Source organism: Eubalaena glacialis, chromosome 4 (genome assembly GCF_028564815.1).
Source record: "Eubalaena glacialis isolate mEubGla1 chromosome 4, mEubGla1.1.hap2.+ XY, whole genome shotgun sequence".
NCBI lineage: Eukaryota > Metazoa > Chordata > Mammalia > Artiodactyla > Balaenidae > Eubalaena > Eubalaena glacialis.
Window position 1 is genome coordinate 126643068 of NC_083719.1, and position 144179 is coordinate 126787246.

Consider the following 144179-nt stretch of genomic DNA (forward strand, 5'->3'; position numbering starts at 1 on the left):
TTCTAATTGAAGTTGGCTGTCACTTTAATCAACCCCACCCATGATCTCACAGACCTGCCCTCTGGAGCCTACCCTGACAGCCCATCCCTCGGAGACTGAAAAACCCCTTTGGCCAGAAACAGATTCGGTGGGTTATAGGGACCTGATTATTGATAAACCAGCAAGCATGGCTTTTGCCCTCCCATACCCTCACCGAAGGTGACTCCCAGAGCCGGTGTGTCAGCTGCAGGAATTGGGAGGTTGTCACTCTAGGGTGTATCATTAACCCCACGCAGCTTCTCTCCTCTCTCTCTGCACTTCTGTTTGTTGATCAGCTTCGGTTTTTGCCGTCAACTGTTCTCCCTGCCTTCAATTCACATTCCCCAAGAGGATCTACTTGGTGCAGTTAATTTTCCCACCAGGCTAACTCAAAGGCTGGTGAATCAGCCTATAGACTGGGTCCCCCACCACGGTCCAGTCGGCTACAACCAGAGAGGTAGGGGTCACGTGGGACCGACACGACTGCTTCTGTGAAGGAGGCTGTGGGAGTGGCAGGCAGGCTGAGGCTGGCTTGGACAAGGTGCTACCTGATGGCTGTGCCCTCAACTGTCTCCTTCATGCCTCAGCTCCCTTTATAAACTGTAGAGCCCTGCTCCCTCTCATAGGCTGCCCCCAACTCCAGGAGGCAACTCTGAACTGACCCACAGACTAGAGCCAGGATGTTAATTTGGGGCAAACCCACCACTCTTTCCTTTCCAACCATGGCAGATATTACCAATGGATTGTAGCATTACCTGTCCGCTGAGCTGAACACTGAATCAGACAGACTCAGAATCAACAGTGCTCTCTCCAGGAAGTCATTGCCAAGAGAGTCCAGCTGACATGAAAGAACTAGACAGGATGGGAAGATCTCTAGAGTTGCTATGGGCGCTGGCGTGGCCTGCGTCTGAGTCAGCAGTCCTGCCTAAGCAGAACACGCAGCCCGGGAGGGGCCCGAAAGCAGTGGTCAGGGGTCCCGGGTGAGATATTCTAATTACTGATAACCCTTAGGATATTGGCATCAGCCAGGCTTGTGAGGGGATGCCCAGGTCAAGGACAGGCTGGGGGTGAGACGCTGACTCACTGGCTCTGGGTTTGAATTTCTTCATCACCTGATCTCCTTTTGTCTCTGTCTCTCTGTGAGTCAAACAGGCATCATCCCCCACATCACACAGGTGCTCCTCAGCCAGCTCATTGAGACCTGCCCAGTGCTTTGAGAAGATGCCAAAGCACCCACCCTGGGCAGCGGGGGGAGGGGAAAGTGGGCTGCCCCCAAAGGCACAGGGACTGTCTGAGGAGGCACCCACCTTCTGTCTGGGGAGCACTCACTGTGTCAAATGGGGACCATGATGCTTTGGGAAATTGCAGGACTTCTCAGAGCCTTAATATGTTCATGTCGTCTTGTGCATGAATAAGAGCAGGACAGAGTGTGCAGGGCTTCCTCAAATTACTGGACTTATTTTTTTTTTTTTTTTTTGGACTTATTTTGACAGCTGGACTACATAGGAGTTAAAAAAAATTCATCCACCTGTGGAAGGAGGCAGATAACAGAAATGAGTGAAGGGGGCTGGATATAAGGAGAGTGGGTCACGGTTAAAATGATCCTGAATGAAGAGCTAAGTCAGGGCGAGGACCCCCAGCTCCTGCAAATTTTTCTGCTCAAGAGCGTAGACAGGCCCAGGGCTACCAGATTTTCCAATTTTTCAACAGAAGTCAAAAATCCAGATTTGTATGTGAATTACTTTTACTTTTAAATTGTGGCAACTAATTCAGAAAATGCATTTTCACTTGCAGCATTTGATTTGTATGTGTGTTTAATATCCCTGGAGGAAGAATCCCAGGTTTTTCCCTCCAGTGTTTTCCACAAGCTTCCTTCACGATGAAAGCTGAAGACGTCAGCTCCGAGAAACCAAACTGTGGATTCTCGCACCCTTTGGCCAGAGCTCTGAGCTGTGCCAGGCTTTTGGGCTGCCACGTCACTGTGTTTTGATGCCCGTGAGGACCGGAGAGGCTTTCCCAGAGCCTTGCCCTGCTGGGTGCTCACACTATCCAGTGCCACCTGCTTCATCACCAGAGAAACCAGGCATTTCCTGACCAGCCTAGGGCATGGCTTCCTTTCTTGGTCTTTTTGGAGTCCTGAGTGACTAGCCAGGATGCCCACACATACGCTTGTGGCAGTGGCTCCAGGAAGTGGCCTGGGAAGAGGGTGACGTGGGGCCAGCACAGGGAGTGCTGGTCAATTCAAACAGTTCATAGCATCTTCAATAAATCAAAGTATGAGCCTAGGTCACAGAGCAGGCCGACAAGTGTGGCTCTGGACAGGGCACTGTGGAACTAGCTTGGACCCACTGTGGAACCCAGTGCAGGAAACCTGCTTTAGAGAGACTGCCTAGTGCAGGGCTGGGCGAGCTGGGCTGGGGGCCAGATACCAGACACACCTCCAGGATGGGCAGGCCCTTCCAGAAAGCCCATACCTGAAGGCATCAGAGGGTCTCAGGAGAGTCTGGTGGCAGGTAAGCATACAGCATCAGGCAGCCGATGAGGAGCTTGCGACCACGGGGGGGCCTCAGGGAGGCCTGGTCCTGGGAAGCTGGAGCGCTGGGTTGACCCTGGTCGTGGGAGGGCCCGAGTTACAGCCAGAGCTGTGTCCCCTCCCAGGCCGGTCAGGGCTGTGGCCAGTGCACAGGGCAGGGTAGGGGTGGGAGAAGGGCATGAAGGGAGTGATACCTGCACCTGGTGAGGCAGCAAGCATGTTAAAACAGCACGTCCCTCGACTGCCTTCTCTCCATGATGAGTCATGGCTGTGTCATCCTTTCTTTCCATCTTGTTCTTAACGTCATCTTTAAAAATTAATTGAAGTGGAGGCACTTTTGGAGAACGTACCCAGGGGAGTGGCCCAGTGACACGTGGTGTGTGAGAGAGCAGTGAGGGCTGAAGCGGTGAGCAAGTTCTGACACAAAGCTACGGGAGCATAGATTCCATCTCTGTCGGTTATGAGCTGTGTGATCTCGGGGAAGCCACCTGCCTCTCGGAGCCCCCATTTCCTCATCTGCAGAGTGGAAGAATAATAGTAGCTACCTCGTAGAGCTGTGAGGATTAAGTTGATAAAGTGTGTGGAAAGCTTTGCCCCTGGCACCCAGTAGTCACTCAAGTACCTACTGTCATTTGAGGTAGGAAAGAAAATCCAGAATTTTATCACTGGAAAGGAACAATCAGTTAGTTTACATGTGGGGAGATAGAGGCCCAAAGAAGCAAAGGGTTCCAATACGAGTCCAGGATGAGCCAAACCCAGAGCCCAGGTCATCTGCCAAGTTCAGCCCCTCCCAACACACCCCATCTGGGGAACAAGCCAAACGGAGAAATGATGACTCCCAGAAAATCCCACTCTTTCTGGCACCCAGAGGAAAGCCTCTGCATTACATCCAGCTGGCAGCCAAGTAGCTATTCAGAACCCCCAGTGCCGGCACAGCCCTGGCACTAAGGATGCACATCCGAGAATCGACAGGGGCCCCCCTTTTTTTCCCAGCCTCCTAATACAGAGCCTCCAAACACTGGCTCTCCCAGTGAACTCACTCAAGTTCACCCAAGGAACTGTGGCAGAGCCAGGCGGGAACCCAGGCCTGGCAGCTCGCTGCCCCATGCTCTACCTCTCTGTACAGGACACAGGACACCTTTTTCCCTCCGCATCATGTTTATTCTCAGGATTGGTTCAGGGTCATTCCTATAACAATTATGAGAACAACCAATAACACTGTGCCCTAACTGTTTCCAGGGGCTGTGCTAAGTGAGGGTTTTTTGTTTTTTGGGTTTTTTAAATATTTATTTATTTATTTTGCTGCGCCAGGTCTTAGTTGCAGCGTGCAGGATCTTTTAGTTGCAGCATGCGGGATCTAGTTCCCCAACCAGGGATTGAACCCGGGCCCCCTGCATTGGGAGCGCGTAGTGTTAGCCACTGGACCACCAGGGAAGTCCCGTGAGGGTTTTTTTCTTAATTGCCAATACTTTATAAGGTAAGGCCATAACATTATTATTTCCATTTTACAGATGGGGAAACTGAGGCCAAGTGAGGTCAGACCAACTTCCCCCAGCCAATAAGTGAAGAAAACAGAGTTTGAACTCAGGGGCACCTCTTCCCTCTTCACCACATCTCCACACCCTCCAGGCATGGCAACCCTTTCCTTTCCTGGCTGGGCCCTTGCTGTCCCGCTCTGTGGCCTTGGCAGGGTCTTCACCTCCACCAGAGGTCCGTTCAGGACTTTGAAGAGTAAAGAGAGGAAAGGTGGGCACAGGCTGTTCTGGTGGCCCCTGCATCCTCAAGCCAGACCCTCCTGCTGTGTGTGTAAGGCCCTCCCCCTCCACCCTGCAGCCTCTGGCCGGTGTTGGCAGCTCCCTTCCCCAGACACTGACTTCCATCTTTAGGCCTTAAGAACAGGAGGGGGGACTTCCCTGGTGGCACAGTGGTTAAGAATCCGCCTGCCAATGCAGGGGACACAGGTTCAATCCCTGGTCTGGGAAGATCCCACATGCTGCAGAGCAACTAAGCTCGTGAGCCACAACTACTGAAGCCTGCGCGCCTAGAGCCCGTGCTCCGCAACAAGAGAAGCCACTGCAATGAGAAGCCCGCGCACTGCAACAAAGAGTAGCCCCCGCTCGCCGCAACTAGAGAAAGCCTGCGCGCAGCAACGAAGACCCAACACAGCCAAAAATAAATAAATAAATTAATTAATTAAAAAAAAAAAAAAAGAAAGAACGGGAAGAAACAGAGAGAAGCCACCAGGCTGAGCTTGGGTGTGAAACTTCCTGCTGGTATAGGAGTGGACGCCCATTTGTGGGGAGAGGGGGCACCTGGCCAGCTGTCAGGGAACAAACAGCCCCTCGGGAACTCTGCTGGTCCCACCTCAGTTCCTCCATCATCCCAATCCTCTCTAAAGCCCCGGCAGGGTCAAGCCTCAGTCTGTAACATGTGGATAAAAACAGTACCCACCTGTGATAGTTTGTTAGCGTTATTGTAACGAAGTACCACAGATTGGGCGGCTTAGATAACAAAAGTGTATTTCTGGAGGCTGGGAGTCTGAAATCAAGGTGTCAGCAGGGTTGGTTCCTTCTGAGGACTGTAGGGCAGAATTGGATCCAGGCCTCTCCCTTAGCTCCTGGTGGTTTTCTGGGAGTTTTTGGCATTCCTTGGATTTTAGATTCATCACCCCAATCTCTGCTTTCATCTGCACATGACCGTCTCCCTGTGTGCGAGTCTCTGTATCCAAATTTCCCCTTTTTATAAGGACACAGGTTGTACTGGATGAGGGAGCCCACCCTATGATTTCATCTTAACTTCATCATCTGTCATGACCCTGTTTCCAAATAAGACCACATTCCCGGGTACTGGGGGTTAGGACTTCAACATCTTTTTGGGGAAGACACAATTCAACCCACAGCACCACCTCACAGAATCGCTGAGTGGATTAAATGAGCTAAGACATGAAGCGCCTGCCACAGAATCATCATTCAACAAATGCTCATTATTATCATATTGTTATTTGCTGCGCAGTGGCTGCCAGCATGCTGCAAAGTGTCCTGCGGGGCGACTGCCGCAGGGACGGTGCAAGCGTACCCCTGGAATGTGGCTCCAGAATTTTACTGCAAGGAGGACCTTAAGGGTGGAGGGGCTCAGCGCCTTCTGACGGCACTGAGATCTCTCCCCAACAAGGACAGCGATGATTCTGACAACGCTCCGAGTCCTACTTCATCTGTGACCGAGAGACTGTCAATTGTTGCCCATGTCAAATACTATTGCAGTTGTTATCAGTCCTTCATGATGGTTCCTAGGTCATCACGGATGGTGGGTGGGGTGACTAAGTGCTCCCAAGGTACCCTTGACAAAGCCACAGCGTGTGCCATGTCTCTGGGTTATGGACAGGCTGGAAGCCCCAGGGGCTGTCAGGGGGTGACACTGGGAATCCCACAATGTGCCCAGGCCTCCTTCGTGTGTGGCCGTGCTGGTGGGGACCGCAGCTCCCTAGCTGGGAGGCAAGAGCCAGCCCCTCATGGGTGGGTGTGAGCTGCTCAGGCATCTCCATGGAGGGGTCGGGGGCAGATTGAATCTCAGATTGGTGCCTGCCTCCTGCACTTAAGCTACCTCTTCACTCAGCGCTTTGTGAAGCTCAAGTTCAAAGTGTGGCCGGAAAGACCTGATAATGAATCTTAGCCACTGAGGATACAAAGCTTTCATTATGGTGCTTGTAAATGTATATGTGTGCTTCCTCGTGTTTCTTCTGGTTTCCAATTGCTCCCCTGTGCCCATTTATAAAAGTGCTTTGAAAGTTGGGGAACTTGAGGCCTGAGCAGGCAGCCCAGTAGGGGTGAGGGGAGATGGCCAGGAAATAGCTATGGATTGGCCTGTGGAGCAAAGATCCTGATAAAGACAATTCTGGAAGAGTGTCTGGTGGTGTAAGCTGTAATAATAACTAGCATTTATCAAGCATCTACCATGCCCTGAGCACCACACTCATGGCTCATTTTCTTTAGTCTTCACAGCAATGACACACAGCCAGTAGTTTAATTATGTTTGTATTTTACAGATGAAGAAAAGAAACAAAGGGTTAGGGACTTGCCCAAGGTCACATTGCCAAGAAATGACAATGAGCAATTTGAACCCAAGCCTGATTCCAAGGCCTGAGCCCTTGCCCACGATGCTGTTCTGCCTTCCACAGGCTCTGATGAGGTCCCCAAGTCTGGAGCAGAGCAACCGAGTCTCTCTGTAGCCTATGTACCCACGGAAAGCCAGAGACCAGACGGCTGAGCGAGTGTGCGGTGGCCCCCCATCTCCTTTGTGAGGCCGATGAAAGAACTGGTCCAGATCATGTAATCCACACTCAGGAAGATGTGAAGAGGACTATAAACAGCAATAAAAAAGAACAAACTCCTGTGACACAGGACCATCAGGGAAACCTCACAGATACAATGCCGGATGCAAAAATGCCCATACTGTATGATACTGTCAGGAGGGCAGGGACATTTGGGGACGCCTCTTGTGATGAAACGGCTCAGATCTTGAATTGTGTGGTGGTTACCCAGGTGCACATATACGTAAAAATTCACCAAGCGGCATGCTTCAGATCTGTGCCTTTTATAGTCCCTCCAATAAATTAAAAAGATGTAAAAACAAAAAAAAAACTGCAGAAAATTCAGTCAAGAGTGACAATTGGTGGATTAAGCTCTCTCTAAAAAAAGAAGTGTGTTTGGATGAGGTGGGGGGAGAAGGTGATTGCACCTGGTGGTTTTATCAGCCAAGATCCTGACCCACAGCTTGGCCCCTTCTCTCTTACAAAAGTCCACATCTGGCGCGGAGGGCAAAATAGCATATATTGCTCTCTTAATTCATTTACGCATCCCCTCATTCATCCCTTCAGCGTTCAAAGGCATTTGTGGGGGCCTGCTGTGTGCTGAGCACAGCACTGCATCCCAGGGAAACAGCAGGGAACAGAACATCTGCTCTCGGGTTGCTATCATCCTAGCTGGGACTGAGATGATTGTCACTTTAAAATGATAAGTAAAGTAGCCAGTATGTTAGCTGGAGAAAAATAAAACAGGGAGAGGAGGAATGAAGGGCAGGCTGCATCTGCCAAGAGAATAGTCCCGGAAGGCCTTCTCCCTGAGAAGCTGACATTTCAGCAGAGGTGGAAAGGAGGACTCTGGGGACCGTGCAAATGCCCCAGATTGGTGGGCGCAGGCCTGGCAGTGGGGGGTCAGGGTGGAGGGGAGATTAAGGGAGAGCCACACAGATAAGGTCAGGGAAGTGATGGAGGGCCCGGCGAGGGTAGGGCTTGTGTAGATTTTGGGCCTTACCCAGACTGAGGCAGGGTTCTGATCGGAGGGCTGACATGACCTGGCAGGATATTTGTAAAGGGGAACTAGGCTGTTGCTGCTGCACTGGGAGGACACTGCAGGAGGACCACGGAGAGGCAAGTCCTGAGGCTCACTCATGGCACTGCGTCTCTGCTCTCCTACCCCGGCTTCTCCAGTGGACTGTGGCCTCCATCCAGGGCGGTGGAGAGAAGGGGAAGGGACTTCTCCCTGTGTGTGGAGCCTCCCCATGTGTGGAGGCTACCAGGACAGGCTGCAAGCGGGTGAGGAGCGGCCCCAAGCCTCTCTGCACAGGGAGGGTGAAGGGTTTTTGAGAATGCAGAATGCAGGCATGGGCTGTTTCCTTGCGATTATTCTGGAGGCTTTCCAAGGAGGCAAAGTTTGCCTGGCAAGGTTTATCAGAAGTTCCTGACCGTAGCCAGAGAGGGAGAGAGGAGGTGGAGACCGTGAGACCACGGCAGGCAGGGCGGCACCCTCCTCTCCTGCTCTGAGAACTGCTGCCAGCTGTAGGGTGGGGAGGTGCCTTTTTATAGGGGGAGGCTGGAGTGGAGGAAGGGAGGAGCCCCTGAATTCACAGGCCCAGCACACCCACCGCCTGCTGTGAGGCTTGTGCTCATCAAGCTCGCACTCTGGCCGGTTCTCCCTCCTTCAAAAATACAGGGCGGGGCCAGAGGCTCCTGGTTGTCCTTCACTCTACACCTTATCCAGAGAGCCCACCGAGCGCTTGGTCTATACACTGGGCCTGGGCCTCCAGGAGCTCAGACCCAGAGTCTCCTAGAGCTGAACCTTGGTCACTCAGTGGCTTCTTACCTCTCCCAGGGGTGAAGTGTGAAGCTGATACCTGCTTGTGGGTGTGTCCCAGGTAGGCTGATGTCTTGCCTTGTCCTCATTGCCCGTGTCATCTCCCCAAGGAAATGTGCCAAAACTTGCACTTGAAAACACAGTACTGGTCTGCCTTCCCGTGTTTTGAAGGCACACCTACTCCCTGCAGACACATTCACAGCTCCCTGTGGCCTAAAGAGTAGAAGTCTGTCTCTGTAAACTGGTCTTCAAGACCCCCCCAGTTGAGGCACCTTCCTCCACTCCTCCTTCCCCCAACCCCCCCACTCAGCCCCTTGAATCTCTGTTGCCTCCTCAACTCTCAGGAGGACATTGCTTTCCAGCCTCAGGCCCTTGATTCAGCTTTTTTTTTTTTTTTTTAATAAATTTATTTATTTCTTTGTTTATTTTTGGCTGTGTTGGGTCTTTGTTGCTGCGCACGGGCTTTCTCTAGTGGTGAGCGGGGGCTACTCTTTGTTGCCGTGCGCAGGCTTCTCATTGCAGTGGCTTCTCTTGTTGCGGACCACGGGCTCTAGGCACGCGGGCTTCAGTAGTTGTGGCACGTGGGCTCAGTAGTTGTGGCTCGTGGGCTCTAGAGCACAGGCTCCGTAGTTGTGGCGCATGGGCTTAGTTGCTCTGTGGCATGTGGGATCTTCCCGGGCCAGGGCTCAAACCCGTGTCCCCTGCATTGGCAGGCGGATTCTTAACCACTGCGCCACCAGGGAAGTCCCCCTTAATTCAGCTTTGCCTGGAAGGTCTCTAACTCCATCGGCTAGACATCTGCAGAGGGAGACCTTTACACTGGTGTGTTTTACAAAATATTATTGAATTCTCATTAAAACCCCAGGGGACAGGTATCATCCCCTCCTTTAGAGCTGAGAGATTGAGGGATTTGCCTAAAGTCACACAGCCAGGAGGTGGTGGGGCCAGAAGCCACACTCAGATCCCCTGAGACTCCAGCGCTGAGCCCCTGACCACTCACACTGCTTTTCCCAGCTCCTGTCTACAGGTGGGTCTCTGCTCTGGATGGACTACAGTTGTCTGAGGATAGTGTGGGCCATGGTTGTCCAGCACATCCTCTTTTCCTTGCTCCACTGGGAGCACTTCCTATCACCCACCTCAGGACTGAGAGTGCAGGCTCTTCCGGGCAGCCACCCTGGGGCAGGACTGGCTCTCCCAGGTGTCCCCAGCATCCCCTGCAATAGTCAGGTAGGCTAACTGCTGCCCAGACATGCAGCTACCATGACTCACCCACACCCGCCCCAAGAAGAGCTGTGGAAACCAGCTGGGTGTGTCCGAGCTGGCAAAGCAGCCCATCCGTCCACTCTCCCCACCAGCCGAGGCCTCAGCAATTCGATTCTTGCTTTTCCCACTTGGATGATGGGCTTAAGGAGATAATGCTTTAACTCTCTAGATCTGACCACCAGTTGGATCTCCATCTTCCTCCATCAAAATCCACATAATCCATGTTCCCTGAGATCATGAGAAAGATTTTCTTGTGAACTGGGCCTCAAATTCTGGGGAATATCTTCCTCTTGGATACCAATAATGGCTGCTAACATTCTTCAACAGCCGACTGTACACTTGGCACTGTTCTAAACATAGCAAAACTTTTGCCTTTCCCTTGATCCTAGGTAGAACAGGGCAAAACCTGTATCCAATTGCTTAGATGCAGTAACTGAGTGTCGGGGTGAGGAAGGAGCTAACCAGGGTCACTGTTTGTGACAGAGTGAAGTCGTGTAACTTTGGTCTTCCGTCTTCTGTCTCCACTAGCTTCCGTGCTATTCCCAAGGCATCAAGCCACCTTCCAGCAGCATGGAGGGTTCTGTTTCAGAGCAAAGGTTAACCCAGGAGGAAGTTACCAATGTACACAGCTTTGATGTTATGACTCCATCTTTATTAGAAATGGGAGCGAGCCAAGGAGAGGGCCCTGGTGAAACCTGAGATAATGAATGTGGTCAGAAACAGGCACAGATCCAAGTAGGCCCTGGTACAAAAGCAAAGTTAATGCCCTGAACTAAAATGCTAACGGAGGCAAAATGGGGCCAGCAGCACACAATTTTCTAGAGTGGTTTAGTGAATTGAGTAGAGCGTGCTAGTTCCCTACATTGCGTAAGAGCAGACTGTAAATGGCTCACAAAGCTGACACTGAAAGCTTTCAGCAAACTTGTCTTTTAAAAAGCACATCATTTCGAACCCAGGAGGTGAATGTAGCAGGCCAGCTTTCAGAGGCTATCTCTTTGTTGATGTTGGTTTTAAGAGCCGCACCATCATTTTAGATCAGAGTTGATTTGCTAATTACACCTGGTGAACCTTTGTCCTGCAGAGACAGTCAACTCAGGAAGAGGGGTTGCTAAGAGTGGGAGGAAGAATACAATCCTGATACTCAGCTCAAGGGAGTTTCAGGCACCAGATCCAGAGATTCAAACCTGGAGAGGGAAAGGAGTGAGAGCTAGAAGAAAACTATCAGTGGCCCCGCCTTGTGGGCTTAGGAGCCTGAGGCCTTGAGGGTAGCCCCTGCCCAACAAGCTTCTACTCTCATGGGCCTCCAACCAGTGGGCATGTTGCAAAACTACTCTTCCTTGTTCTAGGAGCTCCTTCAGGGAAACAGCCTTAGAGAAAAGAGGTTACCATGGTACAACACTGAAGGAAGTTCTAATGGAGTTGTTTGCTGATTTTTAGTAAAAGATCTCTTAAGTGGCATATATCTTAGAAAGAATGCAAAGAATTGAGTGACACTGCAATAACAAAACTTCCTCCAGTTTCATATAATTTTGTGAAGACTTCTTAACTTATACATGAATTAAAATGAAAAATAGGGATAGTATTGATGGTGATTCCTGTCTCAATCTAGAAATAAATTAACATTTATCAATTTATACATGAACATGTATTACAGAATTCCATCTCATTAAATAAAATTTAACTCTCTGTATTCAAATTGTTATCAAAATTTGTAATGCAGTTATGTAGCTTTGATCAATTAGGTGTAATAACTGTAATGGAAACTCTAACCAGAAGAATAACACTTCAAGGTTTATGGTCACAAGAAGTTAAAAATTAAAATTGAAATTAAGTGCATATTTTTGTTTCAAAGAAACACAACATGGCAATCATTAGAAGACAGTAAGGCATGAAAATGAATTGCACGTATGATTAAATCCCGTGGGGAAAGTGGAATGGAAATAGGAGTTCAAAGAGAAAAAAGAATGATGTAAAATGTCTGGAATTTGTCCATGTGTTTTTTTCAAAGGACAACAGTGAGCAGAGTTGCTCTGGAAGAGTGTGGGCCCCAGTTCCTCACTAAGTGCCACAGCTTCCTAGAGCTGCTTGAACTGAACAAGTGGGCATATTGGAGGAGAAAGTGGAAGGCATTTCTAGCACAGAGAAGTATGTGAAGACATGACAGCACAGTGAGTTCTAGAAACTGCAAGTGTATCTGGAGTGTAGGGTGTTGGGATGGAGATTGGGGCTGGGGATAGAAGCCAAGAGATGAGGTTGGATAGCTTGGTAAGCAGGGGACAAGATCATGGACTTTGGTCATTATCCTGAAAGTAAGTGGGGAAAGGGGTGGCACATTCAGGAAGAATGATGCAGAGAATGGACTGGAGAAGTTACACTCAAGGTAAGGAGACTATATCAGAGGCTACTGCAAGAGTACAGAGGAGAGATGATAAAGGCCAAATTTAGGCAAAACCAGTGAGGAGAGTGAGGAGATGGACTTGATAGATTAGTCAAGGATGGCTCCCAGGTATTCTGCTTGGGAGTTTCCATTCATCAAGAGATAATTATAGGAGGAAGAACAGGTTTAAGGAGGCAAAATTTGTAGGTTCATTTGTAGACATGATGAGCCAACCTTGACACTAGCTAGCCATTGCAATGCATGGATCTTCAACCTCAGGTTGCACAAAAGCCACAGGTGAGAGTTTATCACACACTATGTGTGGCAAATCACTAGGCACACAATGTTACCAAAGTAACAAGCCACCTTCATTGGGGGCTCTGAAGCCCACTATTAAACAGGTCCAAATAAGTTTTCATCTTCCACCGTCTTTTGGAAAGAAGGGATGGCAGGTTCTTGAACATTAGGCAAACGTAAGAAAGCGCTTAAGTTTTCAAGTCTGCTTGAAGGGTCAGCACGGTTTGGAGAAAGAATAAGAATTAAAATTGTCAGATTTAAGCAGGCCTGCAACACTGACCCTTTGAAAACATCCTTAAACACAACACACACACACACACACGATCAAGTATGGGTAAAATTCCTTTTACAGTTAGGGAGATTATAATTCTATTTTCAAGCAGCTTAGTCTGGAGAGCTTTTCCTGGTCTCTTTTGGGAGTAGTATTGATTAATGGTGGTCATTTAAAAGCTTTGAATCTAAAATCATCAGCAGGTAGGCAAATCTTTTTTTTTTTTTTTTTTATGTCCAAGATAGATGTGGTCTGGCAACAGATCTTGGAAAAAGAGATAATGTAGGGTTTTTTTAAAAAAATAAATTTTATTTATTTATTTTTGGCTGCGTTGGGTCTTCATTGCTGCGCACAGGCTTTCTCTAGTTGCGGCGAGCGGGGGCTACTCTTTGTTGCGGTGCACGGGCTTCTCATTGCAGTGGCTTCTCTTGTTCTAGAGCACAGGCTCTAGGCATGCAGGCTTCAGTAGCTGTGGCTCGCAGACTCTCGAGCTAAGGCTCAGTAGTTGTGGCACATGGGTTTGTTGCTCCGCGGCATGTAGGATCCTCCCGTACCAGGGCTTGAACCCGTGTCCCCTGCATTGGCAGGTGGATTCTTAACCACTGTGCCACCAGGGAAGCCCAATAATGTGGTTTTAATTGACCACAAATCCAATGGATCTTCAGCATTCTACTGATGAAAGAAAGCTAATACTATCCTGGTCTGCATTAATATTCAACAGCGGTTTTACTGATCATCTTCTTGTACTAGACTAGGAATACAAGGGAAAAAAACTTATGGCTTCTGCCCTAAAAGAAATTCCTTTTCTAGCAGGGTAGATACATACATACTCTTTTCTTCCTTATTCCTATGCCAACATGGAGATACAGCCCCTGCAAAGGTCAAACAGCTGTTGGTCATTTATGGGAAGGTTGCAACGTTAAACCCTCAGCAGACAGGCAGATTATTTCTTGCTGTGTTTATGTGTTCCCTAGCAACAGTGACTTCACAGCATGTTTTCCTATGTGACAAGCCCTGAAAGAGAAGCGAGGAACCTGTGCCAGAGAGCCATCAGCGTTTATTGGCTCCAGGCTCTGCCTTCCTGGAAGATCTAGCCTGGCTACCTGAGGTACAGAGGCCAAAGTCTGTTCTCTGACACACCCAACTTTCTCTATTACAGTACTTGCAAACCACTTGTGCCCCTGCATTTATAAGCCTCCTTTGCAGATACAGTGGGCCTGACTAGTTCTGGCCAATGGTCTGTGAAAAAAAGTGATACATGTCAATCCTGCTGAGGCAGTTCACTGCCAGTGTGTCTCCAGCATCTGGGCCCTGCTGCATCAGCTTGGGAGGATGGAAGCCTCCTCTACTCACACCGAGAAATTTTTTTTTGCATAAAGCCATTATTCTAGACTTTGTTGCAGCAAGCAGCATGAAGCACCTTGACTGATAAACAAATAGCTTCCTTCTTGACCTCTTCATGTAACACTGATGACTTTCTGGATGTCCTCCTTTGTGACTACTCCCCACTTTTCTTCAGTAATTATTCTTTATCCTTGTATCGCCCCCGAGTTCTGTGCTCAACCCTCTTCATATCCAGATGAAAAGCTGAGTCTGGAAAAACTCACCTAGTCCTGGAGTTTCAACAATCATCTCTGATGTAGTGGTAACTCTGTAATCAACACCTCTGGCTTGGGACACTGCTGGCCCCACGCCTTAAAGCTAGTCAAAATGTGTGCGCGTGCACACGTGTGCAGAGTGCTTCACAGGGTTCATGGACAATTGGTTTAGATAGAAAGTGAAGTCTTGTTAAGATGTATAAATCAGATTTCTCTCCTAAATTAACATTTTTTTTTAAAGTTTCCAACTTTAAGAGATTCTACCTCAATCACTATAAAAGTAATTTTAACTCAAGATCTGAGGACAAAGAAACTTGATGAGCTTTGTAATCTGGAACCAGTGGTATGCTGATAAACCGATTGGGGGTGGTGGGAAAGCCCTGGTATGCAGGGTTTTCTAATTTCCCACCACAGCTTTCAAGTCACCAACATGTCACCAAATGTGGCGTTGGGAAGAGATGCACAGAGTTTTCGTGAGCTAAGAGAATGCTTCAGCTTTCCACGGTCTGTGGCAAATCTTTTACCTATGAAGTAGTGTTACTCATGCTTTAGTGAGCATGAGAATACTTAAGGGGTCTTCCTAAAAACACAGATAGCTGGGCTCCATCCCCAGAGTTCCATTAAGTAAAGTCTGGAGCAGGCCATGGGAATTCACATCTCTAGCCAAGTTCCCAGCTACTGCTTCTGGTTCTGGAACTCTACTTAGGAGAATCACTGCCCTGTGCCTAGAGTGGCAATTTAGTGACAAGATGCCACAGCTGGGTTCTTTCCTAACTCTGCCACTAATCAGCTCTGTGACCTTGAACAGGGTATTATTCCAAAGGAAGATCAGAGCTTCAAGATTCAATGACCTTATTGTTTACTTTCCAGGCATTGCTATTTTCTTGTTTATACCCACCCTAGCCTGTACCACTCCATGTATAGTATCTAGAAACAAAAAAAGCAGAGCTGAGTACCTCCAGATTTTGCAAGCGGCAAAATATATCCACTAGGCTTAATATTCTCCTGGCTGACAATGCACAGTATTACGGTATTTTCCTTCCTAATGTTCAGTTATAAATACAGCACATTTTCCTCTAAAGATAAAAACTGTAGACAAGTGGCATTTTTAAAGACATTACAACGTATTTATCTCACAGGGACAGATTATCAACCTTAAAATCCTACAAAGACTTGCTCTAATATGCAATAGAACCCAAGGAGTCCTCACCACCACTGATTTATTAAACCGTTATTGAAGCAACTTAGCTTCATGCATAGGACATTGTAGAGGGGTGAACTTGGTACAAAGGAATGAAGAAGATACTCTATTGTTGGGACTGCTCTGAAAACCATCCTATCAACAGCCCACCCTGCCCAACACATTTCCTTAAAGTTGAGTTTATGCTTGCTGCTTGGATTTTCAACTTATCACTCTCCTCTGCCCCTACCACTTAATGTCATTTATGTCATTATTGTTCTCAGATCTCCTTCTTGATGGCAATGCAAGGGCTTGTATAACTAACTGTCTGGATAAGGACATGGTTGCATGGGACTTCTCCTACTAAACTTCTGTATTATTTCAACTTTTTGTAAAAAAATTACATACGATTTACATATTACTCAGGTATTTGCCTTATCCTTCAAAATGCAATCCAGAGATTATCTTCTCCGATTTCCATCTGTTCCACTAGTATTGAATTCATTTTGGTAACATCCCATATTGCATAGTCTCATGTGAACTGTCACCCCTGAATTCCCAGGGAGTGGCAGTGTCTGGCACTTAAAGAGACCCATTAAATACTCCTTACTTACTAATCTGTTTTCAAGTAAAATTAATCCCTATTATAATTTTATCAAGTAAAATTACTTGATAATTTTAATTAGTACTACTTAATTAGTAATTACTAATTTCTACTATTAATCTCTATTATCTATTAATCTCAAAACTTGCACTTTTGTACACAGGCTTAAAAAATTATGCACACCATTATATAACATTCAAGATAAAGAAATAACTTAACATTCTTCGCCATTTTGCAAGGGGGCAGGATAGTCAAGGATATTAAAAATTGTCCGAAGTATTTACCTTCATGTTTTTTGGTAGCCACACACACACACACATAAAATCTAGAGGCTAATTTATTCGTTTTACTGTGTCTAGATCTAGACTAAAACATTACATTTTTAATGGAGTTGCATGTTAGCACAGTGCAAATCAATTTTGCAATTAATAAAAAAATATTTACTTAGCAACTGTTGGGAGCAGTTTCTAAAAATACCTACCTCCCACCTTTCTTCCAATCCCAAAAATCTAATACAGCACTTCATCACCACCAAGATTTGTGCCACTGTCCACTGGCAGAGAACCAATGGATGGTTGCCTGACAAAACTGTTTCCAATGGTTATTCAAACTATTTCATTTCTCTGCATCAGTAACGGTGACTAAATATGGTAATGGTAAGACAGGGCCACATTTTTCTACATAATACATTCTACACCATAAATGAAATTATCAGGCTATAAATGTACTATGGTACTAGCGGGTAAGAAAATCCTTTCAGTGAATATACTAGTACATTAGAATAACCTACCTCTATAAACCTGATTACATGGAACTGCTCCAAAACTGTAAATGAAATGTTTACAACCACAGGCAAAAATAACTTGATCAAATTTATTTTTTATCCAGCAGAATGTGAATTTTATTAATGCATCCTACTTATATTAGATATGGATAACATCTTAAACCTATCCAATACTAACAACCTCAATCAACAGTTTTAAGCTGATTTTTAAAAAATTTCTATTTTTAATAACTGTTTAGCAGCAAAACTGGCTGACAATTTCTTTTCCTAACAACACACAGATGAGGTACTTGGTGATAGCTAGGTAAGGATTGGCTGGTAAATGCAGTATATATCTAAGAATCGCTCTGGCTTAATGGCAAGTGCCACTAGGAAAACCTTTTTTTTTTTTTTAATGTGTACTGTACTGTTTGGCCTAGGTTCTAGTCTTGGTTGTGGGAACCTGAGCACATCTGTACATCTTTCTGGGCTCCACATACATCAATTGATCTCCAAGAGACTAGAGAATACAAGTTCCAGTATTTGGTCCTAAATGTGGACTCTACTAACAGCCCAACAGTTAAGTGGATGACTTGTTTATGAAAACCTTCCTATCATATGATTTTGGATTTTAACTCCTCTGCTACCATCTTGTTTGGTACTCGTTTAAGACACACAGACAATATAAATGTTAAAAGGGGTATAGTTAGTTCTCATTTATGAAACCAAGAGTAACAGAAGTACTTCCTCCGACCCTCTGCTTTGGTATCTTCAAAAGTAAAATGGAGACAGGACTTACCTTAGGGGAAGCTGTCACAATTAGGCATATCCAGATAAAGCGTTTAGAAAAGTGCTTAGCATATAGCACTATATAAATAACGTTACCAATCTCTAGGTTTAAAATGGTGAAAAATGGGAAGGGACAACACTGCTTAACAGTATGAAAAACTAAATAAAATCAGCTTTAGGTTCTGGCTCTGCAAAACTTACTAAGCTGTCTTGCCTAAGGTAGTCCTACTGTCCTCAGTTATCCAATGGGAATAACAGTAACTGTTTCATACAATTGTTAAAAGAGAATCGAGATGATGTACATAATTTTGAAAATCATAAAGTTCTACATAAATTCAAATTCTGCAGGACTTTTATGAAAGCTTAGTATGCCAATCTTTAAAATGGGGACAATCATTCCACTTTCAAACTGAGAATGAGGTTCAAAAAAGCCTAAGAATATTTTCTAAGTGTTCAAGCACTCAGTAGGTAGGGAGACACTTTTAAGACAATGTGAACGTTCTACTCATCAAACCTGCGCTTGCTACTTTTCGCTAAATGACTTTTCTAACGCATCATTACTTTCACCTTTATTAGCTGACTTTCTACTTCCCCTTTTCATTTTTTATATCAATATGTAAATCATGTGTTCTTATTCAGTAAGTTGCTATCATTATTTTGCTAATGTAATTGACAGATTTGGCCAGTAAGAACCCTTCAAGTGACTCCTGTGTCCTTGCAACACGTACCCATCACTTTTTGAGATTTCCTTTCTTTCTGCCACAAAAGAATGTTCCAGGTTCATCTTGTACTTTCTCTGCTCCAGCCCTGAAGTCAAAGATTTCTCCAAGGAGCCATGGTTTCTTTTAGTATTTAGGAATCAAGATCTAGGTGTTAGGTGTGCTCATTGCTACTGTAATATCATGGATTCTAGGCCTTCAGTGAACACAGCTAGGAAGTAAATGAAACATTATTACATACACACAAATACTAAACTCATGAAAGACAAAGGGTGAGGAACTGTCCCCAATTAAAAGACGCTACACAACCAACCAAAGCACAAGAAATGATCCTTTTGTTGGATCTGTGACAGAACTCAAAAAAAAAAAAAAAAAAAAAGTTATGAAAGACACTGGGGTAATTGATGAAACTGAATAGACTGGACTAGAAAGTTGGGTCAATATTAAAAATTTCTGATTTTGATAATCGCACGATGGTTAATGTAATAACGCCTTAGTTCTTAGGAAATTACACTTAGGTGTACAGGGTCATGGTTCTGCAACCCACTCTCAAATGGCTAAGTGTATGTTTAAAGAGCAAATGTACAAACAGTAGAGTAAATGGTGCAAAATGTTAACAACTGTTGAATCTGTGTCAAGAGCATAAGGGGATCACTGTACTATTCTAGTAATTTTGTTTTAAATAACATCAAGATAAATTACAAAATGAAGAAGCTTAAAAAGCACCTTGTCAACTAAAGGACTATATAAAACACAGGGTCTTGACGTGGTTCACTAAGATGACCGAGTATTAAGCTCTTGCCTGTCTTGCTGATTTGAACAATGACTGTATTATATATTTAGTAGATAAATGGGCAATTTATTTCGTCAATGAAAAGAAAAAGTTTTTATCTTAACTCCTGAGTATAAAGTTAAAGCAATCTGTGTTAACATTTTTAATGGCATCAAAGAAATGTAGATATGAAACGCCTGAATTTTGCTAAAGGCAAATAGAGTGGTTTTTGAAGGTTAGCAACTCATAGAACTGCTAAATTTCATCTTAAAATGGAATGACCTCTTTCCATTTCCTCCAAATGAAATACAGTCACCATGCTGGAGAACTGAACCATACAAACTCCTCTAAAATACAACCATGGTTCTTACTACTTTCAGCAAGTATGATGTGCTTCAGCATTTCTCATGATTTTACAGCACTTCTCATGATTTTCTCAGAACAATGGGAGTTCAACCTCTGTCCTCTTTTCAGTCCCAATGAATGATCTAATCCTCCCTTGCTATATTCTCTTTGCTTGGACTCTCTGGATAGGTTAGTTTCCTATTCAGTGACAGGTATTCCACAATGCCTTTCCTTTTTTGGAATGATCCTGGTCTCTTACAACAACTTAAATGGGTTCCCAACCTCCAATTTATCCCTCAATCAATACTTTGTGGTCCTTCCAAAGGGCACTTTCAATATTGTCCATTCTTTAAATGGCTCTGTATTTTATTCTCTACCTGCCACACTTACCTATCTGTATTTCACATCTTTCATTTGCTGCTCCCCATCTAACGAATCTGCTCCCACACTTGCTTAGACTTCTAGCCTACTCTTCCAAAAGCCTTAAACACCACCAAGAGTTAGATGTCCCTGCTAAGTGTTCCCACAGCATCCAAATGCTCACTTTTTAGTAATGGTAACTTAGGGGCACAAAACTGCTATCTCCTCTACTACACCGTGAGTTGTTAAAATGGAATTATCTTGGTCACCTTTGAATTCTGCAGCTGGTGCAGTTTCTGACATCCTAAAGTCAAACTGGAAGGTGCACTGTGATGGAAACCAACTAAAATCATTTCTTCAAACTCTTCTTACAAATATTTACCTATGAAAAATGTACATGATTGGAATGATAAATGGCCAGATAAAAATCCTTAATTTAACTATCAGACGAATAACTATGATTTATATGGCTCTGGCTAGCCTCCTCACGATGAACGACATGGATCTATTGGTCTCTTTAAGACTTTCTCCACCTCCATTTTACTCTTCTACTCATGTAGAAGTCATCTAATGAGTCAGGTGCTTTGACTCTCAGGTCCTGGGTGGTACTGACACCAAATATCTCAACATTGCTCCCAATACTAAAAACAATCATTAATATTACAAACATTTCTTCAAAATTTCAATCCAGATAGATGTACATGAAAGGCAACAACACAGTAGGAGTTTCTTGAAAAACCTTTTTAAGGGATCTGGTTTGGTAAAAGTAAAAGGTATAATGAACCAATTTGCCCCACCTGGCTGAAAAGGAGCAGAGACCAAACAACAGAATTAAGTGTGAATTCCCAGGTCTCTCAAACTTGCTGCACCTTTGTTCTCATTGTAGAACTCCAGCCACCGTGGGTCCACAGCCCCAAGCAACAGACAAAGTGAATTTGACCAACTTAAAATGTGTCTTGGGACAGCTAGCTTCTCTAACGGCTCTGATATTGCTCAACATTTCCACTATACCATTTGCATATGTCCTCAAAACTGGCCTAACACGTCATTTCAGAATATAAATCATTTTACTTCAACAATATACTATTTGATGATTAAATACAAAATGCATAGCCTGACTAGATCAAGTTACACTCAATTCATCGCCATCTTAGGCTGTTTGAAAGATGAGAAGTGCACTAAAAGTTTGTCAATAAACATATTCCAAAGAGTGGAAGTTTTTTTGGGGGGGATCCCCCACATGTCGTGAGCAACCATCACGTGATTATAGTATAGTCTCACTTCAAAAGGAACAGCACATCTGAGATACCTAAAATTTTTATGTTTGTAACATTTTACTATACCTCACAGACCTACTTACATGTTGGTCACACGGTTATCATTGTCTAAAAACTGACAAAGAGAAAACCTAAAATACTGCTATCAGTCTGGCTCAGAAAGAGTCAACTATCTCACAAACTGCTGGCGAATTTTTAGGAGCTAAGCTGAAAACATCTAGGCCACCCCTTCCCATGGTTCACTCTAGTCAAGTTACAAGAACGTAATCTCAATATTTCAGCAAATGTTAAGAGAAAACTAGCTCAGTGGCTTGGATTCTAAAATCCTTTTGTTTGGTATTTTTATTATAATGGAATTAAATTTATAATTAAAGTATAATCTGCTCAAAACATTGCAAGGACTAGTAGAAATAGGAAAAATCTCTTAATATTTGTTGATAGAAAATAATAGTAAAAGCAACCCTCCAAAATTCCACTTGCAGGCCATAGGAGCATGAGCACAACCGTATGGGAGGAGATAACCAGTCTCTCCCTTCATATATATTCTTTTTTATTTTCTTGTTATACCTTCCCAAAACAGAGACATTCAACAGTAGTTAGAATGGCCATCTCCCAACATTTAAAAAACTGCACCGCCCAATGGGTGAACAAAGTAAAGAGTAGTAACCTAGAGTTCAGCTGAGTAAGCCACTGCGGAGCCTTAAGTGGTGAGGTCTTCCAATTTCAGAGTGATGTGTCTTCAACTTGTATCATCATTTTAGTGGAAAAACATAATTTAATTTTGGTGAAATGAGATTCATCTCCCGACAGGATTAGTAACAGCATTCACTGAATTTCACATTCTTCTTTTGTGAACTGTGAAGAAAATGAATGGTAGCTAGAAGATCAATGGTATTCCAGCTCCAGCTGCAGATGGAATGACAATATACCAGGACAAAAACACCTATATTTTGATTTACAAAGCTAACAGCAGTTTTAAATCTGCAACTTAATTACAGACCAACTACACCACAACCTTTTCAAATGGCAAAAATACAAAAAAGTGTTACAAAAATATTTCAGAAAAAGTGCATAGTCTAAGTGCATAGTAAATAAAAGCACTGAAAAATATCTTGCTAGAGGGAGTTCAGCTTGGAAAAGTTATTACCAAAGCTAAACGTTTTTATTTTACACAAACTATACTCAAAAATAGCTTTATGAGACTGATTTCTGGCTAAAAGTATCAAAGGGTTTATTAGTCAAGAAACAAATACCTTAACCAACACGGGTGGATAGAAAGGAAACAAAGAAGCTGCCTACCCCAAAGTTCATACTCATTAAGATTTCTGCAGTATGATGGTGCTAATATATCTTTTAATGGCAAAATGTGGTCATCATTGAATTAATTATTGCTAACATAGTTTTCAAATGAAAAGAAAAAAAAAAAAGAAAAAAAAAAGGAAGAAAACAAACCTGACACAATCTGACCAAACACATGTCAATTTACAATTTCAAGGTTATTTTACAAAATACCTACATTTACACAAATAGGCGCCTGGCAGCATTTTTAGACAAAAGTTCTTTTAACTTATCCTGATGTGCTATAAATGAATAAATTACACTAAAGAATTAGTTATTAAGCTTTTCTTTCTCTTGGGTCAGAAAAAGAAAAGAGCCACACATAAGACTGAGAGATGAACTGCAGATAATTTATAGAAATGGGTGGGGGATAGGGAGGGTCAGCAGTCACAAGAACCTCACAGGGTATGATGCTCTCCAAGGTTAGGAGTCAGTCTGCTTAGAGCCAATCAACAAGGAATTTAAACAATAGTTTCATTTTGTAGTTAAACCCTTTAACGCTTTCATTCTTATTCAAAATCAGTCCAGGTGTTAGTCTGAGGCTGCAAAAGTTACAATACCAAGTCCTGGCAGTTGCAGCTGCAGCACTAGGTATTGTGCCTACAAGTCATAAAAAAAAAAGAAAAATGAAAGAATGCCTTTCCGCTTCAGGAAAAAAAAATTTTTTAAATAAAAAATTTGAGAAAAAGTCATGACACTAAATCTAAAATGATTCGCAAAGGAATATTACGTAACAAATGGCTTGAAGTAGTCTATTAAAAAATTGGGGAGATTTTGATTTCATAGTGAGTCAGCAAGGCATTTTTTTTTGTTTTAAAAAATCTCATTTCCTTACAGAAACAGTTTATAGTTTTTAATGAACTTGTAAACAAAAAAGCTCCCATTTCAAAATAAAACAAAATCCCAGATCATATAGATGTTTACAGTGATTACATTTATCTAAGCAACATACATACATGTTCAGTTTAAGATGTTAACTAAATTTCTGTGACAAATATGCTTTTTTCTTGTTTTTTTAATACCAAGAACATTATAGAGTTAATGCAGAGTCCTAAGGATAATCTAGTAGTCACTAAGTTTTTCTTAAGTCTTCACTTTAGATGCTGTTATTTCTAGCACAGGTAAGCAGGCAGTCTTTCATATGCTCAAACACTGGAATCTTTGGTTGCTACCATATCAGCTGGCTTGCAAACAAGAAGCCAACCATTTTAAGAATGTTTTAAGTGAACAACTTGCAAACCCCAGGGATGGATAAACCCTAAGAATGCACAACTGTGAGCATTTACAACCATCACAACTGTGGCTGAAGACTGTTCATGCCGTTCTTCTGAAATGAGATCTCAAAGCAGTATAGTTCAAAATAAAAGATCTTAACAAAAAATTGGCATATGCACAATTTCTCCACCAATTTGTGTGTCAACCATTTAGTTAACTTTTCCACTTGAAAAAATGCAATAGAAAACTGGACACCATGTTTCACTATCTCAGTTAATATTCACAATTACAGCGGCTACAACTCAGGACACAGCATCACCAGTGCTGCCCAGAGCCAGTTTATACTGAAATTAAGTTCTTTACACCAAGTAAATGGTTGTCCACAACCACTGGCTAGTGTACATAATGAACTAAAATTTCTAGATTTGGGGAGAAACAAATGCTGCTCCGATCATCTGCTCTGCTTCTTCTGTTCCTTGATTCATGCTTAGAAACCTATTAAAAAAAAATCAAAACAGAAAAAAAGAATGTTAAACTCCAAGTTAAAAAAATTTTCTTAACCACACCCAAAGTAGGGAAATAATTACTTTAGAATGGTAACTCATATGTTATTTTCATCTATTTGAAAATCACTAGGTCAGGTTAGCGTTTAAAATAAAAAAAACAGGAAACTTCTGCACTGGATGCCTCTAGGCAGGAGTGGTATACAGTGAATTAAAGCTTTCCGGTCCAGCATACAGTTCTCAAGAGAATTAGTGGTAATTCCAATAAGCCTGTTTTTGTTTACTTCTGTATTTCTAGTACCTAGAATACATTATGTGTTTATTAGTCAAATAAATAAAAAATAAGATTGCTTTATCAACTAGAAAGTAGTTTTAATCATACTGTGAGCAGGAACTTTTCTGTACATTATTTCTGACACAAACGAGGAACAAAAGGCTTTAATAATAAATGTATTCAAGGCATAATTATCTGAGTTATTCCACTGAACACAAACCTGGTAAGTATATGATTTTTATACAGAAACCTTAGACCTATAAAAATTCTTTACGTCTATCAGTTACATTAAAAAGACTAGTTTTTTACCACTGATTTGAAAATGTAAATGAGTGAGGCTTTCTGGCTTTACTTTCAAGCCTCCCCACCCTGTAAATACACTTCTCCTCCTCCACAAATTAGACCTCAGGGCTTCCACATAAAGGCAGGTTTGAATAGGAGGCTCAGGTAATAATAGCTGCATGTTCTATCTACAGCTGAAGGCAACCAGAGGAAATACGCCATTTCTAATACCTACAAGCTTTATCTATAGCTAAAGGGAATATGCTGTCTCAACATCATGAAAATTCCATCAGCACCTCTCACCTACAGGCCTCCTTTAAGTCATCAATGACCCTTGGTCCAACCCCTCCTCTTACAGCCAACCTATATAGCGCATTCTAGCTCACTCTAATCACTCACTTCCTCAGCACAAACCATGTTTTTGTCAATCATAAGCTGCTCCTTTTTTGGTACTTCAACATTTGCAGGATCATCTCCAGCAGGCTTTGTGGGATAAATGAAATAGTTCTGTAATTTACTTTTCATGCATGTATGCCTTTGTTTTTTCATTTGAGGGCAGAAAGTCATCTTCATTCATTTGAAAACTATATTGTGACAAGCTCCGAAGACAAAGATGTGAGTGTTGTACTTCTCTGTCTCTCCACAGTGCCTTAACAGAGTAGGTGCAAAACAGGCTTTTGCTGCCTGTCCTAGCACTAAGTTCATAAAGCAAATGCCAAAAGTGAAAGATAATGAAACTTTCTGAAAATGTACTTTGCCACAGGAATACTACGTTTCTGATGCATGTTATTAAATAGGATTCGCAGTGTAAAACCACAAAAAGAAAAGGCTGTCAAATCAAACCTGAATTAAATTTTTAAAAATCTAACCATATACTGTAACTTAGTTCCAATGTTAAAATACAGAATATTTTAAAGCAAATTAAAACTATGGATTAGCTAAATAGCAATGACCCTTATCCTGAGGAGCATCTGGTTTCAAGTCCTGCAATTATCATTAAATACAATAAAAATGTTTTCACAACCACTAAAATTGTTGGGTTTTCTTATACTGTAGCTTTTTTACACAATTACACGATACTGAATAATTACTGGTATCCCCCTACTTTTCGAAAAGTTCGCTTTATGCCACTTCACATTACATGAAAGGCCTACATTAGTACCTGTTTTCACTAACCAAAGATTTTTTGCTTTTACGAAAAAAGGCAAAAAGCAAAAATAGCATTCAGCGTTTCACAGCAAACCTAGAGGCAGCACGCACCCTGAGTAGTGATAATGGCACTCCTGAGGAGTGATAAAGGCACCGCCAAGTTCTTTCCCTGGGAACTACCATCAGCCTCAGCGGCCACAGCTTTGGACTGTGTCTGCTAGCATCTATGCATTATCTCAATTTTTCAGCAACATGTATCCTAAGGTAACTGCTTCTTTGCTTTATGCCATTTTAGCTTAGAAAAGGTTTCGAATGCCCTACTTTCAGACAGGGAAACCTGTACTATATTGAATATCCAAACAGCATTAAAATGAAAACCACTGTCACTAACAAACTAAAAAGAAAACATAAGTTACATTGTCAAAATATTAGAAAACTCTTGTGTCTTTAATAGGGATAAGAATTGTATCTGTTCATCTTTTAATCTGGTATTTGAAGAACTGCTGGGTCAATTAATGATTACAATTGTTTAGGGGCTGGTTAAAGGCTAGCCTAACAATATTCCTGGTAGAATAGAGCAGTCAAATCCAGATTTAACTCTTCAGACTGGCCAATGGTAGGATATTCCACCCAGGGATCAATGTTTCTCCGGTGAATTGTCCTAAAATGTTACAGATGCTTGTTTAGGAAAAATCTCAATAGGAGCATTCAGCAGGTATTCAAGATTCAATCTTCAAGTACTAAGTATTCTTTTCCTCAGTGTGCAATTAGTCCTTGGTTTGTCTTGTAGTTCAGGTGGTATCTCCTGGTTTCTAAAGTCCAAAAACCCATCTTCACTGCAACAGTTAAAATAAGGAATGAAGGAATGAATCCCTTTGTTCCTAAAAAAGAGGGGGGGGGAGAGGGAGGAGTTAAAATAGGGTTGGAGAATTAATGTGACAAGTTCAGGACTTAATAGATACATTTAAGTTTTCTTTACAAATCTGCAGAAGGAGAAAGAATGTTTATTTTTATACAACTAACCAGGAGATTCTATCCCTCAGTCTGAAATCTGGAAAGTATGTATCCACTCCTATTTGTAAATTAACTTCAGATTAACTTGATTTTGTTTTTCAACAGAACCACAAACTAGTTCAAAGATGTATTTATGTAATAGTAAGGCTAGGAAGTTTGCGATGAGCTTTTAAAATTTAGAGTCCTTTCACAGTATAAGACATAACTTTTAAAAATTAATTTTGACTATAATATTTACATTCACTATGCAAAGCCATTTATATTAACTAACTTTTCTTATAATATGCTTGTGTGGTTTTTCTGGTTGTATAGAATCAGAATCAAGCTTGGAGAATTCTGAATCAGACCGACAGTATAAAAGTTGAAGGAAAAAACAAGAACTAAAATAACTCTTCTTTTTCCACAGAAACTAAAAAAGTATTTAGTTGGGAAAGATAAAGGAAACAGATTTTATTTTTATCACTACAAATAAGATAAATGACAACTTAAGTATAGCAGGTACACATCATTCCTAAGCTGCATTAAAAAAAGACTGATGACCTGATTTCTTTTGTCTTCTCTTTTACAGAATTAATTCTGCTACAGATTTCTAAGGATGCTGAATTTTAAAATACCTGTTACAATTGCTTCCTTCCCCAGCTGGTAGATGGTCTGCATTATACACCACTGAGTCACAGCAACACTGTACTCTTCTAGGTCTTCTGACAGTTGTTTTCAATCTGACAAGTTGAAAAGTTTGATAGGTCCAGCAAGCCTTCGAGAGGTGGGCTTCAGATCACTTCAAATCAACTCTTAAGCACTCATCTTTATTTCCTGTTGGGTTATTTGGTTCTTTTCTCTCCAGCTTTATTGTCCACAGTGAAAAAAAGCTGACAAAAATTTCAGCAAACAGATGCAGCTCCCCGGCACCTCTTTGGATTGAAAGTATTCGGAGCAGAGCCGTCTCTCCAGATATTTCAAGGTCTTCCCCTGTGATATGGTTTACGTTGCTGAATGACCAGCCACGTTCCTAGCAGCAATTGGTGAAGTCAGAAAAAGTTAAGCTAGACGTAAATGGTAAGTGAAGCCCAATAAATACTGGAAGGTAAATCAAGGAAGACCATGAACATGTAGGATAATGTGACGGAAAAAATATTTCTTATCTATTAAACGCCAACAATTTGACATTCATGTATATTATGATAAAACTATGCTTAGTAGCAATGACTGGAATAGTGAACAGATGGGTTAAGATGATGAGAATAGTAGAATTAGGAGAGGATCCACCTTTGGCTTCACTACCTTCTGCAATTCTCCCCATCTCTGCCCTCAACTAAAGAAACAGTTAAGTGAATTCTGAATGTCCTAAAAATATTTCTTTTTCCTTTACTTCTTAAATGTTTTGAAAAGTACTTTCCTTATAATCAAATATAGCTGAAGGGAGTGAAAATGAATTTGGAAGTGTATCAGATGTATTATCTTTTGTTTTCCTCTTTAACGTGTATAAAAACAATAACTGTAGTCTTGTGGTACCTGAGCACTTAAAAACAGTACAGATCATAGTGAGCATTAGGGGAGACGCCTTGTAGTCTTTTGATGGCCTTCAAAATGGAATATTTCAAAAGATCTTTTCTTTAGAAAAGTAAACAGAAGTCTATTACATGTGAGTCCACCTTAGCTGAATGAGTCAGACTTCGAAGTCTTTGCACATTCTTAGTAAACTGCTAAAACAACTTACAGCTTTCAATGGAAGAAACATCAGATAAAGATTTTTCCAAAATTATCACAGAAAACATATTAGTAAAAGCTACCATTTGGGGGATTTTTCCCCAGGAATGTATGTGCCTGCAATATAGAGATTTACTTGCTGAAGATCCATTTAAGATACTGAATCCTCTGATGTGGAAACCCCTGAAAGGGTAACTCGTGAATAACAAATGATATATTTAAAAAGCACATCTAAAATTTTAACTAGAAAAATGTAATACGATTTTTTTTCATCACCACAGAAAAGATTTCTTGATATCAATGAATCATTGAGCTCTTCCTTGAATAAAAGCTTACTGTAGGGAATCCTAAGAGAATATGCTTTCAAACACCCTTATTACTTAGAGATTGGAATCAGGAGTAAGTAAAGCTAGAGCAGTTATTTTCAAACTCCAAGCTTCACAGATTTCTTACTGGATGACCCAGATAATGGGGTTGGGGTAGAGGTTAGTTAGGGGAAATAGACTCCCCATACTTATTTCATACCACCCTCAACTGTGCTATGCTTTCATGGCTTTATATATGGGGGGGTTTTGTGTAAGATTTGTTTAGGGCACTAAGTTTTATATCCAAAATAAAATGAGTCAAAGATTAAAAAGAATTTTGTTCTTTGTATTCTGTGGAGTGGCATGTTTTAATTGCAAGCAATATTTTGCTTAGAGTCAAAACATACTGCCTGGAAATGCATTTCTGAAAGCAGTCAGTGATATGTGGTGGGTTTTATGAAAAGTCCAAATTTTTAAGACTTTACAAGTCCATGTCTGTGTGATATTTGTATAACTCCAGTGTCTAATAATGCTATGAAATTTTTATAAGATTTTAAGTTGCTTTTATGAAAAATACAATACAAAAGAAGGATTAAACTTAAGCTTAATTACAATTTTTTCCAATGAAACATACTAACTCAGTGGATCCAACTTCTCATCTTTAAGACCTAGATAAGGCAGGACAAAAATTTTGCTTGTTTATTGAGTAAGAGACACACAGTAAACTAACAAGGAAACTAGCTCAAAATAAGGTAATTCTTTCTGAAGGCTGCTGAATGCCTGAAGTGCAATGTTCTAGGTCAGATGAGATTTCAACCTAATTTTCGTTCTAGAAACTGCAACTTGTAATAATCCTATTATCCCAGCTAGCTTTAGTCAAAAACTGGTTTCATTTTGTGAGAAAAAGCAAATACACTGTAGGTGTCAGGTCCTCAGTTTACAGAGTCTATGTGGTCTTACCTAAATGGCAGGACAACTTCTCAGCAATACTAGCCACCTACCTCATTAAGAACCTGTTGACAATATGATTAGTTATATAATGATTAAAACATTCAAAAGTGACAATTAAATTCCAACTATGATGCAGAGGTAGAGCACTGAGCAAGCATTAGTGTTTGTTATCTTGAGTTCAAACTTCCTCATCTAAGAACTCCCACTACATTAAACCTCCAACTGTGGATCCTTCCCAGAAACGTGGAAACGAAGTACCTCAACTTCATTCCTAATAGATGAGCTGCTGGGAGGAGGATGACATCAGTTAACTATACTACTTGAAAAGTATCCTCAGATTAGAGCCTACTTTTAAATTACAAAATTTAATTGCAACAGTAAAAATATGGACCAAAGAAAACCAAGTTCAGATTAGAGCAGTGATTCAGAAATTATGTAATTAGAAACCAAAAAACAAACCTTACCTGCCCACCACTTCCAGGAAGTAGGCAGGTATCAGGAGGTAAGCCCCAGAAAGGGGAAAAGAAAAACAAACAAAAAACATAAAACACAGGAGTTGAACTGTATGGCAACAGTGATAAGAAATGGAACTGTGCCCTAACAGTTCTACTCCTTAGTAGCACTAAGAGTGCCAGAGAGATATAGAAAGGAAATAGATTAGCAGCTCAGTGGCATTTGCCCCAGTTTGTTTTTTTTTTTCCAATTTGCGAGGAATAACTGCAGAATTCAATTCTACAGTAGACCCCTAGACCCTGAATATTTGTACAATTAAAAAAAAGTAAAAAAAAAAAAAAAGTAAAGCCCTAAGAAAAAAATCATTTTGAAATTAAGAACATATGTAGCTAAGCAGCAACTAAAAGAGAGATATATTTTTGTGATAAGGAAGGATGTGTCGAGCTTTTCAGTTATTTGAGCATTTAAGAGAGTAAATGAGGTGCTCTGCAACTGAGAAGACAGACACTTCGGGGGCAATGCCAGACTCACCTCTTGAACTTAGATCATGTTCACAATTTTCCATTTTGAATTCTAAAGCATTAACATGCAGAAAAATTCTTAACACTGTTAGTTGGAAAGAAAGTCAAAATACCATGGCTAACCAGATTCATTATTAAAAATCAACAAGTGTTAGGTCTAGGATTTTGGATTGATTGATTATACCATATTCCCAACACCGAATGTTTATTTTGGAAAGGGTTAATGAATGAGTAAAAAAGATGCAGTTGTTAAAAATGACCCAAAATCCCAAGAGAAATGATAATAATATACACACATATATGTATATACAAATACATATACATATATATGAATAAGGACATTTGGGTTTAAAGTTAGTAGTCAAATTTTCCAAGGACGTCTTTTTTTTAAAACAAAGAGCCAAATTTTTATGTATTTTAAAACCACCTCCTCGATCTAACACTGTTAGAAATGGATGAATTACCCAATTTTGTGTTCAATTTTTTTTCCCTGTAACGTCACTTGGTTCTTGGCTACTAACCTTTCATGTTACTCTTGGTTTTGTCAGTTTGCTTGCCTGTGGGGGTTTGGGCCTGCTGACCCTGCCCACTTGAAGAGGCTGCCTGCTGTGCTGCTTTCTGCTTTAACATTGTCCAATCAAATGTGTAGTCATATTGGTGATTCAGGGTCCTGGAAAATATAAAATTATATGTTAACTCATTATTAATAGGGTCCAATTAAATACTCCACAGAACTTTCAAGACAGTGAGAGCATTTTTTAAGGAAATGAGTATCTTCTCTTAAGTGTGGTAGCTTCTACAAGATTTCTTTCCCTACAGATGACTTACTGTTCAGTTAATGCCACTTTTTACATGTCTCAATTGGGGGGAAATGATGTCACCGCTTTGGTCTGCTGTATTCAAGAATAAATCCTCTCCCTTTTCAAAAAGAAGCTGCCTTTAAACTTTCTTGAAATGAGCAGGGGAGTGGGAATGAAAGGCAGCCATGAGGGAATTCTCTGGCAGTCCAGTGGTTAGGACTCCGCGCTTTCACTGCCGAGGGCGCGGGTTCAACCCCTGGTCGGGGAACTAAGATCCCACAAGCGGCACTGTGCAGCCAAAAAAAAGGCAGCATGAACAACAAAAACACTGAGTCAAGCTGTCAGTTATGGGGGAATATTCTTAACAGAAGGTATCCCCTAAAGACAAATCAGAGTAGACGTGAGACTGTAACTTTGAGAGGGCGATGTCTATGCTGGTGACTTGGTAAGACTTTTCTAGGATTAGAGGATTATCCCTAATTCTTCTCTTCCAACTAAGATTTTGAGCCACATGTACTTTATTTTTCCCTTTTGTTCAAGACCAATTATGGGTTGTATACCTAGGGACCCTAGAGTTTGGGCCTACCTCCACAATATCATAAACTCCAATTACTGCCTGATATTTTAATTGCTATTCATTTTGGTAATGAGCAGGGTTCTCTACCAAGTTGGAGAGTCCCAACTGCCACCAACAGTCACTTGTATCTAAAGTGAATTGTGTAACTATTGTGGAAAACTTATATTCTACTTTGAGTTTGATTTAAGTTTCTCCATCCCAAACTAAAATATTTCAAGGACATTTGGAAATGGAAAAATGTCAAACTCACAGTTTCTTAACATTTCATTCATACTGGTTAGACCCACTTTTACTTGCTACTTGTCAGAATAGATATGTTGGGCAGACTGAACTAATTTCCCTCACTGGAGTTTATAGTCTTAAAAACTGACCTGAAAAGAATGCGGAATAGCTGCCTCAGGTACATGTAATCCGGGGCTTCCTCAAAGCGCAGCCCACGGCAATAGTTTAAGTACATGGCAAATTCTGCAGGAAATCCCTACGAGTTCAAGAGTTAAAACACAAAATTAAGACAACAACAACAAAAAACTTACTTAAGACAGAAAAATCAATGTATTTAAAAACAAGCAAGAAATGTATTTGAGGATATTTTACTACTTTGCTAGAAGATCTGAGAACTAAAATAGCAATAATATGACTTGGTATCCTCATAAATTTGACAAAATTTCATCGTCCCAACCACCTTATTATGTACTATATCTTTTAATATTGGTAGAGGAAATATACATCCTTTCCTTACAGTATCAGGTTCTTAAATAATTTAGATATCCCACTTGTTAATCTATTATTTTATCAATGTACAATAACTGGATGGCAATAAAGAATAAACAACAAAAATGAGGCCAGTAATGTTCTTTGCCAGAACAGGACAGTGAATGGGTACTCTCTCTCCATTCTGAAATTACTTTCTTTTTAAACAGCAGTATAGACCTATATAAAGAGAAGTAAAATCAAGAGTGCAATTATACAAAGCAACCATTGTTATGATATAGATCAATCCACTACCACACCCTATGAATATACTGGGTTTGTCTTTTCTTTTTTCCATAATCCAATGCTTCCTCCTATGAATAGATTGGGTTTGTCTTTTTTGCCATAACTGTTATCATACTGCATACATAATATATTCCGTTTTCCATTAAAAGATTGCAAGCATCCTTCTATGTCATTTCTAACCTCCGCATGAACTTTTTAGAAGTTCATGGCTGGATATTATTTGACCTAATGAATACATCATAATTAACTTGTTCCCTATAATTGGACATTTAGAGGATTCCATTTTTCTCTATTATAGACAATACTAATAAGTACGTCTGTGGTGTAAACTGTTTCCACGTCTGGTTTCTTAGCAAAGATTCTCAAAGATGTATACAGACGTTTTTTTAAGACTGTAGATATTAGTCACCAAAAGGATTTTGCCATTAGGAACCTAGAAATGCGAAGTATTTTAACAACAAAAATCCTCACATCTCCTCCCTTTGAGTAAATGTGAATGTGAAGGGAGATGAGTTAAAAGAGACAGTCTCTTCCCAAAACCTTATGACTTTGAGAAATTTCTCACATCCACAAGGTAGGATAGAATGTATATATCCACAACATTTATTTTTTATTGATTACAGTGATGGAAACAAATTTAATTTTTACAAAGTACTTTTTTTAAAATTTATTTTATCTATTTTATTTTTGGCTGCGTTGGGTCTTTGTTGCTGTGTGCAGGCTTTTCTCTGGTTCCGGTGAGTGGGGGTTACTCTTTGTTGTGATGCAAGGTCTTCTCATTGCAGTGGCTTCTCGTTGCAGAGCACTGGCTCTAGGCGCGTGGGCTTCAGTAGCTGTGGCACGGGGGCTCAGTAGTTGTGGCTTGCGGGCTCTAGAGCGCAGGCTTAGTAGCTCAGTAGTTGTGGCGCATGGGCTTAGTTACTCCACGGCATGTGGGATCTTCCCGGACCAGGACTCAAACCCGTGTCCCCTGCATTGGCAGGCAGATTCTTAACCACTGTGCCACCAGGGAAGCCCTTATAAAGTACTCTTATGCTATTTTCTTTTCCGGTGGACAGTTAAAAATACATAATAAACATATTGTACATTTTAATTTTTAAAAAACTCTCAACAGGACTTTTCAACTTTTAATATACATTCACAGTCTGTATTAATAGTATTCTGCATTTATCAAATGAACTTACTTTTACAAAAGAAAACTACCAACATGATAAGTATTTCATATGTAAAGTATGAACTATCGCTAGACCATGCCGCTGGACCATAAGACTGAAAACAATCTCACTACTTTATAGTAATACCTAATACTTCGGTGTTCATTGCACCCTGAATCAATTATATGTGTCTAATCCAGAAAGACAAATGTAGTTCACAATTTCCAGATCAAAATTAAGATGCAGCACACAAGCAGAGAATGTACTAAATCCTCCCATTCTCTTCCTGTAAAAATGGCTGACTTTTATAAGTCAAATGAAACTTTGTAAGTAAGTACTGTATGGAAAATATGATGTTTTGCTTCCTGAAGTATAAGACTTTAAAGTTATTTGGGTAAACTATAACATATGAATATTTTATTCATTAACCTAAAATGTATTTCATAATTTAAAACAAATCCCCAAAGAGTCTCAGAAAAGATCATAATTTCCCAACCCATCCCCTCTGTTTCTGTAGATATGCAGAAAAAGAGAAAGCAAATTTGTGGATGGGGAGACTCATAAAGACATCACCATTTACTCCCTTCCAAAGTACTATTTCAACTCATGCTGATTTCTCCCTTCTACCACCCAAATATGTAATTATATATTGTTTTCTAATTATTTCAGGTATGCAACTGTCACAAAGATGACCATGTGGTCTTCTTTCTATGGAAGAGACATCATGACACAAGTATCTTTCCACTCTCAACTCACGTGCCTCTCTTCAAAGTTTGAGATTTCAGAGAAATGAGCCAGATTCAAACTGCCACCCATACTGTTGGACACTTCCTATTTCTGGATTGTTCTAATCTGCTTGCCTTTGTTCCCCTAATTCCTTGATGTGCCAATTGTGGATATCCTTTCTTCTCTGGCACCAGTTTAAGAATAAGGGGAATATTTCTTAACTTAATTTTCTCATAAATTGGTTTTGAGGTTTGGAATTGAGGTTCTATTAGAAAAGTTTACTTCCTTCTTATTTTTCCTGCAATTTAAAACAGATCATAGGGCCTAAACCAGAAACATAAAACAATTATTTTAAAATGACTCATATGTTCAGGTCATTCCTTTCTAAATTTTTTTGGCTGTGTTGGGTCTTCGTTGCTGCGCGCCGGCTTTTCTCTCATTGCGGTGAGCGGGGGCCACTCTTCGTTGTGGTGAGTGGGATTCTCCTTGAGGTGGCTTCTCTCGTTGGGGTGCACAGGCTTCAGTAGTTGCAGCGTGTGGGCTCAGTATTTGTGGTACGTGGACTCCAGTAGTTGCGGCACACAGGCCCTAGAGCGCATGGGCTTCAGCAGTTGCGGTGTGTGGGCTCAGTAGTTGTGGCGTGCGGGCTTAGTTGCTCCGCAGCACGTGGGATCTTCCCGGACGAGGGATCGAACCCGTGTCCCCTGCACTGGCAGGTGGATTCTTAACCACTGCGCCACGAGGGAAGTCCTCAAGTCATTCATAAAGATACCAAGAATCAACCAAAGTAAATTTAAAACAGTAAATAGCTACTCAATAGGATGCTTAAGTTCTGAGGCTGGAAAATAAAATGTTCCTTTTTGTTCCTGGATCATTTATATTAAAAAAAAAAAATCATCATGTACACTTACCTTACATAAAACTTCAACAGGTGTGGACATCTTCTTTTCACTAATTTTTTCATACTTTTGCTTCTTTGTTGCAGCCTGTGGAAAATAAGAATCAAATCACACAGATATACTCAATATTATGAGAAGAATCTTACTAGTTTAACATACTACACATAAAAGGAAACTTGAGATTCAAGAGAAATCATAACCTAGAATAAAAAAGAAATCAAAGTATAATACATGTAATCTCCTTTTCCTAAACTGTTAACTTTTCACATGACTTTCTGCTTCAAGAACGTTTTTAGCTATTAGTAAACGGTGAGTTTAACAGGAATATGATTTAAGTAAAAATGGGTGGAGTCAAATTTGAAATGAGATTTCTGAGCCCATATTCAACAAGGGCAAAATAAGCAGATCAATACCAAACACATGTGCCTGCCCATCATTTAGTGACATTAATAACTGGTGTTATTTTTCCAGTGTAAAAATATTCACGTTGGATAAAGCTACCCACACATTGAGCAATTTGTCAAGCTCATAGATGCTCAATAAATATAGGGACCATTTACCTTTAAAGGACCAATAAAGCATCTAAACAGCCATTAAATTCTTGGACACAGTAATTTATCATTACCATACAAATACTCACAAAAGTAATGGTAAAACTCCTAACTAATGGAAACAGGTAAAATGTTAGGACAATTAAATAATATAGCTAGTATTACTGGATAAACTAGTTCTACCGTACATAAAAGTATACATTTTCAACATAATGGCAACACATCAAAATGAGAAAGTCTCCACCTTTCTTAGCCTATGTCAAGTTCCTTCCAGGTAAAGCTACTGGTTACCAATGGGTACCTGCTAATTGTCCCAAAGGAAACTGTTCCTCAAGTGTGACTGTGAGAGTCTATTAACCTAATTATTACTGAAACGATCAGATTTTATTTTACCAATAAAAGGTAAAAATAAAGTCATTCACTCTCAGAAAACCTCATACTTGAAAGGGACCTTAAAGATCATCTCCAATGTGTATTTGTATTCTTAAAACAAAAAGCTGGTGATATGAGTCTGGTTTACCTTTAGTCCTTGCCATGGCAGGCTGGTTCTATTAAAATACATCAAAACATATCCTAATGATTCCATGTCATCTCGGCGACTAGAAAAGAAAATGTAAATTTAAAGGCTGGAATTATTGTGAAGAACATGTGAAAGAAAGCCAGGTACACAAGAAAAAATGTTTCCAAGCAAGGAGAGAAACTAATTTGGTATCTTGTGCAAGAAGTTAGTTAAGGTAATTTTAAAAAAAAGTTCCTAATGGGTTACTTCTAAACAAAATTTCCTCACAGAATCCAAAATTATAAAATCCAACACGATCCTGCAACTTAACTTTTAAAGAGCAAAAAGAATTTAGCTAAATAACTTTCTAAATGAGGTTAATAAAGATGGAAGAACCATCTAGCAGGACATAAGTTTTGCAGACGCTCACAAAGATTATTTAGGGATAACGCTGAAAAAATTAACAACTTAAAGCTAATTAAACATCTATATGAATATATACACATACATACATACACATACACACTTACACACATATTCAGACAGATACATGTATTTAAGGACTGGTAATGGCCTACAGAAGATGTGAAACTATAGTTTAACCAAGGGTACTCAGATATTCATGGCTATTCCCCAAGCTTAAAAACTCATTCTCATGAAGTTCCCTAACCTGGAAGCATATCATTTCTACGCTTATTTTAAGGAGCAAAAAGAAAAATGATTGACAAAAGATGAAAGTAGATGAAAAACTAGAATTCAAGTCAGAAAATAGAAAGACCACAGAAATTAGGACAATGTTTAAACTAAATCCTATTCATTTATGTAGGGGTGGAAGAGTAGAACAGGGGATGGTCCACCAACCACATTTTGGTTTATTAGGAATCAGATAACATTTTCCTTGTAAAAATAACCAATACATTCTTCCCCTAAACTCAACTTGCATCACTAACATATAAAAAGCCCAAGATCAGTATTAAGAAAAAAAGTATTGTCTTTAGCTGCAAAAAGAAACATAAAGTTGCATTTATGCTTCTAATTTCCATCATGCAATATTTTCTCCTCAAAAGACAAGCTTCAACAAAGAAAACAAAAAGGCCTCATTTAATCGGCTTCTCTGCACTGTCCAAAGCAGCAGGTAAAAGGATTAATAAGTGTCTTTCAAATCTTCAGCCAAGAAACATCTTTAGATATTGTAAGAAACTAATTAAAATATTTTAAAAACCCATCAATGGCTTTTGCTATGGATTTGATAAACACATTAAATTTTCAAACTCACCTCTGTTCAATACCAAGATGTGCATTGATGCTAGCATATCGAGCAGTGCCAGTTAGATTTTTATCTTCTCTATATGGTATGTGTTGCCTTGTCCTGTTGTCTCTGTACTTTTTGGCCAAACCAAAATCAATAAGGAATAACTTTAAAAGAAAATAAAGAGACATTAGGTTTCCAATCTTGTTCAGTTAAACTGCTTCTTACTCATTAAATGGCATCTATTCTATTTTGTTCAATTATATTAAAATAAAGCATCATAAACAGAACAGATAATGAACAAACTTAACACTCCAATAAGCTTTTATTAGTCCTCATCAATAAATCAAGTTAAAAAAATACAGTTAAGTCAAGTGGTTGATCCCTGTCAGCTGAACAATTTCATAGGCCCAGTTCATTACACATTCAGGAGCCTGTCTTTGGAACCTCTAACATAGTGGAGGAATGTATACATGCTCAATAGCAGAGTTGCTGACAAGTGTGCTGTATGCCATAAGGAAGCCTGACATCCTGTTACACTGGTAAACAAGCATGGGGTTTTAAAAAACTAGACATAAGCTATCTGGAACTCTTCCATTCTACAAAGGCCACTCTTTAGTATGCCAACAGAATGCTCATTATCTAAAATAAGACAACTCTGAAAGTTGTATATTGACAACAAAACCAAGATTTTTATTTATAATAAATAAGCATTTTAAAACAAGCATGCATTTCATTTTATTTCCAACTGACATTTACGCATGTGAGCAGCTTAAGCTTCTGGAAAATATAACAAGTTGATCTAAAGTCTTAAAAAGCACTTAAGTATTTATTTATTTAAATAAAGGTGGCTTACAATCAGCAGTTTAAATGAGCTAACCAGAAACCAAGTAGTATTTTAGAACAAAATAATGTTTAGTGCTGTTTCATTTATATGGTACACAGGGCGTAAGATACTCATTTATAATGTAGCTAATTTTTAAAATTAATTCAGGTTTACTCTCCATGATTAAAACTTTTATACGAAGAAGAAAAAAAAAACAAAAGTATTTTGGGGGGAAAAACCCAAAGTATGTTCATATTTACCTACCTTCTAAATCAAAATAATCTTAACTTAAAATTTTATTTAGCCTTTATCATAAAATCACTTATCAAAAGTTATGTCTACAAAGTTTATCAAGCAAAGCAGGTCTATGTGCTCTTATACTATGTAGCTCTACACTATTCTTTTCTAGTTACACCTAAATTTTGTAGTTTTTCTTCCCATTAGGCTGACAATAGGTTCCTTCTGCAGTTTACAGTCTGTGATGTACTGGGAAACATGACCACCTAGCCTGTTAGGGTTTGCGTCAAAAAATAACTAAAGCAAGTTACTGATTTAAGTGAAAAAGATATGACCAAGTGCTTCTTTTAGGAGGATGAAAAATGCCTATTTCAGGCAGGCACTACAACCTAGCCTTAGTTATACACTGGATGGGAAAGACTGAGGTTTGAGCTTCTGTAACCATGTTGACAATGAAACACTTATTTTCACCTGGTCTACTACAAAGAATGAAGATTAAATTTTCAGTAAAATGTAACTGGATAATGAAAGCTCTTTAGTATGATTAAACTCACTTCTTGAACAACTGAGTTATTATAAAATAGGGACAGGAAAGTTAATGTTATAAGACACTAAGAGAAATAAAGCTCATACTCTTTAAGTTTCTTTCGATATGAAAATTGGCTCAGTACTCAAATATTAAAATGAGCAAAATATACTTATGTTAAGCAAAACAAAAATTATGACTTAAGTTCTACAGATTCACACTGAAAACAAAGGAAAAACAAACATAAAAGGACATCCAGCTTCATGGCATTTAAAAACTCTCCCAAAGAATTATGTGGGTTATGAATAAAAAGTGATAAGGACATAAACTTTCTTCTAAGGATTATTTTCTGAGATTGCTTCCTTTAGTACTCCAAATGGAGGAGAAAACAGGAACAACTCTGACATGGTTATGTCTGATAGTTACATTCATGTCTAGATTCAACAGCTCCATTTGCAACTCAATAACCACTTTCTCACAACTAAAAGACTGCTTTATAAAAACTCAGTGTTCATTAGAGTTCTTTCCTTCTACAATTCTAAAGGACAAAAACCTAACTTATTAAGAAAACAAAAATGGACAAACACTATCTTCTTAAGTATCTCAATCTTTAATATCAAAGCAAAAAAATTTTTAATTTTCTCCTCCTATAAAAACTGAAAATGAGTCAGGAAAAGTAATGTCACTGATATACAAAGGTATCCCATTTTAAGAGCAAAGAACTGAAAACTACTTAAAATTAAAAAATTTTAAATCTCTTGATAGTTCATTACCTTCTGGTACCTATCATGCTTCTTTAGTCGCTCTCTATGCACTGAATTTAAAACGAGTAAAAACACATATAATGGGAAATATTTACATGAAACCATGTCATACCAAGGATACAACCCAACAGCCGCAGATATGTAAAGGTAAAACCAAACAAGGAAAAGTCAGTATTCAACGTCATAAAATAATGTGTTTTTATAGGTCTGCATATGCAAAGAGACGTTTAAACTCTTCGGTTGTCAAGCTGCTTTCTGTGGATTTTAACTACATGTTCTAAGTAAAATTTGTGGCTGTTTTAAAGAATGCAGCATATTTTTCAAAGGAACGTGGAAATGAGTTAACGTTGGGTATGCTGGGATAACTCCATTCAGCAGACGTGCATTTTCTTCAGAAACGCTACTGCCAATTTTAGTTTTTGGTATTACAACAGTTTTTCTCCTAACCAGGAGTCACATTTTCCTGCCCTTCAGAAAATTCACAAGATTACTTTTCCTTATAACCCAGAAAACCTATTATTAAATAATTATGTTATAAAATATAAGTAAAATGTGTGAATGTATATGGATAAGTAAAAATAGGGCAGTAAAGTTGCCTTACAACGTACCTAATTACCCACCATCCCCCCTCTCTGCCCAACCAAGACCTAGTTACCACAGTTGCTATTTCTTTGTGAATAAAAATAAAATTGAATTCCTGAAACCTTTTTAACAGTGGGAGAACGTAGTTCCTGAAATAATGCTGGGCAGTATGGAAAAGGATTAAATGATTACCCAGATGATACTTGTGGTTTAATAACGGAACTACAAAGTATGCTCACATATCAAATGCAACTTTTTTCCTTTTCTGATTACTTATGTCAATACTTACTTCTCAGTGTATACTAAATTGATAAAGATTCGTTCATTCAGGAGCTTCAAAGATTAAGTACCTAAATGGTGTGATTTTTAAAAATTATTTTCCCTTGTTTATCTGAAAATTCATACAGTAATAAAGCTATCTAACTTCTACAAAAGTAAATATGAAGAGTTCTGCTTACATTTAAAAAATATTTGGAAAGTTATTGGAGTGTTTAGCCTGCTAAACACTAAATCATCAGGTTATGCATCTGTTTATCTTACTTATGTGTCACTGATGGTAATTGATAAGTGCTTCAGTTATCGTTATGTTGTTAGAATACAGTATATTCTAGTCCCAGAGCATATAATGCTCTTTAAGCATTTTATGCCACTTGTTTGAAGCTGAGAAAATTCTTATATTGAGGTAATCAATTCTAGAAAAACTAGATCTGAAATCTGATCTACACTTACCTAAAGTACGCTAGGGAAGGGGAAGAGAGTTGATGCAGAATATCATCATTCAGCAGTAATGCAACTCCAAATTATTTTTAAAAATTGAACAGTCTATCTCAAGTTTACCATTAGGTAAAGAATTTCAATGGTAGACCAACACATTTCCTCATGTGGATGTTAGAGATCTAAACATAATCCTGTTTTCATTTAGGTTTTCTCTAAATTTTACAAACTTTAAGCAAAAGCCACAAAGAAACATCTTAGTAATATTATATGTTTGCCAAGTATGTCTGAATAATGCCAACGTAAGAGGTGCTTGAGCAAGATCTACATTCTCCAGAATTAAAACAAAACAAAAATAATCAAAATAAAACAATAAGAAAGAAAAGCACATGAATTTGGGATTGAGGTTGGAATAGGAGACAGTTTCAGACCTGGTTTAATCCTGAGAAAGATGGGTCCTGAGAAGTACTAACAGTCATGCTTCTTTTCCTCTTCCCCACTGGAGATTCTAAACACTAAACAGACAATAGAGGGTGGCAGTGCATCAAACAGTATTGCTTACATTGCAACAATGGCCGGCGCAGACAGGCAACACCGAGGCATTAGAGAAAGAACAGGGTAGCCAAATGCCATCCTTCTTCCACCAAGCACTGTAGCTTCTCAGTTTTCCAAATAAGAATCACATGCTTAAGAACATTTGAATTCTGGAAAATACTCAGGTTTTTAATGCCACTATATTGTGTCACTGCCTGAAACAGGGATAGCAATGGTGACATTTGGCTCTTTAATTTATTAATAAAAAAGGGGGGAATTTGGATCTGCAATCTTTGGTACCACAATCTGCCCTTCCCCTAAAAAAGATTGTACAGGGGAAAAAAATCTTCAGTAAGGAAGAGGTAGAAGGCATTTAGTCACCTTAAAATTTATTTTCGTAAGCATGCAGGGCTGATTACTGGAAGAGATGAGCAAATTCACTACGATTGGAGTGACTACTCCTAAATATCAAATTCAGAACAATTTTCCAAATAAGAAATTTGACTTTAAAAATCAACCTCAAAAGCGCCCCCCACCCCACCAACTCTTTACCCACAAATAGAAAACTACTGGAACAAGCTGACCAAAGAATCCAGTCTCATACAACTGGTATATTTCAAACTACAATACAGAAAACACTAAAAACCAACTACATAAACAAAACACTAATCTAAAATGTTCAAGAACAACATTTAGAATTTGAGTCTTAGGTAAAACACTGCACTTCTAACCCTAGGGTCTCTCTGAATCTGTTTAACAGCAAAGCAGCTTCACAATATTCTTTTTAATATCTCTAAAAGAGGATACAAGATTCTAAAAAGGTTTACGTATCACTGGTCAATTTGGATTTCCTAACACAACTATGTGATTAATAAGCTATTTTAAAGGGGGGAAAAAAGCAAAGAGGTATTATCTAGGCCATCATTAAATTTAAGACAAAAACCATGTACTGCAATGTCAACATGCAGAACATGGATCTCATGAGGATAATGGGTCTTTAGCAGGAAGAAAATGGGAAGAAAAGGGCTGGGAAATGGTCAAAAGATTAGGGTCATACTGACAAAATTGCCCCCCAAAATTAAGACTAGTAATTTTTCAATTAAATTACCAGGTTTTATAGTAACAATTAAGAACCTGGATGCTTCAAAGAGAGAAGCCACATAACATTTAAAAAAAAAAAAAAAAAGATGCAATTGGGAATGGCAAGAAAGGTTGTATGTAGATTTAAACACCTTCTATTATTTAAAGCTCAGCTTTCAACAAAAAAATTTAAATTCCTAAAACTTGGTCAGACCAACATTAATGTCTCACGCATTAACAAATAACACCAGTTCTAATGGTAATGGCTCCAAGTTGGCATTCATACAGGCAAACAAAGGTAAACATTTATAGCTAGACCTAAAAACACCAAACATTCCCTAATGCTTTAATAAAACAAATGGGAATGTTCCTTCCAAAAACAAAACAAAACAAAAAACACAAAAAACAAAAAACCCCCAAGTTGTCCTGAAGTTGAGAATTTCTATGAGATCATCAGATCATAACATGCTTAGTGCATTGCCAATGCTGCCTGTCTGCCCGAGCTCAACATTGAATAAATAAAAGCAATTCACTCAGTAAAACTAATCATTGCAGAAAAAATTCAACACAATTAGTTTTTAACTGCAATCATGCGTCACTAGCTAAAACCCAATCTCCCCATAAGTTCAACCATTCTGCAGCCCCCAATGAACACTAATTTCATTGTATGTATGTTCATTTCACTTGTCTACACTTTCCTTTGAAAAGGAGAGGAGAAGAGGGGTGGAGACCCCACCCAACTTGGCACCCAAATAAGAAACTGTCAACTACTTTTGAAGCAGGCCCAAAAGTTATCCTTTTGAATACACAAATCCAAGGACTGAAGAATTCTCATTATCAACCATGCTTAGTCAGCAAATGTTAACGCCATGGTGACAGATGGGTCAGTGGTTCCCACGCTGGCACAAGCACATATATTACAAAAACCCACACTTCAGAGACAAAGGTTAAAATCTGATTTTTAGCATTCAGGAAGAAAAGTACATGGGGTTTTGTTTGTTTTTTGTTTGCTAGCTATTCGAATGAATGAAAAATAGATACAACTGTTCAATAGTTAAATAATATAGATGATTACATTTCACTATAAAGCCCTTGGAATTTTATATTTCCATATAAATAACTAACCTTGGTTGGGTAAGTTGGAGAGAATTTATTTCAAGTTATTAAGTTAACAGATTATCCTTCTAGTACAATCTTTTAAAGCAATTATCAATAGCAAATTCAACTTACTATGACTCTTAATTTAAAGACTGAAAGTTCACCAAAGCAATTCTTGAAGTTTTTTACTCTTTGTTCCTTCATGCAAAGAACATGTGACTAACCTTATTACAGTGACGCCCAATACCCATTAAGAAGTTATCTGGTTTAATGTCTCTGTGTATAAAATTCTTTGTATGCACATATTCAATTCTACTGATCATCTGGAAAAAAGGGGAGGAGGAGAGAAAATTAAGTGATTTGTATTAAGTGACAAAAGAAAACATTATTTCTGAATTACTTCAATATGTCAATTATTTTTCAAGATCACAGGTATACTTTATTAACTTTATTTAGAGTTCACAAAGACAATGCTAGTCAAAATTAAAAAGAAAGGGCAACCAGGCACTGCATTTACCTCTAGACTGATGGATATATAAGCATAAACCAGAAGTGTTCTTTAGGCTTATTCTTTCAATATTAATGATTATAAACATGATAGTAGCAAAACATGACCTGATAGCAAAAAATGGTTTTATTTTTAAATTACAAAAGTAATACATTTAGAATTGTTTCAGTTGTTGTAATAAATTATATAAAGTAAAAGCCAATCCTATGCCCCCTGACATACCTATATAAAAACAGCCTGCTACTGCCCAGATCTATTTCCATGCTCTTATATACGTACACACATAAACTCACATGTGCTTGGGAGTAAGGGGTGTTGACCAATTGATATAGTAGTTATAAGTTGTTGTTATTGCTTTAAATTGAAATAGAAGCAGTCCACTCACTTTATTATTGTTCACTTGTTTTTAACTAATTATAACTCAAACATTCCTGGAAGTTGGTACCATACAATGTAAGCATGTAACTTTTTATACAAATGGGGACATATACACGCTGGGTTTCCTTTCTTGCATGCTTTTTGGACTCTCCCATGATTTTTCTCCATACTTGTATGATCATATTCCAAAACTGAATAATAAACATGCCATTCTAACAAGCTTTTCTTAATTTCTTGGAAATTCTGCCTCGTCAAGTGGTATGGTCTTAGCATTCTTTTTTTTTTTAAATTAATTAATTTATTTATTTATGGCTGTGCTGAGTCTTCGTTTCTGTGCGAGGGCTTTCTCTAGTTGCGGCAAGTGGGGGCCACTCTTCATCGCGATGCGCGGGCCTCTCACTATCGCAGCCTCTCTTGTTGCGGAGCACAGGCTCCAGACACGCAGGCTCAGTAATTGTGGCTCACGGGCCCAGTTGCTCCGCGGCATGTGGGATCCTCCTAGACCAGGGCTCGAACCCGTGTCCCCTGCATTGGCAGGCAGACTCCCAACCACTGCGCCACCAGGGAAGCCCTTAGCATTCTTTTTAATGGCTATAAATATTCTATGGCACAGATGGAAGTACTCCCCAATTATCCCCTAACTCACGGTATTCCCATTATTTCCAATATTCTCCCACCATAAACAATAATGCTACTAATAATACTTAAATCTATCCTTACCTACTAGTGCTTTTATTTCTATGGGTTATAAATCCCATACTATTACAGCAGAGTTGCTGGGCTGAAAGGTACGTATTTTTTTCATTTTGATAGGTGCCATCAGACTGCCCATCAAAATAGCCTGTAACAACTCATTTTTTTCAGCAGTAGTGTTCTTTTTCCCACTAGCAAAGTTATTTCAGTTGTTTCTAAATTTTGCCAATTTGACAGGTACTGACCTCGCTTATTTCCCTAACAGTTTGGAAACCTGCTCATTTTTACCGACCTTTTGGATTTAGTACTATTCTATGAACTGTCAATCTATACTTGTCCAGTATTCTTTTGGCTTGTCCTTTTCTTGCCAATTTTTAAGAATTCTTTGCATACAACAGACAATCTTTTATCAGTCATTTGTTATGTAAATAGATTTAAATTTTGAAAAATTTGTCTTTTAACTCTGGCATCTCTTCTATAATAGTTTTAATTTCCAAATTATCAACTATGTCTACCTTTTCTGTAAAATACTTACAAGTTGTATTTGAAAGTGTTTTCCATGTGCAAAGGCTGCCAACATTATCTTTCTACCCATATGTTCTTGCTCTTCTAGTAGTATATGTCAGGATTCTATTTTTTACTTGGCCTCATTTTCTCTAGAGCTTTTATCACCATGGATATACAGATTCTAAATCTTACTCCTCTACCTTGGCAAATGTCTTTTGAAGCCAAATTGTAATCTCTGGCTTAAACTATTCATACTCTCAAGGAAGTAGATGTATACAATATTCAAATAGCATCTTTAGGTACAGCAGCAACTCATATATTAAAGAAGTAAAACAAAACCAATGGCTCACTTATGTACATATTTGTCCTAGCTAAGTAATACCCATAATTAAACTATGAGTATTAACTCACAGGGGAAAGGTGGGGCAAAAGACAAATTAATAGCACAAACTACAGACTACTTCAAGTGTTGCCTGTCATCTACAGAGCAAGACTCAGCTGTTTCCTTCTTAAACAAATGCTTTCCTGCAACCCCCTTTCCTAAATTACATTCTTTCTCTGATGTTATTAGTGTATCCAACATATAGACTTCTATGACAGAACCCTTGCATTTTTCTCCACTAAACTCTATGCTCCTAGAGGGAAGAGACTAGTTCTTATTCTTCTTTGTACATCCCAGTGTTAAGTACAATGGCAGGCCCTGAATAAATGTTCACTGTATGAATGCCTATGTGTTACTGAGCCTACAGAATATAAACTCTTTTATTAAGATTCATTCACATGTCATATTAAGAGGTTTTAATCATAAATTCCTTGACATTTACCTATTACCTTTGACCATATTATCTGTTTCTTCAAGGCTTGTTTCTGACCCTATATTCCCCATCTTAAAATTCTTTTAAACTAATTTTCTTTATTTCCTTTAGTTCAAAAAAATCTAATCTTTGGCTTTAAAACAATTTCATCTAACCTCCAGCCGATGAATAAATCTAACTCATGACATAAAAATTTCCCTGGTTTTGTTTAACTATTACCAATGGCCGAGAATCCTTTACTTCAAGAGCATCTACCTGGTCAAAAATTATTCCTTAAATTACTTCAGTACCTTATTTCCTCAAAAATACACCTTTCATAAGGATTCAACACGTAATACATAGCATTCAATTTGCTTAATTTAAACAAAATTTCAATATATACATATTTATCTATATTTATATACACACATACACTCCAAATCCTTTCTTCAAACAAAATCTTATAAGGAAACCTGCTATATTCAACACTAAAACAAATACACTCTATCTGATGGGAGCAGCTTGAAAACTAGTCTACAGGTGAGTAATAAACTAGTATAATCCGTTTTTGTCCTATACCCATGAGAAAACATCTACAAGTCATATTAGAGTAATACACTTGAATGACTATACCTTACTATGAATCTTTTTTTGCTGATCCAAACGTTAAACGTGACACACAGGACTATAATACTCTGGTTTACACACATTTAAATTACAGTTAAGTAGTTGTAAACAGTAGTATTTCTTAGTTTTTATTCTCATAAAAGTTTCACATACCTGGTCAGCTAACATAAGTACAGTTTTCATTGTGAACCTTCTTGAACAGAAATTGAAGAGGTCTTCGAGGCTGGGTCCAAGAAGATCCATGACTAGCACATTGTAGTCTTTTTCCTGACCATACCACCTAATAAAATGAAAGGGGGAAAAGGGAGGGCATTATAAAAAGCTGATTACCACTTAACATCACCAAATTTTAAAAAATTTGAATAAGACAGTTTTTCCTCTCTGGTTAGGTTTTATTTAGGGTTAAGTTTTCCGCTATTCAGCTGATGAACTCACTGACTGACTACATTGCCCAACACAAGGTAAAGAGATTTTTTCCTGTCAAGCAACCCATTGTCCAATTAAGTCAGTACTTGTGTGGCAGCCTTAACATTCCTCTTAACCAGGGCAGCTGAATTCTATATCCATCCACCACTGATTCCTGAGACCATGGGCAAGTTTCTTAACCTCACCTGGTCTTACTTTTTAACTGAAGAAATGAAGGAGATTCTACTAGTCATTCCAAAATGTTTCAGAAAGCAAAGATCCCTTTTACTATAACTCATGTTCCATTTCCTACCAAGTTGTATTAATAAGGAGTCACATTTTTGCTTAGTTCCCGATCACAGAAAACAATCATATTACCACAAAGATGACATTTGCTTTTTACTGGAAGAATCATGCTTTAATTATCCGTTGCTGTATTACCGTGGATATACAATTTGTCCCCAATAACTCTAGGAATATCAACTGCTAATTTCAGAGACTACAAGAACTGGAAATCACTGCAATAAATGATTTCAAGTTTCTATATGCCTGTAAGTCTGGTAAGGGTAATTTCCTGAAAATAAGCACTACCATTTTTATTTCAAACTTATCTAGATTATGAATTTTGCTTGGGGGACATCCCTGGAGGTCCAGTGGTTGGTTGGGACTCCGTGCTTCCACTGCAGGGGGCACGGGTTCGATCGCTGGTCAGAGAACTAAGATCTTTTATGCCGTGTGGCACAGCCCCCCACCCCCCAAAAAAAAGAAAAAAAAGGCATTTTGCCATTATTTAAAATGTTAAAAAAAACAAAACAAAACAGGAAGTTATTTTAAAGCTAGACTGGAGTGATTTCTTTGTTAACTCTAATAAGAAATGATACCTGGATTTACCATTTGAGAAGTTTATGTGTTTTAAAAATATTCATAACAGGGAAAAAAGGCTTAAAAAAATCTGTGTCAAAGGCATTAATGAGTATCAGTTTAGTGGAAAACCGTTCAGTGTTTTTGGTTTGTTTTATAATTTTATTTATTTATTTATTTTTGGCTGCGTTGGGTCTTCACTGCTGCACGTGGGCTTTCTCTAGTTGCAGCGAGCGGGGGCTACACTTCGTTGTGGTGCGCGGGCTTCTCGTTGCGGTGGCTGCTCTTGTTGCGGAGCACAAGCTCTAGGTGCACGGGCTCTAGAGCACAGGCTCAGTAGTTGTGGCACATGGGCTTAGTTGCTCCGCAGCATGTGGGATCTTCCTGGAGCAGGGATTGAACCCATGTCGCCTTCACTGGCAGGCGGATTCTTAACCACTGCGCCACCAAGGAAGTCCCCTGTTTAGTGTTTTTAGTGCTATTTCTTTCTTAAAATTTTGCTCTAATATGTTATTTTGTTATAAAAGAAAATTAAGACTGAAACTAGAGAATGGGGATTTAGTATCTTAATAACTGTATTTTTCTAGAAAATGCAAAACCAGCTACTTAAGCATGGTCTCATATTCAGATCCAATAAATACGCTCCCTAGAATCTTATGTAAAAGATCTTAAGGTGACTAGGCTTAAAAAGCTCACATTCCTTCCTACGCTTTTGCTTCAGCTGTTCCCGAGGACTACTACTTCGCACACATGATACACGAATAACTACCATTGAACACACAAAGGAATTCATTTTCACATGTCTTTGCAGAAAAAGGTAGCCTGATGGGGAAAGTTTCTGCTTAACCTTATAGAGATTGTGCCCACTAGCCTAAGAAAAGCAACAGATGTACCAATCTGCTAATGGCAGAGTTGATCTGTCCTTATTGCATCGAAAACTATGTTCAAAGCTGCTGCAATTATCCCTTTTCAATCCTTTATTTTCCATATAGGAATTCAACACCCTTCACATACATTCCAACATTTATCAACACTTGAAAGAAAAGCTCACAGTGGTGGGTTTAAGAATCTGCCTTCCAATGCAGGGGACACGGGTTTGATCCCTGGTCGGGGAACTAAGATCCCACATGCCACGGGGCAACTAAGCCTGCGTGCCACAACTACTGAGCCCTTGCACCACAAATAGAGAGAAGCCCGCGAGCAGAAATGAAGAGCCCGCTCGCCACGATGAAAGATCCCACGTGCCACTAGTAAGACCCGACACAGCCAAATAAATAAATAAATATTAAAAAAAAAAGATAAGTGATGAACAAAGTGAATAGGTTATTTCTCCTTTCCTGATTCCTCTGTTTTGTCTTCCTTCTCTTTTTTCTTCTTTCTTTACTTAATGGCAGAGGCAAATCTGTGCTAGGAAGCTGTCAGAAAACTTCAAAGCCAGTCCTTGCCATTACAAACATCCAATACTAAGAATTATGGCAGATTTTTAATAAAATCTAATTTATCTAGCTTTTAAAGAAAAATAAATGATTCTATACAAAAACACCAAATCCAGAAAGAGCTAATAAGGCAGTGATGGGAAGTCGCTAAAAATCAAAGGCAAAAGAGAAAGCACAAATCAACTCTCATAAGACTACATCTCATGTCTACATCAACAAATTTGTACCAATGGCTCCCTAACAAAATTACAATAAAGTGAATTTTACAACCATCCAACCCAAACTACAAACTTGAAATGTCAAAGGCACTAATTCATACTTCACATCTTCATGCAATCACACAATTTCATAAAGCACTTTGTGGGAAGTCATATGTAAAGTAAGCCTTTAACAGAATACTCTCATAATAATTAGAAACAAGGGGGAATTAGATGAATTTGGAAACACACTTAAAAAAAACCAAACAAGTTATTAGGCATTTTTCTCCTTATTGCTTAAGTGTATGAGTTTAAGACATAGTCCCTATTCTCAGTATCAAGAAGACAATCCATAAAAAAACAACTAAAACATAAATGATTCAAAGGCATTTTCCTCCATGGTGCAACTACAGCACTTCTAAAATAATTAGGTCTTTCTGCTTAGAAATTGGTATGCTTAGAAATTGGTATTATAACTCCTTAAACCTAAGAGACAGGTGTTTCTTTCATTCTTCCTTTTGATCTCAAGGAATATATAACTTATTTCTCTAAACCTAACACCTCACACCCTCCCCATCTGTGCTTTCCACCTGTGTAACCGATCCCAACATTATTACACACAGATTAGGAGCCAGGAACAGCCTTCTGCTTATCCAAATCCTACTTACTCAGTTTCTACCTTCACCTCCACGTTTTCCACTTTTATTCTGCAAGCTGCTAACTCTCCATTTTCAATTGCAACATCCTAATACCCAGCTGACAAAGAAATCTTCCTTAAGTAGCCTATCCCACATTGGTCTCCCGTTTCACAGAATTCCTATAGCCACTGACTACTGCTTATATCCAAGATCTAACCCCTTGACAATACAAATATTCAGGTACTGTTACTTTGGCGTTCCTCTCTCTACACCTGTAAGATAAAACTTACTGTTTGTCTTATGTCTTCATAGAACCTGGGTAATGAGCAAGCACTAAGCTGATTCTCTGAGATCATTTAAGTTTGCAGACAATCTGAAACCCACAAACATGAAAACCTCACTCCTATTCTCCACTTTCTAGGTGCCTTCAACCAGAAACTCAGGTCTTATCTTTAGACATTTTTCAACGTAAGCAGCAATGTGTTGCTACTAAGTACACTATGGTAAAGTAATGTGCACACTGTAGGTAACTCAGATACTTATGAAATTAAAAACAAACTGGTTTGATTTGGACCTTATTCTTCCTAATAGTTTCAAAAGATGCAGAAGAATCAAGTAATTTAATGGATGAAAGTTAAAAAAAAGGGGGGGGGCAGGGTCTCGTTTACTATTTGTTTGTTTCAAATCAATGTCTTTAGACTTAGTGTTGCCTGACCAATCAAGGAAGTAGGCCAAGGAATGAGCTCGCAACTTAGAAAACCATCATTTCTTACTGAGAGCATAAAAAAGGTACCTTAAGGTCTGAAGAAGATGCTAAGAGAAGGCAAGGTCCATCTCTCTGATCTTATTTCCTTCCTCTAAACCCATATCCAAACTAGTTCTAGTTAAAAAATTAAGAAACAGATAAAAAGCATAAGCCTAAGATAATACATGCACAAGTCAATGGGGCTGACCAAAAAATGCTAACAGAATTCAGAAAAAGCAAACGATCAGTGGGAACTACATCTGTCCAAAGAAAGAAACCTAGTGAAAATGGTCTGTTACCAGTCATATCCTGAAGGAGGGATAATATTTTGATACGTAAGGTAGAGAAAAGATGTGCTAAGGGCTTCCCTGGTGGCGCAGTGGTTAAGAATCCACCTGCCAATGCAGGGGACACGGGTTCGAGCCCTGGTCCAGGAAGATCCCACATGCCGCAGAGCAGCTAAGCCTGTGTGCCACAACTACTAAGCCTGTGCTCTAGAGCCCGCGAATCACAACTACTGAAGCCCGCGCGCCTAGAGCCCATGCTCCACAGCAAGAGAAGCCACTGCAATGAGAAGCCCGCGCACCACAACGAAGAGTAGCCCCCGCTCGCCGCAACTAAAGAAACCCCGTGTGCAGCAACGAAGACCCAACACAGCCAAAAATAAAAAAAAATAAAAAAAAAAAGATGTGCTAGGCAGAGGCAAGAATAGACCATGGGCTCGCATAAAGGGGCGAATCAAAGTGACTGATAGTTTGGGGCTATATTATAGACTCTTGAATACCAGGCTAATGTGCTTTAAATTCTATAGATAACTGAGGAATTATCAGTAGAGTATGGCATAATATAATTAAGTATTAAGAGTTGGCCTTGGTATCGGTATGCAATATGGAAACTGGGGACTAGGGGAAGGAGTGACAATGACATGAGAACCAATTAGAAGAGTTATAGCTGAAGATGTGGAGCTAGAGGTTTCTTTTCTCTAATAAATCTCGATGAAAATGGAAATACCTTAGAAAAGAAATAAAATGACTGAAATGAAATATTTTAGGTATTGCTATGAGACCCAAGGACTTCCAAGAACAGTAAATCAGTGTAATTATCGTAAATACTCAGTTCAGATTAAAGGACCTAAATATGCCCATCCCTATGACTGTAACAATAACAACAACAAAAAAGAACATTTGTTTAACGTAGGTCTTCCCCCTCTGACTTGATTGGTGACAGTTAATTTTATGCATCAACCCGACTGGGCTAAGGGATTCTGAAATAGCTGATAAAACATGAAACAGTATGTGAAGGTATCTCCAGAAGAGATTAGCATCTGAATGACAGGCTAAGTAAAGAAAATCACCCTCCCTAAAGTGGGGTACCTGAACAGAATAAAAAGGCAGAGGAAGAGAAATTTCCCTCTCTGCTAGAGCTGCAACATTCATCTTCCATCTTCTGCTCTAGGACATCCGTGCTCCTGGTTTTCAGACCTTAGGACTCAAACTGGGACGTAAATCATTGGCTCCCCTGGTCTCACGCCTTTAGGCTTGATCCAGAACTACACTGCTGGTTTTCCTGGGCTTCCAGCTTAGAGACCACAAGTCATGGGACTTCTTTTTTTTTTTGAATTTTATTTTTTATACAGCAGGTTCTTATTAGTTATCTATTTTATACATATTAGTGTATATACGTCAATCAAAATCTCCCAATTCATCCCACAACCACCACTCCCCCAGCCACTTTACCCCCTTGGTGTCCACATGTTTGTTCTCTACATCTGTGTCTCTATTTCTGCCCTGCAAAGCGGTTCATCTGTACCATTTTTCTAGGTTCCACATATATGCGTTAATATACGATATTTGTTTTTCTCTTTCTGACTTACTTCACTCTGTATGACAGTCTCTAGATCCATCCACGTCTCTACAAATGACCCAATTTCGTTCCTTTTTGTGGCTGAGTAATATTCTATTGTATATATGTACCATATCTTCTTTATCCATTCGTCTGTCGATGGGCATTTAGTTTGCTTCCAGGTCATGGGACTTCTTAGCATCCATAATCGTGTGAGCAAGTCCCTCATAACAAATCTCTTTCTGTCTATCTATAAATATATCTCGTTTTATTGCTCTTTGCAGGTATCACGTTTTTTACAAACTGTGGCAACCCTGCCTTGAACAAATCCATCGGCACCATTTTTCCAACAGTATATGCTCACTTTGTGTCTCTGTCACATTTTCATTATTTTTATATTTTTGTTATTATTATATTTGTTATGGTGATGATCTGTGATCTTTATTTTTGATGTTATTATTGCAAAAAGTTACCACTCGCTGAAAGCACAGATGATGGTTAGCACTTTTTGGCAATAAAGTATTTTTAAATTAAGGTAGGTACAATTTTTTTGGACATAATGCTATTGCACACCTAATAGACTACAGTATAGTGTAAACATAATTTTTAATGCACTGGGAAACCAAAAAATTCATGTGACTGCTTTATTGTGGTATTCTGGAACTGAACCCAAAATAACTCTGAGGTATGCCTGTATATATGATCCATCAGTTCTATTTCTTTGGAGAATCCTAGTATAATAGGGGCAGCCATTTTATGTCTTGTTCACAACTCTATATTCCCAGCATCCAGCACAATGCCTTACATGCAGGAAATGCTCAGTAACATCTGCTGAATTAAAGAATAAAAAAGCTGTATTAGAGGTTTTTACCAGGCTAGGGCATGCTTGACGTGGCAGATGAGGAAAACAAAAATACTCCCTGTACCGAAAGTATAAAGTCATCAGGAAGTATCTACTCATCTTTGATTCAAATAATTATAAAAGTTTAGAAGTGACAGTCGTAACAGATAAATGTCTTTTCCTATGCCATTTATCTTCCCATCTTTAGATTATTAATGTCAGAGTCTTCACTGAACTAAAAGTATGAGCACTGAATCAGTGCTGTAATATACCCATTTTCATAGCATCTACATTCTCAAGACACTGTATCTCAAACTTAGTCTCTTGCCAACTTATCATCATCCAACTTTTATGTTCCTCTTTATGAGAGTAGAACTTAAGGACCTGGTCTAGTACAATCTCGCGCAACTCTACGAACTAGCTCAAATTCCCCCTTTAGGTTGCTACTGCTAACAGTTCCAGCCACCCTACTCTCTTTTGTCTGAATTCCTTTTAATGTTCCTATACATTAATATTTATGTGCACCATCCTTAACAGTAGAATTTTGCCTTTCATAATATTATAAAAACTATAGATAGCTCTTCTTCCCATCCTTCAACAGCACCCAAATTACCATGGGCCAAAAAAAATCACCTATAGGCAATTCTTGTTTATCTTTTCCTGTATCTTTCTTCTTGCTTCTCATTGTAATCATGCCATGTTGCCTTCTTTTCCCTTTTTGTTTTGTTTCTGGCGTGAGTGTGTCGGGGTTAACAATTCATTTAAAACAGTTAAGAAAGGCACTTCCTACTCCCCCTCTCCTCCTAAATTACCGGACTTAAACAGCAGGCGACCCTCAACCACAACACAAGCCCTCAATTCTCAATTTAAATTCCTGAGTCTCAAAAGTCACCAATCCTCCTAGTACTGCATTCAATAGTTGATTACTTCTGAAAAGTGGAAGCATCTATGAACTTGAGTCTTAAGACACTGTAACCCTTTAACCTAGAATTGTTAGTACTTATTAAGCTCCATTTTATTAATGGCATTCATCATGAAAACAGAACTATGATGCACAGCTTTGACTACATTTTGATTCATGTAACTCTTCAGCGCTTCTGAAGAACTAGACACAGGACTAAAATGTGGGTCACCTCCTGATTTTCTATTAACTCTTGGTATACAAGATTGCTGTGTAACTCTCATTCTCCTTCTCTGCCCATATTTGCTCCTTAGATTTGTGGCCTTCGTTTTACTTTGAATACCTAGGTACCTAGAATTTAATGAACTGAACTTTTCTCTTGCCATCAAAAATTTAAGACCATCAACCTATTTCCTCCTCTTGCAATTTCATTTAAAACACAATTCATATTTTATAAGGTCAGTAACACAAAATTTTTATTCATAATGCTTTGGATTTACAACTTGCAGAAATACCTTTGAAATGGTTTGGGATCCAGAGCATTTTCACTAGAGAAAGACACTCATTGCTGCTATTTGGCTACTGCAGGGAACTGGAAAATCAGGTTTAATAAAGAAAAGACACTAAGTTTTCTGGTGAATTAAGCAACTAGAACCAGAAACACAAATACCGATTAGACCGATTTCTCCGTACTAAAAACTGATTTAGACGTTAAGTAAGAAAAGAACCACAGTTTTAGCTGTGGGTATGGTGATCAGAGTAATAATTCTGATAATGTGATGACTTCAAGAAATTTTAGATATTAATTCTATCTTTTACTTCACTGAACCTTTCCCAGAACTTTCCTAGGTCTTCCAAACCTTTTTTAATTGGCTTAATTTCCCCACCCTTACAATCTCACACCCCTGGGGAGGGCATTGATAAGCATGGAAGTAATTTAAAATTGAACAAGACTAGAAAGGGAAAAGAAAATAAATACTGGAAATCCACCAACTGAGAGACCAATCCTGCATCAAATGTATTTAGCTACAATAACCAAGAACTTGCCCAAACAAGTTGTGTGTGGGTGGTGGGAGGTGCTAGTTCTACACCAAGTGTTCTGAATCTTTTTTGTTGTCACAGATCCCCCACCTTTGGTAGTCTAATGAGGCCTATTGATCCCTTCTCAGAGTATATTAAATGCATAAAATAAAATACATAGCATTATAAAGAAAACCAATTTTAGAGAAATTCAGTTACCATAAAATTACTTTAAAATCAATCTTGATATAGTAATATACATGCTCTTTATTAAAGCATTAAATAAGATTTAGAGGCAGGTCTAACTAGTACTATAATTTTGGATATAAAGACTATTTTGAGTTACATGCAACAATAATGTGATATGAAAATACCTGTGATTTCTATTGGTGACAAAGCCATAGGTACTGCCAAAACTAGTGGGGACTTGTTGCCTACGTTTATAAAAGAAAAACTAGGTTCAGTTAGAGGTACATGAAAATAAAGATGGAATTTTTTTCCTATCCAATTCACTGACCTCGTGGAGGGTAAATCCCTGAACCAAGTTAAGAACCCTGCTCTAAACAGATTTTTAAGGTAAACAGACTGCAGAATAAGATCTAAAACTTGGGCATCATATGTGTTTCACTCAGCAATAATAATGTCAACTAAGATGATTTGTTTTCCTTCTTCATCCTAACCCTCCTAACTGCTACTACTAATCCTTTGCTCACAATATCATCCCTAAGATCTTTGAATTATGCTGTAGGATTTCCACAGTTCTCAGTCTCCTTGTTCCTTGCCCTCTGCCTTAAAAGATGCATAAACGGTCCTTAACCTGCAAATTTTAAAAACACAAACAAAAAAATGTGCTTTGATACTTAGTACTACCTACTACTAAAGCTCCTATTAATTTACCCTTTCAATATTTATGGTGGCTAACAAGACAAAACCCAGTAATTCTTGCTCTCATAGCTTACAGCACAGTCTGTGAAGGCAAATAAATAACACATATGATGAAAGAGAAACTGATGGTGAGAAGGTACAAATTATGGGGACCCAATAGATCTTTCAGAGGGACGCATTAGGAAAAGCTTCTCAACGAAGAAGTATGTTGATTCTTGAAGCATAAACAGAAGACGGCCAGGTAAAGAGGTGTGTGGGGGTTAGGAGTACGCATTAAGCTCGTTATTCACAAGAAACTGAAAGTAGCCAGCATAGTTGGTTCATAGTAAGACAAGATCATCCAATTTTCTTGTTCACAGTTAACTTGTTGAAAATCTAGTTTCTACCTGCCATCTTACTCTCACTTTTTGTTCTTGGTTCCCAGTATAATGGTTATCATTCTCATCATACTACCCAAAATTATACTTCAAAGATCACAAATGGTCCTTGCTGTCACTGCTCTCTCTAGCCTTGGTCCTTGCTGTCACTGATCTCTCTAGCCTTGGTCATAGTAGTACTGGAAGACAGTATGTGGAGAACTGGAATCTCCAGGGGAATACAAGTATTAAAATATACTATTCCACTGGGAAATGGGACAATATATCTGTAGTTTTCACAATACCAATTATAAAGGGTTGATCAAATCTTTTCTTTTTATTTATTTATTTTTGGCTGTGTTGAGTCTTCGTTGCTGTGCACGGGCTTTCTCTAGTTGTGGTGAGCAGGGGCTACTCTTCATTGCGGTGCGCAGGCTTCTCATTGCGGTGGCTTCTCTTGTTGTGGAGCATGGGATCTAGGCGCGCAGGTTCCAGCAGTTGTGGCTTGCGGGCTCTAGAGTGCAGGCTCAGTAGTTGTGGCACACGGGCTTAGTTGCTCCGCGGCATGTGGGATCTTCCCGGACCAGGGCTCGAACCCGTGTCCCCTGCATTGGCAGGCGGATTCTCAACCACTGCACCACCTGGGAAGCCCCAAATCTTTTCTAATAGGCAAATGTATAAAGTAGATTGGTAGCTACCTAGGCCTGGGGGGATATGGAGAGTGATTGCTAATGTGTTCAAGGTTTCTTTTTTTTGGGGGGGATGAACATTTTAAAATTGGATTATGGTGATGGTTGCACAACTGTACATATAGTAAAAACCACTGAATTGCACACTTTAAGTAGATGATGCTTACATAGGTAAAGTATCTCAATAAAACTGTCAATCTTTTACCAAAATCTGCTCCTCCAGTCTCTGTTTCAACACTTATTAAGGACCTACTATGTGTGTGATACTGCCGATAAGGATGCCATAAGCATCATAAGGTCTAAAAGAACAGATAAGTGACAAGTACAATATAAAAGCGACAATAAAGTAAATATAAAACACAGAGGAGCGAGCAATTTATTCAGAAGATAAAAGGGAAGGCTTCTTAGAAAAGTTAGTATCTGAGCTAAACTTTGAAAAATGCCTGTTACCTCTTAACATAGTCTCCTACTTTCAGTCACTCCTCTACAGTTTCATGGTGTCGTTTCTCTGCTATGAAAACCAATGCCCCTCCCTAATTACACACCAAAAAAGCAAAGTTTCATATATATATGAGGAACTCCAAAAATCTAATCTCTGCCTATCCTTTAATTCTATATCCTTATTCCCTCACCAGACTGCCCTCAGGCCATATCACTGAGTCAACAGTGACTTACTAAGCATGACTGTATACTGAGCTCTATTCCAGCCAAAGCCCAAAGCCTTAAAGTCTCATTCCTTTTCTCTCTCTGGAATATATATTACCTCCTCCTAAAAACTGACTTCCTTTAACTGCAACACCCCATTATCCCAACTCTCCTCTTGCCTTGATTAACTCTGAATTTCTACCACAGGGTTCAGTCCTCACTTCTCAATTTCCTTTCTCCACTATCACTTCTATGCTGATCTTGCTCAGATCTAACACCAGTCCTAGTTCCCTGGCCTAGGATTAGGTCTGTATTTTCTGCTAACTTAATTATACAAGAGCTAAACTTGGGATACCCTGCGCCTTAAACTCAACATGTCCAAAGCTATAACCATCCACCCTACTTTTAAAGTGGTTAGGACTCCGCACTCCCAATGCAGGGAGCATGGGTTTGATCCCTGGTTGGGGAATTAAGATCCCGCAATGCCGCATGAGGCAGCCAAAACAAAACTGGGCCCCCTTTTCCTTCTTCCTAATTTAAATCTCAAATTCTCAAGGCTAAAATGACTTACCTCCACTCCTTAAGAAGAGAAACATGAGAAAACGTACATTAAAATGTTAGAGCAAGGGACTTCCCTGGTGGCACAGTGGTTAAGAATCCACCTTCCAATGCAGGGGACGCGGGTTCGATCCGTGGTCGGGGAAACTAAGATCCCACGTGCCGAGGGGCAACTAAGCCCGCGTGCTGCAACTACTGTGCCCACACATCGCAACGAAGACCCAGTGCAGCCAAAATAAATAAATAAATACCTTAAAAAAATGTTAGAGCAAGAAAGTAACAGAAATCAAAATATCTCTTAGTATACTTCAGAGACCAAAAGGTTTCCTTTAGGGTACTTTTTGCACTATAGGAATCACCTGTATTAAGACAGTTTTACATATAAAGATTTAAGAGAACAAATAATTTTGGCTGGATGAAACATTCCCCCCACCACATTCTACAGTAATTAATTTGCTTAGCAAATCCTTCTTAAGTAGATAGATTCCAGGTTAAAAAAATTTTAACTCAAATTTCTCTGCATTAGCAAATGAACACAAAAGAAAACAAACAATTCCAAAGTTTGATATAATCTTTTAAAACTAGAACAGAAAAAAGAACACAAAGTCTGGGCTTGAAATGTTAATGCAAGATATAGGAAAGGGGAAAAATGGATGAGGCAAGGCAAGCTATTATAAAGGAACGATCTAACCTGAAAGAAAAAAAGCAATGAATGAACACATGAATATCTATCCATAAATTTAAGTTCTATGTAAACCTGAACTAATAATATAGAACTATGCAATATATACTTACAAAAATAAGCCCTTCAGTGACTAGACAATTAAAAAGTGCCCCAGTAAACCAGAAGTTGGATTTGAAAATGGGAAGCTGGTTGAACTCATAGTATATGCAATATAGTGCAAAGAATAGTGAACCAGCAGCCAAAAAAAACAGGTTCTAGTTCTGGCTTTGCCATTTTCTTGCCTGCATAAGCCATTTTTGCTCACTGATAAACTTTTTTTTTAAAAAAAAAATTTTATTTATTTATTTATTTGGCTGCACCAGGAATTATTTGTGGCACACGGCATCTTAGTTGCTGAGTGCAGGATCTTTAGTTGTGGCGTGCTTTAGTTGCGGGGTGCAGGATCTTTTAGTTGCGGCATGTGGGATCTAGTTCCCTGACCAGGGATCCAACCTGGACCATCTGCATTGGGAGCGCAGAGTCTTAGGCACTGGACCACCAGGGAAGTTCCATAGATAAACATTCTTAATATAACTTATTATACCTATCAAGAGATATAGTAGTAATTATGAGATTGTAAAAGCACTACACAAACAAAAGGATTACTTTCATTACAAAAAGTAGTTGCCCAACAATTATGAAATGACAACAACCAAGACAACAGCATCTCCTACAATAGTCAGAGCCCTCTCAGTAAAATAATCACTAACTACCCCCAACTGCTCAATACAATGGAGTGTCAAAACCTCAACACAGTATTTCCCAAAGCATGGTTCTGTGGTCTTTAGCAGAAATTATCTGAGGTTACTTGCTAAAAATACAGACTCTTGGGGCCCATTCCAGTACTGGTCAAACAAATCTGGGGGTGAGGCAGTAAACCCTACATTTTAAACAAGCTCTGTAGGTAATTATTATGCATGGTTGATGTTTGAGAAATGCTGACTAAGCAGGATTCACAAGGAGACATAATGGGGTCCCTGCTGACCTCTCCAATCAAGGCAACCTCTGCATGGTTCAGAATGCTGTTTGGGGCTCAAACTCATATTATCCCTTTGATGTTAAGGGAAGGTTCATGTCCTCACTGGAGATTTAGACATCTTTGCTCCTAATTTTCAGCAAGAGACAAATTCACAATTATATACATGTCAGGTACATGGTAGATGCTCAAAAAGAACGTAAGCCTCCCAAATTTTTGTCTGTTCACTGAAATGTGCCCAGTATCTGAAACTGCCCACCCAGCATGTAGTAGGCACTCAAATATATGTATTTGTTGACTGAATGAAAAATGTTTGCTTATTCTCTAGAAGGTACTGTACAGGTACTGTAAAGTTCACTGACACTCTCCAACAACAGAGCTTTAATTTTTAGAGAAAAACCCAACATCACTCCCTTCCTTAAGAAGTATACAAAGTATTAATATTATGGAGGTCCAAAAATGAGAACACTAGGATTTCAATAAGTGAAGCTTAGTGGTAACAATAATTTCAATCAAGTGAGAAGAGCCAAAAGCAAAACAACCTAACGTGAATGCATAGTGAATAGGGTAGTAAAGGAATGGAAAAGGAAAAGAATGGTATTTACATAAAGGTATAAAATCCAGTCTTTTAAGAATTTCATTATAGTGTTACCAAGGACAGTATATTAGACACTTCTAATACAACTGAAAGACTTGGAAAATTTGGAACTTAAAACAAAATTTACAAAAACTTCATGCTACTACTTTCCAACAAGGCAGCTTTAAATCAGATCTCACACTCCCCTTGCCATAAAAGCCACCTTAAGGACAGAATAATCTGGCAGTGTAAGAAGTGTAACAGATAAGTACTCAGAGCAGCCTCCAGACAACCTGAAATATAGGACAGCCTCAATTTCAGGTTAATTTGCAAACCTTGCCATTGCACACTTAAAGATGGCACAAACGAAACATATGATGTGTACTATGTATGCTTAGTCACTGTCACCATCTTGTTTCCCTTTAATAAAAAAAACTTCTGTACAAAAACTGCAAGTCAGAACCAAAAGAAATTCCAAAAGGCCAATTCACCACTGATAAATACTTATGCTGACAAATGTCCACCACATTAGCAAGTCTTTACTGTGAAATTAATAATAGACACCAGCATTTTGATATGGTAGTATTTTTATATCAGGATTCAAAGCTAAATCAACTAGTACAGCCATATTTCCATTTGTAAATTGCATACCGCCTAATGAGTTCAGCTGAGTTCACTTAAGAAATACTAAAAGTGGGAATTCCCTGGTGATCAGTGGTTAGGATTCTGCGCTTTCACTGCTGGGGGCCTGGGTTCAATCCCTGATTGGGGAACTAAGATCCCAGAAGCCGCACGACGCAGTCAAAAAAAAAAAAAAAAAGAAATACTAAAAGTCATATACCCCCAAATCAAATAAATCAAAATATCCGAGGTTAGAAGCCAGGTGTCAATATTTTTTTTTAAAGTTTTCTAAGTGATTCCAATGTGCAGCAAAGTTTGGGAACCACTGAAAGAGGCAGTAAGATCTATTCAAATAACACATCAGCTGTGTGACTTTAGGCAAATTAACCATTTTGACTCACACTTTATATAAAACCTCAACTTACAGGATTGTTGTAATGATTAAATGAGACCATGTGCAATGCCTGGATATTGATTGATTCTTTTTTTCTTGCGCATAGATGGAAAAAAGAATGTTTAGCCACACTAAATTCAACCAACTACCCACTTATTTCAAAGTACATTATCAATGTTATGAATAAAAGGCAACTAAAACAAAATATCATTGCAGAGAATGGAAGATGTACCTTTTACTCTACTGATCCCATCAATTTATATAATGCATTAAAAAAACTCTTAAGACCGAGCTGGTCTTACAAAAATCCCTTTTATAAAGCAAAGTTGACATGCATGACGGAATTCATCCTAGGTTCAAATCTAGATGACATCACAGACAGAACCCTAAGTATTGACTCTCAATATAATGCCCTTTCCTTTTCCCTTTTTATTAAGGATCAGAATGTACTATCCAACTAAACGTTTTTCTACAGCACTTCCAAAGTCTCCATTAAACAACATACCCCACTGACGACTCTCAGACAAGGAAAAGGCAGTATTTTAGCTATTCAAAGGAGGAAAATAGGGTAAAGATCTCAGTTGCCACTGAGAATCACCACCCCAACCTGGTCACTTTATTAGGTTAGTATACTTCATGGTGATAAACATATTACTAACTTGTAGTCTTACATAAAGACAAATCAACATCAAATCCAGAAAAATGTTACTACAATTCAAAAGATCGATTAAAAATAAATATATAAAACCTATGTTCACAAAACATAGCCTACCAAGGATTAGCAGTATTAAAAAAAAAAAAATCAAATATTCTTTATCTCATTAGGGAGTGTGGGTTACATCAGTGTATGCATTTGTCAAAACTGATTCAATGGCACATTGATCTATATACACTTCATTGTATGAAAATTACATCTCATTAAAAAAAATTCCATTAAGACACGGATAAGTACATGTTATGTGATTACTAGTTATTAACAATTTTCAAGAGCCACCTGAGATTGTATTGGAAATACAAACAGTAACAAAAAGCATCATTTAGACTAGTTATTCATTTATATTATGAAAGCTATTAAGGTACTCATTTAGCCTCAGAAAAACTTGTTAAAACTCAAAGGCTGATTTTAAGAATAAAATGGAATAAACCAAAAGATTAGATTTATAACATTTGTTTCAAACTCTAGTTTTCTCTTGTATAGACTTCTTGACATTAAAGTTTCTTACTAAACAGGACAGATCATGAGAAACCATCACTAAATCATACCTTAGGTACAGATTAAATGTACTCGGAAACAAAATAATCTAGCTCTAAAATCGACTAAAGCCAAGGTAGTAAAATCCATGGACTATACAAGCGTTTACAAGTATTTACTCCACTTTAAGATACAAATTAATAATGTCCACAAAAGTTCTCATCCAGCAATCCATGGATTCAAAAGGAAGAATAAGAATCATAAGGATCTAATTAAATAATAATACAAACAATAGATTACTTACATTTATCAGTTTTTCTGTATGAGACCAAACGCCATACAGTGAAGGAGGCAAAATATGGCTCTGCAGCATCAAATGAAAAGGTGTGGGTTATGTGAGCAGACATGATTTGACCTTGACATAAAGGTGAAAATGGCTCACAGGAAAATTGGAAGTTAGGAGATTTCTAGTAACCCCTCTGAGACTCAACAGTCTAATTTATATATCATGAAGTGTTGGGCTATTATCTCTCAGGTTTCATCCAGCTCCAAATGCTATCTAAGCATCATTACATTATTCCATTACTAGAAATCCAGCATAAGCCAATATAAGTACCTTTAGTATACCACGGATTCAGTTACTGTATGAATCCTGTGATCTGTAATGTATCTCTCTAATAAAGACATACCCAGTGTAGACATCATCTTTGTTCTCCGATAAGAGTATTAGAACTTATTTACAGGAGTATTAGAACTTATTTACAGGATACATGCTCAGTGCCAAAAAGCTAAGATTAATATTTAAGTTGCTTTTAACACTGGACAGTAAGGATTAACTAGTACTTTATAAATATCTCCTAGAATATTTGACATTCAAAGAAGGCAAAAAAAAAAAAAAAGTGGTTAAAGAAACAAGACAACTGGGACCTCCCCGGTGGCGCAGTGGATAAGACTCCGTGCTCCCAATGCAGGGGGGCCTGGGTTCAATCCCCGGTCAGGGAACTAGATCCCACATGCATGCCGCAACTAAGAGTTCACATGCCACAAGTAAGGAGCCCACGTGCTGCAACTAAGACCCGGTGCAACCAAATAAATAAATAAATATTAAAAAACAACAACAACAAAAACCAAGACAACCAAAATTATCCTATGCCCCCTCCCATCTTCTTTATCATGTTTTCCTATAAAAGTATATCCCATTAAGTTACTTTCTCCTAAATGGTAACCTACGGTTTACCTGATACAGGTAGCATTTTTAACGTCCTGAGTGGTATCTCACTACTAAAATATCATTCAAAGGTAATATCTAGACAAAACACCAAACTGTGATGAAATGCTTTCTAGCTACCATCATCTGAAAATAAATCTTAAAATTCAGAGTTGAAAGTTCTGAGATCAACTAGGCCAGCGACTTATTTAAGTAGGGAAACTTGTTCAAACAAAACCCTACCCAAAAGCTCAGCATGCAAAACTAGAAAATTACCAACCTGGCAAAACCCTCTTTTGATTTCAAAAATGAGGAAACTGATATGCCCAAAGAGGTTAAGGGACTAACAAACCCCAGATCACTCAGTCAATACCACATGGCAGATTTAGAGCCTGGCCATAACATAACTGCTTCTTTGGAGAACAATTTAATCCAGTTCAAAGTGGCACAAAGAAAGGGAGGGTTGTAACAGAAACACAGTAATTTAAAATGAGCTCCCAGAGGTCAATTCACAAGGCCCAAGGACTTTCAGTTTCTTAAAAATATCAAGAGACTGAATGCCATCCTCTCATTCTTGCTCCTTACACTCACCGGATGCTATGCTTCTGCACAACAGATCCCTTAGTAAGGTCCTTACATACTAAGGACTTGATAAGGCAGGTATGCTATATAGGCCAGGTAATTTTCAGCCCTTGTTTTAGAATATCTCATAGTATCTTTAAGAAAATTGTAGGGTGTGGGGTGGATTGGGGGAGGAGGGAAATATTAGTGTGGTATAAATGCAGCAAACCTAAAAAGTTTAAATTAATGTCAACATTTCTAAAACAATGGGTAACAGAAGAGACTGCCCTTTTAATCTAGCTAAGCTGAACAATTTAATTCAATATTTCCCAAGTAAATATTTATTAAGCGTATACTATACATAGCTGATGTGGAAATAGTGGGGAACAAACAGCAAAGGAGAAGATGTTGCCACCCAAAATAAAGAAAGCTTATGTAAGTCCTTCTTATCTTTCCCACTTCAGTGGACAAACAGTTCTCTCACACTTCACTTTAAAACCAATGATCCACTTTTTGTTTCTATGTACCTGGACTCTACTACTCCTAAAACAAATTTACTCTTTCCTCACCCTCATCCAATTACTACATTCTGCCTTAGAGACTACTCCCAGAAGCCACACTTTACTCTTGGATGCCCTCCCCAACCAGTTCACCAAGCTTTCTTCCTTAGAGCCAGATCCTGAAATCCCATCTCCTCTCCCAGGAAATCAGGTTAACCTCTTTAGCTCCATCCAGTTTATAACTACCACAACACCCTCTGCACTCAACCTCTTAGAATTTTGCTCACAAGTCAATTTCATTTATTGATGTGTGTAATCAGTATATTGACTATTGCCCTTGTTGGTCTGTATCAGTGTTGTCCTTAAATAAAAGCTACCAAATAAAAGTGCATGTATTTAATTTGGGTTTAGCACTGAAAATGCCAGATGCTTACTGCTTTTTTGAAAATGATTTCAAATACATTAAATTCAACCTGATTTGTGAAATTTATAAAACCTCCCAACACAGATGAATCTCAAAAGCATTACGTTAAGTTAGAAAAGCCAGACACAAATGACCTCATACTGTATGATTGCATTTACAAGTAATTCTAGGAAAAACTAGTGATGGAAAGCAAATCAGCGAGGGCCAGGGTGGAGAGATGAAAGTAAATGCAAAGGGAAGGGAATTTAAAAATTTTAGGCGAATGCAATTGATATTTCTTATTTTGTGAAGAAAAAAGCTAGATATTTTAATCAAGGTTTTCATTTTTCCACAATAACAAATTTATTTTCCTACACAGCAGGGTTTTGTTTTTTTTTTTTAAAGGGATGAGAACCATTAAAAATCTCAAATCTGGATTATCTCCGATTTCACATTAATCTTTACCTCATAAGACAAACTTGGAATTTTCTTCCTAATAATTTATTTTGACTTTGAACCAATAGAAAATCATATCATTCAATTTCTCCATTAAAAATGTCTATCAGCATTGAAAATTTTTTAAGGATAGTATCACTCCGGTTGTTTCCACATCAGAATTAATGTATATAACCCAGTCATTAATTCAAGATTTGAGGAATAAAAGCTGGGATAGTAAAAGAGGCTACAGTAAATACCATTCCAGTTAATTCTCAACTACCTCCGGATCTTTTTGCAAATGTTATTTTTGAGTAATTGTTGGAAAATGGCTGAGTCTTAAACTATATTTTAGTCTCTATTCTGGGAAGAGGCTCTTTAATCTCAAAAATCAAACTATTCTAAAATCCTTTAAAGTTAACCATTTAAAAGAACCCAGTGTCTTCATCTGGTCATCTTTTATCCTGATTACTATTTGCCTTCACCAATAGCACATGTCCAAAAAAAAGCCACAATTTCCCAGATGTGAGGAGTTACTGACCAAGTAACTCAACAGGTTAAAGTTACTTGTCAAACTGTGGTTACACGATTAAGTATTCTTTTAATACAACTGAGTCAATTTCAACATAGCGCTGTTCAAACTGCCTTTGCCATTTCCCACAAAATTTAGTACACAGACTGAAATGTAGCAAACATTACCATTCTTTACAGACTTAATTAACACTTCTGGAAAGACTATGAAAGATTTTGCAGAGTAAACTTAATTTCACATCGCATCTGCTGCAGAGACCAGACTGTCATTATGGCATCTCCTTCCCTGAACCCCACCACTGTCTGCAGCTTTATTCTTGGCTTTTCAAAGGTTTAATCAACTCAGGGCTGCTAAAGAGGGAATCAAGGAATCATAACTTATGAACTCAAGCAGAGAAAACGGCAGGAATATGTGGTTGAGTCACGTCGTTCCGCCATTTTCTAAGCGGAGGAGGAAGACATGTTGGAACAAAAACACAACAAAAGAGCAGCCATTTCCCAAGCCAGCTCCAATAGCAACCCGAACTAGCCCAGCCCGGTGACTTCGGCACCCTCAAATCCACTTCACCGGACAAACCCAAGAACATGTGAGGTGCAGAGGGAAAGAAAGCAGCAGGCAACCCTTCCGCGTTGGGATCAAAGATGAGCCGCATACTTTAACCGCAAATGAAAACCTCGGGAAGAATGACGGAAGCTTTGCAGCAGAGTGTTACAAACTGAAATTCTAAACTTAAGTTGCCAAACTAAAATTTACTCTGTGATTGTGGTGACTTACGCTTCACAGGAAACCCAGGTAACTCAAATACCAAGAGCCGGATTCAGCTGGCCCTATCACCTGCCTCGTACACATCTTCCCCATTCCCATACTTCCCTCGGAGGATCGCCTATTTGCTTAAGGATTCTTACCGTATGTGGGGGATGCCAACCCCACCTTGAAGAATCTTATAGAGTTTGCTCTCGTACAGCAACTGGGGATGCCTGGCCTTCTGAGATTCTAGCTTCACTGCCACTTCCTGCAGGGGAAAGAGGGGATGATGGCATCAACATCCTTACGGATTCAGTGTCATTTGGGAGAAGAGAGGGAAACACGAGCAAAACTCCAACTCTCGACTAGAAGGTGGAAGTGAGAGGCTGGGAAAAAAAGGCTCTCTTTGTAATTATAAAACGAGGCAACCAGCCTCAAAGGCCTCTTCAGGGGGTAGTGACGAAAGCGGCACGTCCTCTAAAGTGCAGGAAAACGATTCATCCAGAAAACGTAATGAGAGATTATGAAGAAACCAGGCGATCGGATGCTGTCCTAATGGGAACAAGAACCCCGGCAGAATTAAAAATATAGGTAGAAAAACATGGGGATCACAGAAATAGGATTTTGCCGTTCTCACCTTAAACGACGGTTTTAAAAGTTCGATTAAGGTGCATTTTTAACAAGCTGGGAAACTTCCTAGTACACCCAACCTTTATCTTGGGTTCTTCCCTTTTAGGGAAAGAAAGCGGGGGAGGTTCCTAAGGCAGGAAAACTGGCTCCCTCTGGACTTCCCAGTGCGTGCATGCGGTGGGAAAAGGCCCGAACAGTTCGCGGGAGGGGGGGAGGGCAGGCGCAGCGTAGTCGTGAACCCCACCCCAGGTGATTACCTCGCCGTTGGTGATGTTGATCGCCAGATAAATGTCACCGAAGGAGCCAGACCCGATCTTCCGTACCAGTTTATATTTCCCTCCGACAATGAATTCGGCCTTGGAGCCGCTGCTGCTCGCCATCCTGAGAGACGAAGATGGAGGCTGGGGCTAAGCCCCGACACCTCTAAGGGGAGAACGGGAGACCTCTAGGGCTCGTCCACGGAGCAAGGCTCCGGAGGGAGGCAGGAAGCAGAAAACGCTGGCTCTTTTCTTGGCGTTACAGGGCCCAGAGTCGGCCAAGGGGAACCTAATCACCGCTGCTGTCAGGTTCCTTTTTGCCAGGCCGCAGATTGTTGAGGGGTTTCTCACGGTAACCAGGCTGGGCCACTTGCTTCTGGCGGCCGCCGCTGCCTCACTTTCGCGGCGACGTCTCGGGCTGGAAAAGGAGAGCGGTGAGTTAGGGCGGCGATACCGCTGCCACCACTGCCGCCGGCTCCCGCCCCGGGGGTACCCCTGTCACTCCGCCGACGCCGCCATCTTGTTACTCCGGCTTCAGCCAACACAAAATGCCCCCAGCACTCGGGAGCCGCTTCTTCACGGCGCAGAGCACTGTGGGAAAAGGATCGCGGGCGCTAGTCCCGGAGGGTCGACAGCGAGAAGGGAGGGCGGAACCGGATCCATGAGAGTCACGGCCCACGCTCCGAGCGTCACCCCGTCACCGCCCAACTGCGCACGCGTACTGCAACCCCGCTGACTGCGCAAGCGTGCCGTGGCGCCTCCTCATCCCCGCCCAGGGCTCCTTTCCACTTCCGGTCGTTGGCTGTTCCACTGCTAACTACCTGTGTGTGAGTCACCTCAGACCCGCCTGGTTTCTCAAAGGCCACGCGGCCCCAGGTCGCGAGAACATGTTAGGGAGGAGTCACCTTCATTTTTCGTGGAAGATGGATACGTCAGGGCTTGGGAGTTGGGTATTGACCTTTGCTCTTTGTTTGAGGTGGTTTTTAACCTTTTGATCTTTACGGGGCTACTCCCTCAACCGGCCCATTCCAGCTCAATTTCTCTTTTGAAAGAGGCTATCGCCTCTAGTGGAGAGAAAGAGAAAAGCAGCCCTGTGCGGGCTGGGTTTGTTCAGGGCTCCCTGTTTTAGCAGTCTAGTTGATTAGTCTTATTAGAATTCTGCGCTTTACGGAGTGTTGGATTCCCTGTTTTTACAGGAGGGGAAAAAGAGGGAAAGCAGGAATTAACCCTGCCGCTCTGTGTCTTTGTGTTGTTTACCCGCTGATGATATTTGATTCCCAAAGGAAGAAAAAAACCATATTCGAGTAATGTTAATGGCCAATATATGTGAATAGAAAATAAGATTACTGCCGTGAAAAAACTGCCCATATGAAAGTTATCCTCTTCGCCCCCGCCCCCCCGCAAAAGAAACCTTGAAGAATCATATCTTGGTCGTGTTGAAAACTGCAGTGTTGACCCAAAAACATAGGGTAGAAATAACTCTTACAAAATGAAATTGACAATGTTTAAAACTTTACACGGTAAAATTTTTACTAAAAATTAGTCAACGAATCAGATCTTGAGCACATTTTGGTTTACAAAATTTGACCTGGGAAAACTGGACTTGGCAGTAATGATGATCACAAAAGAAACCTGCGTGTTGATGCTATCATCTGCAATATGAATCAAACCCTGATGAATGAGTGAATCAAAACCTCAGTTGTGAAAATTTAAGCAAAATCTATCCCAAATAAAATAATTTCATTAAAACTGGAAAAAATGTAGACTTAACTGCAAGTTTGAAAGCTGATGAAGTAGTTAGTAATGGGGTTCATCCTGGAAGATAACTGGAATTCCTACATGTTACTCTGTTTCTGGCTTAAATATTTGTATTCATAAAGCTCTGACCTAAATGTCTTGAATTTGAAAACAGAGGGAAAAGACTCAGGGTTAGCATGAAGTTTTGAGGCACTACCAAAACCCAGGCCACCTGACTCCCTAATCAACACTTCTAGACAATCTCCTTTGGTGACTCTAAAGCATGTCTGGCCTACTTAAAATTCTCTGCTGTTAGAGTTTGGTCTTAAAAAAAAAAAGGTCAAGTTTAAGCATCTTGAAGTTTCCAAGTTTTCAGAGATAGCTACTATTCTGCTGATTTTCCACCACAGCCATCCAAAATTTAATGGATTCCTCAGCTTAAAGAGTTCCTTGTAAGGGGTGGGGTATACATTTAAACGGATTTTTTGTTGTTGTAGCGAGGATACAGATGCTCAACTCGGGGTTGGGGGATAACGGTGTGCATGGAGTGGACTAGATTAGGGATTCCCCAAGGTCTGTGCGTGGACAGGGGCAAATCAAGTTTTCCATGAGATAACTAGAAAAGAGAAGTATGCATTTTTTCTTTAATTTATCTAATTTCAGATTACACGTTATTATGAGGTTTTATCTTCCTATATATGTGTTGTTGAAGTGCCCTTTTATAAAATGGTCCTGATGGTAGATGGTTGTTTTGTTGATATCCTTGTTTGGCAAAACTAAAAGTTGATACTTTATGTGTGTCCTCCCCACCATTTTTTTTTTTTTTTTTTAACTTTTATAAGCTTTTGAAATGCCACACTCTGGGACTCACTAACCTAAATAACTTTTAGAAGCCCTTTCAACTCTGAGAGTCTATGATTTTATGTGTATGTTTTGGTGTGTCTCCTCACTTGTTTCCTGCCTGCTGTAATCACTATTCCAACATTGACAATATCCAGCAAAATGTACTAAAATGCTATATGAGTGGTAGTAGCCTTTTCAAATGTGATTTCAGTTGAAAATCTTAAGATTTAAATTTATCAGATTAAGAAGGGCAAAAGTTGGGTTTTTTAATGTAGAAAATGGGGATTTTAGGTGTTGGCTACGAATTCAGCCTTCTCCTTAAAATCATATATTATTCGTGGTAACTTTCAGCCTCAGTAATTGAACCTGTTTTTGGTTACAAATCATTCTGGGTTTTTTGTTTGTTTGTTTGTTTTGTTTTGTTTTTTGGCTGTACCATGTGGCTTGTGGGATCTTAGTTCCCCGACCAGGGATGGAAACTGTGTCCTCTTCAGTGAAAGCACACAGTCCCAACAACTGGACAGCAGGGAATTCCCCATTCTGTTGTTTTGAATCATCAGCAGCTTTACTGTAACGGAGGGAGTCTGACGCAATGTGCCAAAATGCAATTCCTGACTCCTGGATCAGCTGAATTCACCAAAAATATAATTTAAAGTATAGAATAAATATTTTAGACCTTGAATGAAATTGAGATCATCTAGTTCAATAATCATATTTGTAAATGCTTTGCAGTCTACACAGTGCTCTCACACATACCAGTTGGGCCCAACTAGGACAAACTGGCTTGCCCAAGATCATACAGATCTTAGTGTCAAAGAAAGGATTAGAACCCCAACCTCTAACTAAAATAAAGAGAAAAGGGAAAGGGTAGAAGGTAAATTGGGACAGTCATGCCCCACTGATTACTTGTTTTCAAAGAGAGATCAAGATGAATTGAAAAAAAATTTTTTTTTTTAAACCACAGTGCTTACCCAAGGAAAGGTCACTGGAAAGCAGAGTGTTTTAAGTAAAATGATAAGGACAAGCTTAAGAGGTATAGATAGGTGCAGTAAGGAAGAAAATAAAATCACAAAGGTGGCCTGCCCATCTCTGGAGTTATTTGGTACAAATAAGTAGAAAAATGGAATGGCAGAGACTATGTCAAATGCTTTTTCACGTGTTGTTTAGCTGTTACTGTTACGCAGCTTTGTGCATGATCAGTATTAGATAAGCCAGTTAATGAAGTGATTGAAAACATGAGAACATCAGAAATGTCCTGTTGTATCAGAGTGATAATCCATTAAGTCTTTTTTCTAGTCTTTGACAGTGACAGCTGTTTCTACGTTCCTTTCTTGTCTCAGTTCCTGTTCTCCCCCTCTGAGTTATTCACAAGGTTTTGTGAAAGTGTATTGCTGCATCTACGATAGCAACTTCAAACACTTTTGAGACATTCTGCAAACATTTCTTACCTTTTATGGGGTCATTAACCATAAATTTATTTCAATTAATTTAATTCTCTGAACATATATATCTGTGCTTTTGAACCATATGCCTTCAAGATTCTAAAGTTGATAAGTTCCACATGTATGCTCATTTACACATAAAATGTTGACTGCTCTTTTCCTTATAAAAGTGACAAGTATTCATTTGAAAAATTTAGAAAGTTTGATAAATCAGAAAAAAGGAGACAAAAATCTCTTAGAGATAATCACGAAATGTTAACAATTTGCTGTATATGTGTCCAGTCTTTTTTTTTTCCTATGTGTATTCTGTGTGTGTTTGTGTGTATCTTGAGTGTATGTATACTTATCAGTACATATGTGTGCACACATATATTTAATTTTATTTCTTAAAATTTGCAACAGGTAGTCAGTCATAGTGCACTTTCAGTTTTGAGATCTGTTTTTTCACTTAATGATTTGTTGGAGACCTATTTCCGTATAAGTAATCTTCCAAAATATAATTTTTAGTGTCTCTATATTAAATATGTATCATATTGACAGAACAACATTTAACCAATCTCAATAGAGTATTTTAGTTATTTCCAAACTTTTGCTAGTATAAACAATTTCAGTGAATATTCCTATAGCTAAATCTTTGCCCACATCCAGAATTAATTGGTTAGGATATATTTTTAGAAATCCTAAGGTCTTAAAATCCCTTGTATCATAAACAACAACTGATTCTGTTTTGGTAGTTTGTGATGAATAAACCCATATTCATGGGCTATCCTATCTTCTCATTACTTAGATTTATCTTTACAAATTTAAATCTTTATCCTTTCGTTCTGTCCTTGAAAGAGGTTGTTAGATTATCTGTACTGACCAGCCATTGTTGTAAAACCTAATAAACTTAATTAGAAGGGAGCTTTTTTTGCAACTCCCCTATTGCCTTCCCCACCCATTTCAAAATCTCAAGTATTTTGTAAATCCGTGGTTTACAGGGATGTGCTCATAAGATTAAAAATGTCCCTTTTATGGACACAGCTAACAATTGCTAGCATTTGTTGGCAATTAATGAAGCAATTGCATTCTTTAGATATGTAGATTCAGTTCAAGGAAGGGGGAAAATTAGTTTCCTGTAAGAGAGAATGGGGATCAAAGGACCCTCAAAACCAAGAACATAGTTAACTTAGTATGAAAAACAGAATAATTTCATATGTGCTCAAATCTCTCGTATTTTGCATGAGCTCAAGTATTCCCATAGATATAAAAGTGTATTCTCACAAAAATAAATGTGTGGGGTCTTAGAGATGGGGAAGAATTCAAACTGTCACTGTTCCAAAACTGAGATTAACCCAGACTTTACTACAGAAATATTTTAAACGCTTGAGTTAGGCTTTTCACTGTACTTTGTTCAATGAGAATGCCTCCTTTGCCACCTATATATAAATAAAATGTTGCCATCTACATTTAGAGTAGCAGAGGACCTGGAAGTTTTCCCAGCTTAAAGCAAGAGCCCCTGGAAACAGTACTAAAGTAGTGGACACATTTTATTCTTAAAAAGTAGTTTGGGGTGGGAGAGGAGAAACCAGATGGAATATCCCTTTATTTGGGTATTTAAGAGCTAGGTTAAATGGTGTAAGGAAATGTATCCTGACCTAAGTATTCAGAAAAACTGAATTTTATTTGTGACTCTACCTTAAGTATTTTCTGAGGCTTCAATATTGTAATCTTCTAAAAGAGAAGTCAGATTCTAAAGCTCTTTATAGGTTTTAAAAATATTGTACTATATACTAAAGATGACTCCTGTATTTGAAGTAGAAGGAAGACATTAATATGCTCTTTGCCTTTTATAGCTTCTTATAATTCAGATAATATGTAAAATTCTGATGGGCAGATCCTCACCCATTCTCCTTAATACTTGTCAGGAAAATCAAATTCTCTTGACAGTGAACCATAGCAATAGATAGATAGTTAGAAATTAGAAGACACTCCCAAATTAGAAGAGTTTGGGAAATATCTTCTTTTTAAAATATTTAAGAAAGGCTGTAATTCTCCCTGCAGGTGGGGGAGGGACCTCACTTAAATGACCTCTGTAGGTCCCTTTCAGTCTAAAAAAATCCTTGCTTAGATTCTCATACAGGGCAAGCACAAAATGATTTTACTGTTCAGCACAGTTGTATTCCTGGCAAGGAATGAGATACAACAGTGAAAATCAAGCAAAACTTGTTTCATATCCTCTTCTAATACTGTGTACACTAGCCCCACCCCTCCCTCTCAGAGCTGCTTTGAAATAATGCCTGAGGCTTTAACTCATTTGTTTGCAATGAACATTCTGCAGTGTAATAATTAAATGCCAGAGAGATGTCCTGACAGGGAGGAAATTCAAATCATTGATGTTTCATGTACACATTGAAAACCTTACCAAGGCCAGGCCTTGAAAGGCACTATAAAAGTTGAAATGCCTAGGTTTCCCCTGTGTTCCCCACTTCACCCCCATTATCTTGTTCTGGTCAGTCTGTCTGACCTAGCAATATTTAGATAATCAAATTATATTTTTTAATTTCTATTTTAATAACGCAAGCTATTAATTCCTGGAAATGCACTGTCATGCATGGCATTCGGGGATATTGGTGTAGGCTTTTTTTTTTTTAATTAATTAATTTATTTTTGGCTGTGTTGGGTCTTCGTTGCTGCGCGCGGGCTTTCTCTAGTTCCAGCGAGCGGGGCCTACTCTTCGTTGTGGTGCACGGGCTTCTCATTGTGGTGGCTTCTCTTGTTGTGGAGCACGGGCTCTAGGCGTGCGGGCTTCAGTAGTTGTGGCACGCAGGCTCAGTAGTTGTGGCTCATGGGCTCTACAGCACAGGCTCAGTACTTGTGGCACACGGGCTTCATTGCTCCGCGGCATGTGGAATCTTCCCGGACCAGGGCTCAAACCCGTGTCCCCTGCCTTGACAGGCGGATTCTTAACTACTGCGCCACCAGGGAAGTCCTGTGTAGGCTACTTTTTATTTGGAAGAATTTCATTAGTGTTTTGGAGTTCCTGCAGTTTCTCTGTCCCTTTGTTTTCTCAGCCTCTGTTCTCTTCCCCTGCATTGTTCATTAGCAAGGGCATGAAACCCTGCTCCCAATGACTCACTATTACTCACTAGAGTGATCTACTTTTCTTTGTGAGACTAAATTTTCAAGATGCTTGAGTTGCCATTCCTGAGGACAACAGGTCCTAAGAACACATCCTGTTAACTCTCATCTCTCCATGCTAATGCTGGGAAGCATTGATGCTGATCACAGAAAATGGAATAGCTGCTCTATTTGATGCTGGCCAAGCCCAACACCACTGCAAACAGACTTTCTGCAATGAGCAGAGCCCAGGGCCTGATTGGGGGAAAACACACACACACAAACACACAAAACAAAAAAACTCTGGATTGTAGGGCCCTAATCCACAAAGCCAAAGATGTCAAATTATGTTTATAGAGCCCTTTACAGTTCATAAAGTAATTTCTCATTCACTGAATTGTGCTTTTCCTGACCTGTTTTAGAGATACGTAAAGCATCTTTTATTATATTCATCTTGTGTGTGATGAAGCTGAAGCTCTGGAGAGGTGTGGTGACTTCTTGAGAACTCCCTAAGATCCATACCAGTGTTCTATAAAGTATGCCTGTTCACTCTCACAGTTAGCATGTCCTGTCCAGACCCTGGTGCCTGCTCTAGATCTGGATAGGGAGTATATTAGCAGTCACTACCTCAGTTGACGTACGGTTGATTTAAATCATCCCCCTCCAGCTGGTTGACCCAGCCCACCTGCAGCTCAATTGATCTCTCAGTGTCAAAGTTACACAACTTGGTGCTCAAGCATGGTCTGGGTTCTGACTTCCAGCTGTATCTGAACTCCCACACACTTTTGAGGGCTGACACCCATCTCCTCCATGTCTGAATCTCAAACCCTGTAGTCCCTGGCTCCACAGCTGGTTCACAGATCCTGGCTACCTGACCTCAATTATTTACCTCCAGCCATCCCTCCTGGACAATGCTGCTTACTCTTGCCTCACCAGTGTTAATTACTTCTGCCTCTCCCCCTTTCAGATTCTAAAGCCAACTGACCTATTTAAATGTTACTTACCTATCAGACTTTCCAGACCCTCCTTACTTCCTGTTGGACCCTGAACCTGACCTGAACTCCTAAGACTGCTTATCTGTGTTCTTCTAGTCTAGGCAAATGATAGCCCCTTCTAACCTATATGAAACATTTTCTTTTGTTGCTTAGAATTTCAAATTCTGTTGACCTTTTTAGCGTATATTTTCTTGGCCCACACTATGTCGTCGATTACCATAGCTTCTGCTTAGTTGAAATAGGATATGTAAAAGCACCGTGTTTAAGCCATAAACCCCATACAAATGTACCCTGCTGCTGTAATTAGGTAATTCAAGCCAGAGGTGACTTTTTCTAACCTTTCTGGTGGAGCAAGACAGGCTGTCAGCTGAAATAGGAACTTAACAATTATTACCCCAAACCAAAAATAGGTGTATCGACTATTATACTACCGCAACTGATTTCTTTGTGTAGTTGATTCCTTTTGACAAGGTCACCGCCATAGGCTTTTAAGATGTGTCATAGGAAACAGAAATAATATATTCTAGGCTATTCTAAAGGCCTCAGACCCTTTTTTCTAATCAACCTGAAGATACTGAGTTTTCAGAGGGCATCTACTCTGATCGATTTTCCCATGCAGTGTTGTTCTTACTCACATTACCTTATGTCAAAAAGAAAAAAAAAAGATTTTGTGGGGAAAGTAATTTCATTGTTTTAAATTTTTAGATGGGGTGACTGAGGCCCAGAGATCTTAGTTAACTTGCTCAAGTGCCCTAAATAAGTTAGGGGTGCATTTTGTACTTGAACTCAGATTTTTTTCTGACTCTAAAGAATCTGCTTTTTTATTTCTCCAGTCCATGCATCTCAAAACTGTAAAACATTCTGGGAAGGAAACTGCTCATTTATTTCAAGATTAAGTGAAGATATATATAAAAGTCCACTTAACAGATCACGTAATATGCCACAGAAAGGTATGTTCAAGAACCCATGCCACATTATGGTTTTCAATGATTATACAATGCTGCCATCTTGTGGATATGATCATTTGCTGTTGCATTAGCTGGCTTCTGTAGCCAAGCATCGTGCTGGGCCAGAATCACCTAGTTGGATCTGAACATTCAAATGTTAAATGCCCAGGAAAGAGCTGGAGTTGGGGAATTTAGAATAACATTTGAGGGACTAAGCAAGTGTCAGGAGTTTGAGCAAACCTATTGTGCTTTCTGAACAAGATCAAGCATTGCATTATTTCTCGTTAACAATACTTGAATGCTATGATATAAAGTCAGTGCATCTTATGTTTACATGATAAGGGGATAAGAGAGAAAAGAAAACAAAGGTATGTCTTTTCCATATGGATAACCAGTTATTCCTGCATCACTGGTTGAAAACAATTTCCCTTTCTGCCAGTCTTAGTCAGTTCGGGATGCTATAACAAAATACCATAGATAGGCTGGGTATCTTAAAGAACAGAAATTTATTTTCTCACAGTTCTGGAGGCTGGAAGTCTGAGATCAGGGTTCCAGCAAAGTCAAGTTCTGGTAAAGGCCCTCTTCTGAGCTGCCAACTTCTCATGGCAGAAAGCAGTTACAGGTTATCAAGAAGAGTAAACATCACCCAAGGACTTTGTTTCCTCTCTGGGGAAAGAGTTAGTGTGTTTTCAATTGTATACAAGATGGTTGTATCATGGTAGGTGGAAGTATGACCTTGTTATTGTCTTTATTTGGAGACCAGGTATGGTTTAAGGAGATGCATATGTGTGCCAAGTTAACAAGGGATGAACTTGTGATAATAAATTTTATGTGTCATCTCAGCTGGGCCATAATGCCCAAATGTTTGGTCAAACATTCTGGATGTTTTTATGAAGGTATTTTTTGGATGAAATTAACGTTTAAGTAGATGGACTTTGAGTAAAGCAAAATACCCTCCATAATATGGGTGGGCTTCATCTAGTCATTTGAAGGTCTTAATAAAACAAAGACTGACCTCTCCCAAGCAAGAAGGAGTTCTAGCAGACAGCCTTTGGAACTCTTTGCAACTCTTCCCTGGGTCTCAGCTTGCTGGCCTACCCTGCAGATTTTGAATTTACCAAACTTTCACAATCACATGAGCTAATTCCTTAAAATAAATCTCTGTCTCTCTTTCTCTCTCTCTCTCTCTCTCTCTCACACATACACACACACACATCCTGTTGGTTCTTTTTCTCTGGAAAACTCTAATACACTCATTCACTTTATTCAGGTCACTGCTAAAATGTTCTCTCCTTAGAAACATTTTTCGTGACCAAATTATTTAAAATAGCCCCTTACGCACACCTCCTCACCATACCTAGTTACTTTTCAGCTCTTTACCCTACTTTATTTTCCTTCACAGCACTTACTAGTATCTAAAATTTTATATATATATATATATATTACTCTTTTATTGACTTAATTCCTTCACTAGAACATTTGCTTAATGAGGCAGGAACTTTCTCTGTCTTATTCACTAATGTATCCCCAGCTCAGTGCCTGCCTCAATAATAGCCGTTGAATGATTGAATGGAATATATGTATATATAATGTAGATTTACATATGTACATATTCAGCACATGGCTCTGAAACCTGCCTTTTTTTCAGTTAACAATATATCATATCTATAACATGGACTTCTCCACGTGTCCGTACCTTGAGATAAACCTTGTTCTTTTAATTGGTTGTGTAGTATTCCATGGTGTGGACATACTGGAATTTATTTAACTATCTCCTGCTGATAGTTTTTGAGCTGTTTCTATCCCTTCACTTTGATTTTTTAAAAGTCACAAACCACAGCAATATGCATGTATCTTTGTGCACTTGTGTGTGGATTTCTATAGGATAAATTAATAGAAGTGAAATTCCTGAGTCAAAAAGGTTTTGTCAACTCACACTCTTACTAATTGGTTATACCCTTGCCCACCCAATTGCTGATTTTTAAATACGTGGCAGTAAGACCTTGAGGCTATACTCCAGGGTGGTGAATGCATAGTGCAGGAGAGGGAGTTTCCTTTTCTCACTAGACTTCTTTCTCATGCAGTTTCCAGGAAAGCATTGCTTTGACCTGACAGAGGGTACCTCCAACAAAAAACCAATGAATAAAAATCTGATATTCCAATAATTCAAACAGTATTTGAAAAGGTACTGGTCAAATATTTCAACTGTAGTTTTACCTGGTGGTGTGAAATACACCAGTTGAAAGGAGTTGGTGGTGTGAAACACACCAGGTGAAACACAGCAGTTGAAGGAAGTTGTTCATAAGGAAGTTTAATAAAAGTCCGGCTCTCCTCCCAGCTTTATCTGACTGTTCTTTCTCAGTCTTTTTTGCTGGCTCTCTTTTCTTTGCCTGCCGCTTGGCTGTGTTCACCAGGTCTTTGTCCTTAGGCTTCTTCTTTTTATGTCTTTCCTATTTTCCCAGGGTGATCTCATTCACTCTTACAGCTCCCTGTACAGTAGATATGGCAGTGATCTCCAAATCTATATTGCCAAGCCAAACTTCTCTCTCCCAGAACCTTACATCCATCTTCCCACTGGATACCTCTACTTGGATAAGCCACAGGGGTCAGCTAGTCCCAAACTAGCTTGTCCCCAAACCTTTCCTTCTCTAGGAGCTTTTTCTTTTTCTTTTTTTTTTTTTTGTTTTTTTATAAATTTATTTATTTATTTATTTTTGGCTGCGTTGGGTCTTTGTTGCTGCACACGGGCGTTCTCTAGTTGCGGTGAACGGGGGCTACTCTTCATTGCAGCGCACGTGCTTCTCATTGCAGTGGCTTCTTTTGTTGTTGAGCACAGGCTCTAGGCATGCAGGCTTCAGTAGTTGTGGCCCGCAGGCTCAGCAGTTGTGGCTCGTGGGCTCTAGAGCGCAGGCTCAGTAGTTGTAGCGCACGGGCTTAGTTGCTCCATGGCATGTGGGATCTTCCCGGACCAGGGCTCGAACCCATGTCCCCTGCATTGGCAGGCAGATTCTTAACCACTGTGCCACCAGGGAAGTCCCCTAGGATGCTTTTTCTTTAATGAAGGTTACCAGCATCCATCTAGTTACCCAAAACATAAATCTCAGAGTCAGCATAGGCCCTCCATCCTCACATCCTGTAGGTGTCCTCAAATTCTATAGATATTTCTTTAGCATTTTACTCTTACCCTCCTGCCCTCTACTTCACTATTACTGCAGCCTTAATCTGAAGCCTATTATCTCTCCCCTGTCTGAAAGTACAATTTTCTAAGTGGTCTCTCACCCTCCAGCCTTATTTCCTTCTGGGATCCATTTTCCATTCTCTGGACAGATGATCTTTCTAAAATTCTAATAATATCATGCTATCCCCATTCCTCAGTGACTCCCCCATCACCTACAGGTAAAGTATAAATTCCTTAGCATGGCATACATGCCTTGCATGATCTGGAGCCTGTCTGTCACTGCACACCCCAATGTATTTCATTCATCCAGTTACAATGAAGTGATTGCAGTCTCTGAAAAACACAAGGTAGTTGCATATTGTTATGCCTTTGCATGTAGTCCTTTCTACCTGGCGTAACTTTCTATGCCTATCTGCTCGGTAAAAATTCTCTTTAAAGACTCAGCAGAAAGGGTTACCTTATCTTTGGCTCCCCAAGCTCCCTGTAGAATTGCTCTCTCCCTCCTACAGCAGATACTGTTGGCTGCCTACCCAAGAACATTCCCCCTTATTTTTCCTCTTTCCCAATAAGACTCCAATTTTGTCAAGGCTACATGACTATATGCTTCAGAAGGGAGCTGGCCCAGTGTTGAATGTTCATTCATCTAAGCCAGTCAGTGATTGGTTTAGGTATGGTTAGATATGGACATGCTATTCTAGTCAATGATATAGAAGAAGTCTGCTGGACAGCTTTTTGGAGGGTTTGATCTCTTGAAGAGACACACAGGCAGAGATGGTCTTTTCTTCTGATAGACATTATAGCTTCTGGATGAGCTGGATTTCTGGCACTAGAACCAAAGGAGTACTGATTAATACAAGGAGTACCGTAGAAGCAAAGTAAGTTCCCCCAAACTTGGCTAACAAATCACGATGGTAATGGGTTAAAACCAATTACTAGAACTAAGGCACTTAATCAGTGATGGAGTTCCAGCAAAGTAGACTTAGAGGGACTCTCCTAAGCTTTATAGCCAAGGCTCCACATATTTCTACAGATTAAGAACAGGACTATTCCAGAGCTCAAGGCCGGGTCTGTGTGGGGAGGTTGTGGTCTTGCCCACGGGATGAAGGAGCCAGAAAACCTGGAAGGGAGAGAGAACAGCTCTGTCCTTAGAAGGGTTATTATACCTGCAAAGAGCCAGGAACCCACAGGGAAGCCTCTGGAAGCCAGGAAGGGAGAGAAACAAAAGAGGTATCAGTACTAAGTGGTGTTTCTCAATACAAATTAGCAAACTGGCCCAGAGGTGGTATGACACACTGGAAGAAATGCAGGCTTTGGAGTCATACTGCTGAGGTTGCAGTCCCAGTTCTGCCACTTCTAGCAGCAAGGCCCCTGGCAAGTTTCTGAATCTCTCTAAATCTCAGGTTTCTCATTTGTAAAAAGAAGATGGTAATACTTTTCTTTTAGGGCTGACTAGCAGAGTATCTGGCTTACAATATGGGCTCAATAAAGCAGACACTCTTGTTATAAAATTTTTTATATGTTGCTAATGAGGTTACTACACTAGCCTGTTATCTGATAAAAGTTTAATTCTGCTAAAGACCCGGCAACCAATAATTTCTTGACTTGCCTTTCTGACAATTTAAAATCTCAGAAGCATGAATAAATGATTCAAGAAACATACAATTGGACTTAGTAGAATTTTTAAAAAATGATGATGGGAATCTTTGGAGAAAGCAACCATATGAGAGAAAATATGGAGTAGTAGTAGTTGGTTATGCACTTATCACCTATGAGCCGTGTACTCTTGGACAGGTTACTTCAACTCTCTGAGCTTCAGTTTCCTCATCTGTAAAATGCAAATAATATCTATCATATAGGATGACTGTCACGATTAGAAATAATCCATGAAAAATTTCTGGCATGTATTAGGTACTCAGTAAGTAGCACCTATTTTTAGTATTACTGTAGAAATTAGAGTGGTAAATTTCATAGAATTAAATTAAAAAATAGATATGATCCCAAGACTGAGACTCTAAAAGAGGTAGGCAGTCTTCTTAAAAATTTATCAGAAAAATAAATTGGATTTATTATGCTCATGGCACTGTCCCCACTGTGCTGCTAAGTACACTTTTGACACAGTTTACCCCTTCGCAACCTTTCTTTGCTCAACTCTGCAATTATAAGTGATTCCAATAAGAAATAAAAGGAGAGGCATGGGAAGAAAATATTGTTACTGTAAAGAAGCTCTTTGACTAGCTAAAATTTTAACAAGTTGAGTAATAAGTATGACAGCCACCTCTTCTGGTTTTGAGAGTTCAGCTCAGGTGCTGTATTATGCATTTTACACAGATTATACTCTTTAATTCTTTCAGTTTTGGCCTATAAATTATTAGAAGACTTTACAGTGGACATTTGTCATATTCCTGGCTGCCCAGCCTCCAAATTGCCTTTATAAGTTTGGGGAACAGGCCACGGTGTGAGGCAGGCCCCTACATCTCACTCATGGAAGCCAAAAGGCCCTGGTATCAGTTTTTCCTGATTGTTGACTGCTTGGGACCCAAGCATGACTGATTAGCCCATCCCTCCAGGATTGTGATTCTGGAGATAGGGGTCAAGAGAAGCAGGCAGGGCTTCCATGGTGGCGCAGTGGTTAACAATCCGCCTGCCAGTGCAGGGGACACGGGTTCGAGCCCTGGTCTGGGAAGATCCCACATGCCATGGAGCAACTAAGCCCATGCGCCACAACTACTGAGTCTGCGCTCCAGAGCCCACGAGCCACAACTACTGAGCCCGCATGCCACAACTACTGAAGCCTGGGCTCCTAGAGCCCGTGCTCTGCAACAAGAGAAGTCACCACAATGAGAAGCCCGTGCACCGCAACGAAGAGTAGCCCCCACTCACTGCCACTAGAGAAAGCCCACACACAGCAACAAAGACCCAACGCAGCCACAAATAAATAAAATACATACATTAAAAAAAAAAAAAAAAGAGAAGCAGGCAATGTGTAAAATTTACTCTGGTAGTGGTGATATTCAGTATCTGGTGGCAGTGATGGCAGCTGGGTCAGCTATGGCACCCAGTCCCCAGGGTATTGCCAGTATCTAGCAGCAGCATCTTTCCTATGGCGTGGTTTCCTCTGTGTGTCTGGCCACCCAGCCTACGTTGGTGCCTCCTGTATTCTTAGCCTGGTTTTCTAGTCTTTGCATTGATCCTTTGAGCTCCCCAATACTCTTTGAATAAATTCCTTTTCTGCTTCAGTTAACTAAAATCGGGTTTTGTTGTGTACAACCAAAAGACTGGCTAGTACATAGTCTTTAGGTAACGCTCAACCCAAAAGAGTCTGATGTTGCTGCTTTTAGTACAGATCTCTGGATAAAGTCATGGTCAGATATGCAACTGGTCTGGGAGTTCTGTCTAGGTTTCCTTTAAGCCCATGCACCTCAGGGAAAATATCTGCTGCCCCACCCTAAACCAACTATTCTTTATCTCCCACAACTTCTTAATTCACACTCATTCACTTACCCAGTCAATAATCACTTATTAAGCACCTACTATATACAGGGCAATATGCCAGGCACTGAGAGGAGTCCAAAGATGAATAAGCTGTAGCCCTGACAGTATACTTTGAAATTTTGAACCAGGTAAATATATTTTCTTAAAAAATAAATTAAGGACTTCCCTGGTGGTCCAGTGGTTAAGACTCTGCACTTCCACTGAAGGGGGCACGGGTTTGATCCCTGGCTGGGGAAGATCCCGCATGCTGCGCGGTGAGGCCAAAAAAATTTAAAAATTTAAAAAATTAAAAGATTGATCACTCTGTTGAGGGTAGAAGTGAAGGGGAACTCTTTTTATCTTTGAGTTAGTATCACTGGGGACAAGGTGATATCCATTTCTTTGTAAATGTTCTAGAAATCAATCCCAAAAGGCAATTGGATTCCTTTGTTAGAGGTTTCCAGTCAAAACAAACAAGTAGCTCTCCAGAGCTCTGAGAAAAGAATGCCTCTTTTGAAGCTGACAACTAGATTTCTACTTATCAAAATATTTGTGACTAGGATGAAAGATGGGGAATTAGTGCCAGTGCATTAGAAATTTAACTCAAGATAACCCATAGTCCTAAAATAGAATCAAAGAAACATCAGTTTCAAATAAAAATATCACCTAGCTTCTCTCCTTTTCCTTAACTTATGAAATAAATTGTACTCCAGGGAAGCAGGGACTCCACTACCTCTTGAACCCCTATATTATAGTAATTTGCCCGGGACGTTTGACACTTCTATCTGAAAACACAGAATATTCAACACAAGCAAGGAAGAAGGGCACATACATATTAGTAATGGAAAGTAAATAGGTAAAGCAGATGATTTCAGACACCTGGGACAAGTGGTCTCTCTCTCTCTCACACACACACACACACACAAAAGGAGCATAAAGTGAGGTGCTGAGCACTCACAAGACCCTCACCCACAAACAGGAAGTCTGATCTAGAAGTCAGACTTGTTTTGGGGGTCAGGTCTTCATTCCCTGGGTGACTTTGGACAAGTCACTTAACCACTCTAGGACTCAAATTCTCTTCAGAATTCCTTCAGAATTAGAAGGAAACTTAGAGATCACCTAAACTTTAACTTTTGCATGACTCTTCTTTGAAGCATCCCCAATAACCAATAAGCCACTCTAGTTGAATGCTAACTTTTAGTGACAGGATGCTCACTCTCTCCAGGCAACTGATGTCATTTTTGAAATGCTCTGATTGTTAGATAAGTTCTTCCTTACATATTTGCAATTTGTCTCCCTATAGCTTTCCCCATGCTAGTGACCTCTAAGTTCATGTACGTGAAGTCTGATGCATGGACAGCTCTTTAAGAAAGCTCTCAACTTCCTTTGCTTTTCTCCTCTACAGACTAAAACCACCCCCTCCTCTTCTATTGTTCTCATCCATCACATTCAAGATACAGCACCATGCTGGTCTTCATATTTTTATGCATGTAGAGTAGTGCTTAAGCACCCTGAGGCCTCAGACAGTCTGAATTTGAGTACTGGTCCTGTCACTTAGTACCTGTGTGACAGTGAGCAAGTTACTTTCATTTCTCTAGCCTCAGTTTTTCTCTCTAAAATGAGGATGATAATAGGTATACCTATCGTTACAGAAGTTATGAATCTTATTGATGAGGAAATACAAATAAAATGTTTAGTACAACATTTTGTTGTACTAAAGTTTGGTGTACTCAGTGTTTGGCACTGAGTAAGCAACATTACTAGTGCTATCACTAATAATAGTAATAACGTTCACATAATGAGAGTAAGAATGAATATTAGAATCGGAGGATTTAGAAAAGTTAATCTAGTCCATTCATGACTCCATAAACAAGATTTGGTTGCCCTGATATGAAACTTTCCGTACTTTTCACGTTATGATCACTTTCAAGTGTGTGTTCATTGTCAGACACGCCCCAAGGGGGCAGGGACCTTGTCTGTTACGTTGACTGCTGAATACTTGGTGCCTAGAACAGAGTCCCACTCACTACTGTGAGTCATAGAAAAGGAAACTGGGGTGCAGGGAGACTGGCGGATTTATCTCAGATTGCGCAGAGTGCTCCCAAGAGAGCTAGGATAGGAACCCAGAAATCCTGCGCAGCCGGCACTCAGAATTAAAATCAAGGTCCAGCCCTAAAGTTTGGTGATTCGGCCAGGAGCACAGATATTCAGGGATCCTGGGGTCAACATTCCCACCGGATGGCCTAACTGCCGGTCCCTGTTTTGGTGCTGAGTAGCCCGAGGGAGGAGTAGGTGCCTAAATGAGAAGTCGCGGGTGGGTGGGTCACCGGGCGCAGCACTGACACTCACTTGCAAGGCTTCGCGCTGGCTGCGGGCCAGCGCACGGTAGTTGCTGCAGTCGCCGGGCCACCCCGGCTGGGACCCACTCCAGGGAGCGCCCAGTGGAAAACAACCTGCCTCCAGTTGGACAATTAACAAAGGCGCGAGCCGGGGCCGCCCCCTCTCGGCGCATGCACATACGCAGCGTGGGCAGAGCTGCGGCCCCCCGCGCCCTCCCTCGGAACAGCGCTCGCAGGCCCCAGCGCGGCGTGGGGCTGGGAGCCTGGCGCCTCTCCTTCCCTGGCTGCGCAATCGCCGGGGCGGTCGAGCTGGCACCTTGCGCGAGCGGTGAGTCCGCCCGGGTGATTGGGGCCGGTAGGGTCGCGGGAAAACAGCTGCTGATCAGATCCGGAAAGGGAGGTTGGGGGAGCGCGGGAGCTACGACGCCGGTCCGGGTTGCTTGGTAGCTAGCTTTGTGTCTTGAGTCTAATGGGAATGCAAGCAACCTGATCCAGCTGACCCAAGCGGGTCAGTTTACAGGTGGAAAACTGAGGCCCAGAGAGGTAAGCTGGCCTGGCATTGTTTATCCCTCTGCTTCAGTGTAGAATTGGGGGCGACTTTTTAATGACTCCATATACGTTAAAACAATGGAATAATACAAACAATGGTTAAAAAAAAAATCCTTGACAAGGAAAGTATAATTATAAATAGGGAGTCAAGGCCAGGGGAGAAGAGAAAGGAAATCTGTGGTCCATAGGTGAGCTGCCTGGGCCAACAGCCCTCAGAGAAATAGTGCCAAGACTGGGACTGGAAGCCAGAACTTCCCACCCCTGCCGCAGTGCTTCCTGGACAGCGAGCGCCAGGAACTTAGAGAATGGGGAAGCTGACAGCCTGCCCAGGTGCTGGCTCTTAACCTTCTTGGGATCACTGACTCCTTAAAAATCTGGGTCCCCTCCCCAGGGTTCACACATAATCTTGCACACAGTTTCGGATTTGACAGCAGGATGAAGCATTCCTGCTGTAAGGAATGACTGAAGGCTGGCACTCAGGCTGCACTGTTTCAGAGCAGTTTATTTGCTCCTTTAAAGGGAGGCAGCTGGTGATGGAGTGAGTTCCTGCTCTGAGTTCAGACAGCGTCCGACGCCCCTAGCTGCCTGATTTTGGACACATTGTTTAACCTCTCCAAGGACCAGTTTTCTTTGTAAACTTGAGGTAAGATTGCTTCATCTTTCATGTTGTCAGACTACAGATGAACGTTGAGCCCAGTGCCTCACTCGTAGTAGGAGCTCAATAAAAGGGCTGGCGCACACAACCCAGTGAGTCAAAGTCGTGCCAGTTAAGAAAGAGTGATGACCTGCGGGAAGTTGGGCTGTATCCGAAATAAAAGAAAAAAAAAATTAAAAAATTTAAAACATGCAAATATAAAGTCAGCCCTATTATGACTTATAAGCGGCTGCACATACCTTGGTGATAGTAACCTAAATAAGAGTGCACCTATTTAGAATAATGCACAACACTCAATATTTGACCCTAGCTCAAATGCTGAAAGTAGAAACTACCAGACATTCTTACAAGGACAGCTTATTGGGCCTCACATGCCCCTTTTGAATGGAGCCAGCATCTGTATAGTTGTTTTCAAATGAGAGGAAAGAGGAGGACATACATGGGAACCTGGGCGCCTCACTAATCTTGCCCAGAGATGGAGGCTCAGCTGAGTTTCTGCCAGGGTACAGGAGTTACTTGGCAGTTGGCTCACATCCCTCTTGGATCAGCAGCTTGCTGTGGTAAACAGTGCCTTGGTTGATTCTGTTCTAGAACAAATAAATGGCTTTTTATTTAACTGATTGGGGATGGGGGTTGTTTTGGGTGCTGTAACTGAAGCAAAATGGCATTTGTTGAGCTTGATTGTCCAAAGCCTGTTGCTTATTGACAGGCTTAAGCTCTTCAAAATCGATGGATCCAAAATTGTGAGGAGAGGGCCTGGGCAGGCCTACTTATCTATAAAAGGAACTGCCCTTACCAAATACTGTGTTGTCTCCTTTCTCTACCATTTTAGGCCTTGCCAATAGAGGCAGGGAAATATGGCCTAGGGCAAATAGCTGTTATTTAATTTGGGTTAAGACACACACTACCTGTCTGGTGGTTACATTCCTCTCTGTGTATTTATAAGGGGCAGTTTTTCCTCAGAGAGAGAAAGAAAGAGAGAATGTGTATGTGTATGTCTGGAACGTCTTTTGCCCTCTGTCTACTCAACCTCAAACAGTCATTTCTCAACCCAGAGAAGTCCTTTTTCTGCAAGCTTGGTGATTTTGGCACATTCCTTCCCTTGCTGGCTCTATTGCCTGATTTTGTTTCACAGTAGCTCTCTTAGAAAGTTGTTTTTGATGTGATCTTTAGGTTCCAAACTCTTGGTGTTCCATGGGACAACACAGAGCACACACAGTCATTCTCTTAGACAAAGGCTCTTACTTATTTGAAGGCAGTCCATGTACCCCTTCCGTGCGTTTGCCTCTCCAGACTCACTGTCTTCATTCCTTCAACTATTCCTTAGGAGGACAATAGTTAAGAGCAGACTTTCTCAAGAAATCTACAGAGCGCTTGCATCAGAATTACCTAGGGGCTTGTCAAAATGCCCCATCTGTGACCTACTGAATCAGAATCTTCAAGAGCGGGGGCAAGAATTTGCATGGCTAATAAGTGCTCCTGGTGGTTTTTGTGCACCTCTGGTTGCCTATGTGTGTGTTGGGGGGTAGGAGACTATTAATTATTTATACATTTCTGTATTGTTTGTCTAGTTATGTAATAAGTGAGAGCCTCTTTTGTAATTTTTTTTTTTTTTTTTTTTTTTGGCTGCGCCACAGGACATGTAGAATCTTATTTCCCCAACCAGGGATTGAACCCACGCCCCTTGCAGTGGAAGGGCAGAGTCTTAACCACTGGACCGCGAGGGAAGTCCTCTTTTGTAATTTAAGCAAACAAACAAAAACCCCATGATGTCCAAAGAAAATATATTGGTGGCAAATAAGCACTTGAAAAGATGTTCAAGATCATTAATCATTGGGGAAATGCACATTAAAACCACAAGCAGATAAAACTTCATACAAAGACTGGCTACATCAAGTGTTGACCAGGTTGCGGAACTCATACACTGTTGGTGGGAAAGTAAAATGGTACAACCACTTTTTAAAAGTATGACATTTTCTTTTAAAAATGTATACCTATCTGTGATCTAAACATTGCATTCCTAAAAAAAAAAAAAGTGAAAAATAAACATTGCATTCCTAGGTCTAGCTTTATTGTAATTGAGAAACAGGAAGCAACCAATTTTTTATCCAGTGCATAGATAAACTGTGGTATATTTATATAATATAATACTACTCAGCAATAAAAAGTAATGAACTATTGATACATGCTGCAACATGGATGAATGTCAAAATAATTTTGCTGAAAGGAAGAAGCCAGACAAAAAAGTGTACATACTATATAATTCCAGTTATATAAAATTCAAGGGGAGTTTCTGTCTCTTAGCTGACCTCAAATTTTGTTGTGGCTTCCAAGAGTTGTGTGTCTAACTCCACTTGTAACAGTGTCATTGGCAATTTGATCACTATTCTGCCAGCGTTCATCTGTGTCATTCATTCATTAATTCAATTAATTGAGCACCTACTATGTGCTAGATCTAGAGTAGACACTAGGTGATGCGTTGATGAATATAAGAAACATGGTCTTTGCCCTTGTGGAGCTTCTGCTCTATTGAATGAACCAGTAAAACAAATTGAATAGGAAACATAATTATTGGGGGAAAGGAGTGGTTCTTTGGAAGGGGGATGACTTTCAGGGAAGACTTGTCTGGGTTTCGACAGAGGAATAAAGCAGTCAATTTTATGTTTTTGAATGACCACTCCACTCTGGTGCTGTGTATGCATCCAGTCAGGAGGCTGTTGTACTGATTCAGGAGAAAAATGGTGGAGGTTTAGGCTCAGGTGGTCTTAGAGATGGGAAGCACCGAAAGAACTAATGGCTATCCTTAATGAAACAGGGCAGATCCCAGAGGTTGACACTGACCAACACTCTTTGAATTTGGCATTTCATCAGTTTTTAGTCCATATTATTGTCCTATTGCTTCCCCATCGCCACATCTTATTCCATTACCTCATCTTTTTCCTTATTTGTAAGGATGTCACGAGAGACCAGCAGTACCTTCCTAGTCCAGTTACACTAGCCTGTGGTATTCCTTTGATCTGCTGATCTAGTCAGCTTTCATTAAGGGAATGAGGATAGTCTGGCATGACCTGTTTGTCTTTTTTCTGTTAACCTATGCTGGCTCTCAGTGATGTCTGTTTCACAGACAGATGGTCTTTCCAAGGGCTGATAGACCATCCGTTTTAATCAAGTGGCAGAAGCCCAACTCAGAGTGGTTTAGGCCACAGTGGGGTGGGGAATGAAAATGTGTTAGCTCACATAAAAAAAAATCCAAAGGGAATCAGTCTCCATCATGGCTGGATTAAGTAATGCCATCAGGGCTTAGTCTCATGGTCTCTCCATCTCTCAGCTCCATTTCTTTGTTATTAGCTGCATTGTCAGGCTCTGCTGGGTAGTTCGTATTACTTATTATTATCATCATGATTAGCTGTTCTCACCATCTGCTTGAATATGATCAGCCAAGTGTCCTTAGACAACTTCATCCCTCTGATCCATGGTCATGCTACTCTTTCCAGTTTAACAGTAATAGTAACAAAAACAACAGCTACCATTATTGAAAGCTCACCACGTAGCAGACACTCTGCTATACACTTTACATGGATTATTGTATGAAATCTTATAACAACCCTATAAGGAAGGTTATATAATTATCCCAGGAAAGCCAGCTGATTGATCGCAGAATCAGAATTTGAAATCAGGTTTTCTGGCTCCAGGGTCTAGGCTCCTAACCTTCATAGTGACCCCTGCAGTCACTCTTTAGGGCTAAGAAGAGGAAAGCAAAGCCATCAAATAGAGTGCCTATTTTTTACTTTTTCTGAACATGAATGTTAAAATTTAGTTGGCAGTCATAGTAGGGGCAGAGCTGTGGAGGTTATTCTTACAATTTTGTTAATCCCAGACGCTTCTGTGTTTTAGAGTTCTGGAAGCTCTTTGTACAGGACCCACCACTCTGACTCTTGTATGTATCTTTATAAACGAGGCTTATTAGCCAGGATCCCTATGTGGCCATTCTCATTTCTATAGGTATTTCCTCCCTTTATTCTTCAGCAGGGTCTTTTGTTAGCATGATGTTTAACTTCACCTTCAACAGTCTTCCCATGAACCCTAATCCCTAGAGGTTTTACTTCCTTTTTTTTTCCTTAAATGTTTCAGTTGACCTCCCTCTGTAACCTGGGGTGGGAGCCTGATGGATGTTCATCTTTTCTTGCCATGACATTTTACCTTCTGAAAGAACTTTTAAGATGATGGTTTCACTTTCCTCTGGGATCTGCTTACTTCCATTCACTTTCTTTCTCTTTCTTTCTTTCTTTCTTTCTTTCTTTCTTTCTTTCTTTCTTTCTTTCGTTGTTCTGGGTCTTAGTTGCAGCAGGTGGGCTCCTTAGTTGTGGCTCAAGTGCTCCTTAGTTGCAGCACTCAAGCTCTTTAGTTGTGGCATGCAAACTCTTAGTTGCAGCATGCATGTGGGATCTAGTTCCCTGACCAGGGATGGAACCCGGGCCCCCTGCATTGGGAGCACAGAGTCTTAACCACTGAGCCACCAGGGAAGTCCCTGTCTCCATTCACTTCTTTTTTTTTTTTAAAGAGTAACCACCTCTTTTTTTAATATAAATTTATTTATTTTATTTATTTATTTTTGGCTGCATTGGGTCTTCATTGCTGTGCGCAGGCTTTCTATAGTTGCAGTGAGCGGGGGCTACTCTTTGTTGCGGTGCATGGGCTTCTCATTGCGGTGGCTTCTTTTGGTGCGGAGCACAGGCTCTAGGCACGCGGGCTTCAGTAGTTGCGGCATGCAGGCTCAGTAGTTGTGCCCTATGGGCTCTAGAGCACAGGCTTAGCAGTTGTGGCGCACGGGCTCAGTTGCTCCACGGCATATCGGATCTTCCTGGACCAGGGATCGAACCCGTGTCCCCTGCATTGGCAGGCAGATTCTCAACCACTGTACCACCAGGGAAGCCCTCCATTCACTTCTGATTGGTCAGAATTAGGTTCAGAGTATCATTTCCCTTGTTACTTCTGCCTTAAAAGGGGTGAAATCATCAGGATGTCCATAACATTTACTTAGTCCCTCTGCTTTTAGTGGAACAAAACTTGGAGCAAATAACCAGATATTTTAAATGCCCTATCCTTACTGGGCATATACTCAGAGAAAACCATAATTCAGAAAGACACATGCACCCCAATGTTCATTGCAGCACTATGTTTTCAAAAATTTATTTATTTTATTTTTGGCTGCATTGGGTCTTCGTTGCTGCGTGCGGGCTTTCTCTAGTTGCGGTGAGCGGGGGCTACTCTTCGTTGCGGTGCGCGGGCTTCTCATTGCAGTGGCTTCTCTTGTTGCGGAGCACGGGCTCTAGGTGCACAGGCTCAGTAGTTGTGGCTCGCAGGCTCTAGAGCACAGGCTCAGTAGTTGTGGTGCATGGGCTTAGTTGCTCTGCGGCATGTGGGATCTTCCTGGACCAGGGCTCGAACCAGTGTCCCCTGCATTGGCAGGCGGATTCTTAACCACTGCACCACCAGGGAAGCCCTCATTGCAGCACTATTTACAATAGCCAGGTCATGGAAGCAACCTAAATGCCCATCGACAGATGAATGGATAAAGAAAATGTGGTGCATATATACAATGGAATATTACTCAGCCGTAAAAAGGAATGAAATTGGGTCATTTGTAGAGACGTGGACATGGATGGACCTAGAGACTGTCATACAGAGTGAAGTAAGTCAGAAAGAGAAAAGCAAATATCATATATTAACGCATATACGTGGAATCTAGAAAAATGGTATAGATGAACCAGTTTGTAAGGCAGAAATAAAGACACAGATGTAGAGAACAAACATATGGACAGCAAGGGGGGAAAGTGGTGGGATGAATTGGGAGATTGGGATTGACATATATACACTAATATATATAAAATAGATAACTAATAAGAACCTGCTGTATAAAAAAAAATAAAATTACAAAAAAAAAGAAAGAACCCCAGGGCCATTTCCAAAATTAAATAAAACAAAACAACAAGAAACAAAAACAAAAAAATAAGTGCCCTATCTTTATTGTAGAGCCCTTTTTTCCCCCCCTTTAACTTTGTATCCTCACAGTCCAGAAAAATGCTTGGCATGGAATAGCTACTCCAAATATTTGTTGAATAAATGTGTGAATCCCCAAATTATTCTGTGCGAGTGTGGACAGAGGAGGAGAGAGGAGAAGAGAATTAACTGTTCTATCCTATCCTAGAGTCAGAAGCAGTCACTGCATAACATTCAACAAACATTTTTTTTTTTAGTGCCCACTATGTGCTAGACTGATTTTAGTTCTTAATTGCTTATCACAGGGCATCAAAGAGATCTCAGGACTGAGCATGGACTGGACTATATTGAAAGACATATTTTCCCAAATATATTCTCCAAGATAAACCTCTGTATCAGACCAGACCAGGAAATGGAACAAAGGCACCCAGCCTGCTCTCCCAGGCTTTTAAGCTGCATTTGTCCTGAGAGTGTTGCAAAGATAGTGGATAACTTAAGCTATCTAATATTTCGTTTGTTTTTAACTTTTTACTTTGAAATAAGTATAGGTCAGCATGAAGTTCCAAGGATAGTACAGAGAGGTTATGTGTATCTTCACCAGGTTCCTCCAGTGGTTACGTCTTATCTCAATAGCACAATATCAAAGCCAGGAAATTGACATTGATATAATCATGTGTTTGATTGTTAGATGTTGTTTTATCACGTGTGTAGATTTCTGTAACCACCGTTTCAATTAAGATGCAGATCTATTCTATCACCATGAAGTTCTTCCTGTGCTGTTCCTTTATTGCCACACCCAGGTGCCCACCACCGTCATCCCTAACCAGGTGGCCACTAATCTGTTCTCTGTCTCTATAATTTTAGATGTTTTATAAATGATCACACAGTAAGCTTTTCAGGTTGTTCTTTTTTCAGGCAGCACAACTGGATGATTCTTGAGGATATCAGTTCATCCCTTTTTATTTCTGAGTATTCTGTGACCTTAGATATACAACTTTTTTTTTTTTAGCCATCCACCTATTAAATTCACTTAATAAAACAACATTTTGGTTGTTTTCAGTTTTTAGCTATTACAAATAAAGCTTTGATGAACATTCGTAGACAGGTTTTTGTATAGGCATAAGTTTTCTTCCTCTGGAATAGATGCCCTGGGGTGTGATTGCTGGTAAGTGTATGTTTAGTTTTTAAAGAAACTGACAAACTATTTTCCAAAGTAACTGTACCATTTTACATTCCCATCAGCAATGTATGAGAGATCCAGTTTCTCCGCATCCTTGCCAACATTTCGTATTATATAATATTTTTGAGGGTAACAGCTTTATTGAGATATAATTCACATCATATAATTCACCTTTTTTTTTTTGGCCACGCCGCATAGCATAGCATGAGGGATCTTAGTTCCTGACCAGGGATCGAACCTGCGCCCCCTGCAGTGGAAACGCAGAGTCTTAACCACTGGACCGCCAGGGAAGTCCCTAATTCACCCATTTAAAGTGTACAAATCAATGGTTTTTAGTATATTCACTGAGTTGTGCAACCATCACCACTAATAAGTTTAGAACGTTTCACCATCCCCAAAAGAAACCCAGCCACCACACTCCAAATCATTATCCCTTCAGCCCTGGAAACTACTAATCCACTTTCTGTTTCTATAGATTTGCCTATTCTGGACATTTCATATAAATAGAATCATCAAGTATGTGGTCCTTTGTGGCTAACTTCTTTCATTTAGTGTAATGTTTTCAAGATTCATTTATGTTATAGCACACATTAGTAGTTCATTCCTTTTCATTGCCAAATAATATATTTTTAAAGAAATAAAAATGTGTTTCTTTCCATTACATGGGCTATAAACTAAGAGAATAACAAAATGCTGCTACGGAGAAGTTCTGCCAGGCCTGCTTGGAGGTCTGGATTGCAGTTAACCTATGTGCTATTTTAAATATTTAGCAGTTCTCTATGAAGTATTACTTATGGTTTTTGTTTATTTAGCAACAGTTCTGAGTAGTGGAACCTGAGTAGCTCTCCTGAAATCCGATTGGGATCTTTCTAGAAAAGCAATGCACTGGGTGATGAATGTCAGTGATTCAGGCCAGGGACAGGTCAGCAGGCCAAAGGCAGCGTTCAGGAGCTGGACTAGAGCTGTGCATCAGATATGTTCCAGGATCTTTCTGGGCCTTCTGCCTTCTGAACAACCTTGCTCTCGCCAAGCACCTGTATATAAGCACTGATCCATGGGTCAGTGCTTATGACCCAGGACAGAAACTTCTGCTGCTAATACATGAAAAGGACCGTTTATATATGCAAATACATATTCGTATATGTATCAGCATTGTGAGACAGAGAGGAAGACACAATGAATGGGTGCTCATCTTGTCTCCAAGAGCTTAGTGTCTAGCCAGGAAGATGAGGCATAGCCCTGAGTAACCTGAGTACAGGGCTGAATGGGATGCATGTCACTTTAAATATTAGGAAATATTTTAACCGTCCAGAAAAGAACAAAGAACAAAGCAACAAATGCCCATGTTCTTACTACCTAGCTTTGTTTAATTTTAACATTTTTGACATATTTGCTTCAGTTTTTTAAAAACCAAATAAAACATCTCAGATACTCAGCAATGAAAAGGAAGGACCTATTGATAACACACAACAGCTTACATGAATCTCCAAGGAATTATGCTGATTGAATAAAATCAGTCCCAGAAGGTTATGTATTATATGATTCAAGTATACATACTGTGTGATTTACATACATTCTTTTTTTTTTTAAATAAACTTTCATTTTATTTATTTATTTATTTATTTTGGCTGCATCATGCAGCTTGTTGGATCTCAGTTCTCTGACCAGGGATTAAACCCTGGCCACGGGAGTGAAAGCGCCGAGTCCTAACCACTAGACCACCAGGGAACTACCTACATACATTCTTGAACTGACAAGAGTATAGAAATAGAGAACAGATTCTTATTTGCTGGGGGTTAAAGATGGGATGGGGCTGGAGCCAAGTGGGTAAAAAGGCAACATGAAGGATCCTTAAGATGGAACTGTTCTGCATCTTGACTGTATTGGTGTCACCATCCTGGCTGTGAGATTGTACTATAGTTTTGCCTAATGTTGTCACTGGGGAAGTTGGGTAAAGGATACACAGAACCTCTGTATTATTTCTTACAACTGCATGTGCATCTCTAATTATCTCAGAATTAAAAGTTTAACTTAAAAAACCCCTCAGATACCATTATGTCCCCTTTGATACTCTCCCCAATTCTATTCCTCTAGCTCCCTTTCCAGAGGTTACTTTTATCCTGTGTGGATGGAAATAATCAATAAACAAAATATAATAGGAATAAAAAAGAGTTTTATTTGGGCTAAACTGAGGAATATAGCCTGGGAGACAGCCTCTCAGATAACTCTAAAGAGCTGCTCCAGAGAAGCATGGTTTTCAGCACAGTTTTACATTATTATGTCAGAACAAAGAACATCAAACAAGTCAGGAATATATTCCTTCAAGGTTTCAAAAAAACAGATCAGCATGTACGCAGTGAGTCAGTATGACCTTGGCTTCTGGGAAAGGAGTCTTATCATCAAAGCAGTACCAGCATTGGTGTTCTAGGAAAGGAGGCATTTAATCTTTATTTTTAACATGGACATTCTTTACTTGTGATCATTGTGCCCTTTTCTTTAATAATTAAAGCAGATATGACAGTGTATGTCAGATAGGCCACAAACAGGCTGTTTTAGTTAGCAGAAAATCAAGTTAAATCATGTATAAGCCAGAATGACTTCGCTATACCTCAATATGTGAAAATTTCTTTAATCACCTGGATTTATTGCTAACCACTTCCATGAAAAATTTAATACCTGTACTACATGTGTATGTGTCCCTAAACAATATCTAGCATTGTTTCACATATTTTAAACTTTTAAAAACTTAAAAATTTTATTATTATTTTTTTCTTTTCACATTTTAAACTTTTAAAAATAGTGTCATACTCTGTGTATCCTTCTGGGACTTGCTTATATATATTTTTTCCTGTTTACAGTGTTTGTGAGGATATCCGTATTGATACATGAATCTATAGTTTATTTACTTTCAGTGTTGTTCAGAATTCCATTATATGGCTATACCACAAGTATTTATCTACTTTCATTGGAGCTTTTAGTTTTTTTCTAATTTTTTGTTATTTCAGCAGTGCTGCAATGAGCCTTCATGTCTACATTTCTTGTGTGTATGTGGAGAGTTTCTTGAAGGCGGGGTATACCTAGGAGTAGAACTCCTTGGCCTGACAGTGTGTGAATTTTCAACTTTTCTAAATATTGCCAAGTTGCTCTTTAGAATGGTTGCAACAATTCACATTATCATACCAGTATATGAGATTTCCCATTCATCTGCAGTCCTACCAACATTTTATTTTATTTTCATACTTTGCTGATCTCTTGGGCATGGAATGGTATCTCATTGTGGTTTTGTTTTGTTTTGTTTTGTTTTGCTGTACCACACAGCTTGTGGGATCTTAGTTCCCTGACCAGGGATTGAACCTGGGACCTCGGCAGTGAAAGCATGGAGTCCTAACCACTGGATTACCAGGGAATTCCCTTATTATGGTTTTAATTATTCGCATTTGCCTAGTTAAGAGTGAATTGAACATCTTTTCATTTGCATATTAGCCATTAACATTTCTTCTTTTGTGAATTAACTTTTCGTGCTGGTATTAGCCAGGATTTAGTTGGAGATAACACAAAACATTCTATTTTAACCAGAAGGGATTTAAAAGAGGGTCTTGGGACTTCCCTGGTGGTCCACTGGTTAAGAATCTGCCTGCCAATGCAGGGGACACGGGTTTGATCCCTGGTCCGGGAAGATCCCACATGCCACTGAGCAACTCAGCCTGTGCGCCACAACTACTGAGCCCGTGCTGTAGAGCCCACAAACCACAACTGCTGAGCCCACGTGCTGCAACTACTGAAGCCTGCACACCTGGAGCCCGTGTTCCACAACAAGAGAAGCCACTGCAGTGAGAAGCCCGTGCACCTCAACAAAGAGTAGCCCCCACTTGCCGCAACTAGAGAAAGCCCGCACACAGCAACGAAGACCCAGCGCAGCCAAAAATAAATAAATAAATAAATAAAAATTCAAAAAATAAATAAATAAAAGAGGGTCTTAGGAGCTTACCAAATTGGTGGCAAATTTGGCAAGCTTACCAAATTGCCTGGAGAAGCAGTCCACAGAATGGGCCTTAGAAATGAATCCCAGGGACTTCCTTGGTGGTCCAGTGGTTAAGACTCTGCACTCCCAGTACAGGGGGCACGGGTTCAATCCCTGGTTGGGGAACTAAGATCCCGCATGCTACACGGTGTGGTCCCCCCCCAAAAAAAGTAATAATACAATAATACAGCTCCAAAGCTGCTACAAAGAAGCCACTACCCTCTGTAACAATCCAGAAACTGAAGAATTGGGAAGCTGCTGCCCCTGCTGCTATTTTCAAGATTCTATGACTTTAGCTACAATCTGTTGCCAGAACTATTGATTTCAGAACAATGCAGTACCTGCCCCATTAAATAGTTACTTCAAGCATCACTTCTCTTCCTACTTACCTAATTTCTAAATTCTGGCTCACATGAGATCATCTGGTTGGTGGAATCTTAGAATCTTAGCTGTAAGGGAGTCTGGAAAGCTGTGTTTTAGCTCTCCAGTTTCAGCATTACAGCAAGATCTCATAGGAGGAGGTTAAAATTGACACTAAATTAACTTAAACACTGTATTTGCAACCATATCCTTTGCCTATTTTTCTTACAGATTGCCTTGTTTTAATGATTCATAGAAGTTCTTTATATAGTCTAGGTATTAAACTTTTGTCGGTTGTATTCACTACAAATATCTTCTGATCTAAGGCCTCTCTTTTTCTTTTGATTTTAGAATTGTTTATGAACAGAACATTCCAATATTATTGTAGTCAGATTTATCAATTTTTTCTTTTGGGGTTTGTACATTTTATGTCTTGTTGAAAAAAATCCTTCTTATCTAGAGAGTTTAAAAAAATATTTTCCCGTTTTCTTCTAAGAATTTAGAGTTTCACATTTAACATTAGGTCTTTAATCCATCTGGAGTTTATTTGGTGTGTGCTGTGGGATTGCATTTGTTGATTTTTTTTTTTATAGGGGAAGCCAGTTATCTCATGGACCATCCTTTTCCCAGTGACTTATAATGACACTTATGTCATATATCAAGTTTCCATATTTACTGTGGTCTGCTTCTGGGCTCTCAAATCTGTTCTACTGATCTGTTTGCCCCTGTGTCAATACTATACTTTTAAATTATTATGACTTTCAAATGTATCTAGATATCTGGTAGGACAGATCCCCCCACCTTGTTCTTCAGAATTGCCTTAGTCATTCTGAGCCTTTTTGTCCATATATATTTTAGAATCATTGTATTATGTTCTACTAAAAAAACCCCAACCCCCCAAACCCTATTGGGAGTCTTATTGAAATTGTATTGAATCAGTTTGGGTCAATTTTCATCTTTATGATATTAACTTTTCCTATCCATGAACATAGTGTATCTCTACTTGTAACTAGTTCTTTTTTGTGGTTTTGTTTTTGTTTTTATTTCTTCAGGCTGTGCCATGTGGCTTGTGGGATCTTAGTTCCTGACCAGGGATCAGACCTGGGCCCCCTGCAGTGGAAGCTCAGAGTCCTAACCACTGGACTGCCAGGGAATTCCCAACTAGTTCTTAAATATATTTAGATAAAGGTTGATAATTTTCTTCATAAAGATCTTGTACATCTTTTTTTTTTTTGGATGCGTAGCTTGTGAGACCTCAGTTCCCCAACTAGGGATTGAACGTGGGCCACGGCAGTGAAAGCCTGGAATCCTAACGACTAGGCCACCAGGGAACTCCCCATCTTTTGTTAAATTAAGATATTTAGGAAGGAATAAATATTATGTGTTATTATTAAATCTTTTTATTATTCTGCTATTTTTCCTTAAATTGCACTCTTAAAAATTGTTGTTGGTATACACAGGAATATGATTTATTTTTGAATATTGATCTCCAGCAAAATTGAGGAGTTCTCACTTTTTCTTACATTTAGTTCTTAGTTCACTTCAAAGCTGTAATTTAAAGAGATGGATAGTTCTACATTTGTGATGAGAAAGAGAGACAGGTGATTCTGCAATGTTTGTTATGAAAAGCAGCCTGTCCTCTTCTCTTTCCTGCTCCAGCCACTACCAGGCAATTCCTTCTGTTGTTTTTAGCTGATTGTTTTATAACACACATGTACTGCTCCTTCTTGAGCTTTTGATTTAGACATTGTTCTTTGATTTCCACTATGGACGATGAGGCTTTAGCTCATTTTTTCTCCCTCTCCATCACCCTGTCCTCTCGGTACATAATATGAATTAGATCACTTATATTATTACTTGTGTAGATTCTATTTATAACTGAATCGGGTAGTGACACATAATTTTATCTTTTCTGCACAATTTTTTGTTATAAAAATTGTTACAACAATTGTTTTGTTTTTATTTGTTGGTTTGTTTCTTAGTTTCGTATGTCTTATCTGTGTAATTTTAAAAAAAAATATTTATTTATTTAGGCTGCACCGGGTCTTAGTTGTGGCATGCAGGATCTTTAGTTGCAGCATGCAGGCTTCTTAGTTGCGGCATGCTGACTTCTTAGTTGCAGCATGCGGACTCTCAGTTACAGCATGTATGCAGGATCTAGTTCCCGACCAGGGATCGAACCCGGGCCCCCTGCATTGGGAGCACAGAGTCTTACCCACTGGACCACCAGGGAAGTCCCCGTCTGTGTAATTATGCCTAAATAAGGACCATATTCTCTACTGATTCAATAAACTTGTTCTCAAGACATTCTAATACTCTAGCCCAGACTGTTTGCTGTCTGTCTGTCACCAACAGTCAAACTTAGAATTTCCTTTCACCTATCCTAGGGATTTCCTCAGCCTCTCTCACATATTAGATTACCAGTTCTCTGTATCTTGTGTTGTGATTTGTTTCTTTATTTTGGTGGAACATAGTTTCCTGACAAGGAAACTATAAGGTAAATTCTCCAGGACGTCAAGGTTCTAAAATTTTCTCTCAGTGTGTTTCGATGTGATTTTTTTTTTTTTAAACTTATCCTGCTTGGGACTTGTACTTCCTAGACCTAAGAATTCATCTTTTATAAATTCTGGACAACTATGAGTCTCATCTCTTCATATATTGCCTCTTCTCACTCTGTTTATTCTTGTCTTCTGGAACACAGATTTGGTACATGATCTTCTTATTTCAATATCCAGATCCCTTAATTCTCTTTCATATTTTCCATGATTTTCTCTTTCTTTTTAGCAGTCTGGATAATTTCTTTGGATCTATCTGCCCCTTTACTATTTCTCGTTCCTAAATGTTTAAACTGTCCATTTAGTTTTTAATGTCAAAGACTAAATTTTTAATTTCTGTAAGTTCTGCCTGGTGCTTTAAAAAATCATACGGGTCTTTATTTTTTGTATGTCTTTTCTTTTCCTACTTATTTTATAGTTTCTATTTGATAGTTTGATTATCTGATGTTCTTGGAGTCTAATCCTGCTCTGTTGTCTCTGATGATGCTCACTTCACTGGAGTTCTTGTAATTTTGGATTTTGAGCTCATCTTCAGGACAGGGTTATCTCTTGGAGTACCATGTGGCCTAGGTTAAGGATGTGTCCTCCTGGAGACATTTTATTTTTTCTGTGGGTACTCATAGTAGCACTATTCCAGGACTTGTTTTTTTGTTTATTTATCAGCATTGAGCTCCTTGGACCACATGTGTAGTATACATTTGAACCTACAACCCAGTGAAAGCAGGCCTGTTGTTATAAATTTTCAGAAAGGACTTTTTCCTTTACTCAGGACCCAAGCCAAGATGCAGAAACATCTTTGTCATCTTCTGTGTGGGTAGGGAGACTTTTTTTTTCTAATCCACCACTTCACTGGTGTGCTTGAGGGATCCCAGTTCTGGGGAGGAGCTTGCTTCCTGATTCTGCCTGGGCACTGATGCCCAAGTCTCTGCATCACAGAGCTGGGCAGTGCCCTCTTCCCTGCCCATCCTGTCCACTTTGGCTACAGCTGCATCAGCTTAGCTGCTCCTAATCTGGTTTTCAGTTCCCTGTTTGGGGATCCCTGCTGATTTCCTTTACTTTCTTTCTTTCTTTCTTTTTTTTTTAATTTATTTATTTGTGGCTACGTTGGGTCTTCGTTGCTGCGCGCAGGCTTTCTCTAGTTGCGGTGAGCGGGGGCTACTCTTCGTTGCAGGGCGCGGGCTTCTCATTGTGGTGGCTTCTCTTGTTGCGGAGCACAGGCTCTAGGTGCGGGGCTTCAGTAGTTGTGGCTTATGGGCTCTAGAGCGTGGGCTCAGTAGTTGTGGTGCACGGGCTTAGTTGCTCCGTGGCATGTGGGATCTTCCCGGACCAGGGCTCGAACCCACGTCCCCTGCGTTGGCAGGCGGATTCTTAACCACTGCGCCACCAGGGAAGTCCCTCCTTTACTTTCTTGCAAGCCTTGCCATGCAGTGAAAAAGAAGTTTGTTATAGCTGATCTAGCATTTCTAGGTGTTCTGTAGTAGGGAGATTTTTTTTTGTCCACAGTATTGCCATTTGTACTTTTAAAACTTAGAGATAAAGGAGAAAAGTACATCCGGCTGGGAGGATCAGGAAAGGCCTTAGAGATGAATGTCAGAGCATAGGGACATGGGAGGGGTCACAGCAGGTGCAAAAGCATGGAGGCAGGAAATGACCATGCAGGTATGGAGAAAAGCACATAACTTTCTTTCACTGGAGTGTGTCAGGGAAGAGGAAAACGAAGTCAGAGGTAGACCACAGAGCAGCAGATAGCTATTACAGTCTCACAGCAGAGAATACCAGGATCACAAACTTTGTTTCAGGAAGTTTAAACTGGAAGCATATCCAGGATGAATGGATGTGGGTGGCAGCAGGTGGGAGAGGAGTGTGGATTTGAGAAAATGATCCTGGAGGCGGTGGAAATAGTCCAGGCGATAGGTAGTATGGCCTGAATGGGGTAGTAGTGGGTAGAGAGGAGGGAACTGCTGGGAGAAGGAGGGCGAGGGAGACTCACCTGAACCAGATAAAGAAATCTAGGTCAAGAGCTGGGGGAAAATAGAAGAAAAGCCAGGCAAGCACATTGTCTGAACCCTGGGAAATGAATTTAAAATGTCAACAATTATCTGAGCTGCGTTCTACCTTTTAAGATTGTTCAGATACTGCCCACAAATGCTTATACGCAGTTCATCTTGACTCTGTAGGCAGGTAAAGATGTTTTTAGGCCATCTGATGAATAGTTGTCTTTGGATTAGAGACAGCATGTCCCAATAGAGCTCCCAGAAGTGAGTCTGGATGTGTTTGTCTTTCCCAGAACCTGCTGACATGACTGATCATGGGGCTGATGAGCTGTCCTCTAGGACAGGGAGTCCAGACGGGGAAGGTCGGGTCCCTGAGGAGAGATCCTTGCTCCATCAGAGTCTGGCCGTCAGGGAACTCATCGACACCGAGGTCTCCTACTTGCACGTGCTCCAGCTGTGTGCCTCGGACATTAGGAGCCACCTGCAGCAGGTACCTGGGTGGGGCCACACTCAGCCTGTCTTTATAGGGGCAAGTGTCCCAGCTCCTGAAACCTCACATCTGTTCCTGGGGCAGGCTTGATAGAGGGGGAAGTGTGGTGGATGTGAAGTCACCTGGATGTAAGCCCCGGTACTTCCACTTACTGGCCCTGCAACCTTCAGCAAGGCTTTTAACACCTTGGAGCCTTAGTATATTCATCTGCTAAATGGGCAGAGAATAATCACCTCAGAGAATTAAGTGAACTAATGGATAAAATAGCCCTTTATTAAGTTTAGAACAGATTCTTTTAAGTGACCTATTTCTAATTGTCTCATTTGGAGGGTGGTAACATGGAAAAGTTATCATTATGATGGGTTTCTATTTTAGTGTTAATTTTTTACATCTTTTTTCCCCCTGATTTCAGAAATAACACAGGCTGTCTCTCTAAAATGTCAAGCATCCCCTAGCACGTAAGGTCCATAAAGGGAAAGGCTGTTTAGTTCAATGTATCCCAGTTCTTGACACGTAAACAGTGGACTTCAACTAGTGTTTATTGAATGAATGAAATAATCAAATAGATAATGTAGAAGGTGAAAGCCCTCTCATATTTCACCCTCTAGAAATTGGGATTTTTCTCTGTAGGCATTAAACAAACAAATATAGATTGTTACTTATTTTATTTTTTGTCTGTTTGTTTTTGGCCACCCCAGACGGCTTGTGGGATCTTAGTTCCTTGACCAGGGATCGAACCTGGGTCCACAGCAGTGTCGGGGTTAAGACAGCCCGAGTCTTAACCGCTGGACTTCCAGGGAATTCCCTGTTACTTATTTTAGCAAAAATGAGAGCATACTCTATTTTTCTGCAGTTAGCTTTTCCCACTTGATTGTGCATCCAGGATGTCTATATATATATCCTATGTATGTTCATGCACATATATAGATGTCTTGCATCCTTTTTAACAGTGGGATAGCTTAGTTCATAGGGGCTGGAGTTCAGAATATATCTCAAGGTAATGGTGGTAGGTGCCAAGTATGTCAGAGCTGGAAAGAAGTCCGACTTCCCAAACTTATATGACAGATGGGGAAAATTGAGAGAAGAAAAATTATAGTTGGCAGCAGACCTAGGATAATACAGTTCAGCTTTACTTTCATGCTGAGCACTTCGTCTCTCCCTCTCTTCTTGTAGAGTAATGAAAATACCTAATTATAAAATTTCAAAGTCCTTGCAAACATTCCACTGGGACAGTCTTCCCAAGAGTGATGGAACCCCAATGGTGTGACTGTTCTGGATTACTGTCCAAAGCCTACAAAAAAAATCACTCTACTGAACTCCTAAGTGACCTCCCATGGTGCCTTTGTTCCTTCCAGCTGCCGCAGGGAGATCTGGATGTCTTGTTCTCAAATATCGATGACATCATCAAGGTGAACAGCAAATTGCTTCATGATCTGCAGGAGACAGCCGCCAGGGAAGAGGAACAAGTGCAGCTGATCGGTAAGCAAAAAACCAGGCAGTTAGCAGCCTGAGATTCCTGAGGAATTGGTCTCGGCATGTGATCATTGCTGTATTTTCTCCAGCATTCCAGGGAAACGCAGCTCAATGAGAGGCTGTTTTGGGGATCCCTGAAATATAGCATGTTAGAGCTGGCAGGACCCTCAAATAATATCCAGTCCAACCCCGTCACTACAGATGAAGAGACTGAGGCCTAGAGACAAGGAGGACATCCTAATGGACACAAAATTGGTTAGTGGAGTGGCTGAGACTTTCTTCTGGGATTCTTTCACATTCATTCATTCAACAGTTATTTACTGAGCTCCTGCAGTGTGCCAGTCACTGTGTTGTGTGCTGGGGTCACAGCATCAACCAGAGGGTCCAATCTTCTCTTCTCATGGGTTAACAAGTTAGCGAGAGAGACAGATGACACACAGATAAACAGGAGAATTTTAAGTAGTAATTTGTAATTTAAAGAATGACAATTTTAGTAACGTTTGAGAAAAGAGAAGGCCTCCTGAGGAGAGGACATTTGAACTGAGAGCTGTTAGGGAGGAGCCAGCTATGAGAAGATCTGGAGGGAGAGTAGAGAGAAGAGCTATGCAAAGGCCCTGAGGCAGGGATGAGCCTGGGATTTTTGAAGGACAGGCAGAAAGAAGCCTGGTGTGGCTCCAGGGGAATGAGTGAGGGGAGAGTATTAGGAGATAAGATAACAGAGGCAGAGAAGGACCAAATCCTGCAGGGCGTTCTAGGTCTTGGTAAGTAGTGTGGATTTTATTCTACGTGTGATGAGAAGTCACTGGACAGTTTTGAGCAGGGAAGTGATATGGTCAGATTTGTTTTTCAAAGATCCCCTTGGTAGCTGTGGACAATGGATTGTGAGAGGGTAGCAAGAGTGGAAGTAGCGAGACCAGCTGGTGGCTTTACCTCCACCTAGGTGAGAGATGAAGGTAGACTCCTGATTCTGAAATGGTTAGGATGACCAGACGTAAAGAAGGAGGGACAAGTGGGTATAAACCTCATCCCTGTCTTCTGCAGTCTCTTCGCATCTGCTTGACAAAATTTCTGTGGTCAAGGGTTTTCAAGTGGAGTCAGGGGACAAAGGTGAATGGTGTTAGGCAGAAAAGAGGATGAGGTGGGGGCATCCACCCAAGTCACGCTGGCCTTTACACCCCCAATCTTCTACCCTTTCTTAGACATGAATGATGATGGTGGGGATTAAAAATAATAAATATACACGTTTTGAAATAGCCAACTTTCTGAGTGTTCATTAAATGACCAGCACTCTTCTGATGTACATGTATTAACTGATTTAATCCTCACAACAACCCTGAACGGTAGTTGCTGTCATCTCATTTCCCAGTTGAAGAAACTGAGGCACAGAGAGAGGAAGTAACCTGCTTAAGGTCATCCAGCTAGTGTCAGAGCCAGGAGGATGTGCGTTGCGGCAGGTGGCCTCTGGAGCCAGTGCTCTCAACTACTGCACTGAACAGCTTCCATTCAGTAGAGAGTGGGATTGAAGCCTGTGTATAGTGTGTTTACTATTCTCCTAAAATTATGATTCTTCATTAAAACAGCAATGTGAAAGAGTGACTATTTCCTTTAAATAGAGGAATATTTAAATGCAAAATTAAGGAACAAGATTTTTTTTTAAGTATCTGGGTAGATATTCTTACCTTTTATCATTTTATCCTTATTTCTGTTAATAATTACCACTTATCTGAGTGGAAATTGTTATAACCTCAGGTTGAAGACAATCCAAGGTTCTAGGGACTCTGAGGTTAGCATCTTCTGTTGCTATGGGTTCTAGGGTCCACTAATTCCTTGTTAAGGGTCCTCACTTATCCATCTCTGCCTTCCTGCTTGACCTGCGAAGAGTCAAGGTGCTGCTTTGTCTTCTGAGCGTACCTGGTAACATCTCCATTCCCTGCCTTCACTACTTCCCTGGTGGAGTTGCCACATAAAATACAGGATGCCCAATTATATTTGAATTTTACATAAGCAATGAATAATGTTTTAGTATAAGTATATCCCACGGGACATTTGGGACATACTTATACTAAAATATTCTTCATCATTTATCTGAAATTCAAATTTAACCGAGCATCTTGTATTCCCCCCCCTCCCTAATTCAGCAAACCTATTCCCTGGCCTTTACTGAGTCTACAGAAAATAACCTCCTCATCCTCTGCCCCTTGTGGTTAGCCAAAAAGAGGCGCAAAGAATCCACATAGCTTTTCTTCTCCTAGGTGCAACTTTGTGCCTAATCAAGGCTGAGCTGGCTCCTACCAGTTCTCTCTATTCCCCTCTCAGCCCCCAGGCCCTGCTATGCAAGGAAGGCCCTTTTCCCAATTCCATAGCCACAGCATTTTAAATTTATTTATTTATTTATTTGGCTGCGTTGGGTCTTCGTTGCTGCGCGTGGGCTTTCTCTAGTTGCAGTGAGCGGGGGCTGCTCTTCGTTGCGGTGCGCGGGCTTCTCATTGCTGTGGCTTGTCTTGCTGTGGAGCGCGGGCTCTAGGCATGTGGGCTTCAGTAGTTGTGGCACGTGGGCTCAGTAGTTGTGGCTCATGGGCTCTAGAGCGCAGGCTCAATAGTTGTGGCACACAGGCTTTGTTGCTCCGCGGCATGTGGGATCTTCCCAGACCGGGGCTCGAACCTGTGTCCCCTGCATTGGCAAGAGGATTCTTAACTACTGTGCCACCATGGAAGTCCCAGCCCCAGCATTTTAAAAGATTTTTGGACCTCGGGCGTGAACCTCCCAAGTGAGTCAGGTTCTGTGTTCTTACAAATGATTCCAAACGCGACGCAGATGTTCACAGGAGTTCCCACACAGGGTCCTATCACGGGAAGGCATCATGCTGTAGTCCAGTGTTGTCTAAAAGAAATGTAGTGTGAGCCAAATTTAAAGTTTTTGAGTAGCTACATTAAAAAAACTAAAGCAAGTAAAATTAATTTTAATGATATATCTCATTTAACCCAATGTATCCAAAATAATATTTCAACATGTAATCAATATAAAACTTATTCATGATACATTTTACTTTTTTTTTGGTACAGTCTTTGCAATCCGGTGTCTTTTACACTGACAGCACATCTCAGTTGGGATTCTCCATATTTCAGGTGCCCAGTAGCCATCTGTGGCCGTGGCTTGCAGGTTGAGTGGTTTAGAGCAGGGGCTTTGGAGTCTGACTCGCAAGGTTCTGCCATCCACAGCGCCTTCATGTCTCTGAGCTTCAGTTTCATGCCTTCTGCATGAAAATAGTACCCGTTTCTGTGCCAACCATGACTGTGGGTACCTAACATGTGGTAGCCCTTTTTATTCTCATGACACCGTTACTTGTTGATTATCATTATTATTATCCCCATTTTACTAAAGGAAAACCTGAGACTCAGAGAGGTTAATTAACTTTCCTAAGATCACACAGCTTGACCAGGCTGAGTCATGATATGAACAGCTCTTTCAGACTACAGCCCCAGCTCTTGGCCTTCCTGCCTCCCTTTCTCATTTCTCCCAGCTAGAGGTAGAGTACCCTTTTGATACTGGGAGTAACTCTTTGCTGCTGTGACTTCTTTCCAATCTGTGACTAAGGAAGGACAAGAGGAGAGGAAATAAGTCTTTGGTGCCCCAAGCATTCCTGCCTGTTGGACAGCTCTGCTCTCTGCTCTAGGGGAGTTTGCCTTCCTCCACCCTTCAGTTACTGAAGTGCCCCTGCCTCTGGCCATATACTGGTATGGTAAGGTTTCTTTGGCATTAGTTGTGTTCCTGCAGAATCACCCTAGTAACGAAGAATGTGGGAACTGCCCTAGGTTTCAGGGCTACGCCCAAGCTATCTCTTAGTGGGATCATCTCTGCAGCTGGCTGATCTCCCTATCATACACATTCTCCATAGCTGCAGTTTCAGGTAATCTTTCCTGGTCATGTTCTCCCTTGTTCTGGGGGCTTCTCCTGAGGGAGTTCTCTCTGAGGATTGGCTTGACCAGCACTGGGGAGAGGGTTTGGTTCTTGGGGTGGGAGTCTTGCTGTGGGAGTCTTTGCTGAGAGCTGGATGACGCTGGTCTAGGTACCATCTGATGTGTTTCAAGGGGGGGCCTGTTGTATTTCGTGGGTACAGTGCACAGCGTTAGCAAGCAGTAGGGTCACCTGGGCTTCCTGTGGTCCGTGGCTTACTTGCCCTTTTGTGACTAATACATTTCTCTTCACCCTCACCACTTTCCCCCAGATAGACAACCAAATACCCTTGCCTGGGTATTTATAGTAGCCATCTAATAGCTATTCCTATTTCCATTTTCACTTCTGGTTTAGTCTCAACACAGTATAGCTCTAATAGACTTTATTTTTTAGAGCACTTTTAGATTTACAGAAAAATTAAGTAGAGGGAATTCCCAGTGGTTAGGACTCTGCGCTTCCATTGCAGGGGCACAGGTTTGATCCCTGGTCGGGGAGCTAGGATCCCACAAGGCGCACGGCACTGCCAAAAAACAAAACAAAACAAAAGCAAAAAAAAACAAAAAGAAAAAAAGAAAAAATAAGTAGGGACTTCCTTGATGACGCAGTGGATAAGAATCTGCCTGCCAATGCAGGGGACGTGGGTTCGATCCCTGGTCTGGGAAGATCCCACATGCCGCAGACCAACTAAGCCTGTGCGTCACAACTACTGAGCCTGCGTGCCACAACTGCTGAAGCCTGTGCGCCTAGAGCCCGTGCTCCGCAACAAGAGAAGCCACTGCAATGAGAAGTCTGTGAACCGCAATGAAGAGTAGCCCCCACTCGCCACAACTAGAGAAAGTCCACATGCAGCAATGAAGACCCAATGCAGCCAAAAATAAATAAAATTAAATCTGTAAAAAAAAGAAAATTAAGTAGAAAGTACAGAAAGCTCCCATGTACCCCTCCCCCCACACAGTTCCCCCTATTATTAACACCTTGCATTAGTGTGGTACATTTATTATAACTGACAAGTGAATATTGATATATTATTATTGACTAAAGTCCATAGTGTACATTGGGGTTCGCTCTGTGTGTTGTTCAGTTCTGTGGGTTTAGAGTAATGTATAATGTACGATGCCACCATTACAGTTTCATACATAGTTTCCCTTCTCTAAAAATCCTCTGTGCTCTGCCTATTCATCCCTCCCCCAACCCCAACCCCTGGAAACCACTGCTCTTTTTACTGTCTCCATAGTTTTGCCTTTTCCAGAATGTCATATTGCTGGAATCATACAGTATGTAGCCTTTTCAGAGTTGCTTCTTTCATCTAGTAGTATACATTTAAGGTTTCTCCGTGTCTTTTCCTGGCTTGATATCTCATTTCATTTTTATCGCTGAATCATACTCCGTTGTATGGATATAGTGCAGTTTATTTATCCATTCACCTACTGAGAGACAAGTTGGTTGCTTCTAGGCTTTGGCAATTATGAATATAGCAGTTATAACATTAGCTTGCAGGGTTTTGGTTTTGTTTTAAATAAATTTATTTATTCATTTATTTATTTTTGGCTGCGTTGGGTCTTCGTTGCTGCGCGCGGGCTTTCTCTAGTTGCGGCGAGTGAGAGCTACTCTTCGTTGTGGTGCGCGGGCTTCTCATTGCGGTGGCTTCTCTTGTTGTGGAGCACAGGCCCCTGGCACGTGGGCTTCAGTAGTTGTGGCACACGGGCTCAGTAGTTGTGGCTCGCGGGCTCTAGAGCGCCGGCTCAGTAGTTGTGGCTCACGGGCTTCGTTGCTCCGTGGCAAGTGGGGTCTTCCCAGACCAGGGCTCGAACCCGTGTCCCCTGCACTGGCAGGCGGATTCTTAACCATTACGCCACCAGGGAAGTCTGCGTGCAGTGTTTTAAAAAGTCTTTTATTTAAAGTTTTTTTGTTGTTGTAGTAAAATATATATAACATACAAAATTTACCATTTTAACCGTTTTTAAGTGTATAGTTTAGTGACATTAAGTACAATCACATTGTTGTTCCACCATCACCACTGTTCATGTCTAGAACTTTTTCCTCATCCTAAACTGACGACCAGCCCCTGGTGGCCACTATTCTACCCTCTGTCTCTCTGAATTTGACTACTCTAGGTACCTCATATAAATGGAATCATATAGTATATGTATTTTTGTAACTGGTTTATTTCACTTAGCATGATGTCTTCAAGGTTCTTTTTACATTTTTTATCTTGAAATAATTTTAGACTTATAGAAAAGTTACAAAAATAATACAGAGAGCTCCTATATACCCTTCTTCCAACTTCCCCTAATTTTTACATCTTACATATCCATAGTGCAATTATTAAAATCAGGAAACTAACTAAGTACAATACTACTAACTCTACAGACCTTATTCAAATTTTGCCAGCTTTTTTTTTTCTATGCTCGGTCTTTGTTGTGGTGCATGGGCTCTTTGTTGCGGCAGGTTTCTCTCTAGTTGTGGCACACAGGCTCTCTAGTTGTGGCACGCAGGCTCTCTAGTTGTGGCACATGGGCTTAGTTGCCCCGCAACATGTGGGATCTTAGTTCCCCGACCAAGGATTGAACCCGCATCCCCTGCATTGGAAGGTAGATTCTTAACTACTGGACCACCAGGGAAGTCCCACCCATTCATTTCTTTTTTTTTTTTAATAAATTTATTTATTTTATTTATTTATTTATTTTTGGCTGCATTGGGTCTTCGTTGCTGCACGCAGGCTTTCTCTAGTTGCAGCGAGCGGGGGCTACTCTTCGTTGCGGTGTGTGGGCTTCTCATTGCGGTGGCTTTCTCTTGTTGCGGAGCACGGGCTCTAGGCGCGCGGGCTTTAGTAGTTGTGGCATGTGGGCTCTAGAGCACAGGCTCAGTAGTTGCGGTGCACAGGCTTAGTTGCTTCACGGCATGTGGGATCTTCCCGGACCAGGGATCGAACCCGTGTCCCCTGCATTGGCAGGCAGATTCTTAACCACTGCGCCACCAGGGAAGTCCCTCACCCATTCATTTCTTTATTCAACTATTTATATAAGTATAAACTCATGGATATTTACTTTATTCCATGAGTCAGAACCCAGTACTATTAATATTCATTTTCTTGCTCAAATTTTACCAGCTTTGGCCATAGGGAACTCTTTCAAGTTGGCACCTGTGTCCTTTCAGTATGTCTCCAACAATTTGTGAGCACTTTCTTACTTTCTGACCCCACAAGATGTTCTAGGCTCATCTTGTATTTTCCCTGCCTCATCCTTGGAATCAGCTTTTTTCCTAGGAGCCCTGGTTCCTACCTTTGGAGAATGGTATTTAGACACCAGGTTCTAAGATCTAGGTGTGCTTATTGCTCCTGGGGTGTAATTGTTTCTAGGCCCTCTTAGCTGACAGAGTTAGGAAATATATGTATATATACCAACACGTGCATGTACACATATCTACATTTCTTTCTGTATCTATCCATCTGTATTTATGTATTTAAAATATTTAAAACCATGAGTTCCTACTGATAACCTCCAATTCCAGTCCAGCACCTCAGGGTTCTTTCTAGTCTTTCGCCTTTTCTTATTTGTAGCATCTTTCTGTGACAGGTGGAAATGGCTGCCATTATCTTCAGTGTATTTACTTATTTGTTCGAAGTTAGTAGACACATAAAATATTTTTTTATTATGTTATAATCAGCATTACTAACCTGTGCCTTTGTGAAAAATAGTTACTTACGTTAATTTCTTCCTACACCCTTCAGTGTGGTTATGTTATTCATTTGTAATAGAATTAGGTTCATTCCTTATTGTTTGTATTCTATTTGGGGTTCCCCCTCCACATCCTGGTTGGTCTCAATTATATATTTATTTTGGGAGTATGTGAAACATTACCATGGTTCCAAGATCTGAGCTATATAGAAAGGTATATTCAACGAAGCATTGCTCCCCTCTCATCCCTACTACCCTGACCCATTCCCTGTTCTTTCCACCCCGTTCTATCTCCCCCTACAAATAATCAATCTCATAAGTTTCTGATTTTAAAATATAGAACACGTCACAAATTTGCATGTCACTCATGTGCAGGGGCCATGCTAATCTGTCCTGTGTTATTCTACCTTTAATGTATGTGCTGCTGAAATTGAGCATGGGAATGCTCCTTTTCAAACAGAAACCAGATCATGTCACCCCTGCTCAAAACCCTCCATTTGCTTTCTGCCACCATAAGAATAAAATCCAAACACCTTACTACACCTTACTTACTTACTTTAAGGCCCTACATGATCTGGCTTCAGTTTCCTGTTTATTTTCTCTACTTTGTGCCCTTGCTTACTGTGTTCCAGCCACACCTGCCTTCTTGTGTCACCCAGCTGTCAAGCGTTCACTTGCCTTCAGGTCTTTGCATTTGTCCTTCCCTAAGCCTGGTGCTGCTCTTCCCCCAGACATTCCTAGCGGTGGGTTCTTTTTTTTTTTGAATTTTTGCATTTTATTTTATTTATTTATTTATTTATTTTATTTATTTATTTTAAACATCTTTATTGGAGTATAATTGCTTTACAATGGTGTGTTAGTTTCTGCTTTATAACAAAGTGTATCAGTTATACATATACATATGTTCCCATATTTCTTCCCTCTTGCGTCTCCCTGCCTCCCACCCTCCCTATCCCACTCCTCTAGGTGGTCACAGAGCTATTTTATTTATTTTTTGTACATCAGGTTCTTATTAGTTATCTATTTTATACATATTAGTGTGTATACGTCAATCCCAATCTCCCAATTCATCCCCCCCACCCCCGCCACTTTCCCCCCTTGGTGTCCATACGTTTGTTCTCTATTTCTGCAGGGCTGGGTTCTTTTGGTCTCTGATAAACATCCACGTCTTTATGGAGGTCTTTCCTAAATAGATCTCCTACCACTCTCTAACTCTTTATCTGGCTTTGTTTAGATTTATGGTACTCACCACTACCTGGCATATGTAATATATTTATTTATTGTCTGTCTTCCCCACTAGAGCATCAGCCCCATGAGGTAGGGTCATTGTTTTGTTCACAGAACTTAGAAGAGTGCCTGGCACATAGTCAATAATAAGCAGTTGGTAAATTTTTGGTGAATGAAGTTTGTGTCAGGTGCTTTACATGCATTATTTGATTTAATCCTCGCAATGAACATTTGGAGGTGAGCACTATTTTTATTCCAGTCTATAGGTGAAAATATGGAGGGTTAGAGGGGTCAAATACTCGCCCTAGATTACGCTACTGGGAAAGGGTTGGCTGGAGATCTGGCCTTACTTCTCTCTGACTCCAAAGCCCACATTTGTGACTATCCATGCTGTGCTGTAGGGATTCTTTATAAACAGAGCATTTGGAGTCGTACTTGCCACACACAGTAATTGTAAAGATATAACATGAGTGTGTTTTGTAAACTATAAAGCACTGTCCAAATATGAGAATTATCAATATTATTGCTATAATTGTTGCTACCATTTATGAAATATAGGCAGCGCACCAGTCTGAGCTCTACATCATTCTGTTACTTAATCCTACAGCAGCCTTTTGAAAGTGAGATGAAAAAAATAGAAGCTCAGGAAGATGAGGTGACTTGCCCAAGGCAACAACACTGGTTAAGCCTGGCAGTCTCACTCCAGAGCTGGAATGCTTAGCTGTGTCACTCACCGCTTCTCTGACCTAAGCAAGAGGACATGCAGACATGCTTTTGAGAACTCCTTGTTGCTTTTCACTGTCAGGCAACTTATTCCTGGAATTCCAAGAGGAGTTGGAGCAAGTCTATAAAGTGTACTGTGCCAGCTACGAACAGGCCTTGCTGCTGGTGGAGACCTACCGGAAGGAGCCACGGCTGCAGGGGGAGATCCAGGACACCATTGAGGCAGTGCTGTGAGTATAATGACCCTCATGGACCCCGAGGTCAGAGGCTGTTAAAGTCTCACCCCTGCTTGGTGCTGCTCACACTGCTTCAGGAGTGTCCCAGTCAGACTAGGCTAGGCTATGCTGCAGAGACAAACAACTCCCAGCTCTTTCAGTGGCTTCGACCAACAAGGTTTCTACCTTCCTTATGCTCCACTGCAGGTTAACTTGGGGCTCTTCATGTTGAGACTCAAGCTGACAGCAGCTACTGTCTGGAATATTGCCAGTAACTTGGCAAAGGAAAAAAGTGCTCTGGGGTTCTAACACTGGTAACTAAATGCTGTAGTCCAGAAGTGATATTCGTTGCTTCTCAAAATTCATGGGCCAGAACTAATCACATGGCTTCGTCCAGCTACCAGGAGGCCAGGGCCTGCCATCCAGCCATGTGTTCAGAGGCAGAAAAGCAGAAACATTTGGTAAACAGCACTCGTGACTACCATAGGGAGGGCAGTGAGATGGTGGGAACCATGTGGTGTAAGCAGCAGTGGCAGGAAACAGGTTTGTATCACCTGGGGAGACCTCTCGACAGATGGCTAGAGTCTTGCCCCATGGAAAAGGATCAGAACTGCTCTGGGTGGCCTCGCAGCCCAGAGCTGGCACCAGTGAGTGGGAGCTCCAGGTAGAGATATGTAGAAAAAAAATATTTTTAAATTAAAATTTTGAACGGGTAACAGTTGCATGTTTCAAAAGCTTTAAAACATCTGAATTTACACAGTAGAAAGACCTTTCCAACCCTGTCCTTTTATCCACCCAATTACTGCTCCTACCCACAAAGGTAAGGTAACCACTTTTAAATTACTTATGGATCTTAGCAGAGTTCCTGTATGCCTATACAAGCAAATACAAATATATACTTTTATTTTCCCCATCTTTTTAATGAAAGTTTGTAATTTTTTTCACTTACATTATATCTTGGAGGTCTTTCCATTTCAATACATACATGTATGATCCTTTGAACGGCTACGTATTCTTCTACTCTGTGGCTGTTCCGCAGTTTATTTAACTGGTCTCTGTTGATGGACATTGGTTTGTTTCTATTCTTTTCATATTACAGGCAGTGCTACAGTGATTATTCATGAACATATGTTATTTTACTGAGGTGCAAGTATATCTGTAAGTTAAATTTCCAGATGTGGAATTGCTAGGTCAAAGGAAGTATGTATTGATAATTTTGACAATATTGCAAAATTGCCCTCTGTAAAGGTTATACCAATTGATATTCCCATGAGCAGCATATGAGGGTGTTTCTCCACAGCCTTACCAGCAGTGTGTTGTTAAACTTTAGAGTATTTACCACTGATAGGTGAAAAATGGCATCTCAGTAATGTTTCATTGTGCATTTATCTCCGGGAGATGCAAGAGGGAAGAGATATGGGAACATATGTATATGTATAACTGATTCACTTTGTTATAAAGCAGAAACTAACACACCATTGTAAAGCAATTATACTCCAATAAAGATGTTAAAAAAAAAAGTTTATCATCCTTTTTTTTAATATTTATTTATTTTTTGGCTGTGTTGGGTCTTAGTTATGGCATGCCGAATCTTTTGTTGCAGCGCATGGGCTCTTCGTCGCGGCATGCGGGCTTCTTTCTAGTTGTGGCTGGTGGGCTCCAGAGCGCAGGGGCTCTGTAGTTGTGGCACGCAGGCTCTCTCGTTGCGGCACTCGGCCTTTCTAGTTGTGACGCACAGGCTCAGTTGCCCCGCAGCATGCGGGATCCTAGTTCCCTGACCAGGGATTGAACCCGCGTTCCCTGCATTGGAAGCGCGGAGTCATAACCACTGGACCGCCGGGGAAGTCCCTTGATATCTTTCTATATATTTAAGAGGTATTTGTATTTCCTTGCCTGTGAATTGTTCTGCTTCTTTTCTGTTTTGAAAAGGCTTATATCTTCCCAAGGACAGGCTCACCAAATGAAGATAGATGAAGGTCATCCTCTGGAAAGCAGAGTAGAGTAGGAGGAACAGAAGTTATTATTGTTATTTCATCTTACTTAGACATTTCCTTTATACCCAAGAGAAAGACAGTGTAGGTTTAGGGCTTTGAAGTTGATATTATCTCATGTGGAGCCTCCTGCTACCTCTCCTCCTTCTCTTCCTTATCTTATCCTTACCCCTCTACTCCCTGAAGCCTCCTTTTGAAGTACCCATGTCCTAACCCATCACAGCCTCCAAAAAAACCTACATTCATTTTCTCCTTTGCTTCCTTTGATCCCTTCATGGAACTTACAAACTTAGGCTTTTGCAAGGGTCACTAAATACATTTCTACAGGAGTGAGCAATGAGGAAAGCAAGACACCAGATGTGGGACAAAAGGGAGTAGTGGAGACTGTGGCAAACCAGAGCCAAGAGACCCTGTATAGAGTGCAGCTGCAGCCCAGCCTTGGCTGATTGTTGCTGTATCGAGTAGCTTTTGCTATATAACAAACCAACCCAAATATAGTGGTTTAAAGTATAAATCATCCCCAAAATATGTTTAAAGCAAACATTTATTTAGGTCACACTTATGCATGTTAGTGGTTTAGCTGGGCTCAGTAAATGATTCTTCTAGTCCTGGCTGAACACCCTCATGTGTCTGTGATCAACTGCGGGTCAGCTTTGCTGATGTTGGCTGGGCTCTCTTATGTGTCTGGGACATACAAGCGGACTCAGCTCTGCCTTTTGAGATCTCGGCTTGGAATTGGCATGCTGTGCCAGACTCAAGGGGTGGAGAAGTATTCCCCACTTCTTGATGGGAGAAGCTTCAAAGTCATATTCAAAGGGTGTAGATACAGAGAGTGAAATAATTGCAGCCATTTTTTATAAACCATCTCCCTCAGTTGCCATGTAGAAATGTGATTCCACTGTGCCCAGATCCTCTGATCTTTCAAGAGAAACCAGAAACTTTGATGTAAGTCTCCCAAGTGTTAAATATTGGCATCTAGTTCAGACATGTTAGAAACACTATGTGGGGGGCCCTAGTTGGCACAGAGGCTGCTGTTTGTCATGTCTTCTGCACTCAGGTCTTTTTCAGCCAGGCAAGTCCAGGCTTTTCTCATGGGCTTTGACGCCAAGCTGCCTGGCAGCGGATCGGGCTCTGCCCCTTATTCACCTTGGCAGAGCCATTTCGTGTCTCAGAACCTTGTTTCCCTACATGTGGAGTGGGAGTAATAACAACAGCTCATGGAGACATAGACTCACTGCATGCAAGTAACATGCAAAAATTCCCAGCTATTGTGGTTACCTTGGCTAGGCAAGGATTATGCTTCACTGAGACCACACTGTGGTTCTCAACTCCGTTGGTCCCAACGCCCCCTTTTTATAACAAATATTAAATAAATTTATTATCCTGAGTTATATTCTGAAAAAAAAATTCTCCTGCCTATATACATAACTGAAAAAAATCAATATAATGGCTTAACTATAATTAAAGGAGAAATAAAAGGAAAATAATTTCTAATAAAGTAATATGTATTTCAGTGTGCAAATGCTTGGGTACCACTGCACTAGAAAATATTATGAAGCAATCAGATGCTTGTACCTACTTATAATAAATAAGCTTGGATTTAAGCAAAGAAGAGTCAGAAGCCATTGTGTTTGAGAAGTACAGAAAAAGAAAAGAGCAGAGAATGTGTGTACCCTGCAATAACAGTGAGCAATGATAACAAACTTGACTTCCTTGTGTATGATAAGAGAAAGAAGGAAATAACATAACTGAAGTAGGGATAACATTACATACTGGGAGGCAGAGGAAATGAGGAAGGATTATGTTCCTGCAAATGACCTTGGTCTTATTTACAAAAGGTGTGTCATGGTAATTCCCAGTGTTAAGATATGTGGCAGGATGGAGTCCAAGTGTCACAAAAATATCTTAGTTCTTGAAATCGCAGCCCATTTCAAGGCATTCATTCAGTCTCTGAATGTTGAAAAGGGGCACATGAAATGTAGAACGATTCTCCATAATGCAGGACTGTCCTAGCAGGATATCCTGCATCCCTGAGTCCCTGCCCACTAAATGCCTGCAGCACCCCAGAGCCTACAGGTTTCAAAAATGCCCTCAACGAAATGCTATGGTCTAATGTTGCAGCAGGAATGACATTCTTTCTGTCATCCAAATTTTATTCTGTAGATTTACAGGCAGACAGAAAATAGACTTCCCATGGGAAAGTGTAGACATTGGGTGGATGGATGGATAGATAGATAGATAGATAGATAGATAGATAGGTAGAAAGAATGAATTTTTAAGGGGCTCCTGCTATACATGCTGCTCTAGAAATTTTGATCCCTTCCCTCTTGAAACAATAATCCTGCCTTTCTTGTGCTGATGATCATGGGACTCTTTCTGGAGTTTGGCCGACTAGAATCACACCAGCCATAAATGGTTCTTTCTCATCCAGGTAGGATAGATGGTACCATCTAATTAGATCTTTGTGATTCTAAAATATATGCCGCCTCCCACTTTTTATTTGGATGAGTGAGTGGGTGGGGTGTCTAGTTTATCCTGTCTCTCTTTCCCCCCGCCCCCCCCACTTTGTTTTTGGCCTCACCGTGTGGCATGTGGAACTTTCCTGACCAGGGATCGAACCCTCGCCCCCTGCAGTGGAAGCTTGGAGTCTTTGCGCAGCTTGTGGAATCTCAGTTCCCTGACCAGGGATTGAACCTGGGCCATGGCAGTGAAAGCCCAGAATCCTAACCACTAGGCCACCAGGGAACTCCCAGTTTATCCTGTCTTTTTTTTTTTTTTTAAATTATTTATTTATTTATGGCTGTGTTGGGTCTTCGTTTCTGTGCGAGGGCTTTCTCTAGTTGCGGCGAGCGGGGGCCACTCTTCATCGCGGTGTGCGGGCCTCTCACTATCACGGCCTCTCTTGTTGCAGAGCACAGGCTCCAGACACTCAGGCTCCACAACTCAGTAGTTGTGGCTCACGGGCCTAGTTGCTCCGTGGCATGTGGGATCTTCCCAGACCAGGGCTCGAACCCGTGTCCCCTGCATTGGCAGGCAGATTCTCAACCACTGCGCCACCAGGGAAGCCCTATCCTGTCTTTTAAGGCAGCGCTTCCCACCTGGGGGCCAAGGGAATCAAGGCTTGCCCTTGCAGTTGGCAGGAAGCTCTGCCTTAGGGAGACCATTCTAGTGGCATAGCTTTCAGGGGGAGGAGGCTGCTTACAGAGGTGGATCAGTCCAGCACAAAGCACCTGCAGTTCCACAACAACTGAGGCAGAGTGTTTGGAAAAGGCAAATGACATGTTTTCCTTTATTGGCATTTTTAATTTGTTTTAAATTTAAAAGTAACGTGGTTATTGAAAAAAGAAATTTCAAACAATACACAGGTATATAAAGTAGAAAGTCCATTCCCCTTTGGTTTCCTGTTTCCCCATCCCTCCCCCTAGTAAACATTTTGCATCCAAACTTTATTCTGTATATTTACAGACAGACAGACAGACAGGAAATAAACTTTCCATGGGAACATCTAGATGTTGGATGGATGGATAGATGGATGGATAGATAGATAGGATGAGTGAATGAATGAATGAATTTTTTAAGGGGCTCCTACTCTACATGCTTTTCTAGAACTTGCTTTTTCACCTAATCATGGCCATGAATAAATATCTTTTCAGGACAATATGAATTGCTCTACCATGTTCTTTTTAATGACTGCATAGAGTTCCTTCCCAGGGCAGCTCATAGTCTGTGGTTTATTTAACCATTCCCTATTGATGGATATTTGGATTGTTTCCGAAATTTTACTGTCATAAATAGAGTTGCTGAATAACTTCTACCTTTATCCATGCTCACTTGAGTTGATTTTTTTTTTTTTTTTTTTTTGGCTGTGTTGGGTCTTTGTTGCTGTGCGTGGGCTTTCTCTAGTTGCGGCGAGCGGGGGCTGCTCTTCCTTGCGGTGCGCGGGCTACTCAGTGCGGTGGCTTCTCTTGTTGCGGAGCACAGGCTCTAGGTGCACAGACTTCAGTAGTTGTGGCGTGAGGGCTCAGTAGTTGTGGCATGAGGGCTCAGTAGTTGTGGCTCTCGGGCTCTAGAGCACAGGCTCAGCAGTTGTGGCGCACAGGCTTAGTTGCTCCGCGGCATGTGGGATCTTCCCAGACTAGGGCTCGAACCCGTGTCCCCTCCATTGGCAGGCAGATTCTTAACCACTGTGCCACCAGGGAAGTCCTTGAGTTGATATTTCTGGGTAGGTTTCTATAGTAGGATTGAGGGAATAAAGGGTTTGTACATTTCACAAATTGCCAAACTGCTCTCTAAAGAGATCCCACCAGAGACTCCCCTGGTGGCATAGTGGTTAAGAATCCACCTGCCAATGCAGGGGACATGGGTTCGAGCCCTGGTCTGGGAATATCCCGCGTGCTGCAGAGCAACTAAGCTCGTGCGCCATAACTACTGAGCCTGCACTCTAGAGCCTGCGTGCCTAGAGCCTGCGCTCCACAACAAGAGAAGCCACCGCAATGAGAAGCCTGCGCACCACAACGAAGAGTAACCCCCGCTCGCTGCAACTAGAGAAAGCCCGTGTGTAGCAACGAAGACCCAACGCAGCCAAAAATGAATAAATAAATAAAATTTAAAAATAAAATAAAATAAAAAGATCCCACCAACTGATACTCCCGCCAAGAGAATGTAAGAGGGCTGGTTTCCCCATACTCACCCAACTCTGGGTGAGCCTTTCAATTTTTGTTGCCTATCTGAAAGGCCGCATAAAGAGTTTTCTCCAACTTACCTTAGAAAGGCTGTAAATTAAGAGGCAGCTATAATTCTGTAGTTACTCCTTGATGGTTGTGGAGAAGAGATGTAATCATCTCTTTGAATACCCCTCTCCCCTCTGTCACCTCTGATTTGTAAGGTGACAGTTGTCCCTTTCCCATGGAAAGTAAGCCCAGAGGACAGAGTTTTGCAAATATCTGCCGACTGTTTCCACCTCTCCTGCCCACAGTCAGCCAAGCACTAGGCAACCCTTGGTGAGAGCAGATGGTCAGCATAGGCATGTCCTGAAAAGGTAATCCCACCCCTGCATCCCAACCCCCTGCAACTAATGGAGGGGCCCCCACCTGCTCTGTCTGTTCCTAGCCTCATGGCTAATCTTTCTTGGACATTTGATCTGAAGATTTTTCCATAGGAAGAAGAGCAAGAGGCAAGGGTACCGTGGAGAGGAGGCCAGATAATAGTCATGAGAAACATTTGTGAGTCTTCGTGGAGGAGGCATGCTTAGACATTGTGGTTTGAAACCCTTGTGGGTGTCTCAGAAGGTGGGTCTGAGGGCTACTGGTCATGATCAAGGAAAGACTGTTGGAGCCTTGTCCCAGATGCCGTTGACTTGGGCACTCTTTCTGCAACTTCCAGACATCATCAGGAAGGAGACTAGAAATAATCATCTATGCATCAAATGGTGCATCTGGAAGGGACCTTGACACTATCAGTTCCTGTGTTGTGTTTTACGTTTTACTTTTTTAAATGAAAAATTTCAAACCTATAGAAAAATAGAATAATGTAATGAACACTCACACACCCACCACCTGAAATTAACAAGTATTAATGTCTGCTGTTTGCTGTATCTAATTTTATGCTATATACTTTACAGGAAATTACAGATAATTATGACTTTTTACCCTTAAATACATCTCTAAACATTAAGTTCCTATGATTTCAATTTTAAAAAACTTTTTTTGGGGGGTGGGCCATGCTGCACAGCTTGCGGGATCTTAGTTCGCCGACCAGGGATCAAATCTGGGTGGGCCCACGGCAGTGGACTGCCAGGGAATTCCCAAGTTCCTGTGATTTTAAAAGCTCTTCTTTTTTAAAGCAGCAAAACCATTTTATTAAATGAAATATTCTGTGCATGTCCAACAGATGGAGTTGTGCTTGAGACATACCCAAGTGGAGATTTCAAGTAGGCAGTTGACCGTGTGTGTCTGGAGCTCTGGACAGAAGTAGGAAGTGGAGATATGGGTTTGGGATGTGTTTAAAGCCATAGGACTAAATGAGGTCAGTAAGAGAGTAAGTGGAGAGAGAAGGACGAGAGGAGGCCCCGGGCACCCCAGCATTGGAGAGAAGTCAGCAGAGGAGGCCAAGAGAGTGGCCTGTGGAGTGAGAGAAGCAGGACGAAGAGTGTCTCTGGGGCCAAAAGAAGAAAGTGTTTCGAGAAAGAGGGAGTGGTCAGCTGTGCCTGCTGTTGAGAGACTGAGTAAGCTGAGGGCAGAGAACTGACCATTAAATTTAGTACAGATGGGGAACCAAGGCCCAGAAATGGGTAAAGTGAGAACTAGAAGCACCCATCTAACATATAGACCTCACAGATTACAGATGAGGAAACTGAGGACCACAGAAGAAGGGTGACTTGCCTGAGATCACACAGTGAGTTAAATGGCAGAGCTGGGACTAGAGCCCAGGCCCCTTGGTGCCCCCAAGGGTGGACTTGACCTACCTAACACCAGCCTTCTCCCTCAGGCCTCAAGCTGGACCCTCAGGCCTCAGTTTCTTGCTGGTAATTCCTTTGCAGAGGATTACCAAATACCCATTGCTGCTGCAGAAAATTCTGGAGAACACACTCCCTGATGCCAGTGCCTACCCTGTCCTTCAGAGGGCTACCTCTGCCCTCCAGGACGTGGTCACCAACATCAATGAGTACAAGAGGCGCAAAGAAGTGGGTAAGGACTTGGGGCATTTAGGCGATACATGAGTGAGAATGCTTCTAGTTACAAAAAACTCATCTCAAACTGGCTTCACCAGTAAAGGGAATATAGTAGCTCATGTAACCCACAAGTCCAGAAGTAATGTGGGCTTTAAGTAGGGTTTGATCAGGGTGCTGGCGTCATTTCCCTGTAATTCTCTTGTCTCTGGCCTTTACTATGTGTCACCTTCCTTTTCAGGCTGGCCTCCCTCATAATAGTAAAGGGCTATTGCTGTCCTAAGGCAATAATAGTAAAGGGCTATTGCTGTCCTCCAGGATAAGATGGGCCCTTTCTCCCCTTAGCCGTAAAAACTAAATTGGAGCTTCACTCTGATAGGACTCATTTGAGTCATATGCTCACCCTGAACCAGTTGCCATGGTTAGGGGAATGCCATGAACTGATTGGCTTCAGCCTGGGTTATGTGCCCTTCTTTGAACCTATCACTGTGGCAGGGGATGGGGGGATTGTGTGAATTGGCTTATAACAGTCAGCACCCACCCCTTGAACTAAAGTGGAATCAATCTTATCCAAACCACATGTCTGCTATACTAAGCAGAAATGAATACTGGGGAGGCAAAGATCCGTGTATTTATCAGGGGTGAGGGTAAGAGGAGAAAGTGGGGAGGTTGCTGCCTCTGAAGTTGTTAAAACAGAAAGGTCTGGAAAGTGAAGCAGTGTCCCAAGTAGATGAAAAACTCAATTGCACAACTCAGACTGTATAGTAATGATAATTTAGCTAATGTTTACTAAAGGCTAACTATGACATGTTTTTTTCACTCATTATCTTGTTTGATCCTTAAGATAGCCCTGAGGTTGGCAATGTTAGCCCCATTTCACAGTTGGGTAAAATGAGAGCTTAAGTCATTTGCTCCAGACCTATCATCTTATGTGATCTCCTGGCAATCCTGTGAGGTGGCTAACCTCATTTATAGATGAGGAAACTGAGGCCCAAGAAGCCAAGCAGGCAGGAAGCTCTTCAGTCAGGGTGCTCACATCAGAGTGAGGGCTCTGAGCCCTGTGCTTTTCCTCCGAGATTCACCATTCTAATGGGTGTGACTCTGACATTTGAGAAGAGGGCCCAAGAGGTGCCTTGCCAGGTATGTCAGGGGCTCTTGCTTTCCCAGGTCAGCTCTGGTTCCTGTGCCCTCCTTCTCCCCTGTTGGTGCAGCCTCCAAGTACACCAAGGTAGAGCAGCTGAGCCTCTGGGAGCGACTGGCCCGCATCAATACCCACACCCTTTCCAAGAAGACCACCCGGCTGAGCCAGCTGCTGAAGCAGGAGGCGGGGCTCGTACCCAAGGTGAGCACGGGCAGGAGGAAGGGTGGTATCCCAGCCATCCCAAGGGACAAGACTGTGCAGCGCGGGATCTTAGACTCCTTTCGGAGATGAGGAAACTGAGGCTGCGGGAGTGAACGTCCAGCATGTGTAGCCAGGACGAGGCAGAGTAGGCATCCGCACTTGATTCTGGAGAGCCAGGGTGGGGCTTTCTCCTCTGCATCTTGTGCTGCTCTTTCTCTGGGGTCTCTTGATACAGATAGGAGATGTCGGGGTCTGGGCAAGGAACCAGCGTTGAACAGGTACTAGTAGCAGCTCAGGTTGATTGCGTACTTACTCTGAACCAGGCATTAATGGATCCACACAATGAAGTAAGTTCATACTATTCCCATATTGCAGAGGAGGAAACAGGCTCAAAGAGAGTAAAACACTTGCCTAAGTTCACACAACCAGGAAGCAAGTGAACCAGGACTCATAGGCTCTTGTGTCTGATTCCATGGTCTGAATACAGAACCACCAAGCTGCACTTACTGCCTCTAACCGTCCCACTCAGTTTTGGGGCTGGAGGAACTGGCTCTGATGGGTGGGTCTGTGGAAAGGTAGTCCCTAGTAGGGACTTGGGAAAGGGGTGTACACCGGCCCCATGTGGATGTTCTCGGCCCAAAGTAAGCATAACTTTGCTCTCAGACGGAAGACAAGGAATTTGATGACTTAGAAGAGAGCTTCCACTGGGTGTCGCTGTGTGTGACCGAGATGAAGAACAATGTGGCTGCTTACCTGGATAATTTGGAGGTGAGGATCCTGTGGTTAATGATGGGTGGGGTGGGGCGGGGCTGGGATCCCCGGGCAGGAGTCATGCAGGGCCCGTTGAACAAGCTGACAAAGACACCAACTTCAGGAACCAAATGGAAGAGGTCATACAGTTGCTGGCTGGAGGCCAGAAGAGGGGCCGGTCGCAAGCACTCCTCAGCCCACAGGTCATCTGACTGGGGCAGCTTCTGAGTTCATTGAGTTCTCAGGGGGGCCGTGTTCCCACTGGGTAGGGTCAGAATTCACTGGAATCAGAGCCCTCTGGAGGGATCCTGCCAGACCAGCACCCAGAGCAGGGGTGACAAACACAGGTGCTCAAAGGGACCAGGCAGGTGATATTGTTGACTGAAGTGTGCAGGTGTATGAGGCCTATTGTCTATTTATGAGACTTTTTTGGTAGAGTTCAGCATGTAGTAATAGTTGGAGTGTGAATGACCAAATAAATGAGTGAATGGATAAAATGAAAGGGGTGAGGTATTCCTTGGCTCACAGGAGTTGTTACTGTGCGGGAATGTGGACCCTGTGCTGCCAGTTCTTCTGATTTTAAGGAAGAAGAAAACTGGAAATTCAGACCTTCAGGTGAAATCTCACGATGTGTTCACGTGAGCAGCTAATTAAATAAGAATTTAAATGTTATGTGGGCCCAAGAAAATATATCTCTGCAAACCACATTCAGCCCACAGGAACACCAGTTTGCATTCCCATCCAGCACATCACTTTCCTTGCACCAAAATTCCCGCTTCATTCTTGTCATGGATGCTGACTCATTCCATCCACTCTGTCCCTTTGCATGGTTTTGTTCTCAATCACGTCCATTTGCACAAACCAGCTCAGTCAGACAATAACAGGCTCTTTGGATAATAGGATTTGGGGTGGCATTATTGGAAGTATGTAGAAGGAGGGAGGTCGTAGTTCTACGCTCCTCACTGTGGGGCACTTCCCCTGCTTGTTCCTGCTCCATCTTGGGCCCCCAGAGGAAAGATCTGGACAGCACAGTGAGGCAGAAGAGGAAGGCCCTCAGAGAAAGAATGGAGGGGCCCTGAAAGAGAAACCAGAGGCCCATGAGAGACACATCTGGCTTTGCAGAGTAGAACAGATATTTGGAAGCATTAAGGCTGTATTTCCGTAAATGCAGGACTTATACGACGGATACAGTGTTGACATGGAATCCCATAGCGAGAAAATGACTCTCTCTTTTAATTCTCAGAGTCCAAGAAAAGCCTCTTTTTCTGACATGTCTTAAATAAACAGGTAGAACAAGTCTCCGGCTGGAAGCCTTCATCAGGCCATCACGCCCAGACAGAACTTAATAGCATTGTTTTTATAGCAGTTATTCTTACATGCTTATTTATGGCAATTATTACTGGCATTCCCTTTATGGGAGTATCATAAGGTGGTTTTTTTTTTTGTCCGTGCCATGCGGCTTGCAGGATCTTAGTTTCCCGACCAGGGGTTGAACCCAGGCCCTCGGCAGTGAAAGCACGAAATCCTAACCACTGAACCACCAGGGAATTCCCTATAAGGTGGTTTTTTTTTAATGCATTGATTTAAATAAGGATGCTAGGTTGATTTAAGGAAAAATATATATATGTTTAAAATTAATTAATTAATTTATTTATTTTTGGCTGTGTTGAGTCTTCGTTGCTGCACACGGGCTTTCTCTAGTTGTGGCGAGTGGGGACTACTCTTCGTTGCGGTGCGTGGGCGTCTCATTGCGGTGGCTTCTCTTGTTGTTGAGCACGGGCTCTAGGCACGTGGGCTTCGGTAGTTGTGGCTCTAAGGCTCTAGAACGCAGGCTCAGTAGTTGTGGCGCACGGGCTTAGTTGCTCTGCGGCATGTGGGATCTTCCTGGACCAGGGCTCGAACCCCTGTCCCCTGCATTGGCAGGTGGATTCTTAACCACTGTGCCATCAGGGAAGCCTGGAAAAATTTTTTTTTTGAATTTTATTTTATTTTTTTATACAGCAGGTTCTTATTAGTTATCTATTTTATACATATTAGTATATACATGTCAATCCCAATCTCCCAATTCATCACCACCACCCCCACCACTTTCCCCCCTTGGTGTCCATATGTTTGTTCTCTACATTTGTGTCTCTATTTCTGCCATGCAAAGCGGTTCATCTGTACCATTTTTCTAGGTTCCACATATATGTGTTAATGTATGATATTTGTTTTTCTCTTTCTGACTTACTTCACTTTGTATGACAGTCTCTAGATCCATCCACATCTCTACAAATGACCCAATATCGTTTAAGGAAAAATATTAATAGAACTCAAGGAACATGGACATGGCAAAAAAAATCACAAAGGAGATATGCAAATGTGTGAAGTTGAGGCAGCACTGAATAGGGAGAAAGATGTTGGCTCAGTCTAAGGAGGAACTTTCTAATCACCCAAGTTGTGCAAGGATAGAAGAGGCTGTGTGCAGACACAGGGAGGGTGTGCAGACAGCCTGGGCAACCTCTTCTGGTCTGTGGTGGAGGGGGATTCAGGTGTGAGATGGCGACGACGGGCCATGATTGGCTCTCTCATTTGACCCCATCTAGGCTTTCCTCCGCTTCCGGCCCCAGGAATACGATCTGGACATCCCTGGGGGGCCTGTGGTGCAGTACTGTTACCTGGCAAGAGACCTGCAGCTCCAGGCCTTCCCTGAGTTTGTGAGCAGAACTTCTCCTTTCTTTTTTTAGGCAGGTGGCAGAGCCTATAAGAATAATATTTAGAAGCCAGGCCTTTTCCACGATTGTCACATCCATAACAGTCCTGGATAGTCAGCAGGGCAGAGATTATTATTAGTGCATTTTCCTGATAAAAATAGCCCCAGCTAACGTTTACTGAGCCTTGTTATCTGCCAAGCACTGTGCTAAACTCTTTACGTTCTTTCCCTCATTTAATCCTCACGACACAGCTTACAGGGTAGATACTATTAATAGCTCCATTCTGCAGATGAGAGCTTGAGGCTCAGAGAGGGTGACCTCCCAGGTTATTCAGATGGTCAATGGCAAGCTAGAATCTGTGCCCCAAGGACTATGCTTTTGACCACCATTCCATACAAAATTTCCTCCACATCTGTGCACAGTAACCGTATTAAGAAGTGACGTATATATTGAATACTTATTCTGTGCTAGGCACTCTGCTAAGCTTGTTACATACATTGTCCCCATTTTTCAGATGGGCACATTGAGGCCCAGAAAGGTTAGATGTCATGCTAGAGGTCACAGCTGGTCAGTGAGGGTGGGACTGGAGCCCAGTCCTGCCCACATCCAAAGCCCCTTCCCCCTGTGCCCCGCCCTCTGCCACCTCCTTCCTCAACTCCCAAGTTCACATCTCCCCACAGAAGCAGCGGCTGGAAGCCCTGGTGTGGCAGCCATTGTGCAGCCTGGCCAAAGCCTTGGCCGGCCCTCAGAATCTGATCAAGAAGCGTCTGGACAAACTACTGGACTTTGAGAGGGTGGAAGAGAAGCTGTTGGAGGTGGGCAGCATGACCTATGAAGAAGAGGCAGCCCGGCACATGTACGAGGCACTCAACTCCCTGCTAGTGGCTGAGCTCCCACAGTTTAAGCAGCTAGCCGTGCGGTGGCTGGGCCAGATCCTGTGCACATTTGTGACCCTCCAGAGGGACCTTGCAAAGCAAGTGCTGCAGAGGGCAGAGGGCAGCTTGGCCCAGGTAAGGCCTCTGGGACTGGGGTGCCCCTGGGGAATAGCCAGGCAGGGCCTGGTCACCCCTTCAGCCAGCTGTTTGCAGGGGCTGGGCTGGGCCTTCCAACAGGTGCTTAGGAGGAGGTTGTGGGGACCTTCTGGATCTCTCTTATGCCTGTTCTCCCTCCATTAATAGAGTCAGACCATGAAAGCAAGGGTGGAACTGGGACTCCAGGCCACTCTCAGGCTCTGGGACTCAGAAGCACAGGAGGCTCTGCTGGGAAAATACAGGCCTTGGGGACATTCCCTGGAGTGTATTAGAAGTAGGTAACAGACGGGACTTCCCTGGTGGCGCAATCGTTAAGAATCTGCCTGCCAGTGCAGGGGACATGGGTTCAAGCCCTGGTCCGGGAGGATCCCACATGCCACGGAGCAACTAAGCCCGTGTGCCACAACTACTGAGCCTGCGCTCTAGAGCCTGCGAGCCACAACTGCTGAGCCCGCATGCCACAACTACTGAAGCCCGTGCGCTTGGAGCCCGTGCTCCACAACAAGAGAAGCCACCACAATGAGAAGCCTGCACACTGCAGTGAAGAGTAGCCCCCGCTCGCTGCAACTAGAGAAAGCCCGCGCACAGCAACGGAGACCCAATGCAGCCAAAACAAAAAAAACCAAAAAAAAGAAGTAGGTAACAGAGACTCGGTCCTTTCTACACAGTCAGGAGTCAATGTCTCAAGCTGTGTTCCTGCCACTGTTATTACTTCTAGCAGCTGCCTCCTTGTGAGCACTTATAGTGCATCTGTTTGGAACACTTTCCGTATATTGTCTCACTTAATCCTCACAATAACCCTACAGAGTAGGTATTATTATTATTCTCGTTTCAAAAGGAAGCCAGGGCACAGAGGTTAAGCAGCTTGCCCAAGCCACACAGCTAATAGCTCAATTTGAATCCTGGCAGTTCAACTCCAGAGCCTGGGCTCTGAACCATAGTGCCCGACAGCCTGTAAAAGGAGCTGTCTGCTGAAAGCATAAATAGGTCACAAAGAGGTTTAGACAAATCTCCAAGTGCAAACTTTGATTTTAGAATTTTGAAGACTGGGTTGGTATAGGAAAGAACTCTTAAATCTCTCTCTGATATCAACATCAGAACTTAATGGCCTGTGGATCTAAGCTCTGGAGAAATTTCGGTACTGCTCATACCGCATGCTGTCTCCTGTGCTTCATGTGCCCCAGCTCAGCTTTCCCCATCCAATCTGTTGCATAAAAATTCCTCTAGGGGCTTCCCTGGTGGTGCAGTGGTTAAGAATCTGCCTGCCAATGCAGGGGACACGGGTTCGAGCCCTGGTCTGGGAAGATCCCACATGCCACGGAGCAGCTGGGCCCGTGCGCCACAACTACTGAGCCTGCGCGTCTGGAGCCTGTGCTCCGCAACAAGAGAGGCCGCGATAGTGAGAGGCCCGCGCACCGCGATGAAGAGTGGCCCCCGCTTGCCGCAACTAGAGAAAGCCCTCGCACAGAAACGAAGACCCAACACAGCCATAAATAAATAAATAAATAAATAAAATTAAAAAAAAAAAAAAATCCTCTAAAATTTGCCACCCACCCCCATCACTACCTTTCCAGCCCATAGTCCCACTCTGCATCTGCAGCCTCCACTTCCAGTGCACCACTTCTGAGTGTGACCACGGTGCCTTTGCACAGACTCCTTCTTCAGCCTGGAATGTCCCTCCCCGTTGCCCCCATGCCTTTCGCAGTGCCTGGCCTATGGTGGGACCTGCCCAAATATATGACAAATGAATGAATCTCTCCATGAAGCTCTCAGAATCCCCATCCTCTGCACTCCAGCAGCCCTTAGGATGTGCTTCTGCTAAGCACTTATCAGAGCCTGCCTCCTGCTGTTCTGATGGATGAAGCCAGTTCCCCTCATTGAGCTTTTCTTCTTTTTGGCCCTCACAGCATTTAGTACAGAGTTCTGTCTCAGACACTCTTTGAATTAAGCCTGAACCATCTGCAAAAAGAAGCATTTCTCTTTCCTGAAGGCAGAGGGTAAATTTGATTAGATGATCTTTTCATTCTTCTCTCACGCTCTAGTTTTCTGTCCAGGGTGACCAGCCCCCCTTGTATTTAGACAGGGATGTGCAGGGCTGGGGAGTGTTCTAGGATACAGTAATGGGGAAGTCAACTTCATAAGAGCAGAAAGAGGGCATTTCTTTTTTTCTTTTTCTTTCTTTTGGGGGGGTGGGGCTGCGCCGTGTAGCGTGTGGGGTCTTAGTTCCCCGACCAGGGATCGAACCTGTGCCCCCTGCATTGGGAGCACTGAGTCTTAAACTCTGGACCGCCAGGGAAGTCCCAGAAAGAGGACATTTCTTGACTGATCCTGTAATACAGAATCTTAGGGCCTGTCAATGATTGATGCCAGCTTCCTGTGTGTGTCCCATGGCCCATTCACCTGGACAGTCCTGTGGAGCCTGGGAAAGGCCCACATGGTAGAACCTCAATCTGTCTTCATCCTGGGGGTAGGGTAAAGGCTCCGAGCTAGAATGAAGCATGGTGATTTTGGTGACCAGCAGAGAGGACATGTCTCTGTTAGCTGTGGGGCCTGGTCACTCCTAGGCAGTCTGATGAGAATGCAGGAGATGACCAACAGGGCCAAGGTCCCGGGATGCACCATCGTTCAGAACTCCTCGGGTTCCAAACCAGCTCAGGCTTAAAGACCTGTATAACTGGGAGGCCGAGGAGGGGATCAAGCCTCGGGCCCAGCTGCAGTCAGTGTTGCCCAGCTGCAGTCAGTGTTGTCGAGGCTCTGACTTTTCACTCCATCTCCTGGCTGTTTCCCTCTCTGGGTTGGCTTTATTGTCAAGCAGACCCTTTCTGCAAAGTTGGAGAGAGTAGCTCCCAACAGCTCTAAGCATTTACCTTTATATCTCAGAATCTAAGAGTCACCCTCTCATTCTCAGCCTTCATGTACTAAATCTGATGGGAGTGGGAGTTTGGGATTGACATGTACACACTGCTATATTTAAAATAGATAACAAGGACCTACTGTAAAAAAAAAAATTAAAATTAAAAAGTAGAAAATAAATTTAAAAATTAAAAAAATATCTGATGGGTGGTTTCCGATTGGCCTTGCTCTGCTCCGTTGTCTACTCCCTGACCGATCACAGTGCTTAGGAAAAGGGATGCCATGACGGCCAGTCCTGTGGCCAGGCACCAGGAGGGGCGATACCGCTGGACCCCCATAGAGGGACGCTTTCTTAAAGGAAGGTGGGGCCGTAGCCAGGTCAAAACAACAGCTGACCAAGACATAAAGGGCCGTCCTAACACATCTGGGGCTGGAGTGTGGCTGTCAGGGTCTCCCTGTCCCCTCTCTCCCAAGGAGGGCTCTGATGACAGTGTCTGTCCCCACCCAGCTTCCCCACCACCACATCTCTGATCCAGCCTTCAGGAAGCTGGTGGAGGACGCACTGGGCCAGACCGGTCATCAGCTTCACTCCTTTCAACAGAACTTCGAGAAAGTGCTGCCGCCTCCCACCACACAAGTAAGTGTCCCTCCTTCCCCTGCAAAGACTATCCAGTCCTTCACCTGCCAGTGGAGTGAGGTCAATCCCCTATTTCCTTTCCCTTTTCTTTTCCCAGTGTTCCTCCCCCTCTCCTTTCTCTGTGAGCTGGGGTTTGGGGTTGGGTGGGAATCTCACACACACACACACACACACACACGCTCTTCATGGCCAGTAAGCATAAGAGCGCACACACACACACACACGCTCTTCATGGCCAGTAAGCGTAAGAGCGCACACACACACACACACACACACACACACACACACACAAACACACACGCTCTTCATGGCCAGTAAGCATAAGAGCAGGTCAGGAAGAGGAAAACGCAAACATTTTACTCTTAGGTGAAATTAGACATCATAATGGCTAAGTGGCATTTACAGCCTGAAACCTGGAACTTCTTCAAATTTTTCATCAAAATTTACCGTTTCCTCACCACCTTCTCATGGAACCTGCTTCAAATACCAGCATTCAGGATGAATTAAAAAATTTGAATAAGAAATCATTTAAAATTTCTTTTTGCTGTTGGCTTTTTAATTGCAAAGGACAGTATCTCAGCTGCATTGTGGTTTACAAAACTTTGGCCAGCCAAAGTCTTTTTTTTTTTTTTTGGTAAAGCATTTTTCTCTAAAATATAACGAAAGGGTAATCTTGCAGTCCACCTGAAGAATTCTTCAAGAATATATAAAATATTGTGTAGTTACTTTTACTATGTTTGAAAAGTAACTGAAGTAGCTGAAGGGAGCAGGGGCTCCCAGAGCATCATGAAACCTGGTTTGAGAAAACAAACTGTATTCAGTCACATGTGAGATGTGAAGTGAAGGATCAGGAGACAGCTCCAAGATTCCCCAGAAGGGAGAATGGGGCCCCAGAGACACAGGGGGGCAGTAAAGGAGCCCAGCAGAGCTGGACAGATACAGGTGGCCTTTGCACCTGGCCAGAGCACAGAGGACATCAAGGACCATCAGAGGTGTATGTGCACTTCAAGTGGGGCTGACTCCTCCTGGGGCCACAGCTGTCCCCACTTCCTCGCCCACCCTGAGACGCCCCAGCAGAGCACTCATCAGGGCTGCCGCATGGGCTCTGCAGCTTGGGGAGAGGAAGGGTGCAGAAAATCAAGAAGAGAGCAGCCACTCAGATGAGTCATGGAAACTTCTATCTTTTTCTACTTAAGACAAAATAACATTTTTCTTATTGGAAAAGCAATCCATGCTGATTGCAGGAAAAAAAAAAAGAGAAGATACAGAAAAAATGAAAAACAAATGGGAACATCATAGTCCTGGTGTGTTGGTAGGAAGAGAGGAGACCCCCCCCCCAACGCCCCACCCTCCCCACCTTCTCTCACCCACCCCTGCAACATGCACAAACCCTCCTATAAATTCTTGACTTATTTGGCTACGGGTACAGAACCCAGAGGAGTGAGGTGGCCACCCAGGACAGGAGAGTCCCAGTGAGAACTTTACAGGCCTCCCCGGTCCCTCCAGGGAGCACTGCGGTTCTCTGCACAGGTAGGGGCAGAGACTTGAGAAAGAAGGCAAACGTTTGCTACCCCATACTCCTGTTAACACCACCATTCTGAAAAAGAGCTACCCTATCTCTGCACTTCCATTTGAGGGGCTGTTTAGAAACCTGGAGTTCTCCTGGTTCTTAATCCTGATTCAGCAACCCATTGGAGGTAGGGGTAATGGCAGAGTCCATGCCCAAATGTCCCTGAAGGGCACCTCTGCCTACCTGCCTACACCCAGCACCTCTCCACCTGGAAATAATCATATAGAATATGATGAATATATATCCATCCATATATATCTAGCGAGAGAGAATATATAATAAATCTATATCCAACATTTTAAATTTCTTCTTTGTTTTACAAAAAGGGGACAATCGCCTGAGTCCCTTCTTGTTGATACTTTTGCTGGAAGCAGTGAATGAAAAAACAAAGGCAGTGCCAGATTTTTGGATGCTCTGAAAGTGCACTGAATCATTCTCTTTAACTAGATGGCAATTTCCATCAGGGAAAACCTGTTTCTACTATGCCATTCACAAGGCTTACCATGCCTTGTACATGGTAGGGAGCTCAATAAATACTTGTGGACTCAAAACGCATGGAATAAAAAACCACATTCTCTTTGTTCACACGTGTGTCTACGTGTGCTGGCCCTGTGCTGGCTGTTTAAGATGCCAGGCGAGTAAGGCCTGGTGCCCACATGAAGCTCATAGTTTTGCTCATTGGGGTTAAAAGACGTGTATAAGGCATTTTCCTGTGGGACAGCTTAGCTTGATGCTATGGGCAGAATTGAGGCCCCAGTCCTGGAGTTCTGTAATGGAGAGACTCAGAAACTGCCTTAGGAGTTTAGAAAACCCAAGAAGTTTAGACCAGAGAAGGATTTCAGAAGTTAAGTTAGAAGTTTCTTCTGAAATGCCTTTGGATACTAAGAGCGTGTGTTTCTCATCTGATCCAGCCGTCTATTAGTGAGGAGACGGTTGCCCCGACTGGGATGGGCCGATGGGCAGCAGAGGTGGGCTTGGCCCAGGACTCCTAGCTGTCAGCACGTGGGCCAACGTTGGCACCAGCTTTAACACTCCAGCTCCAACACCTGTGTCTGTCTCTGTCCTTTCTCTCCCAGCCACTCCTTCCAGGGGCTGAACGCCAGGTGCAGGCGCTCCTGAGCAGGTATGGCCCGGGAAAGCTGTACCAGGTGACAAGCAACATCAGCGGGGCCGGGACTCTGGACCTGACTTTGCCTCGGGGCCACATCGTAGCCCTCCTTCAAGACAAGGACACCAAAGGCAACAGCAGCCGATGGCTGGTGGACACCGGAGGTACGTGGGACTTCATGGGCACTTCCCCGCCCTTTGGGAAAACTGTCCAACAGGAGCCAGTGGGGAGACATGGGCACTCTTGTGGGCAGGGGTCCAAATCCAGGATGGGAATGAACACAGGTGAACATGGAGGGCGTGGGGTACAGCCGGCTTAGTGTGGTGCATGAAATGCCAAAAAGAGAAATTCAGTCTTACATTGCAATATCCGTTATCGAGCACCTACTGTGTGCTGGGTGCTGTGTAAGGAAGACAAAGATCTGCCTTGGGGACCTCACAGATCATTTGTGTAGACAGAGTTGTGTGGAGAGAACTCAGCATCACCTTGAAGGATGGAGAAGGGATGGAGATACGCAGAGAAGGGATGTTTAGATCCTGACTGTGTGGACAGAAGTCTGACATCCAGAACAAGGGAGGTGTTATCCTGTTCCCTCTGCACTGGTCATGTCCCTGGGTGTGCTGCTCAGATGTAGGGGCCCCAGGAGGGAGCAGGGCAGGAAGCAAGGAGCACCATGAACCCAGGAGGAGAAGGCCCAGCAGAGTGTCTTCCACAGAGGGGCACGTGACCCACAAGATGAGGGTTACACAGGATTATTGGGAGGGGATCTGCCGACAATTTTTCCCCCTTCAGACATTTTATTTTAATTCATTATTTTAATGTGTATTAGAAAAAATATAACTAGTATAGAAACCCATGATTTTATTCATTATTATATAGTACAACACTAAGTTTTAAAAAGTGAGTTTATTAAAAAAATTAAGAAGATGGTACAAATCTGGCAAGAATCATGAAAGGGTAAAATCCTAACTCAAGTTGAGAAACAGTTGAATGGGGATTAAAACCAGGCCCCTGGGGTCAAGAGGACCCGGTTTGGGCCCCAACTCTGCACTGTACTAACTGCATGATCCCGGAGGAGTTATGGAGCCTCTCTGAGCTCGGTTGGCTCAGCCATACAATGGAGATAACAATACGGACCTCAAGAGTTGATGGAAAGACTAGGTGATCAGATGCCGGTTCTGGCACCAAGCAAGCTCTCAGGAGGTGATGACCATTCACAGTGACAGCAACCAGAGCACCACTGGAGTAGCTGTTACACGAGAAAGAACTGGGGGCACTTGGAGAAGAGAAAGGCAATTTCTGCCTCCTGGGAAAGGCAGTCCTGCAGTGAGGAAGTGGCCTTGCTTGGAAAGGAGACCAGTGGTGCCAGCACCAGGAAAATAGTTTTCATACCAGTCCGAGGAAGAACTTTTTATCTCTGCCAGAGCTGTTCCAAATGGAGTGGGCTGCCTCTGTGGGAAATGAGCTCCCTGTCACTGGGGTAAACAAGCAGAAGCTAGAAAGAGTGAGTGCAGGGTGCGGGGGGGGGCAGTTTGTGAGGTTCCAAGATAACCTTTTGAGGTCCATTTTAGTGTGAAGAAGCTGTATTGGAGATATTCACATCCATGAATGGTGGTGACTTCCTCTACCTCTGAAAGGGATGGGCAGTGTGATCCACAGCCAGATAACGTTCTGTGTGTCCTGCAGGACATCGAGGGTACGTGCCAGCTGGGAAACTGGAGCTGTACCACGTGGTCCCCCGTGAGGAGGAGCTCAGAGGGCAGGCGAAGCCTCACAGGGACTCCCAACGTCAGACGCCAGAGCCCACCTTGGCCCCGGTCCCTTCTGTCCCAGCAGTGACCCAGGTGAGCCTGGAAGAGGGGCGGGGGTTCACATCCCCATGGCCAACTGGAGTTGGGCTTTGATTTTCCTCCTGTCCAGAGGGGCTACCACCCTGTGAGGCCAGGGCCTTGGTCAGTGGCCACACCAGTGTCCTGGCCAGGGTGGGACCTGGAGAAAGGAACCTCTCGTCCTTGCCACATCAAGAGCAGGGAGTTAATCCCTCGCTCCCCATTAGCAGAGCACGTGGGATTATTTCGTTCATTTGTTTGTTCATGCATTTGTTCATTTATTCAGTATTCACCAGGCACTGTGCTAGATGAGAGATGCAGTGAGGAGCAGAAATCAACCTTGGCCCTTGCCTTCCTCAAATTTATAATCTGGGAGGTGGGGAAAACAGCGATTAATAAAATAATCATATAAATAATCATAGTTCTGTTGGTGCTAAGTGCCAGAGCCTTAGGTGTGGGAGAGTTTCAGGGAAGGTCTTTCTGAGAAGAATCATGCTTTTGCTCAGATTTGAAGGGTGGTTAGGAAGTAATGGGATAAAGGGTTGTGGATGGGAAGAGCTTCCCAGAAAGCATGCCCAGCGAATGCAAAGGCCCAGGGCCGGGGAGGACAGGGTGAGTGAGGAACTGAGTGGAGCCAGTGGGGCTGGGACGGTGAGGTGCTGGGGCGGTGAGCGCGGTGGGCTGGAGAGGTGGGCGGGGCTAGCCAGCAGGGCCTGTGGCCTTGGTGAGGGTGTCGGCTTTCTCTTAAAAGCCATGGGAAACTTGTGCATGCATGTTCGTCGCAGCATTATTCATAACAGCCCCAAAGTGGAAACAATCCATGTCCATCAACTGATGAAGGAATAAACAAAATGTGGCACATCCACACAATCAAATATTATTCAGCCATAAGAAAGAATGAAGTGCTGACACATGCTACCACATGTAGCTCGGTCGAGAAGGCCATGTAGTGTATGATTCTCTATACGAAATGTCCTGGATAGACAATTGCATAGAGACAGAAAGTAGATCAGTGGTTGGCAGAGGCTGGGGGCAGTGGGAATGGGAAGTGACTGCTAAGTGGTCTAGGGTTTCTTTTTGAGATGATAAAGATGTTCTGGAATTAGAGAATGGTGATGGTGGCATAACCTTGGGAACATGTTAAAAACTACTTTATTGTACACTATGAAAGGGTGAGTGTATGCATGTGAATTATATCTCAAAACAAAAAGTGTTGGGAAGGCTTTTCGGGGCATAAGCTTAGTGGGGTCGCTGTGAGGGCTGTTTGAGGTAGTTAGCTGGCTGGCACATGTGAGCCTCAGTAAATGGAGGCTGCACTCACAGTTATAAAGGAGGAGCTTCACAGGTGATGGATGAACAACAGAAAGGACCCAGGCTGAGGGGTGGGAGCCCAGAGGCTTGCAGTGAATAGCTAGGGGATGCCTCAGGCCAGGGTGGCTGGGGGAGCCTGGAGTGGGCTGCAGGAGGGCTGCATAGAAGCCTGCGGAAGCTGTGATGTACAGCTGTGGCACATGCTGGGAAGGCTCTCAGGCCAGTGCCGGGAGCCTTAGCTAGAAGTGGTACACCAGGGCTGCCTCCTGCTGGACATACTCACCCATCAGCAAAGAACCCACAGGGATCCCACCAGAGAGCCTGGCCACCCAACTTAGTCCCAGTGCCCGCCAGTGTGGATAGTGTCCCAGAACACCCACCCAGGGGCTTATGTGGTGAGCTCAGCCGTCCATCTGCCCAGACATAGCAGCCGCTTCCTCTTTGGTCGTGGGGCTGCTCAGTGGGACTCACATGGGGTCATCCCAGTTCCCCCTTGCCCCTGATTGTTCCTGAGCCTTGGCACACAGTAGTAAAAGTCATGGTAAAAATAGCGAAAGCAGCCTGCATTTGTTGAGCCCTTACTATGTACCAGGCACAGGCATCCATTCATTAAATTCCCACAATTACCTGGAGGGAAGGATATCATTACTTCCATTTTACAGATGATGAGAATGAGGCCCAGGGAGGTGAAATATCAGCCTAACAAATGCCCTCTCCTCCAGTTTTTTTTTTTTTTGCCTTTCAACAAAGTCACCTAACTTCCTTCCTGTCTCTGCTCCAAGCTGGGAAACTGGCCTGGGCAGATGTCACCCTTTGATCTGAGGAGGGTGGTGGGGAAGGGCTGCTGAGTCCCCAGCTCAGTGAGATGGCAGCAGTGGACTGAGGGCACCCCTTCTGAGGTCGGACAGGCCAGCTTCACTGCTCTGTGATTTTGAATAAGTTCCTTGACTTCTCTGAGTCTCAATTTCCTTATCTGAAAAATGGGGCAAACAGAATTATAGAATTGTGAAAATCAAAACCAGGCAAAGAGCCTGCCACATAGTAGCTATTAGCAGTGGGAGTAGCAGAAGTAGCCCATGTCTTTGGGCAAAGGATGTATTTGGGAGGCAATGACTGCTCAGCGACGGGGACTGAGTCGGGTGGGAGGGAAGCAGATAAACAGCTTCTCTAGGTCAGGTTTTTCTGTCCTCCCACCCTGACCATTTCTGTGTCACTCTCCGTGTGTTTCAGGTGGTGGCAGTGTACCCCTTTGTGGCCAGAAGCAGCCATGAAGTGAGTCTGCAGGCAGGCCAGCAGGTGACTGTCCTGGAGGCCCAGGACAAGAAGGGGAACCCAGAATGGAGCCTTGTGGAAGTGAACGGACAGAGGGGCTATGTGCCTTCCAGCTTCCTGGCCAGGGCCCCAGGTCCAGCTCTATGGGGCTGGAATCTGCCCTCTTAGGGTGCCCTCCTTGGAGCCCATGTTCCAAGAGGCTTAGAGGCTGTGACCCTGGGAGGGAAAAGAAGCAAAGAGAAGGTGGGGGTGGATGGGGAAATCAGCCCAGGGTCGGGTGAAGGGCACCCAGAAGGCAGCCAGAAGAGGTAGGTGGGCCTGGCGTGGGTGGACATGAAAGGCTCCAACCAGGACGGCTCATTATGTCTGCATGAAGAGGGCGTTCCAACCTGAGTCACAACACCTGGGATGGCAGGTCACAGCCGATTGGCCAGGACTTGCTTATGGCCTATCTTACCTGTGCCCTGTCCGGGCCTGCCCATGGGAGTGGGTCACCCAGGTGAGCATTACCTGTGCGCTGTGTGGTTGCATGGAGGCACGCTGGAGAGTCCAGAACCGCCTGGCCTGGCAGTTCACTTCCTTCCTGTGGTATAAAGAGATACAACAGCTGACCAGTCAGCTTTTATTTCTCCACGCTGGGAGCTGAGTTATCTTGGGCAATGAACCCCTGGGAGCCCTCTCTAGCGGGGGAATGAGGGCTTGTCGGGGCAGTGAAGAGGTTCCCAGGAGACTTTTGGCTGGGCCAGGGAGTAGGTGTGAGCAAGTCACGATTCTGGAATGTGTTAAGGCAAATGCAGAGGCTGCTCCAGGGAAGAGGGGATTTTTGAGGGTGTGTTAGGTGGGGTGTGTGAGGCTGTTAGCAGCAGTTGTACACTGCTGCTGTGTTCTCTGGATTAGGAGACAGAGGGGTATGCAAATCGTAGAGGAAACTCTGTGAAGCAGGTAACTAAAGGCCTGGTGGGTGGGTGGGTAATGACTTGGTTTCCTGTTTCTGAAAGAAGGGGAGCCAGTGGAACCCCCAGTGGTTTCAGGAGGCTGCTGAGGGCTTGGAGGCAACAGTGGAGGTGATGTCAGTTGGCTGTGACCCCTCAGACATAGGACACAACCTCAGTTTTCCCATCTATAAAGACCTAACTCATAGGCTTGTGGTGAGAATGACATGATGCTAAGGATGTGGAAGCTCCTTGCAAGTCGTGAAGTGTGATATAAATGTAAATTGCAGGATGTCTAGGAAGTGGTCTCAGGATGGCCCCAGCCATCGGCTGGCCGCTCCGCATGCCCATGGCCATGACGGACATTATTAATCACTGTGGCATCCTTTCCCATAAACCCAGGATCCCTCCCAACACTGCAATCTAGGTAACCAAACTCTTGAACTTGGTGAGATCAAACTTATTGTCATCCCTTTCTAGAACTTAGAAATTGAAGCCCCTTAAAACAGTTCCTGTTCAAGGAAGACTGACTGCTGGGGCGAATTTGGGTGCAGCCGCTATTGGATCATCATCTCTAGGTTGTAACTTGGGGCTCACATAAATTGCAAGATTCACAGGAGAGGGAAAAGGTGATCCACTGTAACTTTTAAAACAAATTACAGATCGTTTAAAAATATATTACAGAGAGGGCAGAGTCAAGATGGTGTACTAGGAGGACGCGGAATTCGCGTCTCCTCCAACTAGGGCACCTACTGGGCACCAATGGGCGACCACGGACACCTAAGGGGACGGGAGGAACCTACAGTGACCGGGTAGGATGTGGGGCATGGAGGGAGTGAAGGGGGAGGAGAAGTGGAGGCAGGAGGGGACTGGCGCCCCTGAGGGGCAGCTAGGGGAGTGGAAGGGATCCCATGCCCAAAGAGGGAAATTGGGGAACCATTGGGAGGGCAGAGGATCAAAAGGGAGAGTGA

The 144179-nt window shown here is 41.6% G+C and overlaps 2 protein-coding genes and 1 non-coding gene across 9 annotated transcripts; 1 reads left to right on the forward strand and 2 right to left on the reverse strand.

Moving 5' to 3' along the window:
• Window positions 1-21618: 21618 nt before the first annotated feature.
• On the reverse strand, window positions 21619-70795 carry CSNK1A1 (casein kinase 1 alpha 1). Of its 7 annotated transcripts, none has more exons than XR_009700845.1 (12): window positions 70098-70795; window positions 69372-69478; window positions 48479-48605; window positions 45043-45141; window positions 42538-42621; window positions 38485-38624; window positions 37230-37308; window positions 36171-36245; window positions 32755-32861; window positions 31564-31676; window positions 27684-28078; window positions 26002-26936 (listed from the first exon to the last, which is right to left on the reverse strand). XR_009700845.1 is itself a non-coding variant. In XM_061189829.1 (11 exons), exons 1-11 carry the CDS (start codon window positions 70218-70220, stop codon window positions 24335-24337), a joined length of 1098 nt encoding a protein of 365 aa, XP_061045812.1. In that variant the 5' UTR covers window positions 70221-70793; the 3' UTR covers window positions 21619-24334. The 7 variants fall into 7 exon arrangements, 4 of the variants coding, with proteins under 4 accessions (XP_061045812.1, XP_061045814.1, XP_061045813.1 ...); XR_009700844.1 differs by having other exon boundaries at window positions 31528-31676; XM_061189829.1 differs by lacking the exons at window positions 26002-26936; window positions 27684-28078 and adding an exon at window positions 21619-24342 and having other exon boundaries at window positions 31528-31676; window positions 70098-70793.
• A 17529-nt stretch (window positions 70796-88324) lies between these two features.
• ARHGEF37 (Rho guanine nucleotide exchange factor 37) lies at window positions 88325-142867 on the forward strand. Its single transcript, XM_061188328.1, has 14 exons — window positions 88325-88476; window positions 89217-89340; window positions 105756-105952; window positions 107308-107431; window positions 117090-117237; window positions 125700-125899; window positions 127092-127222; window positions 127886-127990; window positions 130558-130668; window positions 131346-131675; window positions 135058-135186; window positions 137833-138028; window positions 139551-139708; window positions 142235-142867. Exons 3-14 carry the CDS (start codon window positions 105767-105769, stop codon window positions 142442-142444), a joined length of 2028 nt encoding a protein of 675 aa, XP_061044311.1. The 5' UTR covers window positions 88325-88476; window positions 89217-89340; window positions 105756-105766; the 3' UTR covers window positions 142445-142867.
• On the reverse strand, window positions 115388-115495 carry LOC133091590 (U6 spliceosomal RNA). The gene has a single exon (XR_009700927.1). It is a non-coding gene; the product is annotated as a U6 spliceosomal RNA (small nuclear RNA).
• Window positions 142868-144179: the final 1312 nt, after the last annotated feature.

Coding starts and splice junctions, on each gene's coding strand:
- CSNK1A1 (XM_061189829.1), bottom strand. CDS start 70,220: ATGGCGAGCAGCAGCGGCTCCAAGGCCGAATTCATTGTCGGAGGGAAA. Junction 38,625..42,537: donor CTTTCTCAGGATTAAACCAG/GTCTGAAACTGT, acceptor TTTCTTTTAAAG/TTATTCCTTATTGATTTTGG. Junction 36,246..37,229: donor TGCCATGGCAAGGACTAAAG/GTAAACCAGACT, acceptor TATTTTCCACAG/GCTGCAACAAAGAAGCAAAA.
- ARHGEF37 (XM_061188328.1), top strand. CDS start 105,767: ATGACTGATCATGGGGCTGATGAGCTGTCCTCTAGGACAGGGAGTCCA. Junction 131,676..135,057: donor CAGAGGGCAGCTTGGCCCAG/GTAAGGCCTCTG, acceptor GTCCCCACCCAG/CTTCCCCACCACCACATCTC. Junction 135,187..137,832: donor TGCCGCCTCCCACCACACAA/GTAAGTGTCCCT, acceptor TTTCTCTCCCAG/CCACTCCTTCCAGGGGCTGA.